Raw genomic sequence first — 144,179 nt, 5'->3', positions numbered from 1 at the left:
AATGTAGAAGAAGATTTGTTTGTTGCTTCTGAAATTATATTTACAGGACAAAAGTAAGTACTCCATTAGGAAACTTCATACATTCCTCTTTAATGTTGTAACAGATTAGCCAACCAGTGGTGAGTGGATTGAAGACAGGTTTTAGCTATTACGATCTGTGAGTGTGATGGTTTTAATGAAAAATGTCCTCTATGGACTCTGGTATTTGAACTTTGAACCGCAGCTTGTGGTGCTGAATGGGAAGGTTTAGAAGGTGCAGCCTTCATGGAGCAAGCCCATCACTGAGGCAGAGTAGGAGAGTGAACAGCCTTGTTCCACTTTCAGTTTGCTCTCTAGGTTTCCTGTTGTAGTTAAGGATGTGATCTCTTAGATTTATGCTCCAGAAACCATGCCTACTCTTTGTTGTCACCCTGCTTCTCCAACATCACGGACTCTTTATTTATTATTTTCTGTATTGTAGCCAAGCCCTGGGTTCTGTAGTATACTCTTTCAATAAGTTACATTTTTGGCTAAAACCAATACACAATGGCTTTATATTCTAATTGGATATCCTTGGTCTGACAGTAAAAACACTGTCACTAATCCCAAAGCTGTGAGTCTTTCCTCAAGGGCATACCTTGGGATTGTATTTGTTGCTATTCAAGATTGTATCAGAAATGTGGCATGGATCATTTTTGCCATCATTTAAAAATTTTGTACAGATAAAAGGAAAATAATTATGTGTTTGTCTTCTTAACTCTGTGCGCTGATTAGAATAATTGATAAAATTAATTTCTTGACATATAAAAAGGCTGTTTGTCTAAAAAAGAAAAGAAAAGAAAAGAAAAAAAACACATATTGACACAACAAGGTGAGGGGGAAGCGTATTCATTTAAGACTGTGTTGAAGGAAGTTATGAGAAGAAATATTTTTGGGAAGGCATTATCAAATCAGAAAGAGAGAAATTGATTGAACAAACCAAGAAAACTCTAGAGCGTATTACTCTGTGTCATACCATATATCACCCTTTGCTCATCTTCAGGAACTTGAGAAAAAATACATGCTAGTGAGTTTGTAAAATGGAACTTTCCCCTTCTGAACACATTGATGTATAGGAGTGTACAATAAGGCAGGAACGTGAACATTCAGTTTATGTTTAGGATACACAGAAAAAAACACTTGTCCTGCAAGCTATGTATGATATCCATCCCAATCCTCACACATCAAGTAATTGGTTTATAAAAAGTTAAATAATTTGTATGCAATACATAGTTAATAGGGGAGAACTCAGTACTAGAACTCAAAAAATTCTTTCCTGATTCAGCATCTCATATTTAACCTCAGTTAATGCTTCACAGTCACATGGCATTAATTACTATTCTTATTTTACTACCATGTGTCATTAAGGAATGTGAAACATGAAAAGGCAAAGTTAAATGAACATCAATGTATGAAGTAATAATGAATAAAAGGAATAGTTATGTCACTAGTTGTCTTCAGGAAAATTTAACAATGGCAAGCTATCGTAACACTTGTACACTTCAACTTTCAGTGTTTTGCCCCCATTTTTTCAAGCAGGGATTCAAGCTCTTTATTCCTCCTCTTATTGAAGAAAAGATCTAACATTGTTTAATCCTCCATGTGACATTTTTCTGTATCTTATCATTTTTCATTTTACTCTTATGATTGGATCATTCTAAAGACCACTATTGGACTTTGTGGATTTGTTTTTGTTAGTTTGCTTGAATAAATCTGTTATTTAACTCTTCTGATAATTTCTTCCAGAATTATATTCTTCATATCTAAGTATCTGTGAGACTCCTTTCTGTATTTTCTATTTATTGATATTATTTTACTCGTGTGTTGTTTTCTTACATGTGCTTATTATGTGACTTGTAATTATTTTGAATTTGTTGTTAATCCATTTATGTGTAATTTGTTAGGGCTAATTTTTTACATTTTCTCACTTGATTGTGAGACGGTTTCTTGCATTTCCCCATGTTCTTTAACATTACAACAGAAGCCGAACAAAACCTCCAATCTCTTCCCACGGTTATGAACTGACTCTATACAACAAAAGATCTTTGCCATTAAGCCTATGAAGAGAGTCCAAAGAACCTTACTTTTGGGAATTTAACTTAATTTAATGTTGTCTGGATGTTACTTTTCTAGACCAGAGGTTTTTCACCTTGAAGGTCCCTTCTTCCTCCCTCCCTTCCTTCCTTCTTCCCTCTCCCTCCCTCCCTTCTTTCCTTATTTTCTTCTTCCCTTCTTTTGTCTCTGAGCAGGTCATATTGTCTTCAATATACTACAGGTTCTCTACCACTCCATCGTACAAGCTAACCACCTCTCCTGTGAGCTTGTTGATGGTTGATGTTCCCTCTTGGAAAGATGGGGAGGGAGGGTCATAGCACTCTCACCTGAGTATCCAACCACAATTCTCAATCAGCTGTAGGCAATTCTACCTGAGTTGTGCATGGGGTCTCAGAAATCAGGGTAGAGTATATAGATGGAGAAGGACCAGGGGGAAAGGGCTCTACCTATGAAGCCATTGGAAAGCCTTCATCCCTGCTGGATGAAGACCCTTCAGTGTTGCTCCTTAAAGGTCATCTACACTCCTGCCAGCAATGGCTCACACACTGCCATGTAAGTAAGCCTAATAAAATCTTTGTTTACCCTGAGGGGATTTTCGTTAAATTCAATTTTGGTTTGTCATTGGGATCTAGGAGAAGGGTATTATTGTTTATATCTCCCCCAGAGAAGAAATTTTAGCAAGACACCTTTAAGTTCACCCTGGGATAGCTAACAATACCTTCTCTTAAAAAAATAACAACAACAAAACTTAAAACAACAAAACCACATGAGAACAAGGATAAAATTAATACCACTGACAGTACTTGAGCAGCAGATTAATGAAGAGGACGATTTCTATCATTACAGTCACAGTTTTTAGAAAGTTTTCTAAAATTGTTCAAAGTGACTTCATTCTATAAAACACACACACACACACACACACACACACACACACACATACACACACACACTAAACTGGGTGTGGTGACACAGCCTTTAATACCAGCACTCATGAGGCAGAAGCAGGTGGATCTCTGAATTCCAGTCTAGCCTGTCTACATAGCAAGTTCAGGTCACCCAAAGCTATATAGTGAAACCTTGTCTCAAACAAAACCAAACCAAACACCCCAATATTTTAAATCAAGATACAGAGAGCTTCTGAGTATTTAGAAATACCATATTTATTAAAATTGTTTATAACTAAATTTTTATGTAAATTTCATATTCTATTCTCTCTATATTATATACAGTTACATTATATACAAATATAGTTATATGTTGTATCATATACCTATATGATTATATATAATATGTATTAACTCTTTAACAAAAGATTTATCTGTTTCTAAAATGTTAACGCATACCTTCTGCATAACTTAGCTATTGTAGTCTATATTTTTCCATATGGTATTGTCTTAAGTAGTGATAATATCATTGAAGAATTAGTCATTTCAAAATAACCCTCCCTGTTTTATACACAACTTTCTTCCAAGCAATTCTCACATATTTTATAAGTTTTGATGCTGCCCTTTTCAAATATAGCATGTGGAATTTCAGTGAAACCACTGTAGAGGTACGCCAAGCTGATGCTAATTATGAGACACCAGTATGGCTTCTGATTTTTTATTATGTAAAAAGTGAGTGTTTTAGAAATCACCCCCATATAGCAGTTAAGAATTTGTTCCTACACAAAGGATAACCAGGATACAATCTACAACCCCAAAGAAACTAGGTAAAAAGGAGGGCCCTAAGAGGGACAAGCAGGAAGGCTCCAGGAAGGAGAAATAGTTATCTCCTGGGGAAACTAGGAGGAGGGTAGAAGAGAGGGAATTGGGGAGGGGAACATGAGGGACTGAGAAGGCCTAGTTGGGGAAAAGACAGAGATGGAGAGCAATGAAAGAGATATCTTGAAAGAGGGAGTCATTATGGGTTAGGGAGAAACCTGGTGTTAGGGAAATTCCCATAAATCCACAAAGATGACCCCAGCTAAGACTGCTAGCAATAGTGGAGAGGGTGCCTGAACTGGTTTTTCTTGTAATCAGATTAATGACTAGCCTAATTTTCATCACAGAACCTTCATCCAGTAACCGATGCAGTGATCCACAGCCAAGCACTGGACTGAGCTCCTGGAATCCAGTGGAAGAGAGGGAGGAGGTATCATATGAGCAGGGGGTGGGAGGGGTCAAGATCATTATGGAGAAACCACAGGGACAACTGACCTGAGCTAGTGGGAGCTCACGAACTCTGGACCGGCAGCTGGAGAGACTGCATATGACTGAACTAGACCCTGTGAATGTGGGTGAAAGTTGTGTAGCTTGAGCTTTTTGTTGGGCCCTGACAGTGAGACCAGGACTTATTCTAGGTTCATGAACTGGCGTTTCAGAGCCAATTTCCTATTGTGAGATACCTTGCTCAGTCTTGATGCGGGGGGGGGGGGGGGGGCGAGGTACTGCCTCAAGTTGGTATGCCAGGCTTTGTTGACTACCCAAGGGAGACCTTACTCCCTATGAGGAATGAATGGGGGGATGGGATGAGGGGAGGTGGGGAAGAAGGAGAATGGGAAGGAGGGGTACTGGGGTTGTTATGTAAAATGAAAAAAAAATGTTTTGAAATAAAAATAAATTTAAAAAAAGAACCTGTTCCTAGAAGATAAAATAGATCAACGCTACCTGGGACCACCTTAGATCTGTCCTGTTCTAGATAATGAATATCCTAGACAGCATTGACTTCAAGCTTATCTATAACATTAAACTGGAATGAATTTCAATAAAATAGGCAAGAAAGAAGAGAAAAGAACTCAACAGCAGGGATTCAATACAGAATAACAGTGTTAATGCAGAACTGCCTTTGTTCACAGTGAAGGGTCTCACAGATTCAGCTCAGTTTACATTGGTGAAGGGAAAAGATTCTCCCTGTAGACTCTCAACTGACTAAAGTCTCTAAGTTCAAGACTTTATTTGGCTGTAGAAATGAGAATTCTGGTGACAGTGGTGCCCAGAATGTCTGATATGCAGCTTGTAAATTGGCAATGAGTATGGCACAGAATCTGTGCTAACAGATAACTTCAATGCCCTATTGGCTTACAAAGCCTTTTTAAACTCATTACTGATAATCCTGAGGGTCTATTAGATTCCAAATGTTGGTGATGAGCCTAAGAGTAATCTCATGGATCCTTTATCATTTGCTTTGAGGTTTATATTTAATTTGATATCTTACCTTGGCATTTAATAACTAAGATTATCAGATTCCAGTTGAGACTTAGTTTTATGTTACATGAGTACATTTAAGACACACTAAATAAAAATGATATTAATGGTTGAAGTCAGAAGGTTACTAAATATACAACCAGAAACTTTAGGTTCTGTTTGAATCTAAAACAAATTCTCCAAGTGAGTGCATTTCACTATTTTTTGGTTCAGTTTGGCAAAATGCACATGGCAAATCTAAACTGCATATGCAATGGGTTCTTACATAGTAACAGCATACATATTATAAATATAATACTTTGATATTTACTTGCTTAAAACAGCATCTAAACATTCAGGTAAAAATATGTTAGTGTAAATATAAACATAGAAATTACTCTAGAGGGCTTCAACCCTATGCAAAGAACTACAGGCAACTAACAAATGCTGGAGCTGAAGAAATAGACTTTCCTAGGGAAGAGCACAGCAACTGTTCATCTAGTACCAAATGATCATCTACACACACACACACACACACACACACACACACACACACACACACACACGTATATGGATAAAGAGGCCATCAATTTGAAAGAGAGCAAGGAGCAATGAGGGGTATTTTGGAATGTTTGGAGGGAAAAAGGGAAGGGAGAAATATTAAAATTATATTATGCTATATCTCAATAATATTATAATCTCAAAGGAAAGGTTTATTTTATATTTTACTTTTTTTAAATAAAAATTTGTTATTTCTTTGTGAGTTTCATACAACATATATTGATTATTTTCATCTGTATCCCCCAATACTTTTCAGATCTATACCACTTTCCTACCCATCCAACTTTGTGTCCTCTTTTGGTAACCCAACAAGACCAATTAGTACTACCCAAATATTCTTGGATGTGTGATCTTTCACTGGTGCATGGTAGACTAACAGGACTTTCTACACTCTTAAAGAAAACCGTTTCTCTCTCTCTCCCAATAGCTAACAATAGTCACTAACTCAGCTGCCAGGGCTGGGATTCCATGCCTGTGTCCAGTTGACATCTCCATGCTGTGATTTGGTTTGTCTTGGACCTGCACAGTTTTTGCACAGTTCACAACTGCCCTTCTCTGTCCAGAAGACACAGTTTCCTTATAGTCTTCCACAGCCTTATTTTATTCCATTTCTTCCAGAATGATCACTGAACCTTAGGAGAAGGTAGCATGTATGTTCCCTGTATGGCTGAGCATTCTGCAGTCTCTTATTTCCTGCACACTGGACAGTTGTGAGTTTCTGTGTTAATTACCACCCACTGTAAATAGAAGCTTCTTAGATGAGGATTGAGAGATGCATTCATCCATGGGCATAATGGTAAATCATTAGGAGTCAGTTTAATACTAAGTCCATTTAGCAAATAGTAGTTGATTTCCCCCTGGAGCCTATGACTTGTTTAGCCATAGGTCCTTGGACTAATGGTGGTGCCAGATATGGGTTTTATCTTATAGAGCAAGACTTAAAACCAATTCAAAACTGATTGGTTACTCTTTTAATGTTCGTGCCACTCTTAAGTGAGTGGATATTTCTTGGCATGCCTGTCATTATTATAGCTCACAGAGTTTATAGCTGGATATAATTGATTGCTTTTCTCTGCACTCCCCCCCCCTGTACTTTGTATAATATCTTCCAGCACTGTGAAAGCTGACTAGCATCTATGAAACTAACAGGTCAGTACCAGCTTGATTTCTCCATGTACTATGACTCAAGTCTGTGGTATTTTCAGCAAGTTCTGGAGAGCAAAAAAGAGCAGTTATAATAGGGGAGGTGTGTGTGCAGAGAAAAGCACTGACCAATAACTCCAGAAGAAGTAATCTATTCCTGGCACTGATCTTTTTTATTTGTTAGCAACTGGTGTCTAGTAAGAACCCTCTTGCCTTTATAAGATAACTCCACTAACATGTATCTATAGTAGCAGTGTGCATGTATTTGAAAGATTTTTAGTATTATTTAATCCCTTTCCAGACTCCTTTCTCTGTCCTGTTTTCTATCCCCCCCCATCCCATTTTAACTCTTCCTGTTCTAGTCTTCTCCTTTATTGTTTTTTCTTAGTGTGCTCTCTGTGTCCATGTGTGGGTACGTGGACATTGAGTGTAGATGGCTACAGAGGCCCAAAGAGGGTATTAGCTCTCTTGGAGGTGGTGGTCGTGAGCTGTCTCAGGTGGGTGCTGCACACCAAACTTGGATCTTCTGCAAAAGCAATATGCAGTCAATTGCTGAACCATCTCTCCAGCTTCCATTTTCTTCATTTTAGAACGATGAGTAAATCTTGTTTCCCACAGTTTTAAAATCATTTGATTTATTTTTGTAAAGTCAAATAAAACTGTAGGGGTTTATGAGGTACACTTATGCTTTAATACATATATAATTGTATAATGACAGTAGCAGTGTGCCAGAACTGAGGAGATGACTAAGTAGGTAAAACATTTATGTGCAAGTGTGAGGACTGGATATCAGCGATCCAGAATCCACACAAAAGCTGGGTGGGTGTAGTGACATGTCCCATTCTGATTTCATGGAAGGTGGAGACAGAAAATCTGAGAACCAAAGTGGTTAACTAGATTTGGGTCTAGTGTGAGACCTGACCTCACTATGTCAGGTGGCGCTAATTGATGAAGACAACCATTATCAATCTAATGCCTCCATATGCACAAAATTGCATGTGCACTCACAAACGTATGTGCCTACTTACATAAAACATGGGTTCACACATGTTAATCACATGAACACCATGCAAACATGCATACAAAAATTATTGTTTCTACTACCGTTAATATACATTTTATGTGATCAAACATTAAAATAATACCTTCTATCTGTTTGGAAACAGATAATATATCATTGCTAACATTAATAACCCTATGTATGTACTAAAATTTATTCCTCATCTCCAACCATAAATTTAATGAATTTTTCATATTTATCTCCTCTCCAGTCTCTGGCAACCACTATTATATCTCCATTTTATGAAATAAACCTGTGAAGATTCATATATGAATGAGATAATGTGGAATTCACCTTTCTGAGAATGAAATATTATAATTGGCATATACAGCATGTGTGTATATGGAACAGCAGGATGCCTATAAAGAAAACTATAATGAATTACCAAGAAATTTCATGTTTAAGGATTGGAAAAATCTAGATATTTAAGGCAGTTCCTCACAGAAATAAAAAAAAAATAAGTTATCTTAAAATTGATATGTGGCCACAAGAGACTACAATTAATTTAGACAATTTTTAATGAATGTACCAAGTTGGAATAATCATATTCAAACGAAATAACATCTATAGTACTCCCAAAGAACATGCCAGTGGCATAAAAGACACAGAATGACAAGGAAGCATAAGAGAGAGCCAGTGAATGAATCTATGTATTTTGAGGTAACTGATACTAGACAGAGGAGCTAAGAACAGAAAATGAGAAAGGGCAATCACTAAAGTAAATGATTTCTATCTATACTATAAAAAAATCCTGGTTTCTGGCAAAGTGTTTTCTTATATTGGGAAATATCCACAGCATTTGGTGATCATTAGGGGATGAGAAGAAGGGCATTCGTATTAGTCAATTGTGATAATGCTTCTTTATACACTGGTCGTTTTAAGACCCTTATTTTTAGTTGTCAAAATAATTGTCTTTGAAAAACAATTGTTCAGTTTTATTTGGAGCATTGAGCATGGTTTATTAGTGCTTTCTTTGACCATTGTTTTTAATGCAATAGTCAACTGCAAAGTGTGTACAATGATTTAATTTGAATGTTTCTAATTCGTGAACACCATTGTTATGTTGATTTTTGCCTTCCATATCATCCATTTGTGCTCTTGGATTGGACAGGGACAGCAGACTGACTATATTCATTCACTCATTTATTCATCTCTTCACTGTTTCAAACATAATAGTGTTGCTACTTTCAGTCTGTGACTCACACTGAAGACAGGTACAGACTTGCCAGCATCACGATGGTGCTTTCACTTGTGTCCCGAGTGTCTGCCCCGGAGCAAAGGCTGAGGCAGTTTCTTTTTTAAGCAGGAAACGGATTTCATTTCTTCTCTAATCTTGCCTTAGGTATTTATGTTTCTGCAGTCATACACAAGTAATTCTTTATAGAGTGTTAAATTTTATTAAAGTTGCACACCTGAATAATGTTCTTCACTCTGGGTATAGTTACCAATTTGTTATTAATGACCTGTTGTCAGCAATTTTGGTTTCGTATTGAATTTGTTTCAGTCCTTAACAATTTGAAGAAAGGAAATGTAAGTATTTTTTTAATTTTTTAATTTTTCTAGCACAAGGCTATGCAGCATGTAGAGAGCCATGGATAGCAGCAGAGTTTGCATTCTCAAAAGAACAATAGCTTATATTATTGGAGATTATTTTCAGTCCTGATTTTCTTTATCATCAAATGCCTATGAATACATTCCTGTTAATCTCTTAGTTGACCTAATGACTTATTCTACACACACACACACACACACACACACACACACACACACACAAACATGCACACATATGCATGCACATACATACAATATTAAAGTTTAACTAAATAGTCCCCAAAGGCCAAAGGAAATGTGCAGAATGAACTACATCATTAGAAAACCAAGTAAACTCAGTGGAAAGCCAACATGAAAAGCTTAATACCATTGCAGCTATCATGCATAACACAACTTTGTGTTTCCTTCTAGAATTAAATATAAAACTTTACAGTCTAAACACAACTCACAGTAGTTTAGGAACATAAACTCTTTGGCTTTAAAAATATGGTTTGCACTGTACATTCAGGAAGGTCCTAGACTAACTGATAGATTCACTACTTCCTCACTATAGACTTCTTTAATCCAATGAGTGTCTTGTTAAGACACAGGATAAAAAGAATTAAAAATATTTTCACTCTGTTTCTCATGCTACCTGTGATACTTTTCAGTGAGGAAACCCGCAAGTACAGGAGGCAAAAAACAAACAAAACAAAAAAAACCCCAAAACATCCATCAATACATTTAGATCACATATCAAACTGTCCAAAGTGGGTGAGCATCTGTTCTCCATGGCTTGATGAATTAGGCTATTTTAATATGAGAAAATATAATCGTGATGAAAGCCCCTATTTTTAGTTTAGTCTCATATAGGAGGTCTACAAATATGACTGTGACTGTCTGGGAGGGACTGTCTACCCCCATATGCTGTCATAGACAGTTGGCATCGCCTTGGCAGTGATGCAGGACCCACTGCTATGGTCAGGATGCAGTGGAAGCAGAGCCAGCGCTGCCTCTTCTCCCCATCTGGAAACGGGGAAACCATCAATCTCTGTAGGCTGGAGTGTTGAAATGTCTTTGGTTGCATTCAGACAGTTATACAAATTATAATAAACTCCAGCGGGACAGAGAATGGTTTGTTTGATTTTATATCAAAGACTTGCCAGTACCTGGCTCATCAGAAATACTCAATAAATCTTTATTAATCAACAGATTTTTTTAAAGGAAATTATATCCCTGCTCATGTATTGTTTTGAAAGTTTTATCAAGTACAGCAAATGCCTTAATCTTCACAGTGAAAGCAGCGAAGAGGATGACTGGCAGTAGTCTAATGAAAAGTCTCTGTTCTGGAGACCCCTCTGTTTCTCTCCTTCCTGCCTAAATCATCATTGGTGGGTATCTCACTGGTGGGCAATATCCCAGAGATTCTGGGAAATGTACTCCCATATGTCTGGTCCCTGTAAGTTAGAAGACAGGATAGAAGAAGAACAGATTCTTATTAAGTTGCCAAAAGATAATGGAGTTCAGCAGTCTAGATAGAACTCAAAAATATCCAAATGTAGCCGTTTTGATACTAGGTGTAACATAAAATTTGGTATGATTGGTTAAGACTTCAGATTAGTCAGTTGTGGGAGTTTGACCCATAATTGTACAATTAAGGAGGCTGAAGCAGGAGGATTGCTACAAGTTCGAAGTTAATCTTGGCTACATAGTGAGTTCAAGGCCAGCTTGGATTGGAGAGTCAGGTCTTAGTTCAACAAGCAAGCAAGCAAACAAACAAACCTAGACTCTATAAGAGGATTTCTTGACTACAATTCTAAGATGACTACATTCTAATGATTCACCATACACTTTCAGAGGATATCAATATATCAGATAGAAATTCTTATGCATGTTTTCTGAGATTTCTCTTGAGGTTTCTTTCACTGAGTTGTAACTTTGTAATATCTTTGCAAATAAGGGATAGTGATTGAAATACCTTGGGAAGATATCATGGATGGGTCTAGAGTCTCCCATGGCTTCATGCTACCATCATTCCTTTAAATCAAGGTAAAGTGGACTAACAGCTGATCTACAGAGTAGCCACTGAAGCTACATGGAATTCTCTTCTCAAGCCCTCATCAAAATCATGCCAAACAATTTCAACAAGGGAAAAAAAAGTAGTTAACACTCACAAATGTGGTGTTCAACTGTTGTGAGATTTTTTTTAAATACCGTCTTACATTAGCTTTTATGAAAAATCAGAGAAACAAATCTGTTCAAATCTCCTCTAGTGTCCTCAATGGGACAAGTCACCCCAAGTTCCAAATCTCTCCCTTTTGGGAAGTAAGGAAGTTCCACTAATCCTGACGGGTACTTGATACACTGCAGTTATAGACTGTGTATTGGCTAAATGACTGAATGCCTCAATGATGTAAAACCTTATTATTCAGGGTATTGATGTTTAGAGAGTATCTCTGTTTTACTTACGCATTATGAAATATCATTGATACAGCTGCTGACTGGATAATATCTTTGGCTTCATTTTATATTATTCTTCAACACTGATTCAATTCTACAGACTGCCTTCTAGGAAACTCAATATGGAGTCACAAGCCTTGAGATACTGTCTTTCTTTAATTAGGAGTAAGTTGTACTGAGGTCTAAGATATGAATTACTATTGTATGTTTTTATTTTTTTTAAGTGTGATGGTTAGTCTTCACTGGTAACAGGATTTGAAATTATCTAGTAGATATGTCTTTGAGGCATTTCTAGAGAGGTTTTATGGAGATGGTAAGACCAACCCTAAATATGGGTGATACCATCCCATGAACAGGTTTATCAGACTTAATAAAAAGGAAAAGAAATGGAGGAAGATAGAAGATCACCACTATCCATTCTTTCTGTAAAGATTGTGAGTGGAATGTGACTAGATTTTTCATGTTCCTGTGCCAAACTGTGTACACTATGATGGAATGTTTTCTTATAAAAAATTAGAAAAGTAACTAATACAGGAAGAGAAACAATGATGTGTAAGCTCTATAGTACAAGTTGCCATTTACCCATGGAGATCCAGGACATGTTCCTGGCTTCTCTTTCCTTTCTATCCTCTTATGTACTTCAATTAGCATAAACTCAACTTATCAGATTTTAATGAATACCTTCTCTGTTAGAAATGGCATGCAAATAAAAATATTCATTTCTCCTTAGGAAAGAAATATATGCAGTTTAGTTGTAGAAACAGATGGTAAAACTAGAATTTCAGTGTTTGGGATGTATGCAAAGTGATGTACATTGATAGTACTACAAAAATAAACTAAGCTAAAATTGCTTCTGCATCTAAGTTCTAGTGAGTTGCAGCAGGTTGTATAGACAGTCCATCTAAACTGAAACTCTACTTCTGGAAGGAGGGAAAATGCTCTTGCAAATCACCTGGTTCAGGAAACTTACAAAGTGCGAAGACCCATAAGGCCCCTCCCATATTTATGTAGGCAATATTAACCTCTGAGGAAAGTTGACTCTCTGGTTTTCCTAGCAGGCTGAAAGTTGTTCCAAGAGATCTACAGAGGCATCTTTTGTGAGATATCACTATATTGGGGAGGACTTTCTGGTGGTGCGGCTGCTTTTGTGTCCCCCAAGTTACAATGACTACTTCTGATAAACTCTCTTGTTTACTAAATTAAATTTGCATTGACTTGTTTCTTTGCTCTTTATTATTGGTGCCCTATCTGGGGTGAATAGCCATTTGTTCAGTCTTCCTAGAAAAAAGTCACATAACACAGGACCAGAATAATACGTATAGTTGTAGACAGTTAATTGACCACAGTTAATGTGCAATAAATTGACTAACAAATTATTAGAGAAACAGTGTTAACAGTAATTAAAAAACACATTATCAATTATCTCAACTTTATATTTTCTGTTTTTCAGAGCAAATTTTAAACCCTTATGACAAACCATGATTTCATATTGAATCTGATTTCTTCCAGTGTGTTTTATTTTTATTTTCCTAAGCTCCTTTTGTGCACAGCATGTTGAACCAATGTATCGACTCTAAATTAGAAAGTTTACTTCCATTTCTTGGTAGTGATAGAAATGCAGTGTTTCTAGGTTTTTGGAAATTGGTACCTCCTGTGCTACTATGGCTACCTTTGATTTCTATTTAACTGGGAAGGTGATAGTAGAAAGGAGTGCTTGGAATTTTCAACGAGTAACCTCAAATTTACTTCTAGGTATATTGAGATCAAATTTTGTCCCACTTAAGCACCTGTAAAATGTTGCCACTGGTGAGGCACACACTCGACTCATCCTTAACTCATATACCCGATATGTGTTGCAGACACATCATGCTAGCCTCCTACTGCTTATCTTCCCACAAACACAAAGCTAACTCCACATGGTAGGACACCCACCACTCCTTAGGCCGGCAGGATCACTATAATATACTTTCACAATGATATGCAAGAAAGAACACACACAGCTCTCCCACACAGCTTGGAACCATCATGCAGAATAAGCTGAATCTATTCTGGTTTCATGTTCCTGTTTTCCGAAGGTGAGTGGGCAGACACAGAGCTGCTGCTGCTGTAACAATCTTGTGGCCATGAGGAATCGTTAAAGTTATCCAGTGATTGTAAAGCATTCCCAGAGTGAATCAGTCTTCTCAACTAACTCTGAGCTGATGAGGTACAATTCACCCCTGGTTTTCAAAAGCATCTAAGCCATTTGGCATCACAATCAGCAGTGTCTTCCTTTATAAAAGTACCTAATCAGGCTGGTTGAGAAAAGTCAACTTTTGCATTTCAAATGCCAACAAGTCTTATAACTGCCAGCATTTAAATCCCAATTAAAAACAAAATGAAACCAAGACAATGAGTTGGGGCTCATCCAAGTTGGGATGCTTCATAGATAACAGCTCTGAAACAAGAAGGCGATTGTTAAACTGTGGGAGTGGGAAGATGTCCTTTGGGCATTCAGGTTTATACAGGCTGCCTAATTTCAAGCATTGCTGCATCATGTATCTTCTGTAGCCATAAACTAAGAGCCAAGCAAAACGGGACTCTTATCTCAGAGCTGTAACTTACTGATTGCCGGTGTGAGCTTGGAAAAAAACCCCATATATCCAGGTCCCAATGATTTCCTTATGACTAAAACTGGGCATCCATTTCATTATGGTGTTCTGTAAACATAAGTCAGCAGAAAACTATATGCTCATATATATTCTTATTAGAAGCATTTCTAGAGATAAGATAGAAATGGATGTGTAGACACTTATATCATTCATGGAACATCTATTTACACTTAGCTAATCTTCAATACTAAAACAGTGATATGTCTTATTTTCATCTGTTATTAGCTAAAGTAGAAGACGGAATGAGAATATGATATGAATATCCCCAAACTAAGTGGCATAGCTAAAAGCTATATAATGACATAGTGTATATAGTATATGTAATGATATAGTAAAAAGCTCAATCTGTTAATGGAATAAAACTAATCCAAATATTCAAGATCTCACTCTAATTGCACCTTATATATGTACATATATATATATACACATATGTATAATGGAAATATATTATTAACATCTAAGAAATCTAATTTAAACTAATAAACGTATTACATTCTCCTTTAGAAAATAATCTATATTTGGCTTAATGTAATTTGACTCAATTTTTGGTTTAAATATGTACATCAAATAAAAGAGCAGTGGATATATCTATGTGCATATTTGGTCTTATGTCTCTGACTAGATTTCCTTAACAACTTTATTCTGCTAAAGGCCAAGAACTTTAAATCTTTATTCATATTAGAAAACTATTTTCTGAAAATATTATATATTAACATTTTACATGACTATAATTATATCTGCCCCAGGCCCTATTCTACCATCAAATAGTATCATTCTGAGAGATATTTCCTAGTGTGATTAGTAATAAATACATTTTCTTGTTTCAATTTTCATTTATGTAAGCCTATCGAAGCTGAACATCTATCTGGGTTGTGTCCAGTTTTACATTTAATTACTTAAACGGAAATTTATTTTTGTGTTAGGTGAAGTGAGAATCTATTTGGATTTGCATCTATTGTTACTGCAAAATTTCAACATAATTTGTTTTTCAGTACCAGTTCTTTAACAACTTGTGATGCTCATTTATAACGGTTTCTTTTAATTCCCCACAGTAGCGACACTTCTCTGTTATCAATGTCTATAGAGAGACTGATGCAAGCTTAGGGGTCAGGGAGCAGCGGAGGTATTTCCGAGTCAATGACTTCTAACCAGAGTCCTTCAAGTGCAGCCAGTGACCTTAGTCAACTACAGAGTGACGAGCAATGTGTGTGAGATGTGTGTGGGGCAGGGTATGGGTGTCTGGTATGGGTGGGTGTAGCATGTAACTAAACCAGACTCGAGGAAACTAAGAAATCAAGTGGAAAAGAGAAAGGAGGACTTTATGGAAGAGTTCCTGCTAGCTGCAAATTAAAAATATGCAAGTGCCCAATGATGCAGATGAGAAGGAATCCTGACTCTCAGGTCCCTGGAGCAGAGCCAATGGTGCTCATGCTCATACAACATACCAAAGACCTGTCTTCCACACCCTCACCCAGTGCCTGCTCTGCTTTTCCGGCAACCATTTATTGTCTTGAAATAGAAAACCTCACCTTCCTACAGTTTCTAAAACAAAAAAAGCCCATTTATTTGTTCTGACCACTTACCAGGTGTTGGTATGTTCCGAGGGTCAAGTCACTCCTCTAAACTTTAAAGGCCACCAAACTGGAAGTACTTTTTGTGTTTAGGCCTACAAAGAGACAGAGGAAACTGAAGAGACGTTTGTACTTGAGATCATCCTTGAAACTCAGAATCTTTCATCTGTCCTGCTACATAAAAAAAAAAAAAAAGTTACATTCTTTTCTGGAATTAATGTCCTGTGATTATATTGAACCTCACTGGTCAGGCTTTAGTCCCGGGGCTCTTTATCTGCAGCCACGTGGAAACAGTTATCTGAAGCACATGGGTGGAAAGTGAGAGGGCATATGACTGATCTGAGAAAAATCAGAACAAACTGTCATGGTTTAGTGTATGTCCAACACTGACTTGCAAGCATTTGAAGAGAATGTTCTCCCAAGAGCACTAGGCTGCCACATAGGGCTTTTTGTGGTGTGGGCTGGCCCGACTATATTTGTAAAAATGTGGTAAAGTGCCTCAGTTAACTCCAAACTTTTGGAAGTCTGGTTTTATTTATTTAATTTTTATCATTTATCTATTTTATGTGTATGGTTGTTTTGTCTGCATATACGTCTATGGACATTGTGCATGTCTGGTACTGAAGGAACCAGAAGAGGGTGTTGGATCCTCTGGGAGTGGAGGAACAAATGCTTGTGAGCTACAGTGTAGGTACTGAAAATTGAACATGGGTCTTCTGAAAGAGCAGCCAGTGCTCTGAACTGCAAAGACATCCCTGCAGCTCTCGCTCCAGAATTTTAAAATGATGTTCTCTGTGTCTCCTTTAGCCTATTTGCTCTCACAGAATACTCTCACCTGTACCCTCAGGGCCTTTCTTTTTACCAGATGCTTGTGCGGAACATGACTCACAGACTCTGGGAGCACAAAGACTACAATTCAAAACTAATATGACTAAAACTCAAAACAAAGATTGCAATGTCGCTAGCAGAACAAGCTTTTCTTTCTTTCTTTCTTCTTCTTCCAGATAAGGCTCCCACTGAGAACAGAGAGATGCCGTGAAGACATACACCATAAGAAAGAAGTCCTGGAGGGAGGAGGGCCTAGAAGGTGGGAGAGGCTACGTGGAAACTTTATTTCAGAGGTCAGTTTATACATTTTTGTCATCTGGTATATTTTTTAAAATGAATATTTAAATTCAGTAAAATTAGGATGAGGTCCTAAATTGCCAATCCTTCCAAATTCCAAGGAGGTACTGCTGTAACTTTTTCATGAACTCTTAATGTGAGTAGTAAATAGCATGGGAATAAATTCCTCCGAGGCTACTTGGGACTTGACTCGGTGCCCAGTCCCATTTCTTCCGTTTTTTTTTTTTTTTTTTTTTTTTCTTCATAGACAAGGTCTCCTTGTGTAACCCTGGCTGCCTTGGAACTAACTCTTTATGAAAACGAGACTGGTCTTGAGCTCACAGAGATTCATATGCTTCTGCGTCCCAAGTGCTAAGACTAAAGGCTTGAGCCACCAGAACCAGCCCCGTTTCTATCTTTTAACTGTCCTGACAAAGGAAACCCAGATCTATTAGTGGTCAGCTCATCTACCAGTGCCTCAATTCAAAGAGACATTGTGTCCCAGCTCATGTTTCCCCTGGATATTGTCATCCCATTGCTCATGAGGAACTCAGAAGCAGATGGTCCTTATGATTTTAATTGAACTCTCAACTAGAACAGAAAGTAGAGATTTCGATAACTTAGTGGGTGGTGCCAAGATGAAGTGGAAGCCTTGCTTCGTATATATTGTGGCACCAGATTTAATCAGTGTGAATTTTTTTTTTTCTGAACTGGGGTGTAATAAACATACAATCCCTTTAGCATTCTAACTGCAGTGTGGGTGATGGATTGGAACAGTAGGCAAGACAAAAAAGTGAAAACTTGGGGTACCATCATAGTCTAGTACTGCACAGACTTCCAGATGGTTTCGGAACAAGTAAGCAGTCCAGGAGTTTAAGCAGAACTCCATAATAATATAAAATTCAGGAACAGCATAGAGGAAGGAAACTATCATATCATCCATGAACTTTATGTTACAAGATTTTGTGATGGATGTAGTAAATTGCCTTTTGAGAAACAGTTTCTGTGTTATTTGTTGTGTTTGAATATTTGTGTACCCTTAACATTTGTGCATCAAAATTCTAACCTTCAAGGTGATATTGTCAGGACATATGTTCTTTGGGAGGTGACTTGTTCTTGAGGGAAGTACTGTCACCAGTGTGATAGGAGGTATTATATGAAAAGCCGAGAAGAGAGCTCTGCCTTCAATCATGTGGGAACACAGTTGGAAGACATTGCTCATGACCACCCCTCACTAGACAACAACCTCAGTGACCTGTTTAAACTTTATCCTAGACTTCCAAGTCTCTAAGAACCATAAGAAGTCATTTTTGTAAATAGAGGGTACACAATCTGTAATAGTTTCCTGTGCAAGGACAAATTGGCTAAGGCGGTGTTTAATTATTTTTAATTTTATTTTATAATTTAATTTTACATATCAGCCATGGATTCCTTTGTTCTCCCCCCTCTTCCCCCCAGCCAAACCCCCATTCCCATCTCCTCCATGGCAAAGACTCCCCTGAGGATTGAGTTCAACTTGGTAGACTCAGTCCAGGCAGGTCCAATCCCCTCCTCCCAGGCTGAGCCTAGTGTCCCTGTATAAGGCCCAGGTTCCAAACAGCCAGCACATGCACTGAGGACAGGTCCCGGTCCCACTGCCCGGATGCCTCCCAAACAGATCAAGCGAATCAACTGTCTTACTTATCCAGAGGGCCTGATCCAGTTGGGGACTCCTCAGCCACTGGTTCATAGTTCATGTGTTTCCATTCGTTTGGCTATTTGTCCCTGTGCTTTTTCCAACCTTGGTCTCAACAATTCTCGGTCATACAAACCCTCCTCTTTCTTGCCAATTGGACTCCCGGAGCTCCACCTGGGGCCTGGCCATGGATCTCTGCATCCAGTTCCCTCAGTCATTGGATGAGGTTTCTAGCACAACAATTAGGGTGTTTGGCCATAAAATGTGGTACATATACACAATGGAATACTACTCAGCAGAGAAAAACAATGACATCATGAGGTTTGCAGGCAAATGGATGGATCTAGAAAAAATCATCCTGAGTGAGGTAACCCAGACTCAGAAAGACAAACATGGTATGTACTCACTCATAGGAAGATACTAGATGTGGAACAAGGATGACTGGACTGCTACTCACAACTCCAGGGAGGCTACCTAGAGAGCAGGACCCCGGGAAAGACACAGGGATCACCCAATGACAGAGAAATGGATGAGATCTACATGGACAACCTAGATGTGAGTGGGCGCAGTGAAGGGCAAGGGTCGAGGGAAAGAGAGCTTGGGGGAGCGGGAGATCCTAGCTGGATCAACAACAGAGAGGGAGAACAAGGAATAGGAGGCCATGGTAAATGGAGACCACATGAGAATAGGAGAGGTCCACAGAAATCCACAAGGATACCTGCTGTGGGATGGTCTGTATGGCAAATGTGTTGCTGATTAGTTAATAAATAAATCACTGATTGGCCAGTGGCTAGGCAGGAAGTATAGGCGGGACAAGGAGGAGAATAAAGCTGGGAAGTGGAAGGCTGAGTCAGAGAGACACTGCCAGCTGCCACGATGACAAACAGCATGTGAAGATGCCGGTAAGCCACAAGCCATGTGGCAAGGTATAGATTTATAGAAATGGATTAATTTAAGCTGTAAGAACAGTTAGCAAGATGCCTGCCACGGCCATACAGTTTGTAACCAATATAAGTCTCTGTGTTTACTTGGTTGGGTTTGAGTGGCTGTGGGACTGGCAGGTGAGAGAGATTTGTCCTGACTGTGGGCCAGGCAGGAAAACTAAAGCTACAGATACCTCTGCAATAGACTACTGGCAACCGTCAAGAGACAGCCTGAAATGGCAGTGTTTGATTTTTGTCTGTAGTAACTAACACTCTGCCTTCCTCTTGAGTTCTACTCCATACTGGCAATTCAAAGTCGCTTTTTAAGATTCATTGCTTCTTACACCTCCATGTCATATATCACACATTTGGCTTAAATTGACATTCAATATTCACTAAACTGACTTTGCAAGTACTGTTAAACCCAGGTCACGTGATTAATTACAATTCTCCTGTTCTTTAATGCCACTTCCTTCAGACTCCTTGGACTTGGACAATGTAGTTTGCTCTCAATGTGAGAATACAGACAGTATTTTGAGACTTCCAATTTAGCTTCATTTTGATATTTTTTTTTTTTTTTTTTTGCTGTAGTGTTGTATATTTTAGCACACTTTTTTGTTTACTCCTATATTTTGGTGGAGCACACTCCTAAGAAATTCTGTATAGGAGCTATGTCTTAAGGCAAGTCATTCTTAAAATGTTTCAGATTTGTGCTTTATTGGTTCAAATTTAGGATGGATAGAGGATTTTTCCACTGTAATTTTCTGTGAGAATATGGGAATTTCTTATTCATTATTTCTATTTTATTAAAGCTTTTTATTACCATATATTAATTATACATAATAATGAGTCTCATTATGGTGTTTTCATACATGTACATAATGTATTTTGATTTTTTAATGACCCAGTGAGTTTCATTAGTGTTGTTTTCAAGAGCATGGGTGGGAGTTTGTTTAGAGGAGCCTTGGTACTTTACCAGTGAGAGTGTCATTGAAGAAATTGTCTCTCCCTTTCCCATTAATCATTGTCTGTGCATAAATCATTGGAGAAAGTTAGGGACCCACTAGCCCCTCTCTCTTTTGCTACATGTGCTGATGGGCCAAATCCTGTGCAAGCAGCTACAGCTTCCCTGACTTCCAAAGCCCAACAGCCTTGGCACTTCCAGAAGTCAACATTTGTGTCTCTCTCTGATCTGCAATCCTTTCTCTGCAATGTTGCTACTGAAATGTTTTGTGTCAATTTGAAATCAGATATTTCATTATTTCATGGGATATTATTTTTGTTTTTATCACTGAAATTATTTTTTGTCGTTTCTGTAATTTCAGAATTTATATAAACATCTGATTTATAGTGATTAAGTATTTATTTATTTTATAGTATTTGAGTAGATTTTTTAAAAAAATTTGGGAACATACTTTCCATTAAGGAAAATATTATTGTATTATTTTATTGTTCATATTTTTTTTATATTTTTCCTAGGCATTATAAAATTTAAATTACTGGACTGTTTTATTGTGATTTTCTTATTTTATCAGTTAATATGTATTTTCATATGCTGTTTATCAGTTAATATACATTTCACTCTGTCAAAGTATTTTATGCACTTTGCTCTTCACACTTTATATTGATTTAAAATCACATCATAGCATCAGTTTTTTAGGTTACTTTACTCTTCTTTGATTGTTTTTTAATTATCATTGCATATTCTATTTTTTCTTCATGTCTTCACAGACATTATAGGCATTTTGAAAAATTCACTTTTTCTCTGTGTTTTGTCTTTATTTGATCTTGTTGTGTTAAATTTAAAAATTGTCTATGTGCATGTGAACTATAGTATGTACATGTTTGTATGGTCACATGCACATGTGCATATGTCCCCTAGTGTGGAGGGTGAGATTGACAATGGCTGCTTTCCTTTGTCACTCTCTACCTTTATATTTTGAGACAGGACCTCTAAAAAATCTGGAGCTCATCAATTCAACTTGGCTAGTTGACCAGTGAAGCTCTGGAGATGTGAGGGTCTCCAACCTCTCTAAAGCTGGGGTTACAGAGGTAATAATATGCCTGACTTTTCTGTGGGTGCTGGTGATGCAAACTCAGATTCCCCATTCTTGTGTGCCAGGTAAATTATGCACTGATCTATCTCTCCAGTTCCCTTTTTAAACTTATTATTTTGCAATTTTCTCTGGATTTATTTTGAAGTTCCCTCCATGAGAACATCTGGTAATATACATAATTTTAATATTCCTGTCTCTGGTCTTCTATGGTTCTCTTTCTATTTCATTAAATGTGATGAAATAGTCATTCCCTTGACAAAGAAGGTCAAATATTCACAAGTAAGATTACCTATAGCTCCTTCCCAGAGAATAGCAGAGAGATTCTTCTACTGGTTCTAAAGAAGGACTTTTGTTTACTGTGGAGTGCCTGAACTAGACTTGGATGGTCTCAAGGAAATGAAAGTGCTAACAAGCAAATACCAACAATAAGAAATCCTGTAGTCATAGGAAATAGCACCATATGGTAATGAGCATCCAAAGGGGGAATGTTGTTCAAATCTAGATGGTCTTTTAATAAAAAAAATCCAGAGTCAGTTATCAGGGTGAAAGCTGAAAGATCAGAGAAGCAGAGAAGCCAGCCACTAGTTCTCAACTCTACAAAATTCTCAGCCTAAAGAGAGTGAGTTCCTGTTTCCTCATGCCTTATATACCTTTCTCTGCCTTGCCATATTACTTCCTGGGATTAAAGGTATATGTGCTTCCCAAGGCATGAGACCTCATGTGTTGGGATTAAAGATGTGTGCCACCATTGCCTGACCTCTATGTATAATCTAGTGGCTGGCTCTGCCCTCTGATCCTCAGGCAGGATTATTAGGGTACACAATATAGCACCACATTTTCCCTTTTTTTTATCAAAAATAATGAAAGGAAATTATAACTAATATAAGAAAAATTACATACAATAAGTACAATAGGTATATATAATATGTACAGTCAAGAATTACATTAACAATATCCAATCCATTAACATTTGACAGATTCAGAGAAAATACTCCATTATTTATCCTATTTTGATAAGTCCAAAATGTTGTACCTAATTCACTTTATTTCCTAATTTGTATTATCAACTGAATACTGTCTTTCAAACTTATACACTTTACACAACTTTAGTGAGTTTCTTTTCTAAATTTGTTAACAAGGAAAACTGTAATTACATCTATGTAATCTTCAACTCCCTCGGAGACCCGAGAAGGAAATAATATTACCTAAGTAAGCAGGAAGTACAAACAAGCGACTTCCAAAAAAAAATGTGAGAAATGATAGAAACAGCTGGCTGCCTGGACAGTCACCCAAGATTTCTCTGCAGTGTGGAGGCATCCATCTTTGGGCTATAGGCCTAGCATATCTGATAGACTCATCTGTGAAGCAGGATTTTCTGAAGGGCCTTCCTTCCTTGTCTTGTTAAGATTCTGAAGTCCTTTCTTTTGTGTCCTGCTTGTCCACTTTGGACAGCATACTGTAAGCAGTTGAGGCAAGGGCATTTTCTTGCCCAGTGGCTACCTTGCCACAAAGAAAGTAAACTCCATAAAGATTTTCTTCAATGCACTTCATCTTTTCTGAAGTAGATTGGTGCTGCCAGGAGCAGATATGACTCATAGTCATAAAAAACAGAAAAGAAAAAATATGTTATTAAAATATCTTAAATGCCATATTCTGTAGATCTCTGAAGTGTTTGATGATGACCTGTTTATCTAAAATATATTTATGTTTGACCTTGTAAACATACCTAATATGACTACAAGTTTGATTGTAATAACTGACAAAATATTATCTTGCATTTCTTTATGTCTTAACTAGTTGGTAATAATAACTTTCAAGGACTAGCAATTTGCATTACATTGTTAAATGAGCTGTATAGGTACAATATCTTGAACAAGGAAGATCTTGAAACAACTTCATCTCCAATATAACACCAGGTAAATGCACTGGCCACAGATGTCTTAATTTCAATCTTTAAAATGCTGAGTAGAGAACCCGAAGAGTTGTGTTTGGTCTTCTGGCTTGTAGAACTGGGAGCTAATAAGTGACTGTTTTTTTAAATGCTGATGTCCTTATCTTACAGTAGAACAACACTAATGTAACCCACAGCATGCCAAACCTTACCCTAGTTAAGTGAAAACAGCTTCAAGCAAATTAGAAGCTCTCAGAACACATGCTACCTGAGTAAAAGAGTGGACCAGCATTATGGTCCAGTGTTCGCATTTTTGACAAACTTTATATCCAAAGATTGGCCATTCTTTACCTTCTATCATCTTAAAATCCCCCCCCCATTTTTGAATAACTACACTCTACACACGTAAGTAGCTGAGATAACTCCAATTTAGAACTGATAAAAGATGGTCACATCTAAACACAATACCTAAAATAGAACTAGTCAGCGGTGAAAGCTGTAAGAGGAAAGCGATCACAACAACATTAGTAGTTATTCTGTTCTGAAGCTATGGATGCCAAACAGCAACACATAATGAATTCTAAGTGCTAAAAGTAAAAAGAACAGAACTCAACAAGGCAACCATGAAACTTGCATTCAGCAAAAATCTTTTTCAACTAGAGGTGACATAAGGACTTTCCTGGATAAGCAAAAACTGAGAGAACTTGATGCCAGTAATCTTTTCTAAAAAAAACTAAAAAGGAAAGGAAGTTCTACAGGTTGAAAACAAGTGACAACAGACAACACTTCAATTAACACACCTACAAGACTCATTAAAATAGGTAAGCCATTAATTACACCAGTTAAAATTCTTTTCCTCTGTCTTTTTAAAACACATAAGAGGGATTTCAGAAAACAATACATGCATAATTTTATTTGCTGAGCTTATAACATATAGAAGTGTAATATATTTGACAAAAACAGCATAAAGTCTGTGGGTGGGAGCAAAGCTTTATTGGAATAAGGAAATGGCACCATATGTTAATGAGTATCCAAAGGAAAAAATGAAGAAGAAGCAGATAAAGGAAGGTGGAAGAATAATATAATGAACTCTAAATATATACTTGCACTGGTTTCTTCTCTCATCTTTTTCTGAATATATGTAGTCATGGAATAATTATGATTTTTGTGGTATAGGGTTTGTAGGATACAAGAATATAATATTTGTGAAAAGAATTGCGCAAAATGTAGGATATATAGCTATATCTTTGTACAGCTTTACGTTTAACTAGAAACAGGGTAGTAAAATTCTCCAAAATATTTTGACAAATTAAAATGTATATATTTTAAATCCTAAAGGAAACAAAGTATAATTAAAAATTAACTAAAATTATTAAAGGCATTATAGTATCCAATTAAAGGAAGACAATAAAAAAGTAATGATGTTTGAGGCAAAACAAACAAAAAACAAATGTAAAATGGTAAGTGTAAAGCCACTGTATTGATAATAATAAATATAAGTGAATTTGTATCCAATTAAATAGTCAGATTTAATTTGAATAAAGGATATAGTTCAATCAAATATTCTCCATAATAGAAACTCTGTAAATTCAAGTATAAAAATGAATAGTCTGAAACTCAAAGAATGAGAAAGATACACTTTGAAAATCAGAATACAGGAAAGCTAGTGTCATCCCAATATTATTAGATGAGGGAAAGACTTGATTTTGTGTAGTGGGTAGCCATTCCAGCTTTGATCTGGAAGTTCCAACCCCCATTGAGACTTCGGCAACTGTCACGCCTACAAGGCGGGGCCAAGGGAGGCGCCTGGGGACCCGAGATCTGGATCGGAGGGCGCTTTCGCGGTGCTGGGACCCTGGATAGTGGAGGTGGACCAAGCAGAGCTCCAGAGAACACCGCTGGACTGTGATACACCTTCCCCAGACCCCGCGAACTACCTATCCCTTAATTTGTAAGTTACGCCATTAAATAAATCTCCTTTTAACTACGTCGAGTGGCCTTAATAATTTCACCAATATCTTTGATAATAAGTTTACAGTGTATCCATTTATCAGTTTATCATGCTGTGTATTTAATGTATTCAATTTTTATCTGCCAATTGTACCACATAAAAATCTGAAAAAAAAAATAAAAAACCAATCAATGAATAAATGACAGTATACAGTAAGATTTGACCATGTCCCCAAGACTAGATTTTTTTCTGCCATTTTTCTAAAACCAGAGGCATTTCCCCCTCTTTGGCTAGGCTTAGACAAGATAATTGCTTAAATGGGAAAGTTGCAGGAAAAGATTTAGTTGAAAATATTTTATGTTTTAAACCTTTTCATGGTTTTCAACTAATTATCTTCCTTTAAATCCTTATCCACACTTTGACTTTAATCTTTTCTGAGATTTCCAGAAGGAATTGCAGTTTCCTGTCTGTCATATTAGTTCCCCTCTCTGACAATCACCTTCCACTCATGCACTTCTCTTATGTATTGTCTTTTATCTCCTTTGTCTTCTTGACTCTTGACTTTTTAAAAATTCTTCTTTCCTGTAATTTTTTGTGGGATATTAGAGGATAAATGTAATTATTTAATCTAGAATGTTTGATCTGAGAGTATAACTAATCAAAAATAACCCAGCAGTGTAAAAATATTAGGACTTTGATGTAAGTGGATCTTAGTTCAAGTGTTAGGCCAATGTTTCAATAGGATGCTGTGCATAACACAAAGATTTATATAGTGTTTTCCTGCTTTGCTTCTTCATGGCTATAATCATTAGCTATGTCACCATTATTTTCCAAGCTCCAAATAATATAATACTGTTCAAAGAGTCAGATCAGTGTTGAAACTGATTTCAAGCTACTGACTCCTCTTTTAATAAAAATAAAGTTGCATTGGAGAGGACATGGATTACAATATGGAGAGAGTTAGTAATTCTGAAGCAGAGATGAGAAAGCCAATTCAGTTATGAAGTTTTGAGGGATGAGGCAATTGTTAATATACTGGCCATAAAGTTATAGTGATATAATAAAACTTTGAATCCTTAGACATGAGATTGGTGAGCTGTCATCACACACACACACACACACACACACACACACACACACGCACATACATACACACACACACACACACACACACACACACACTACACAGAGAAACCCTGTGGTGTGTGTGTGTGTGTGTGTGTGTGTGTGTGTGTGTGTGTGTGTGTGTGTATGTGTGTATGTGTCTAATCTCCCTATTTTTAGATAATTATATTTTCAAAATTAGCTTTGTCTTCTTTTTATGTTTAGATTTTAACAGGTAGCTTTGTGGACATCAGTCTTTTCTGTTTAATTTAACTTGCCTGCATTCATGAAAAATGTTGTCTTCTACAGTCTGAAATGAATTATTCATTTATACAACAACAAGGACATTCTCGTCATTCCAAATTAGCCACACAAGTATTAAATGGAAAGTTAAGTAACAGCTTGACATCTTTGTGAACCAGTAGCACTGGCGTAGAATCTGATTGGCAGAAATGATAGGAATGATGAAGCATGAAAAAATTCCAATCTTCAGGAACAAGAAGTTAATATAGATATCTGAGTATCATAAATAATAAAAGCCTGCTATTCGATATTACTATGACCATAATTTTATTTTAAATTGTGATTAGTATCAAAAGCAAAACATTTCTCACTTGCATAACCTTTATTTCTAGACAAGACTCTTATATGCTTCATGTGCCTCATAGACACTGTCTGTATATACAGGAGACTTTGTTCAGGAATGATAATTTTTAAAAATAAAATTATCCCATGGATAAATACCTTTTTACTAGCTGACCACTGTAGCTAGAGTTTTCCTGCCTGGCCCACAGTCAGGACAAATCTCTCTCATCTGCCAGTCCCACAGCCACTCAGACCCGACCAAGTAAACACAGAGACTTATATTGGTTATAAACTGTATGGCCATGGCAGGCTTCTTGCTAACTGTTCTTAAGCTTAAATTAATCCATCTCCATTAATCTATACCTTGCCACATGGCTCGTGGCTTACCGGCATCTTCATATGCTGTTTGTCATCGTGGCGGCTGGCAGTGTCTCTCTGCCTCAGCCTTCCACTTCCCAGCTTTATTCTCCTCCTCGTCCTGCCTATACTTCCTGCCTAGCCAATGGCCAATCAGTGTTTTATTTATTGACCAATCAGAGCAACACATTTGCCATACAGAACATCCCACAGCAGACCACTTTGCACACAGTTTAGGCTAGTAGATGTAGAACTACTATATTTTAAATGATTAGTAAGTTCTTTGTGTATTTTTCTAATATTTCCCCAAAAGGATGATTTGTAAAGCTGCTGAAGCACAAATCACTGTCCAGTAAGATTTTATGTACCTTGTCACTATGGTAGTATATAGTCTAGTTTATGTTTCCTCCATCTTTGGTGAAGTATACATATAGACATTTTCCCCATGTTAATTTAACAATCACTAGATATCTTGGAATAATATTTTGTTAGAGCGTCATTGGCACTGGATGTTTACAAGGGTCATTATTTTACCCTGGGTAGTGATAATGATCTAGAAAGCCTGAGTTCACATTGTATTTTGAAATGACACTTAATATCTGGGCTATAATTGTTATAGCTTCATATCTAAGCTTATTTCTCCAGATTTATCATATGTAAAAACTTCTCTCTGCCCTTTACTTTGAAACATATTACTAACTCATCCAATAGTTTAAGCATTGCAAGGGAAAATCACTCAAGAAGTGTTTCCTTAAGCTGAAAAAAAAAATGCAAAGAACAGCCTGTTTTACGTCTTGGTTTTGTGTAATTAGGAGAGAAAGGGAGTTATTGCCCCCCTTGGTTATCTCACTAGACATGAGGTATAGTTCCTTTATGCACAGGCAAGTACTTGATGTATACACACATACAGGTAAAATATGTACTGATGCATCAACTGTAACATTCTAAGTCCATTAATGCTAACTTTTGTAGAGTGTTTATCTCAGTAAAAACAGTAATAATGACTGAGATTTTATAATTGTAGAGCTGTTTGTTTTTGATACATAATTGTGAATTTATCACACACACAAATAACTTCTCCTACTTAATTTTGTTCTAAAGCAAACATTGCCATATTAGCTTCACTAAGAGTCTTGAGAGAGACAATTATAACTAAGGAGGGAGTGTGAATTGAGTAGCCAATGACTATAAGTAAAATAGTTTGTAGTCTCAGACACCTTAGCATCAGTAGGGTATCTAGATCTATTTATATGTATCAGGTGATCAGGATGATTAAGTTCAAATGCTGGCCCATAAAACTTGAAAGAATAGACCTCTTACTGATATTATTGGAGAGATTATTAAGCCTGGAATTCAAATGCCTATGTGCTCCTAGGCAATGCCTCTAACTCTATAATATAATATAGCCTATGATTGTTCAGCAAACATATACATATATATGCATATAAATATATAAACATATATATATATAAACATATATAGTTTTTCGAGACAGGGTTTTTCTGTGTAGTTTTGGTGCCTGTCCTGGATCTCACTCTGTAGACCAGGCTGGCCTCGAACTTACAGAGATCCACCTGTCTCTGCCTCCCGAGTGCTGGGATTAAAGGCATGTGTCACTACCACCTGGCTCATAATTTGAAAAGAAAGTACAGCATTTTTCTTAGTTATAAAGTTATTATTTAGAATCTATTTTGAAGACTAGGCTATCTGTTTGGAAAACCTGAAGTGCTATATAAATATAAGGTATTTCAATGAGCATTTTAGTATTAAAATGTCCCATAGGTAAATTATTCAGGGTATTCAGAAAATTACAAATATTTCCTCCTCAAGAATGTTCACACCTTGTTTGCTTATTTACTTTTTGGTTCAAGTAGAGACTCTTATTTAAAGAGTTATAATGGTGTTTAATGGTTTCCAAAACCAGGATGTTGCAAACTTCTGCGTGAACTACATTATATTCACTATCTTGCTCTTTAGTTTAAAAATTCTTTTAAAAAATAATCTTCATGTATATTTTGTTCTTTCTCAGTTTTCTTACAATTTTGATTACTTACCAGCCTTGTTTTAGCTTTTCTGGATTTAAATAAAATGATTCTGTGATTACTAAAACAAATCACCCAAACCAAAGACTTTGTTCCAGTTTTATTATCACCGAGCAGTCAACCACATTACAAGGCATGTGTTGTTCTATTTCTTTATTCTGTGGTATTTTATTAATTCTTTGACAATTTTGTACAATGTACTTAGAGCATATTAACTCCCCACCCCTCTCCTCCCATCCCTTCCTGTACCTCTTTGAGGTTGCTCCCTTTTCTGCTTCTTTTTTCCCAAAGGAGCGCAGTGTGTGTTGCCTAGCTACTCTCAGGACAGAGGCTTGCCCTTATGTGTGGTCAGTGTCTTGGAGGAGGTCACGTTATTAAAGGAAACTGACTGTCCTCCCATAAGTATCAAATACCAATAACTCCTCAGTTAATGGTTGAGGTTATATGCACATCACCTTGCTCTATGCTCAGATTTTTGTTTAAAATTGTTCACTTGTTTTCTTTAAAATGATCTCCTCTAGTATTCCATTGAATTCTTTTTCAGGTCCTTCCTTTCCACTGAGTCTCACTCACATCCCCACACATGGAGCTTAGTTGCCACTGGAGATTCCAGCCTTAGGCTTTGCCATTTTTCTCTCCCTCTTTTCCATTGAATTATTGTCTGTAACATTAACTATCTCTCAATTGAGGTTGTCAACTCTAGCTCGGCTTTCAGTCTCTGGGGTTCTCTAGTGTTATTTCCTCTTGTTCCTGAGACACCTCTGACACTGGGAAAAACAAACTCTGATGTCTTTGTGCTGGTTATTTCTCATTGTTATGTTCTGGGTCATTTTGATTTCTGTCTCAAACCTTGTACTACATTTCCATGAAAAAAAATGGTAAATTTTTGATCAGTGAATAAATTCTCTGGCTTCTAAACACATTTTAAATTTTTTTTTTCAATTTGAGAGGCTATAGAAATGCTATATTGAATCTTATATAAAGTAGGCTATAAGTGATAGAAACGATAGAACATCACAAATCAATTAATGGTAAATTGAAGTTGTATGTTCAGTTTTGTGTTGAAAGTTCATATATGTTTCTGTTCTGGCAAGTTCACTGGGTTGTTACATAGAGATTTAAAATCCAGAGTAGGAGTCCATTCTGTTAACTACATTTTCCTTACATTTTCATGTAAGAGATAGATTTGTGTACTGTCGTTCTTACATTTAATGAATGTTTAAAACTTTTTAAAGGTATGAGATTTCAGAAGTTACAAAATAAGACGCAATTTTCATGTTAAAATTTAGATTTTTTTGTAAAATGCAGAGTATTTATAATCTTAGATAGGTGCAGTAAGTATCTTTAAAAGAAAGAAATAAATTGCTACTTGATTTTTATGTCATTCTGTGATCTTATGGTTTGTGTTTATACTCATGTGTAGCTTGATGTTTTAATTTCCCTAACTACCTGCAGGATTTCCTTTGAGAAACAGAGCTGTGCAGTTTCTAGGTTCATGGGCTCTAGAGATATATTGCTTATGTCAAATCCACAATCAGTTATTCATTAGTTTTATGCTCTCGGTCAATTACCTCTCTATACCCCACTTTATTCATCTATAAATCAGGAACAAAAATAATAGTACCTACTTTGAGTAATTATAAGATTAAATTAGATGTCTTTTAAAGCTCTTCAAACAAAGTCTATCTCCTCGGTATATCACTTGAAACAGTCTCTATTACACAAAATGTGAAACGCACATGAAAGCTCCATGTCTTGTTGATATCTCTTCTGTTTCACTTGGATTAGGCTGGACTGAGAATGAACAAGATTTAACTTTACTTGCTTCTGAGGCTTAAGGATATTTCATTTTAAGAATCCAACAATATGCAACCGTTAAACATGTTGATCAAAAATCACAGAGACATTTTGCAGACTTCACCAAAAAGAATAGATCTGTAATTGCACACTCCAGGTGACATAATTGGCTTAGTTTTTAAAAGGTATCTTTCAGACAAAGAAAGCTTTAATTTAAGAAGCATAAAGAGGATAATTTCCCATTGTTTTCCAGTATTTGTCTTAAAGCACTCTGCCTGGCTCTTGTGGAAGTCCACAGGGACAGGCTAAGTTAAGAATAACATCAGTGTGTTTACTTACTACTCTCGCTCCAGGCTCTTTCAGCTGTGAGGGGAACTAACCATTCAAAATGCTTGAATGTAATTCCCAATCCTTTCTTTTCTTATTTTCATCAAGTTGGAGTTTATTCATTTATTTATTAAAATATTTCTGCAACATTCATTTCTATTTAACATTGCTATGATTGCAACAAAAGTGTGACTTTATTAGGCAAATCCAGTCAAAGTGTTCAAATTTTGACTACATTTATAATAACATTTAAAATATGAATTTTATTTTGCCATTTTGATAAATCTTTCTTAAACATGAGTGATAATCATTATTATTCTTCTATACCTCTACAGATTGAACTTAATGTGATAACATCTTTCATATTAGAGTAGTACTGTAACAGAGAACCATTTTGATCACAAAGCATCAGATATTTGAATTTGAAGATTTGTTATTGTGGATAATCTGTTGTCATTGTGATCATTAAAACTGATTAGAGATTAAAAGCTTTAGACACAAAATTTGATTGAATAGTTTGCACAAAAACTTCTTGAGCATATAGAATGGAAATTAAATAATAAATGTACTCAGTGAGAGAGGTCAGATTTCACATACCTCTAATAATTACAGGAATATTTGACTGCAAAGCTGTTTTAAGGTAATATATTATTATAAAATGTAATATCTACTTTAAACAATTATTTTTTCATTTTACATCCTGACTGCAGTTTTTACTCCCTTCTCTCTTCCCAGTTCTCCGCTTCCTGTCTGCCCCTCCATCCACTCTTCCTCAGTTTCTATTCAGAAAAGGACAAGCCTCCCATGGACATCAACAAAACATGACATATCAAGATGCAGTAAGACTAAGCACTCCCTTTTTTATTAAAGCTGGGCAAGGCAACCCAGTATGAGGAATAGGATAACAAAAGCCAGCATAAGAATTAGATACAGCCCCTGATTCCACTGTTAGGAGTCTCACAAAAAGACTAGACTTCATGTACATGCAGAGGGCCCAGGTCAGGCCCATGCAGGCTTCCTGGCTGTGGCTTCAGTCTCTGGGAGCTCCAATGAGCACAGGTTTGTTGGGGGTTTCTTGTGATGTCCCTGAGCCCTCTGGCTCCTACAATGCTTCCTCCCTTTCCTCAGAAGGATGACCTGAGCTCTGCCTAATTTTTGGCTGTGGGTTTCTGTATCTGTTTCCATCAGTTGCTGGTTGAAGCCTCTCTGCTGACAATTGGGCTAGGCACCAATCTATGAATATAGCAGAATATTGTTAGGCATCATTACATTGACATTTTTATTTCCTTCAGTCATGTTTGGTACTATCCTAGAACTCTGGACCACCCAGTCTCTGGTCCTGGTGCTCCAGGCAGTGTCAGAGGGTGAGCTTATTCTTGTTACATGGGTCTCAGGCTGGACCAGTCATTGGTTGGACACGCCCACAATTTCTATTCCACCATTACCCCAACTCATCCCATAGGCAGGACAGACTACTGTGGATATCGCTCTATATAAATAAAGCACTGATTGGCCAGTGACCAGGCAGGAAGTATAGGCAGGACAAGGAGAGAGGAGAATTGAGGAAGGAGGAAGGAAAGGGAGACCGCCTGGAGGCACCGCCAAGACAAGGAAGATGTAAATAAAGTACCGGAAAGCCATGAGCCATGTGGCAAAGTAAAGATTAATAGAAATGGGCTGAATGTAAGAGTGAGAGCTAGACAATGATAGGCCTGAGCTAATGGCCAAGCAGTTTAAATAATGTAAGAGTCTGTGTGTTTATTTTATAAGTGGGCTCTGGGACTGGCGGTGGGAGCTGGAGAAAAATTCTAATGGCGCCCAATGTGGGGCGCCAGATATTGGTGAAATTATTAAGGCCACTCCATGTAGTTAAAAAGAGATTTATTTAATGGCGTAACTTACAAATTAAGGGATAGGTAGGTCGTGGGGTCTGGGGAAGATGTATTGCAGTCCAGCGGTGTTCTCTGGAGCTCTGCTTGGCCCACCTCCACCGTCCAGGGTACTGGACCAGAGAAAGCACTTGCCCATCCAGATCTTGGGTCTCCAGGTGCCTCCCTTGGCCCTGCCTTGTAGGCGTGACAGTTTCCGAAGTCTCAATGGGGGTTGGAACTTCCAGATCAAAGCTGGAATGGCTACCCACTACATCCCAATCCCTCCACTGGAAGTCTTGCCCAGAGATGGCCAGTCCAGGTTATATATCCCCTATTGCTAGGAGTCTTAGGTGGGGTCATCCTTGTACATTACCCTTTCTAGTTGTTTCTTTCATGGCTCTCACCCCTTAATCATCCCCTCACCTGATCCCTCATGTTCCAATCCCATAGCATAAGTCATGTTAAGTTTCATATTGTGGATATGGCTGCTTGTTCTATTTTATAGTTTTGTTGGGATTGATATTGTTTTTTCAATGATTTTTAACTTTGAATTCTAATGTCAAATTGGATGAGTTGACTTACCTGGTCAAGTTACTCTTGGTTCATGATCCTTTATTTTGTCCACCTATAAATTTTATTGCAGGTTGAACTATATACTATCAAATAATCTTTGAAAGGCTTTTTTGATTCTTTGAAAGTGATGACAATATTTTAAATAGACTATAAATGAGATTATGAACCAATATTCTTAGATCAGAAATATAACATATTTCCAGTTTACAGTGTATTGCTGTATAGTTTGTGTGAGGTTGAAAATAACTGCATCATACAAAATGTACTGTTATGAAACATCTATCAATTTTTGCCACTTTGTGTGATTAAAATGTGCATTTTGACCTGCTTAAAGTACAAAATCATTAGAAATGAGGGATAGCTTTGTTCTAGAAAATCATAATAAAATTTGATTTTATCTGTTTTTGAGTGAAAGGTGAGTTTTCTGCTTAAACACAAGTATGCTCTAAATCCATTCTCTGACATGTACATATAGTGCATAATTACTTTTTCAGATTAATAATAAGTGATTCCAGCTCTGACTTAATGCAGCTTTATCTTTGCTTTTGCTTATTTACTTATGTCTTGTTTCATTTGTCTACATTTTCTATGTTAATAGCCTGTTTTAGTATATGCCTCTATATGTAATATAATTATGACTATGTAATACATGTGATATATATATATATATATATATATATATATATATATATATATATACAATTTCTTTTGAAAAACTTCAATGTAATCAGAGAGGAAGCTTCGTGTTCTCTTACATATTTTGTGATTGTGACTTGATGGCGAGCATGAGAGTTAGCTTAGGCACAACACTAGCATCATTTCATATTACCTTTGGTCCAGCTTACACTTTTAATTTAAAGCTAACTTGAGAAGAAGTTTGGTTTTCCTCTCAAATTCTCTTACATTTGTGCAAGTTTTGAACGTAGCATGCTGATATCCCTCTGATAAACTCTTACATTCTGTATGATTTTCGACTTCTTTCATTTAAGCAAATAAGTAATATGCACACTTATTTAAAATTCTCAATCTATCTCTTTTTTTCTTTAAATTACAAAAATAAGGAAAGGCCTTTCAAGGTGAAGGAAACTCAGATTCTATGCGTTTGAAGAAGACTTTGGGTACGCATAATCATTTAAATGTGCACCACTTAAGGAATGACACAAGGAAGTTTGATTTACAAAATCAATTGGGGTATGCTAATGAAATCAAACAGCAAATGGGACTAATTTTGTTTACTCCTTCGCACTTTCACTGACTGTCGTTACTGGTTGAAACTGCTAGACTGTATAATGCCTTTTAAAAAAATCCAGGCTTAATTGTTTAATATTGATTGTGTTTCTTGAAATTTAATTTATTTTATTTTTACCCTATAAGCATTTCAGAGGTTTACCTCTTCAAAAAAACCAGTGACCAAGATTTCTAACCACCCTTCTTAAAGGGACTTTCAAATACTCCTCAGATTTTTAACTCTTGAAGTTATAAAAAATGATGTCTGTTTTATATGTAGGAGAATGTGGCAAAAATTATATATTATTAATTATGTAAATCTGGAGAATTTTATGAGTCTTGTAAATTATAAATAAGTTATAAATTCAAAGGAATTTTAAAAATTAATGTAAGTGAAGAGCCAATTAAAGAAGAAATTCTTTTTAAAGAAGAACTTCTTTATTGACAAGTAATTTACATAACATATAGTGTTCTCATTTTTGTAATCAAGTGTTTTTTAGTGCAATATATTCACAGTCTTGTGAAGTCATCACTGCTTTCAATTTTAGAGTCATTTGTGAAAAACCTCAGACAAGTGCACACTGTATTGTGATTACATTCACCTCTGCTACCTTCTTTTCTCCCTTCCTGCTGCTGATCCCTTCTTCTTCCCAACCAGTCCCCTCTATTTTAATGTCTCTCTGTCTCTGTTTCTGTCTCTGTCTGTCTGTCTGTCTCTCTCTCTCTCTCTCTCTCTCTCTCTCTCTCTCTCTCATGAGTGTGTGTGTGTGTGTGTGAACGTGTGTGCGCGTGTGCGGGTTTCCTCCAGGTAACCATAGCTGCTGAATGCTCATGATTGCAGTGACCACATTAAGTTTAGAAGACGTTGCTCCACAGCACTCCTTTCTGTCCTCTGGATCTTGCGATTTTTCTGCCCTCTCTTCCAGAATGTTCCATGAGGGAGGGGTTGTTGTACATGTCCCATTTAGGACTGATCACTCAACAATTATTCTTATCATTAGGAACAATTAATTGTGTCTGAGCAGATCACCATCACTTTACAAAAGCTCCTCTGACCAAGGCAGAGAGCAGCCACAATTACTATTCTTTGATCTTTCTATATTAATACATTGTACTAATTGTTTTAATTAAAGGGAAAATGTGGTACAGTTCTACAAGGAAAAAGGCAGATGTTTTCTTTCAATGTTTTAGTTCATTTCCAAGGAGATAAAGTTTATATTTTGTGAAAAGTGAGATGCAGAATCTTAAAATCAATAAATGTTCTTATGGTTGATGTAACATGTTATTTACTTTTTAATAAATATGCAAACTCTTAGTGCTTTAATATAGCTAAAAATGCTATAATGAATTAGTTTAAAATGCCCTCTTAGACTACTTAGGTTTGATCATCTTGAGACAGAAGACCCAACTCTGTAAAGGTAAAGGCTTGGGGTTAAGTATTGTTATGCTTTTTAAAGGAAGACTGCTCATGGTAAGTTAAATCTTTATTGCAAGCGCTTTTCAATCTTCTTTTCCCTTTAATGGCTTATACTGTTAGGGACATGCAATTCAACTGTATGATTGACAGCTGACAGAGCTCTCCCCTCCACCCATTTTCATCATTGCCTAGTTAGGGAAACCAGTGAGTAAGAGATGAAGGCCAGGTAAGGACTGTTAATGTTTTCTCCTAGTTGAGGGGACAGGGAGGGCCTGTGAACACATTGCTGCAGATACTTAAGGTCTTTCAAGGGCATTAGCAGCAAGTATTTTCACCCCAGCCATATCCCATACACTGGAAGTTGTCAAGAAAATAGCTGCTTCTCCAGTAGTAATTCCTGACATCTTGACAGCCCTGGTGTTTTAAACATCACATGGCTGCTGAGAGAGATTCTGATCCAGTTATTATGACTGTAGTATACTTTAAAACAGCCACCAACTCTCCCGGAGGATTTTGTTCCAGTTACAGGAACCACAAAAATGGCATGGCTGATCTTCCAACAGGAGTTGGCCCAGGGAGTAGCTACTTCAGTCTCTGCAGTTTAAGGTGTGCTATAAATGGTTGTGTCAGGCTTTCCTCGTGTCATAACAACTTCAGATGACACTTGGGTGATGCCATATGTAACAGTTTCAGATAACTACATCCACAGCTGCTACAGACCTTATTTGGAGCAGTTCTCCATCTGGTCTACAAGTGGCACTTGCCCTGCTTGTGACAGTGACCTTACCGTGATCTCGTCATTCCTTAGAGCAGTTTGGAAGATCTTCATCTCGGACTTTAGTTCAGGCTCATGTGAATCTTCATTTAGTGTTCTATTGCCTACTTGTGGTCTTTGGCACACACAGAGAGGGATGAGTTGGTAACATGAAGAGCACAAAACTCCTGAGTCTGCCAAGTGTAGGTTTTCCCAGAGGCAGCTGCGTTGTGGCTGAAGAATTTAAGAAAGAGGCTGGGCAGAGAGACTATAGGAAGCCGAGGCACCAGAACTGCAGAGTGGTGAGGGTGGGAAGAAGTGTGGATGTGGTGAGGTCAGAGGACATATGTTCCTAGCTGCTTTGCACTTTTGTAGCCATGAGCTACTGTCACACTGTCACTTTTAAGACCAGAGCTGTGACTTTGGGAGTAGAGGACCCCAGCCCTTGCTGCATACTAAGGAAGCTACTCTTTGTTTCTTCATGATAAAAGCAAAACAAACAAACAACAACATCGAACAGATTTCCATCTGAATTCATCAAGAGAACCTTCGGAAGATTAGTGACAATGTGAGCTCATTTGCAATCAAGTAAATAAAGTGTTAGTAAATCTCCCGGGTTTATTTATCAAAGCTTCCCTTGGAGGAATTATAATAAATATGCTAATCAATGTTATTGAAGGTATTAAAAGATAATAATATTTCTTAACCCAATAATGCTGGTATTTCAGCATAGACTGTCAATGAAGAATATGAAATATTAGTTTGCTATATTCTTTTGTGCTTTTAATCAATATACTTTAATAGTTTTTCTAAGTCCTTAAAAGAACTTAATGTAGGCTCCTTTATTTGACTAAACTGGAGGCTATCAGAGTCATGGATCTTTAAGCAAATATTGTCTTTGGGGTGGACACAGTATTAGTAGACTATATTCCCGTGCTGTCAAGCAGAAATGTGATAACATTTGGGCTGAGAGAAACAACTTTCAATGTGAGATGGAAGCTGACATTTTCAGCATATAATGCATGTCTGGTGGCACAGAAGAATAAGTTAATGCCTTTTACAAGATTGTGTGGAGTAACTGAAAAGAGCTAGGAGCATATGGACCATGGTAGAGTGAGGGTTGAGTATGGTAGAGGTTTTGAAGGAGTAGGTAAGCAGAATAGGATAATTAGAAAAACATGAAAAGGTATTGAAATGCTACGTTTTGTCTTGTTTGTTGTTCCTTAAATGCTACTTTCACATAGCCTTTGATGGAATAACTATCATAAATGTTCCAGTAAGAAAACGGACTGCTCAGTCCATCGCCGATTATTAGATGGGATAAGAGGAAGGAGGCAGTCTCTGTAGGAGGCAACTGCCACAAGCCTGGAGATGAAGCAAGTTTGGATTAAGGAGGTGACATGTGGAATAGAGGAGAAAAATAAACACATGAGTAATCTGCAGCTTAAAATGGTTTTAATGACTTAATCAGTTGGGAAAGCAATGTAATTTGAATTTACTAGTTAGTTTCATTGGTCTTGTGTGAATACGTTTGTCTATAAAGGACTGTTCCTCTGCTATGTTCTGGCAGACCTTCAGTAATAAAAAGCATCTAACACTAAATAGACTGGGAATAACAACAAATGGCATGAGAGTATGGTTCCATTTGATTGTATTATAAGGTGACTACAAAGTTGGTAAATTATTCTAGAAATATCTGCTGTTATGAGGTTATTTGGAATGCTATAAAATCCATTCTCATTCTTTAAGGCTGAAAGATTTTATTTTGTTAACATTTGAAATAATGAAATTAGAATAACAACTATATGTAGGTAAATAATTGTCTCTGCTGCTATGCAGCTGGCAATATGAATAAATCCTAAGGAAAGAATGGATCTGCTGTTGGATAATTGAGAAATTAGATCTGACAATTAATTAAGTTCTTTGCCAAAATGCAGAATATGGATTCTTATCTTCTCTCCATTGACATGGGGCTGACCTTTGGCTCACCATGCACAGAAGGTTCCAAACACATTCAGAGTGGATTACTGTGTGCTGAGCCCCTTCTGGGCATGTTCTTACAATCAGCACATCTCAAGAGGGGCTCCCTGTGGAGGATGTTGTCATCTCTCATGGGATACTTTTTTTTTCTTTCTCTTTCTTCTTTTCTTTGCTTTGAAGATCTGGACAAGAAAGGTATCTGTGTGAAAGCTGAGAAAACTGCAGAGCAAGTGCTGATATTCATGAGATCAGAGTTACCTTTGTAAGTGCTAACCAGCAGGGTAAACAGTTGGCTATAATGTTAATAAATGAGACTAATAGGAAAATGTATCAGCTTGCTTAATCTGTACCTTTTCATTTCATTTCCATACAAACCCAGTAGCCATTGGACTATTTCTTGTGCAATTATTCTTTTTCCTTTTTTTTTCTTTACTTTTTTTCCTCACTCAGGTCAACCCCATCCTTAAGCAGTATAAAGCAGCATACTAAAATGTGACATGATTATTGGGAACATTTCATTAATAAAGGTGTTCACAGAGGAGATATTTATAGGGTTGACAGATCAAGTTGCTACCAACATTTCCCCACAGCAAGTGGAATTTTCTATAAATGAAAAGCCACAGAGTGGAAGGTCTATGAAAGAACTCTCTAAGACTCTGAGAACTTTAAAGTACCAGCAGATACTGCATCTACAGATATTAATTACAGATATTACTACAAATACAGACTTAAGTGAGTGGCAAGTTGAATATACTGTGTTGTGGGATTCATGTTCTCTGGGGGGTGTTTAGTGTCCTACATAATAAATCACCAAAAATGATTAAAATAAATTAGGACAATACTGTGTTTCTATTTTGTTCTGATACTAAGAGCTTTGGAGTCACAGAGAAAGGTTGTTTCTTACATGACAAGAAGGCTGGGTGAGAATTGCATGTAAGAAATGAATTAAAAAAATGGAGGGGGAGTGGATCTGGGGAAGAGGAAGCTAGTGGAGAGCTGGGGTGGATGGAGGGGAAAATGGTCGGGATGTGTTGTATGAGAGAAGAATCTATTTTCAATAATAAAAAAAGATTTCAATTTAGAAGCATTGAAAACTAGTTCTGAGTTACAATTTAAGAGTGTACCAGAAGGAAAAGAACTCTTCAGGAAGTTATTTCTGTCTACAGGGCTGATCTAGGATGTTGTAAATACTGACACATACTTCAAAGTATTACTTTAGTTTCCAATGAAAGAAGGATGTTTCCCCTAACAAGATCGTAAGAGATGTCGGCTTAAGCAAACACAAGCCATGGTTATGGAAACTTTCTCTGAACCTCAACTATCTAGAAGTTTTCAATGACATGAATAGACATGGTGTTTCACTACAACATTCCACAAAGCCTCAGACAAATCAACTTTTGCAAATTCATATATCGATTAAAGTCCATTAAGGAGAAAAATATTGGAAACTCTGTTTATGTTGAGACTTCTTTTCCCTGTGGTGGCTCAGGTACATGGATGGTGTTTGATTATGTTATTTTGGCTTTCCCTTCCATTTTCTGCATATTAGATCATTCATTGGTGTAATTGAAGCGTCCGTTGGCTTTAGAGCCCTGGTTTGTCAAATGAGACATTTTATAGAAGTATATAAATATTAAGCAAGAATGTTTAAATTCTGATGACCAAAAGGAATGCTGTCATAAGAATATCTGTATGAAAGGAAGACTTTATGGTGGATATTTTCTACATTCCCTTACCACGTGAGCAGCCAAACATCAAAGTTTCACACAGAAAAATCTTCCCTAAACGTGGAATTCATATGTTGTACTTTCACAAGTACTCATTTGTTGTTACTGGTCATATGAAGAATTGTTTCATGTAATTTAATGCACTGAGGGAAAAACAGCTGACAGAAAGCGCAGAGGCAGTCCCTTCACAAGGAACTTTTCAAAATAAAGTAAGAGAAGGCAGATGAATGGCTCTGTGGGGAATTCAGTGTTCCCAGTCTCCCACTTTCAGACTTCACCTTGCAAAAGAGCAGGCGTGTTGTACAACTAGAAGCAACTGTCAGAGCTGGAGACAGTTGCCCTGGGTCAGCTTTGGAACCCTGGAAGGAGATTTCTCCAAGAACATAAAAACCTCTGTGTGGAAGTTGACAAGTTTAGGAATTACAAGAGGCATAGTTTAGCTTCTCTGGGTTGCATGCTGTAAGCTGCACCTCTATTTTTCTTACTTGTGTCTCACTGGGGTTTTCAGGGAATCTGGGTCAACTGCAATGTTTGAGTATAGAGGTAAGTGGGTCTAGGGTTGTGGGTCTAGGGTTGTAGCTCAGTTCGTAGAATGGTTACTTAGAAGATATGGGGGGGGGGTCTTTCCACATCAGGCACTCGTAGAAAGATGTAGAGATACCTTTGTACAGTATGGTCATAGCAAGGGTAAGACTTTGTGAATTAGAATTCATCATTAGGCCTTCACAGTTCTGAAAGTGAATGTAATATGGGATTCCACCAGGGGAAGAAGAATCCAAAGAAACAAGAACATTCTTTAGAGTTTGAAGGAAGCTACGAACAAAAAGTTGTAACTGTTTCATCTGGGGTCATGAATGTTACTAGACCATGCCCCATGACAGTCCAGCTAACTTGAGTGCAATGTGTTCATTCAAAGATGGTGATTTTACTCCAATAGGCATCTTAAAGAGAACTGGGACTCTTAATACTGAGTACATTTCACCAAAAATCTTATTTGGGAATGATTTATGTGGGCACCTAATGGGTATTCCTAGACAACTAGGTAACTTCTTTTAGCAGGAAGGCCAAATCATCCACATCAAAATTATTTTTAGTGTTTTTGAAACAGTTTTACTGTTAGTTTGCTGTGTCTTGAACTTTCTATATAATGAAGGCTAGCCTGGGATTTTTAGTGATTCACTTGCCTCAGCCTCCTGAGTGATGGAACAAATTTTATTATTATCTAGTCACAAGAAACATTTCAGTTCAAAAACAAAGCTTTGTATTCCTTGGGCTATTCTTGTCAGAGTTCACATTGCCCAAGTGCAGGCACATGGACAATGGACAGAGTAAAGTGGCAGGAGTCCTTCTTTCTGATTTTCAGTCTCTTGGTAATGAGACTTTCTTCATGCTCTGCATCAAATTGCTGTACACAACAAACTTCCAGTAAAAAAAAAAAAAAAAAAAGCATCCTAGGTCCTCTGTTTCATGAGACCAGACTCCTAATATATTCATACCTTGTTCTAGGAAGAAGATGTTGACATGGTAAAGGAGCTTCTATTTGAAATAAACAAGTAATAAAAAAAAAATTTAAAAATAGTTTTGTGATGGATTTGAAATGTGAAGACTAAGTATAAAAACATGATGAAGCTTGTGGTGGTTTGAAAGAAAATGGCCCCCAAAGGGAGTGACACTGTTAGGAGGTGTGGCCTTGGTGGAGGAAGTGTGTCACTATGGGGGTGGGATTTGAGGTCTCTTTTGCTCAAGCTTCCCTAAGTGTGACTATGAGTCAACTTCCTGTTGCCTGCAAGATGTAGGACTCTCAGCTCCAGCACCATGTTTGCCTGCACTCTGCCATGCTCCCCATCATGCTGATAATGGACTGAACCTCTGAAACTGTAAGCGAGCCACCCCAATTAATGCTTTCTTTGTAAGAGTTACTACAGTCATGTGTCTCTTCACAGCAATAGAAACCTAACTGAGGCAAAGCTCAAAGATCACTGTTTGTAAGAATAAAATTTCTTTTATGTGGGATGCTCTGAAAGATCAGCCCAGTTTAGAGAATAAAGGAACTAAATGTTCTGTACCATTTAAAAAAAAATAAAACAAAATGAAACAAAAAAATCCCCCAACTAGTGTACCCACCATGCTTCTGTGGTGCTCTTTTTATTTAGGTTTTAAAACCACATCAAAACATGACTTCGTGTAAGATGGACAGGATTACACAGTTGGTGGTTTGAATGAATTGTCTCCCCAGTCCTAGACTTGAATGCTTGGCCCGCAGTTGGTTGCACATTTGGGCAGCTTAGGAGTTAGGGGCTTTCTGGATGAACTGTGTCACTGGGGAGAGACTTTGGTGGTCTCAAAAGCCATATGCCATTTCCAGTGTGCTCTCTCTGCTGGATGTTTGTCATTGGTGATGAGAGTGTCCGCTGTTTCTGCCGCAGCACTTGCTGCCTACCATGCTTTCAAATATGACGGTGATGTACTCTCATCCCCCTGGAACTATAAACCTCAAGTAAGCCCTTTCTTCAGTAAGCAGCCTTAGTTATGGCATTTTGTCATATTAGTAGAAAGTTAATACACATGAAGACTAGAACATCTGTGTTGAAGTAAGAATAATTAGGTTGAGTGAATAACCTTCTCATTCCTGGGCCTCTCTTGCAAGCACAAAGACCTTAGTTCAACCCCTAGAACCTAAGTTAAAAGAAAAAGCTAGGTATGATAATACACACTCATAATTTGAGTTCCAGGGAGATTGAATGGGCAGAATTCTGGGGCTTGATATTCAGCCAGATAGAATAATTGGTGTTATGCTGGTCCCAGTGAGTGATTATCTTAAAAGTGGATACACCTGAGGAATGACACCTGAGGGCTTGGTCTGGCCTATACAGGAATGTGAACACACATGCACTCAAGTGTACATACATTGGCACATACATGCAAAATAAGTTTCTTAGCTTGTTAGATCTCTACTCTTTAGAGCAAATTCCCACAAATTTAAAAGCTTCAGTTCCACATTTGTTATTCCCAGTTCTCTCGGTCCTAAGGAAGGCAGGCTCAGCTATATTCTTTGCTTAGTCTTACAAAGATGAAATCAAGGTGTGGGCAACTTGGAGGCTTTGGGGAAGTCTACTTACTCAGATCACTAGCAGAATCCTGTTCCTTATAAGTTGAGGGGTTCTGCTTTATTTATGGCTGTCCTCTATCCATACTTACTCTTTCTTGAACACCCTATATTCTTTCTTACATGATCCTTTACCATCTTTAAATCAGCAATAGCAAGTCAAATCTTCTGTATGTTTTGAAAAACCAAGTTCCTTTTCTCCTGCTGGCTAAATAAAATTCTGTGCTCTCACAGAGCCATGTGATTAGATTTGGCTGATTCACTGAAATAATCTCCCCTTTGATTAACTCAAAGTCAGTTGATTAGCAGTCTTAATTTAATCCACAGAACCATTCTGTCCTGTAACTTAACATAATCATAGGCTCTATAAATCATCAAATGCACAGACCCAGTCCTGGGAGTGTGGATGTGAAAATCAGAGAGGTGTGGCATGGAGAGGGAAGTGTAATTTAAGGGTTCTTTTGGCAATATCAATTTTCCTGAGTATTTTTTCATAAACTACCAACCTCCCAAAGTACAGGTGGCATTAGCTATGAAGATAAATAATGCTATTGATAACAGTCATGGTTCTGATACCAATTCATAGACAACACTATTTTCATAGATAGCAGCTCCTATGCATTGCTTATCATGAACAACAACAACAGCAACAAAAAACATTTATTGGATGTTACAGATGTTTTCTAGGTGCTCAGGGTGTGCCCTGGCAAATTTTGCACAATGTTCTTTCCTCACAAGGCTCACAGAATATAAAGGAAGACAGCAGCAGAGTTGACAAATAACATACCCTAGCTACTGAGTGCTATGGAAAGAAAGAAAATTAATTAAGACTTCATGGAGCTATACATGCATATTAGCTGTTTCCGCCCGTCTTAAAAGTTTTCCTCCTTATTGATTAAAACAACGCAGATTTATTTTAGAAAAAAGGGAAATATAACACAATAGTTCTGTATATGGAGGCACATACCTGTAATTCTGGAGCTCAGGAGTTGTGGGTGTTTGATGGAGCGTTCAAGTCCAACTTCGGCTGTCATGGAAACAAAGAGAAAGAGAGAGAGAGAGAGAGAGAGAGAGAGAGAGAGAGAGAGAGAGAGAGAGAGGCAGAGACAGAGAGACACAGAGAGACAGAGAGACAGAGACAGAGAGAAGAAAAAGAAGAAATTGAAGAGTAACATAAACAGTACCACACAAGTTTTTTATAAAAAAATTATGATTAATACTTTGTCTCATATACTTTTCTCCTATTTCATATAGTTACAGCATGAACAGTGTATATGCTTTAGAATGCCTATTTATATAATGAATTAATATTAATATATACATTTTATTTTAAATTATTTAATTATGTATGATTATATAGCTGAAAAAAATTAGTGACTTTACCTACGTCTTATATTTTTGTTGTTTCAGATATTAAACCTTGTGGTGGTGGCACACAACTTTAATCCCAGCACTCCTGAGGCACAGGCAGGTTGATCTCTGAGTTTGAGGCTAGCCAGGTCTACAGAACATGTTCCAGGACAGTTATGGCTACACAGGGAAACCCTGTCTCAAAAAAATAAAAAATAAGAAATAAATAAAAATAAATAAATAAATGTTTTTACTATGTTCTTTTCCTTTTCTAGTTATAGAATTTATACTAGGGCAGAAAAATGGATATTAACTGACCATATAGAAAAAGAGTAAAAGGTGAATATCTAATTTTACTTACATGAAATTATCAATACTTACAGACTGATCATCTGAATCAGTTTATATAATGTTTATTTAATCATTAGTTTTACAATATAAAAGATTACAGAATTTAAGTCAACTACTTTAACTGGAACATTTATATCTGAGAATAAAAAAATATATTTTTAAAGTTGTCTTTATTCATTTTAAGGACTGTCATAGTTCTTAAAAGAAATAGTTGTAGTAGGTGTGTGTGTGTGTGTGTGTGTGTGTGTGTGTGTGTGTTTGGGTGTGTATGAAGAGACAGATGAGAGATATGTTTTCATGTAAGAAAGATAGCAAAAAGATCATGCAGAGAGAGATCAGATAGCCATAGAAAAAAGGAGGAGCAGGAGAAGGAAGAGGAGGCAGGAGAGGAGGTGGGATTGGAGGAGGTGGAGGACAAGGAGGAGTACAGATACTGACTTGTGCTATGTGTGGAGGTTGACAAGTAAAAAACACAGAAGATGGAGCAGTAGGGAAGAATTACAGTCCAAATCCAATAACACTCTGTTTACAGAATTCCTTTTCTACAGGGCCTCATTTTTTTTTAGGTTTTTCAACTAATTTCATGAGGCTCACTCATATTTTGAAGGGCACTATACTTTCTCAGAGCTTATTTAAATATCTACCTCATGTAAAAATTTTACTGAGAAAATATCTGGACCATAATGGCTTTTCACCATGACCTAAACAAGCTGGCACATCAAACTCACCACCACACAGACGGACTATGATCGTAGACAGCTTAAGTTATGAGTATGGATGGCTGTTTGAGGTTGGTATGTGTCCGAGTGTATCAGAACAAACCTCTTTTGTAAGAAACATGATCACATAAGAGGAAAAGATGACATTGTCACCACAAAGCCAGCACTGAAGAACAGGACACATAGAGGACCTTAAAGGAAAAAAAAATCCAACTCTTAAATTCCTAATAGAAATATAAAGTATCATTTATGTTTAGGTGGAATTTTTTCTCATGAGGCACATTTATATTGATGACTATCTTAATAATTTGAAAATTAAGTTAGAACATATTTTAAGGACATGGTATGTTTATTTCAAACACAGGCAGTTATCTACATGTTACTAATTAAATATTACTTGATGGGCATAAATTATTGGAACTTTCTTTGCCAGCTATGTCGAATCTTTTTACTTATTTACCTCAATTAATTTATTTATTTCATGTGATTGTGTGTTTTGCCTGAACACACACACACACACACACACACACACACACACAGAGCATGTGCAGGATGGTTCCTAGTAAGGCCAGAAGAGGTCATAGGATCCCCTGGATCTGAAGTCACAGAGCATTGTGAGCAGTCTTGTTGGTGCTAGAAATCAAACCCAAATCTGGGGTGCTCTTAATTGCTGAGTCATCTGTTCTGCCCATTTTTGACTTGCTTTTTGAGAATGAATTTCTTTTTATTGTGTTAATACCATACAGTTATAGAATCTTCAAGAGAATGGCTAGATAAACACAGGCAAACTTTCACCTGTATCTCTTTTAAATTAATGCAATTGCCAAGGAATTTGAGTTACTAAAATTTATTCTGCTTATCCCTGGAATGTATTTCTTATGGTGGCATTCTGTCCTTAGTTTTTGCCAGTTGTTTATATTTAAAACACAGTAGCCGAAATACTGTACTTTGATGAATGAGAAAAAAGAAGTGCATGCAATTTGTGAATATTTGCTTAGAGTTTCAGTTGTATACATGAAAATGTCTGAATTTTGAGAGGAAAATGCTCACTATGGGGAGCAAAACATTTTAAGCTATTCTCCTGTAATTATCAGAAAAACTGGTTTTCATAGATCCTCAATAAATTTCCTCCAAGTGGAATAAGATACAGACTTTAATTCTTATAGGAGATAACACACTAATCCCATCAGAGACTTACTTCATCAGCAATAGGCTTGTTGGTCTCTAGACCTTGTTGGTCACTTGATCTAACCAAGACTGACTAGATCATCAAGGGTGGCAGGACGCTGAGACTTTCATCTGAATATAGTTTTAAAAGTCAGCATGCAGAATGTAAATTGTGCTGAGCCTTGACTACAGATAGTGCTGAAAGAAAGTTATAGGTAAGAATAAAGATTCTAGGCCACCATTATGTAAGTTAGCATGGGGCCTGCACTATCAATCCTGAGATCTTGAAAATTGCAAAGGAAACATGGGGCATGCACTAATTCTGCATATTGTTATTTATTCCTAATAAATTTTTGATTTACAGTCTAGATAGGCTTTAAAGCAAGAGGAAATGAGCATTTATGCTTTATTCTTTATTTCAAAATTATGAATGTTTTTTCTGACCTTTAAATACTAATGAGGGGAAATCAAATGAGCATAAAATATTTGCTTTAATTGTTTTGTGTTTTGTTGCTTCATTATGAATCTTCTCTTAACAGCTTAATTATTCCCAGTGACATTGTAGGGGAAAATATCAAGTGGGCCACCGAAGAGATGTTGAGAGTTTTAAGACAATTTCTGAAATCACAGGAAGACCACACAGGTGGCAGCCTTCAAAGCTGCACAGAGGCTTTAGACTGTGTTCTTGTCTATAGTCACTTCTCATATCACACTGTGGGGAAAGAGAGTGCCTTCCTCATAGTGGGTAAGTTGAGTCTTTCTGAAGCTACTGGTTAGCTGGAGAAAATATGATTTGGTGAAGCATATTTAAAAATTGTTTTACTTACTCTGAATAATCAATAACCTCTTTAGTAGAAGGAAATCACAGTAGTAAGTTCTTTAATTGGGCAGTTTATTTATAAAAACCTTACGTCTAATAAAATCTCTGAAGTTACCCCCTCCTAATGAGAACAGTTTTCTAAGTAGTTGAAAGATAGGTAAACTATAGTACAGCTTGTTCTTTTTCTCTTTACAATCTGAAGACTGCATCACATTCTATTTTTAAATACTTTATGGTTGAAAGTACATGCATCTAATAAGCAGAGAAGTGGTTATCCACTCACTATCTACTGCTTCCTTTTTCATTTGGTTGAGGATTTAAAAATCAACCAGGGAAAAAAGCCCAAATGCAGAACAATCAGACCAGGCATTTTAGTCTGAATTTCTTCTTGCTTTTTAGCAGGTGTTGGGTGGGAGTTGTGGTGACACTTTCTAAGCAGGAGGATTCTGTCAAAATGATAAAGAAGCCCAATGAAGTTCTATTTCTTTATTTTTAATTTTAATTAAATGTAATTCTATTATTTACCTACTTTCCTTTCCTCCATCTAATTCTCCACCATGTCCCTCCCTCCAACCTCTCCCATGTCAGCTGCGATTACTTCCCCTCAAATGGATGGCCTCTTTTTCCATATTATTTTTACACATAAAGACACACACACATACACACACACACACACACACACACACACACACACACACACTTACATAAATACAATCTGCTCAGTAATTTTAATGTTGCTTGTGTGTCTATGATTTCAAGACTGACCACTTGGTAGCATCACTGATGAGGGGCTGTAGCATCTACACATTTCGATATTTGTTTGTGTTTATGTATGTGTGGTGTGTGTGTTTGAGTGTGTATGTACATGTACATATGCATTATGGGTATGTGAGTGTTGAAGCCAGAGGTCAACATCAAATATCATCCTGAAAGGCTCTCTACCTTATTTTTTGAGAAAGTGTATTTTGCTTAACCTGGGGCTACACTACGCTGGCTCATGAACTCTAGAGATCCACCTATGTCTGCACCTACCTCCTACAGCACTGTAGTTACAAACTTACCCCAGTGCACTTGGCTTTTGTGTGGCTGCAAAGTATCTAAATTCAGGTCTGCATGCTTAAAAGGCAAGCACTTTCCTGACTGAGCCATCTTTCCATTCCTACATATTTTAATTTAGTAACAGTAATGATAGTAATAATGTGAAATGGATACAAATTTAAATACATTTTACTAATGATAATGTTTACATTAAATTTTAATAATCCAGAAACTATTTTAAGGTTTTAAATACATATGTATAGATGTGTGCATATGTATGAAAACAAGCCAAGAGGAAGAAGCTTGTAAGCAGCACCCCTCCATGACCTCTGCTTGAGTTCCTGCCTCCAGGTTCCTGCTGTTGGTTTTTACCTTGACCAAGATGCCTCCAAGATGGACTACAACTTTGAGTTAAAAAAAACCCTTTTCCTCCCTAAGCAGTTTTTGGCCATGGTCTTTATCATAACACACTAGTGCAAATGAAGACATTTCACACATACGAAATGGACACTGACAGCTTAAATAACTTGTTCAGAGAAACTCCATTAAACAATGGTTAGAAATATTGGACTTTCCAGATTCATGAATTAAATGTAATATTCACTGATTGTTACTCAGCTTCTATTACTATTCTATTATTCTATTCTATTATTATTCTCCCCCCAAGGAGAGACAGCTTTTAAAAAGTTCCCCCTTCAACAGTGCCACTTTCATTCTTTCCAAATTTCTTCTCAACCATAGCTACCTCCTCACCCTAAACTCCAAGGTAGTATAGATTACTTTCAAACATTATGCATTATATACAAATAAAACTGGAATCTTTATTATGATGGTTAAGATTATATATCAAGTTGATGGGGCCATAGTACCCTGCATGCCTAGATATTCTTATGAAAGTAGTTTTTAGACTGTGTTACCATTAAACACAATATATTTGAGAAAGCAGATTGCCCTCCACAATGCCACAACGTGGGTGAGCCTCATCCAGTCAGCCAAAGTTCTGAAAAAATATTAGCAGGAAGAGATAAAGTGGAGAAGAAAACAGGAGATCTAATGGGAGGTGATATTGTCAAATACGTGTTATGAAATCCAATACCATGTACACAAAAAAATGAAAAGGAAAGAAAACTCTGAAATTCAATGAAAAATATGATGGATTCTGCCAGTTGATTGCCTGTGAACATGAACTATTGTTTGCCTGGGCCTGTATCCTGCTCCGTTATTCTAAAGTTTTTGAGTTCACTGTCTCTCTGTCTCTGTCTCTGTCTCTGTCTCTGTCTCTCTGTCTCAGTCTCTCTCTCTCTGTCTCTCTCTCTGTCTCTCTCTCTCTCTGTTACACACACACACACACACATACGTACACATAGGTACATATGCACATGTACACAATCTCTGTTCTGTTGTTTTATTCCTCTGAAGAATATTGATAACCACGAAGCTTAATAATATAACAAACATTACGCCAAAGATACATGCCCTAAGTCTATCTACTTCCCTAGTCTTCCCCTCTGTCTCCTCTGCCAGGTCAACAGTATTTTGATTTCTGGATTTGTATTGTATTTCTGCCAGCTATGATTTTTATTGCATACATATTTATGTGGAAACAATGTATTGTATAATTTTTCCTGAGTTTTAACTTTATAAGAAAGAACCATTATTGTATGAAGATTTAGTTTTTTTAAGCTTGATTTTTTCCTTTTTAAAATTGTTTTTAATTTTGCAAATTTTTATGACAAAAATTGTAAATAAAAACTTCACCCTCCAAAATTAGCCATCCTCAACACCTATTCAACTCAATTTAACTCCTATAAAATTAGAATTAGACTTCATTTTTCCTGGTTTTGACATATCCTTTTATTTGAGATTATAACATGTTTCCTTTGTCTCTTCTCCCTCCAAACTCTGTCTTATACCCCTCTACACTGTCCTTAAAGTTCATGGCCTCTTTTTCATTAATTGTTATTGCATGAATATATGTATATGTACATAATATATATCCCTAAGTATAACCTGCTCAGTTCATCTAATGTTACTTGTATGAATGTTTTCAGAGCTGACCTTTTACCAGAGGTGGAGGGTAAGCCTCTAATGCTGAAGATACCATGCATTTCAGACACAGGGCCAAGCAGCTCCTTGATCTGGAACTGACCTGAAGAATGCCACCTCCCTGAGGATTAGCTTTCATGATCCTAGAAGACAACATGAAAGCTTCAAAGTATGAAAGAACCAACAGTTCTACCCATCCATGAAGCCTATAAAACATATCAATGACCAGCATGCCATGATAACCCTAAGGATGGAGTAGTGGCTTGCATATCTTATCAGTAACCGATATCTGTCTAATTGGACTTAAGACTTGATCAATAACAGGGGAATCATTCATGGTAAGAGGAAACCTAGCTGACTATCACTGCCAGCAAAGTCATGATTATTTAAGGAGAATCTAGATTTCTTTTTAAATCAAAAGTTACTACTATTTTCTTGCTAAATGGAAGCAGTACCCAATGGCCCCATAACTAGATGTCACTGATACCCAAAGTTTGGTGCAGCTCCTGGTCCTCATAAGAAACTTTGTGCAATGGACAGTTGATAACCACCTAGTTGTGATAACTTACAACTAACTGGTCAAAGTGCAGAGAATGTGTCTGTGGCGTGAATGCTCAGCCATGAACAACCCACACCAATAAATATATGGGCAGCAAATTGAAAGAGGAGGTTGTTAAAAACAGTAGATTGTGAGGTTAAAGAGAGAGATGGAATGGTACAGGATGTCTCTCAGAGGAGCAGATGGAAAAACTGGGGGGTGAATATGATCAAAACACATTGTATACATACATGTAATTCTCAAAGAATAAAAAAACATTATATTAAATTTATGTTTAATGATGGATTCATGCTTCTGAATGTTGCTACCATTTAATTTTATTCACTATAATATACCATACATAACTGTAGTATAATTTAACATTTTTCTACGGTTTGTGGACATTTATGTGAACTCTGTAGCTTGCATATATTTGATTCTCTACATTTCTCTTTTAATGTCAATGTGTTTCTTATAGTATCTTTTGGACCTGAATGGTAAGTAGTAGGATCTATGAATGCTTTATTTTTTTTATGGAAATTGTTGCATTTTGTTCTATGAGTAGTGTTACAAATGCTTCCATTGATCCAAATCCTTTCTTATTGTGGGTTTCTTACTATTTGTGAAGCATGGATAAACTTATCTGTCTTTTTCTTATGATAAATTAGTATTGTGTATTTATTCTGAATAATAAATCATTATTAGATATTTTAGAAGTGTATTCTCCTTCTGTGTTAGTTTTCTTGGTCTTTGATGTTTTAAAATAATTTTAAGTAGTCAAATATACCTTGTTTGTGAAATTGAACAGAGATTTTAAAGGAGAACTACAAATGGTTAAGAAATATTAATTAGCTTTTAATCTCCTGGACCAATAGCAAACACCTTGGTATTCTTACATATTTTTATACCTTGGTTTTCTTACATATTTTTATATCTTCCATATTTTCCATAATTATTCTTACTCTTTTATCCTTACATGGCAATCTTTGCTGAATTCTTGGTCAGAACCAAATTTATTTTTTACAAATTAAATTCCATAATATTTGCTAAATGTGTCTTGTTGTCTATGAACTCCAAATGTCTCCTCTTTCGTTTATGTCTTTGATACAATTTTACAGTGCACATTCTTATACTTTATTTATTGAATCTCTGTCTAGACATTATTCCTAGGTACTGGCTGTTGGATATATTCCTAGTCAGTCACTTGCTAATATACCGGTATATTTTTAAATATGTATGCATTCAAAATATATTTGATCTCTACAATACAAGCTATTTTAGCAAAATTAATTCCAGCTCTCCATCTTGCCAAATGCTATCACTGGCATCTAATAATTTGACTGCTAAGTATCTGGAAATTTTCAATATACACAATTAGGTTATCAGCACTAGATAATGGCTTTGTTTAACTGCCAGTCCTCATTTATACTGGCTAGTCTTATGTCAACTTGACACCCAAACTAGAGTTTTCTGAAAGGAGGGAGCCTGGATTGAGTCAATGCCTCCATAAGATCCAGCTTTAAGACGTTTTCTTAATTGGTGATTAATAGAGGAGGGCCCAGTCCATTGTGGGTGGTTCCCTCACTGGCGTGGTGGTCCTGAGTTCTACAGGAAGGCAGGCTGAGCAAGACAGGAAACAGCACCCCACCATGGCCTTGGCATCAGCTGCTGCCTCCAGGTTTCTGCCCTGTTTGAGTTTTTGTCTTGATTTCCTTTCATAGTAAAGAGTGATGTGAAAGTGTAAGTCAAGTGGACACTTTCCTCTCCAACTTGCTTTTTGGTCATAGTGTTTCGTCACAGCAATAGAAACCTTCAGACATTATTTGTTACGTTTCTCTTCTAAGACAGAAAAAAAAAAAGTTGAAAGGAGCTCCACCTTAAGCAAAATGTGTAGTGTCCAATCATTCACCACTAATTGCCTAGCACCGCTCTGATCTAAGCTATGTTTGTTTCTTTCCTGAATGACTTTAATAGCTTCCTAGCAGTTCTTCCTGTCTCCGCTGTTGCTCTTACTCCATCACCCACAGTCTATTCTCAATACCACAGCCAGATGGTTCCACAGCCCTCTAATGGTTTCTCATTTAACTTAGACTAAAAGCCAAATTATTTCAAGGTATAAAATGCTCTGTAAGATCATATTCCCCTAAGCTGTCTCTTCTTTTTCTCCATCTCTCTTATCACTGCTCAAAGCAGACATACTTGACCCATCCTCTCTTATGTTGTGTTGCCTCTGAGTTCAAACTCAGCTATGGTAGTGGATGTTTCCTGTGCCTACTGGCACTGCACTCTTGATTACTGTGTATCTTCAGTCTTGCAGTCTTGCCCATAGGTGACAGAAGCTTGTCAAACCCAGCGCAGCTCCAAATGGCTGGGATAACTTTCAGTCTGTGAGAAATGGTAGTTGGTGGATAAATACTCCTGTCTCACACTGCTATCTCTCTTCTCCCTTGCTGATAAATTCTGAGATGCCTTGTTAAGTCAGTTACTTCAAGCCTTTCGTAGGCTTGCTCCGTGTGTGTGTGTGTGTGTGTGTGTGTGTGTGTGTGTGTGTGTAAAATTAAAGTTTAGATGGACTACCTTGCTGTGTCCTTCCATGACTCCAGGGACTTGGACCTGACTAGGGTTGTGAGGGAAGGAAACAAAGACATAGACACACAAAATAGCTGGGATGGGGTGAACTGGATGCTCTGATGTGAATCCACAAGCCCTTGGATGCTCAGCATAGTTATTACATACAGTCGAACTGAGGTAGGGTTACGGTGTACAGCTGAACCATCAGGTGGAGTTATTACATACAGGTAAACAAGGAGGCAGGGTGCATGGTATACAGAAGGATCAAGGAGACATATTGAGCTAATATCAGTGGGAGCAATCTCTGTACGGGAATCATCTCTTAGGCCAAAAAATATTCCAAGGGGCAGGTAAACTATGGTGAGCATTTTCTACACATAATCTCAACCTTTGCTCTCAGAATGCCTAGGACAGTTTTGTTATCTCTCGGAGCTTCAGGGGGACTTTGCCATTTTTCCATAGGTATGAGCCTACACATGGCAGAGTCCATGTCAATAGCACACATTCACTTAGAACTTCATTCCTTCAAGGTTTCCTCAATTCCCCACACCAGCCGTTGAATAATGCCACTTGTATACCTTCCCCCAAACACTACCTCCCTGTATTCCTGATCATCTCTAAACACACACACACACACACACACACACACACACACACACACACACACGCATGCACGCACACATTCGTTTCACTTTTCTGTCCTCTTTAACAGAATGTAAGTGCCTTGAAAGCCAAGATCTTGTTTTCTTTGTTCACTAATGTCTCACCCATTCCTAGAGGTCTGCCTAGGATGGATTTGTTCAATATGTACTCAGGGAATGAAGAGGAAATAAAATGAACCCTTGATCTTCTATAAGATCTCTGAGTAACAGACTCTTGTGTTCCTCCATTACAATAATGTTTGCTGTGAGATTTTAGAAGCAATTTTTTGTGTGCTTTTAAATTTATTTTTTGAGTTTATTATTTCTCACATAAATACATAATTTGTATCCCTTCCTCTCCTCTTTCCAGTTCTTCCCTTGTCCACCCCAACTTCCACTCGAATATGTGACCTCTTTTAAAATTATTTATGTTACGTCCCCCTACTCTACCCACACACATATGTACAACCTTCTGGGTCCGTTTAGTGTTGCTCATATGTATGTGCTTAAAGGTGACCACTTTCTACTGGATTACCTGTCAGAGGCTCATCTCTGGGGAAAATTTATTTTCCTTCTCTTAGCCATCACACAAGGCCCCACCCCTTGCCACAGGCAATGAGTGTTTACTAATTTAAAGGTCAGTTTTATTTAGCTATGCTATAAATTAACAAGGTCTGTTGCTTTTCCTTTGCTGTCCATATGTAACTTGGCTTTCAAAATATAAGCTGCTTGAATGGTTGCATTTTATTTTCTGAAATGCTTTTTTATAAGGATAATTTTTTCAATGCTTCATCAAATCTTTCCTAAAATCATGTGATCTTTGTGTGTGTCTATGTATGAATATATTTCATTATACAGTTTCCTTAATTGCCAGATACCATTCAGCATTATGTCAAATTTGATACATTTTAATTTTCTAGGATTCAGTTAATTTCATTAATCATTCCTATGAATTGGCATCAAGACATTCAGATTGTTTTATGATCTTGGTATTCTCTGCTTCTTTATCTGTGTGCTGCCTTTTCTTTCCTTAACATAATCAATTATTTATGTCTCTTACATTTTCTTCAGTGGACGTTTTCTGGTTTCAAGTGTCCAACTTTGATTATCAGCCCTTACACTTCCTGTGCTCTTTCTACTGTCTTTGACTTTGTTCAATGGTTCTGTTATCAGCACCTGAACTTGGATATGTATTGAATTAATTTGTGATTTTTTTCTTTTGAAAAATAACCTTTTAAGCATTTAAGATGGTACTGATTTCATCATCTCTTACATAGTGAAAAATTTTAATTGATGTATTGTGTTTAGAATTCCAAAAGTTATACACAATTTAATGGGGTTTTAAAAGACCCTGTCATGTCTTATGGTAATGAAGTTGAATAATATGTAACTCTAATTCTCAAATCCTTCCAATTCCTGTTCCAATAAGAAGTCAAAACAGAAAGTAGACTGCAAAGAGCCATCCCTGGGAGTGGACAGGTCACAGAGAGGAGGTGAGGAGTCAGTGAGGGAAGGATGAGATGGTCTGGAGAATCTTGCAGCCTGTCAGACTAGCAGCCAGAGTGTTTCTTTGTTTACACAGAATTCAGTAAGCAGGGATAGATTCATGTTGTTCCAAACTATAGATCATATAATTTTTGTTTTTAGACACACTTCCTTTTGTACATCTTTAATCATCATTGATAAAGTTATCTTTCACAATATTTTTCCCTCAAGTTTAGTCATCATTGATAAACAGAGTTATCTTTTACACTCATTTGTATCCATCAACCCTATAACCAAAAATTTAGAAATCTAGAGGCATATGACAATCTGTTATCAGGATAGTAGCTTTTGTGGCTACAAGGATGCTAGACCAAAACAAAATCTCCAAGCCAGCCTGGGCAGATTGCCATGTCCCAAGCAGTGTATTATTAACTCTTAATGGTCAGAGTACCCAAGAAATATTCACAGGTCAAAGCTGCTACAGTTATTACTCAAATTCTGGCATAATACAATGTATTTATATCTTTATAGAATTTGTTTTTGTGTCTAATCCTGTCATTCTGTAGTTCTTTGGTCATATGACATCACAGTGGCTTTGCGTGGGCTAACTTTCCTAAGAAAGGGGGGGTCTTGAATTTTATTATCTTTTTGCATCATTCTTTGCCCATCAATATAAATCTCTGTGTAGGGCAGAGGTAACTTGAGCTAATCTAACTTTGTTACCTGAGTGTATAGTAGGAAAAGGCTTGCAATCTGATATGTGGCCAACTCCTCTAGCCCACCAAATCTTATTGACCTTTTTAAATTTACTTTGTTTTGATTATCTTGTTCCTGAGTAAGTACAGGGACAGACATTTCAAGAATATCTCATAGTCTCATAAAAAGACTTCTGGCTCCTTTACGTGTGTCACAACCTCCAAGTCGTAAGGAAGACCTTCAAGTAGATAAGGATATCTGTCTACAAGTGGGAGGGGTAGTATACTCAGGATTTTCCTGGGGAAGCTTAGAAGCAGTACTTCCGGGAGAAGGCATAAATGATTCATTGGAAATTTCTCATCAATCCAATATCCCCAAATTGTGCAAATATTAAAAGTTCCTCAAGTATGCAACTGGCAGAGATGAAAACCAAAGGTAGCATGGCGACCATCATGTGGCTCAGCTTTTCTGGGTCTTTGTCAAGCAGCTGTTCTGTCTTTATGACTTCTGCTGTTTCCATCAGATAAGGCTGTGCCAGTAGACGGTGTCCACTCTGTTGTCATAGATGTAGTAACAAAGTGTGTAGGAAGGTATCATGAAAGCTTTTAATGACAATTCCAGTGTTATATTGAAACAATTAGAAGCAAACTAATTTAGTAGGTGATTTGAGTGTCTAAAAGGTTGTCATTAAAGTACAAACCAACACTGTTCTTGTAGCATGATTTGGGTGGGGGATGGGTGGGGGAGATATTCATCTTACCTTTTAAAGCTTTGATGCACCTTAATGTTTATATCAGTCAGTCCTATTTCAGTTCCTAGTGCGGCTCAACGTGTTTCTTCGTTCTCCTTTGAAATGCATTACATTTGTGTTCATGTATGTATCGTACATGTATCAATATATTACAAAGATCAACAGGGTCCAAGGTCTGCAGATGTGTGAGCAAAGAGGAGATCAGAAGAGAGGGCTGCTTCTTTCTAGTCATGTGGCCAGCAGGCCTGACAACCAGGAAGAGCTGGTGTTTTAGTCCAAGTAGAAAGCAGTGCAGAAACTGCCAGCAGGAAGAATTCACCTTTCCTTTTGGGAGTACTGGCCTTTTTTTCTCAAGTCTTGTACTGAATACAAGAGCCTATCTACACCAGAGTGATTGATTGGCTCTCCTCGGTCTTCTTATTCAAAATAATCTCATCAGGAAACATTTCTATAGGCTGAGAATGCAGCTCAGTTTGTACAGTGCTTGCCTAGGAAGCCCAGGGTTCTGCCCAATGCATGGTGTAAACTCGGTGTCCTGGGTGGTCCTTTAGACATGTAATCCCAGTATTGAGAAGTTACAGGCAGGAGCAGCAGAATTCCAAGATTATTTTCCACTACATTGAGAGTTCAAGGCTAGCCTGGAATTTATGAGACTCCCTGACAATCAATCAATCAATCAATCAATGAACTAAAATAATACAAAATAAAACAAGAAACACTCTTATACATATTAGACGGGTATTTGACTAAATATGTGGGTATCTGTGGATCATTTAAGGGGACATGTAAAATTACTCCATGTTATCTGGGAAGCAGAGAGAATATACAGGAATTCGGGCAAGATCCAGTTTTCAATAAAGTGTCCCTAATGACTGTTTTCTTTTAACTAGTCTCCAGATGCTAATAGTCCCTTTGGTTTGTGAATTCACCTCTGGGTCAGTCAATCAATATTAGTGCTGCCCTATGATCCATTCACCTCCAAACAGTGACAATAGCTACAAAGTGATCCTTCAGTGAGAATGCCTTTGGAGGGACATTCCACATCCAACTATAACAGTACAGAATGTGATCTTTCTGACAAGTATTTGGAAATTTATTTAAAATGTCTGTACAGCCTGTTTCTGATCCTTTCCCTATGTGGCTGAGAATATTATGCCCTTTTAACTCCTGTGTACAAGGTTGAACTGCACTTGCACATTTGTGTGCATGTCACTGGGTGTGTATGACTTTCAAAATGACTTTTAATTTTTAGGGTTAAAAACTCCAAGAAGTCAGACAAGCCAAAAATAGTAATAATACATTCCAGGGCTTCTTCTAAACCAGATTCCTTGTTTTATTAACTAAGTTTGTATATTAAAAAAAAATCGAGTATATGCTTTCAACACATTTGTTAAGAATTTTACGAGTGTTGTTTTTCTTCTACATGACCATTTTCCTTTTATTTAGACAAGTGCCCTTTTAAGTTTCTTGATGTGTAACTTCAGGAACTTAAAAGAGGGAAAAATACTCTCTAATATATGAAATTATAGCTATTCTGCAAAGCAAAGAGTACAGTGTAGAATGAATCTTAAAGGGTCTTATTAATAAAACAAACTTGAAGTCAGGTATTGGGGTGAATGCTGCAAGATCAGAGAAGCAGAATAAGCCATAGCCACCTTGCCTTGCCAGTTCCTCAGATGATCCTGTTTCCTCAGACTGGAAGCCTCTGAGTTCTCATCTAGAATGAATCTCAGTTGAACTGTGCTGCTCAAAAGCCTAAAAGCTTTACTAGGCTGTAGTTCCTGATCCTCACGTCTTAAATACCTTTCTGCATCCTGCCATTACTTCCAGTGTGGCCTTGAACTCACAGAGATCCAGATGGATCTCTGCCTTCCAAGTGACAGGATTAAAAGCGTGTGTGCCACCATTTTCTGGCCTCTATATCTAGTAGCTATTCGGTTTTCTGACCCCAGATAAGTTTATCAGGGAACACAATATTTTGGGGAACACAATACCACCACAGTACAGGGAGGGCTGGATGCCTAGGTGAATGGTTTGTATAAGTGACAATGAAGTTGTAGTAAAGGGAAAATACATTCCTAAATATTACTTAGATAGATAGAATTATGTCTTCAAATAAAGTAAATGAGCCATTCTTAGATACTATGTATTCCCTCAGACAATAGAACAGACCTCTCCAAATGCACACTCTTTTCAAAATTTCTCTTGGTGATGAATGGACCAGAGTTCACTTGCATTTCTACTGTCTGTGGGGGCTGAGAGCACAACAAAACTTACTAGGAAGCCATTGGGATACATTGATGTGAATCGTCTGTTGTTTCCAATTCTGTGCCCCATGCCAACACTGAAATGTAAACTTGAGCGAACAGCCTCATTCTTCCACTGCTCTCTCTTACATTACTCTCATGCCAAGTCTCATGTGGAAATGTGGAAACGGAAGTTTCAAGCTGAAAATGATCATTGAAATACCTTAACCCTAGCAAACAATTCCACTGTTAACTAATTCATGTTTCTCAGACTGTTATCTGTTGTACCCTGATCATGTATTTTCTTTTAGAATCTTTAATAGAATGGGACAGGAGAGGACAGGAGAGGATCAGGGAGGGGAGAGGAAGAGAGTAGAGGAGAGAGACAGTGTAAGAGTCCATATGCACAAATACATTCCAAACATAGCACACAGCTATGGGAAATTATTTGTTATTCATTAAGATTTTTCACATTTTATAACCCTAAATTTAGTTATATAAAAGCTACAATCATTCAGTTTAGTTTACACTTTGGTACACGTACATGTAGTAGACAATGTTGATTCTTCATCCAGGCAGACCTTCTAGCATTCATTTTATCTGCGTTTGCAGTGTGTGTGTGTGTGTGTGTGTGTGTGTGTGTGTGTGTGTGTGTGTGTAGAACATCATTTTGTTTGGTTTTGCTTTCAAAAGCCCGAGGCTGCTTTGCCATAGCTTTCACAGAATTAGATGATGTTTGACTAATGAATGTTAGTTCCTCAATTATGCAATACTAAGCCCTTTTTCTGTAGTCAGTTCATCCCTCAAGCACAATTTGCATTCCACTGTGTTTTCTGCGGACTCCAGTTGGAACTAATGCTCTGGCCTCTGGCCCCAGATGGTGTGCCTACTTGCTCTCCAGGTCTTCCTTCGTCTTCTCCACCACTTTACTATTTCCCTCAATAACATTCTCTTATAAATCAATTACACATAGTTTGTCAAACCAAGGTGTGTTTCAGATTACTATGCAAAAAGGTATTTTTCTGAAGATTATAAATAAAAAATGTGAGCATCCTCATTTTTATTTTCTAGAGTTTAGACTTTGTGATCTATAGTTTGCATGTTTCAGTTTTCCATTATGAAGCCTAGCAAAGTTTTGTGGCTTGCCTTTAGTTTATTCTTTATTAAAAATAATCCTAATATGCAGATGATTCAGAGCCTGATCACTTCGAAGAGCTGTTTTTATCTACTCATATATAATAATCTGGACCCCAAACCATAAAATACTGGCATTCTTTAACGCACACAACAGAGGCCCCAGTTACTGGTTTCTATTGTATTCTGTATTATAGAATTGAATAAGTTAAGACCTCCTGGCATTTTCAGTATCCTTCAACTATTGAAATAAACACTTCTGATAACGTTAGTACTGTTAGAAATGTCACTGATGAGCTGCAAAATTACTTTTTTTTCCCTTTAGAGACTGTTCTTCCATAGGAAGTAATCAATTTATCATTTGACCATTGGATATTGACTTAGAATAGATAGATAATCAAAACTTTGTTGTGATTACTTAGGAATAGAATGTACTCATAGGAAAGAATCAAACAAGAAAAAGTGTTTTAAATTTTGTTTTTTGCAAATGATCAAATAATAAAGATATACAACATCATATCTAATTGTAATGTGTGTTTTACATTTTTATTCAATAAAAATTCAAAACCTTACTTTTTAGTTTAAATTCCATTTCTTCTACATGCGAAACTTTAATATTTATGAAGGTTATTTCTACCCAGGCCCAAAATATGTTTCAGTAAATTTTAAACATTTCAGATTTGTTCAGATATTTTATATAATACATATTTAATGTTTTTCTATAACAAAAACACTTTAATTTAAAATATTTAAAAAATCTAATGTGTAAAAAAATAAATATAACTTACAGCATTAACTCTGGACCATTTAATTTTATCTATTTTAATATGTTCATTATTTACAAAAAATGATGTGATCTCAAATCAAAATGCTAGTGAGTGTGTGTGACTGTTTTGTCTTAAGATAAAATATGAAATACATTTGAATAAATGAGCTAATCTAGTTTGTGTTGGTTTGGCAGGAAAACTATCAGGCTTATCTCAGGTAACCTTGTCCCATATTTACTCTCTTCCCCATGAATGTGTATGAAGCCAAAGCGACATCACTCTGATGGTTACGTCATACTGTATAGAAAGACAAAGAGCTCTCTGCTTAAGCAGAGCATATTCCTTGCCTGGCAGGTATCAGATACCATAGTTAGGAAGACAAAAGCATGAGCTACCAGGCTCTGAGATACATATAGGGAATAAACGTACGGGAACAATGGGTAGCTTGTGGGATATCAGAGCAGCCCTCATCTGACAGCTACCAAGAGAGCATGGATGTGGGTCCTGCAGCTATGAGGAGAAATTTTACCAGAGCCCTAGCGAGACTGAAAGCAGTTTCTTTTCCTGTCAGACTTCCCAGTGAGAAAAGCAATTTCGGCAGGTGCTGGTTCTAACCTTGTAATTCTTCCGACAGTTTGAATCAGGAAGACTCTCCCTCATCAATGTATTAAACCGTTGATGGATTCATAGCTGAAGGGACTAACAGAAGGACATGGAGCCCTCAGGAGGTAGAAAAGCCTAGTTGGAGGCAGTAGGCCTCTGCAGATGTGCTTCTGAAAAACGTGTCTTGTTCAGCTCTGTTTCCCCACTTCCCAGCCACTTTGAAGTGAACAGTTCCATCTAGCCCATGTTCCTGACACAGTGATCTTCCTTACACCTTCATCAAAGCTCAAAGATATAGGTTCAAGAAGTTATGGACGAAAACCTCTGAAACCTTGAACTAAAATGAAAGATTCCCTTCCTTAAGTCGATTTCTCCCACACATTTTGTTACTCAGATGGACAACAGATTTAACACACAAATCAAACTTTAATTATTCTCCAAATGGTATGAAATACGGCAAATATGTTGTTAAGTCATCATTGCATTTGATCTATTATTTGTATTTAATTGGGTGTCCATGTTAATTTTCTTATGAGCATATTACATACACATACTATGTACACAGAGGATACTTTGTAGGGTAAGCATCCAAATGTTAAGGGGATTCTAAATTGGGCAGGTGGGATTGAGGTGTTTATGTTTTCTACAGTGCATATTCATTAGGTATTATTCTGTATGGGGGGGGGGAAACTAGGTCCTGCCAGAATTTTATGACCTTTAATGTGAAATCCTGGACATTTACATCTATTTTCCTTTCTCAAAATTTTACTATTATTTATTATTAATTATTTTCATTGAACCACTATAGCTGTTAATAAGATGGCATAAATATCAGCATAATACAAGTAGGGTTTACCCTGAAACCACACATTGAATGGAAAGGCCACAGCATGAGCCCCATGGTAGATCTGTCATAGACAAATCAATAGGAAGGATGTATTAGCACATCGGCAGCATGGTTACCACTGGGGACAAGTGTGAGGCAATGTGTCCTTGTCTAGTTGACATTAGAGTACTGTTTATACACTGTACACATTTCTTGTGCTGTATTTACATAGCTTAATGGGGTTTTGAAAAAGGTCAGAATCAGCACTGCAGACATTTGGAACTGTGAATTACATACAGAGGCATTGTTGAATTCTTAATTATATTATTAAAGAGTTTACATAAGGCAAGCTTCTACCAAAGAATATGTGCACATTAATTTAAAGCCTCTATAGTCACTTTTACTTTAGACCTCCAAAAGAGGCATTTCTTTGTTTCAGGCTCCTATCAAATAAAAGCTTGAGCCTCCTGAAACGTTCTCAGTTTTCCTGTCATGCCTTTGATTCATTCTTTCTCTAATCAGTGATTACCAAGAATTATCCAAGTACAAGACGAATGTGGTCCCTGAAAAGATCCCAGGCAAACTTTAGAAATAGATGGATGACTGAACAAAGGCACTGGGTACTTTAGACTCTTTCTATACTACTGCAGTTGGAGTCTCATAAACATCTAAAAAATTCCTGGAAGAGAGCCATGGAAACAAGAGTTGCAACAAATACAATTAGAATTTAACAATATATTTGTCCTATTTCACATCATTTAATGAATAATTAATATGTGATCTTGGATGTAATTCAAATGACTCTCAAACAAGTGACTTGAAAAAAATGACTCTGCAGGTGAAAAGTAGTCTGGGAGTCAACAACAAAAATCCCAAGTGCAGGGTTGGGGATTTAGCTCAGTGGTAGAGCGCTTGCCTAGCAAGTACAAGGCCCTGGGTTCGGTCCTCAGCTCTGAAAAAAAAAAAAGACAAAAATCCCAAGTGATCTCTTGGGGTTGCTCCACTCTTTTATACATTGGTTTGTACTAGATTACATGTAAGTTTTGCATTTTTTAGGTCAGACTATTTTTATTTCCTGGAAAGGAATCTTTTCCTTTCTAGGTCTAAAAGTCTAGTATGTGGAAATGGGAAGGCACACAGTCAGAAGACAGCAGAGTCTTACCACATGAGCAACCCCCTCCAAACACTAATGGGAATTAAATGTTGAGCACCAAATGTATCTTCAAAATTGTTTTAAGTTTTATAAGGTTTTGCTTGAGTGCTTTTGTAAGGATCAAATATAGATGTTAGGTTAACCTTAGGATGACCATTAAACTTTTAAGAATGAAGCATTAACGAATGGGAATTATTTGATAATGATAAAAGATAAAGGTTTGAAAGAACCAAGATACAGGTGCTTAACAGGCCATACTGCAGAGATTAAAATTTACTGAGCCAAGAGTATAGAATTGTATGTAATTTTGTCCAAAGCATTGGAATGAGAATCTTGGTCAAGCAGCCTTCACAGTGTTGCAGGGAGGCTGGGCTCATTGTTAAGTTGGCAGAGAGCAAAGTTTTGATTTTCCGGTTATTTTCCCCGGGTTTGATAAATCACATTTCTGAATATAAGAATATTTATAACTTATTATAGATTCAGGAATCAACACTAAAAGGGGACATAGACTATGACAGGATTTAAAAATATTATCTTGTACATTTTTTTTGTTTAGACACACTGATCACAACTATAATAAGTTATACTACTCATAGTATATGGATTATTTATACATTGTATATAGTAGCTTATTTTGGAAACATTTAATTCACTGAAATAGAGATCTTTACATTGTAGCAATGTATATTAAAAAAGAATATTTATATGTGAAAAGATGTTAACCATTTTCTTTTCACACACACACACAGAGAGACAGAGACAGAGAAAGACAGAGAGACAGAGACAGAGAGAGACAGAGACAGAGAGAGAGAGAGAGAGAGAGAGAGAGAGAGAGAGAGAGAGAGAGAGAGAGAGTTATAGACATCACATCTAGGTATTTTCTGACAGTTCTATTTAATGGTAAAATGGTTTACTCTTATGTTGAATTTCCTTGATAAAGTAATCCAAGATTAAGATATTGAAATGGACATATATGTAAATGAAATTTATCATAGGTTAAATTAGAAGAAAGGACAATCTTTTATAATAAGAGGCTTTCAGACTTCAATTGTTAATAGGGAAACAAAATAATGAATGTATGCATTATATAATCTATGGTTTGTATGCAGTTACTAACATCTGTGTATTCATACACAGTACTGCCCATGTGTAGCTTCAGGGTCCCACCAAATATTAAGCTCTAGTCAATAGTGTTTTATATATTAATATATGTAACATAAAATATCACTATAATAACAGAGTGTAAGGCATATTACCCAAGTCCCATCCCTCATCCCCTCCTCCAATAAGGTAAATTCTCCCATGGGGGAGACAGCTCAAGCCTCTTCCCACTGCATCAAGGGTGAGCAAAGTGCCTGACCATAGGTAATGGGATCCAGAAAGCCAGCTCATGCACCAGGGATAGACCATGATCACACTGTCGGGAGCTCCTTCATGATCTTGACCTCCCTTGCTCATATAATCCCTCTTTTCTCTCTTCAACTGGACTCCCGGAGCTCATCCTGGTGCTTAGTTGTGGATCTCTGCTTCTGTTTCCATCTGTTACTGGATGAAGGCTCTATGATGACAGGGTATTCATTGATCTGATTATCAGGGTAGGCCTCACCACTATTGGTAGTGGTCTAATCTAGGGTCATCCTTGTGGATTCCTGGGAATTTCCCTAGTGCCCTATTTCTCCCTTACCGACAATGTCTCCTTCTATCAAGATATCTCTTTTATTGCTCTCCCACTCCGTCCCTCCCCCAGCTTGGCCATCCTGTTTCCTCATGTTGTTGTCCCCCCTCCTCTCTATTGTCTCCCATCCTCAGTTTACTCATGGAGAACTCCTCTGTTTCCCTTTCCCAAGGTGATCCATGCATTCCTCTTAGGGTCCTCCTTGTTTCCTAGCTTCTCTGGTGCTGTGGGCTGTAGTCTGATTATCCTTTGCTTTACATCTACTATCCACTTATGAGTGAATACATACTATGTCCTTCTGAGTCTGGGTTACCTCACTCAGCATGATATTTTCTAGTTTCATCCATTTGCCTGCAAATTTCATGATGTCATTGTTTTTCTCTGGTGAGTACTACTCCATTGTGTATATATACCACATTTTCTTTATCTATTCTTCAGTTGAGCGGCATCTAGGTTGTTTCCAAGTTGTGGCTATTAAGAATAATGCTGCTATGAACATAGTTGAACAATTGTCCTTGTGGTATGATTGAGCATCCCTTGAGTATATGCCCAAGAGTTGTATCATTAGGTCTTGAGGTAGACTGATTCCCAGTTTTCTGAGAAACCACCATACTGATTTCCAAAGTGGCTGTACAAGTTTGCACTCCCACCAATAGTGGAGCAGTGTTCCCCTTGCTCCACATCCTTTCTAACATAAACTGTCATCAGTGTTCTTGATCTTTGCCATTTTGACAGGTGTAAGATGGTATCTCAGAGTCATTTTGATTTTTATTTCCCTGATGACTAAGGATATTGATCAATTCCTTAAATGTATTTTGGCCATTTGGGATTCTTCTGTTGAGAATTCCCTGTTTAGCTCTGTAGCCCATGTTTTAATTGGATTGTTTGGTATTTTGCTCTCTAGTTTCTTGAGTTCTTTATATGTTTTGGAGATAAGCCCTCTGTCAGATGTGGGGTTGGTGAAGATCTTTTCCCATTTTGTAGGCTGCCCTTTTGTCTTGTTGACCATGTCCTTTGCCCTACAGAAGTTTCTCAGTTTCAAGAGGTCCCATTTATTAATTGTTGCTCTCAGTGTCTGTGCTCCTGGTGTTATATTTAGGAAGTGTTCTCCTATGCCAATTCATTCTAGGCTACTTCCTACTTTCTCCTTTAACAGGTTCAGTGTAACTGGATTTATGTTGAGAGCTTTGATCCACTTGCACTTGAGTTTTGTACATGGTGACAGATATAAATCTATTTGCAGTCTTCTAGATGTTGACATCTGGTTATGTCATGACTTTTTGTTGAAGATGCTTTCTTTTTTCCATTGTATAGTTTTGGCTTCTTTGTCAAAAATCAGATGTTCATAGGTGTGTGGATAAATGAAAGGGTCTTCAATTTGATTCCATTGGTCCACATGTCAGTTTTTATGCCAATAAGAGCTATTTTTTATTACTATAGTTCTATAGTAGAGTTTGAAGTCAGGGATGGTGATGCCTCCAGAAGTTGCTTTATTGCAAAGGATTGTTTTAGATATCCTAGCTTTTCTATTTTTCCATATGAAGTTGAGTATTGTTCTCTCAAGGTCTGTGAAGAATAGTGCTGGAATTTTGATGGGGATTGCATTGAATCTGTATTTGCCAATGTATTTTCCCACATAGATGAATTTTTTCTAGAAAACAATGCAGAGGCAACTGGTGGGTTGGCAGCACACACATTCCAGCCAAAGGAAAATGAGTTAACTCTCAAATTGGTGTTGCCCTTTTTCTGATTGAGGCCTGCATAATGCTTTGCTCTGTGAAAATTCTAACAGTGTCACACAATGAACCAAGCCAAGAGACCATAAAACTCTGCACCTTGTCTGGGCTTCAACAGTAACCTAGCGTTGATCTTTTGGTACCAAAATAATAACTGTAAGTATAATTATGAAATTGAACCTATTGTAACACATGGAGCTTATTTATAAAGTTCAATGCCAGAGAAACTCAAGTTCACATATGCATACATTCTGAACTTATGCATTTTTACCTCAGTGTTCAAGTAAGTACTTACCTCCATGGTAAGTGTTGTCAGATATATGAAAAAGTTTTAAATATGAGAATTAACTACATATTCAGTTCACTTTGTATTGCTTCTGTCCTCACATGACTGGACCATTTCATTGGGATGTATTGTATAAGAGAAAATGTTTAATATCTGATCATTTCCAGGTTTTATTTTTTTTAAAGCTCATTATCAGCATTTTCTTCATTTCATAAAAACATACTAGCAGAAATGGAAATATCATTTGGTTAAGAAGAAAGACATGCTTGAAGTATGAAGAAAAATAAATGCTAAATATATGAAAGCTTGCTAAAGGTTGGATTTTTAAATGTTAAAAATTCTAATAATTGATATCAATCTTATTTATGTATATATGCAACTTAAAAATCTTCACAAATTTTAATTTGAAGTTTAATTGCAGGAAATAAATCAATAAACTCAATTACTGTAAAATATAGGAACCTAAAACTATGCTTTAAAAATGCATTTGAAAAACTATATTGAGCAAAAACTGAACTATTTTAATAATTTATGAAACCAAAACTAGAAAAGAACGTATAAATAAAAAGATTAGAAAAACAGACATTTATGTAGTTGAACAAGTTTGTTTGTGTGAACAAAATGATGACCAAAGAGGAACATCTGTAACATGGCCTCCTTATGATGCTCCCTGTGCATGAGAACAGTTGTATTCTTTCTATTTTCATTGTGGATTTATTAATTCCCTATAGTTTATCCACTTATTTGTTAAATCAATGAAGTCTTTGTGGGTGGTTAATATATGTAGTTTACTGTATTTTATACACATCCAATGTAATGTTAAATTTCAGCTTTTCTCATCATGCAAAGAAGGTCTAATTTTCCCACTCTTTGCAGGTGAGGTGACATTATAACTTGCTTTGGACAGGATAATGTGGCAGAAGCAATATTGTGACAGTTCAACTAGTAGACTTTGAGAGGATCCTTGTTGAAATACTTCTTGGAAAAATACTCAGCACTTTCCATGTTGACAAGACTGAGTTAACTGCCTGGCAGGTGAGACCCACATGGCTCAAGGTCTACCCCATCTCTCTGGCTAATGACTGACTTGCCTTCACATGTGAAAGGTATTCATTGTGTGAAGACATATGAGTGAAGACAAGTGAGGTCAAATGGGCCAGCAGATTCTAAGCTGAGAGTTATTTATGTCAGTCATACAGTAGAGTGGTTTGTTAGGCCACAAAGGTAATATGGATTTAATTTACTTATGTAGAAGATGAGGAATACATAAGTCATTGTTGCCTTTGTTTTCTATGTTGTCCTTATTGAAATGCATTTTTTTTTTCTGGTAGTTGAGATTAAGGAGTTAGAAATTAGCAAGTAGGTATTGGAGTTCATTTCCTTCTTTATAGTAACTTGATACAGGCAAGCATTGCTTCTCTACTGAAATTCTTAATAGTTTCTCACCTCAGGAAGGATTTCCCTCATATCACAAGATAAAATACATCAACCCAACTGTGGCTAAACACACAACATATGGTATCAAAGCATTCTGGGAGAAAACAGGTATTGTGAGATGAAAGACTGTTTACTTTTATTGATTAATTTAAACAATAGAATTAAAAGTTGTATGCCTATGTTTCTGCTTTAACACTACAACCGTATGCTTAGCTCATACTGGGGGTTATTTATTTTATTCAAGAGCACACTGAAAATTCCCAACTGCTTTTCTCCTTAAAAGCTAGTGAATTCTACCTCAAACTCTGCATAATAAGGAAAATATTTATGTCTCTAAGGAAATGAAATTTGAATTAATAAGATAAAATATTAAAAGATTAAATGATGTATAATATACCAAAAGAAGTCCACCTAATGTGTTTTACAACCTGTCAGTAATCTTAATTGAAGCTATTTAAAAATTAATCAATATCACAACCATAATAACTTACAGCAAAATACATAAAATTTACAAAAGAATTCTTCAAACTTCCTAAACATTTGGAAGGTACTGCTATCATAACAATGCTTGTCCCAAATAAGCAATCAAACTACAAATAACATTTTCACTTTATGATAACCAATTGCTTATAAATAATTTATTCACTTAATAATAGCAGTATTATAACAAATATTCAATTAATGAAATAAAGATGATTTTCTTGTAAGGACCCTTTTATTCTATTAATATAACCAACAATAGCTTTTGTTTGCACTCTCTGAATGGTAACAGGTGATATGGATGTACTTGGCTCATGTCATTCTGCATCCACAGTCTATTAAGGTGATGCAGTGTCTACATGCATCTCAGAATTGATGCAATTGGTGGAAGAGAAGAAGGAGTGAAGAGGAGGTGGCAGTTTTGTGTGCATGTGAATGTGAACAGGGAGTGATGAGCTTTGCTTTATAGACAATACTGGTAACATATTTTATTTATTGATAAATGAACTAGTTACAGCTTAATAAATCAATTTATTTTCTAAATTGAAAAAGGCATCAAAAAAGCCTCTGATTTATGGTCTTTAAATTGTGTGTTGGTCATTAGTTTCATTTAGGATTGAAAAGATATAGTTTAGATATGTTCCACGCATTTAAATAAAAGTCACATAAAGAGACCATTTTCTAATTGTTGAGTTTAGTAAGACACATATTGTGAGTCATGTATTTCATAGCTATATTTCAAAATTATAAAAAACATGTAAATGATATCTTTGTCCTTTATGTTTTGTATAAAAGGTTCTAAAATTTGAGTGTTTTTGAGTTTTCAAAGCTTTGGTTTTATGCCCTTGGGAAGGTCTTAACATATTTATTTCATCCTGAGGTACACTGTGGATCAGGTCAAATATGGTCATGGTGTCTACTTGTAGCTGGAGGATTTGGAAATTTATGTGGGAATGAACATTGGAAAAACAAACTTAAGCATTACTTTTTATTTTAAATATTGTAAACAGCAGGCCAATAATGGCAATTTTTGTTGTGTTTTTAGCAAAATGCCATTTTTAAATAATTGCTCTAATATCTCTACCCATCTTCCTTCTGTTTTCCTCTCTCTTTCCTTTTCCTTTTTTCTTTATTTTTCTAAATTAAGATAACTTAAAACATCATATTATGTGCTTGAAATAATAGTCTTCAAAAACAATTAAAATTCTCTTATCTGGAAATTAAGCATAATTCTGTACAAGACTAACTTCTGTTGCTACTATAAATAACATTATTAAACACCAGACATGACAATCTTCTATAACCTATGTTCTTTAGAGACTTAAATATAAAATATACTGGATCATGATACAAAATACACTATTTAATTAATAAAAAACTTAACTTTATATTGATTCTTTATAGATTTCACATCATATATCCCAATCCCATTCATCTCCCCATCCTTTCATATCCACCCTCTTCCCTTGCAACCTACCCCAAAATAAAATAAAATAAAATTTAACAACAACAACACAACAACAACAACAACGCTTGTCATTGAAGTTCTAGTGTGACACAGTGGGTCACACAGTAAACCCTTCGGTCCATACATATTTACTTCCAAGTGTTCAATGAAGTGTGTCATTGGTCTGGTTTGAATCCTCTGATTTCTGCTACACTATAGATACAGGGCCCTTACTAAGACTCTTCTTGGATATCCTATTGTTTCCTTGTGTCATGAAGATCCTGTAGCTTTGGATCTTTAGGACAGACCCCTTCATGTGCTCCATCAGTTCATAGACTGGGTAGAAGTTGGGGTGGGCCAACTCACAGCCCTGCTTCTGGGCCTGGCTGGTAGCAGTGTTGAACAGACCACACACTTTCCCTCATCTCATCACCAGGGCAAGCTTCCAGCATTGCTGGGCTAGCTCACCCAATGCAGCCAGCAGCAAGGGGCGGGACTATTTCTCCTGCTCTCACACCCTTGGGGCTGGCTCACTTACACCCACACCACCAGTGCCAGCTTTTCTGGGTTGCCCAAGGGAGGTGCATGTCCCACTCTCTGGAGTACCATAGTTGGTGAGGGCCAGGGCCTGCTCTCCTACTCTCATGCCCTGGAGGCCAGCTCTCCTGCCTGCCACAGATGGTGAGGGGCGAGGGGGAGGAGAGCATCTTTCTCTCGCTCATGGCACCACATAGCAGACAAGGGAAGCATGCCAACTCTCCCAATCTCGTGCCCTCGGGGCTAGCTCACCCTGGGCCCTGCCAACAGGGTCAGCTCTACTGTGCTTCCCAGGCTGGGTACATGGCCCCCTCTTCCTAGTGCTTCAGTCAATGAGGGTGGGGCCAATACTGTGCAGTCCTACCCTCATGGCCTCCTGTGGTAACAGGAACCATGGATATTAACACAGACAGTGTCTGTTGCAGGGCCATGGACCCAGGCTTGGCACTTGGCAGTAGCCACGGCCCAGATGTCACCACGCCCCCTGTGGCAAACAGGTCATCCACAACAACCCATTCCTCACTGCATTCTCTTTAGATATGCCTCTCTCCACCTGGTCCTTTATAAAACGCTAGGCACAACAATCTTGTATATGTTTTTAGAGTTTTAAAAACAAAATACACTCGATTATGATACAAAATCTACTATTTAATTAAAGAAGGAATTTTATTTAGTCTAAAACTATCCTCCTTAGTAATTAAAACATTTATTTATTTATTTATCTTTTAGTTTTACGTGTATGTTTGAGTTTACGTGCCCCATAGCCATGAAAGATCCTTTGAAGCAGAGAAGGGCATCTCACTCTCTGGAATTGGAGTTATGGATAGTTGTGAGCTGCTACGTTGGTGCCAGGAATTGAAATCAGGTCCTCTGCAAGAGCAACTTGTGCTGTTGACTGCTGTGTCAAGTCTCCAGCCCTATTCAGAGCCATCTCTCCAGTCCCCTACTTAGGAATTCGAACTTTCAAAAACTTACCATTTAATAAGATACCTAAAGGACATTTGAGGGAATATATAGGTTAAAGTTGCCCAACTAATGATATTTAACATAGAATAATCTTTAGTAAATGTGGTAAAACCACAATGGTTATTTTCTTCTCTTTAAATCACTTTATGAATTTTTTATAAGTAGAACACTTTATAGGATGTTTTGAAAAATTAAAGTTGGTTGTTTGCAAATGACAATTCTTTCAAACAAATGAATTCAAGGAAACTAATATCTGTGGCATAAGAAAATACACTTACCAGGACATCACTGGGCAATTCATGTTATATGTGACATTATAAGTTAGTCATGTTACGTGTGATGTTTTGGGATAGTTGACATAGAGACTGAGAAGTAAGTCATGGGGGATTCAGATCATTGGTCCCCATTTTCACATCATTTTCTTATAGTTCCTGTTTTATATATTGCTATCCCTTGCTGTGGGATGTTGTTCTGTATGCTGTGAATATGTGTTGCTCTGTTTGGTTAATAAATAAAAGGCTGATTGGCCAGTAGCCAGACAGGAAGTATAGGCTGGGCAAGCAGATGAAGAGAATTCTGGGAAGAGGAAGGCTGAGTCAGTAGTCACCAGAAAGACACAGAGGAAGCAAGATGACAAGGCAGAACTGAGAAAAGGTACCAAGCCACATGGATAAACATAAATAAGAATTATGGGTTAATTTAAGTATAAGAGCTAGTCAGTAATAAGCCTGAGCTAATGGCTGAGCAGTTATAATTAATGTAAGCTTTTGAATGATTATTTTATAAGCGGGCCACTGGACTGCAAGGGCCTGACTGGACAAGAGAAACCTTCCTACTGTAATCCCTAAGTCATTTCTCCAAAAATATTTTATTCGCAATTAATAGGCTTGAAAAACAGCTAGTCATTGAAGCCTATCTAAACTTCATATACGATTTAATTGCCACCCTTTTTGATTTGTGTGAATATGATGTAAATAGTTGACTGTGTTTCTGGCAAGGACTTTCATAATCATAATATGAATAACAATAATATGTAACAGTAATTTTGACCATAATGAGAATGGTTTCAGCCAACAGGTTTGGTTTCTGAGTGATAAAATATTGCAACGGTAAGCAATAGAATTTTGAAGCAAATCTCTTTGCCACACTACTGTTTTCCTCTTTCTAATTTCTGTCCCAGAGCTGATTTTGTAATGCCACCTGTACTCATTGGTAAATACTTCAGCTAAGATCCCAAGTTTTGTTGTTATGAACAGAGTAATAGCTTGCACCTGGACTGAAAACTAGTCACTAAGAGGTAAGAGGACTTTTCTGGAAAAGAGTTCTGCCTATAAAGGTGGATTTTCTACTTTCCTTAGCTGACTCCCCATGGGAGGCCTTACCTTCTTGTAGGAGGAAATGGGGAGTGGGTTAGGGAGGGAAGGCTGGAGGGATAGGAGGAGGGAAGAGGGGGATCTGTGATTGGTATGTAAAACGAATAAAACATTTCTGAATATAAAAAAATTAAAGTAAAAAAGAAAAAATAAAAAACTCATACAATAAAAAAAAAAAATAACCCTATTGCTATTTATGTCTCTTTGGGGCAGGAGAGACAAAATTTCCCTTCGTAGCAATCTAGCTAAGACTTAAAGGGTAAGGAAGTTTCATTTTTCGTCTTTTAGCTTCCCCATACTAAATGCCTTTGGCAACACACACACACACACACACACACACACACACACACACACACACACACATCACCAGTGGCTATCAATAAATGGGTTTCTTGCTTAGACTCAAGCAAGATGTATGACTTCAGTCTGTGTTGAACATGGATCCAAGTCAGAAACATTTATTTATTTTAATGAGTTACTATGAGTCACTGCATGTTATTTTGGGTTGTTTCCCCCTGTGCATTTCATAGTGGCAATGCAATTATCCAGGTGATTGGTCTATGGGGGAAATGTGTTGGGCAGGAATGAGTGTTTGACCCCAAATCCCCATGGGACTCAAATGGAGGGGGAGCAAAGTCATCTCCATAATACTTTCACTTTCCAAGTTGTTGGGGGAATGTACTTTCATTATTGCAACTTCTGAAGTCCAATAAGCTGACTAATAATGTAGCCAGCTCTGAATAGCTCAACTGGGAGCAGTTGTTTCTCACAAATTCCCCAGCAAAGTTCTGTGGTTGTGAGCTATTTCTATCTGGTACATACAAGGACTCTTAAGTGCTGAATCTTAGCAGGGAACCCAGTTTGTTCCGTGGGAACGAAGTATAGATGACAGAGTTCCTTTTTAAATATCTTGTACTTCCTGAAATTCTGTGGTTATGACTAAAACAAGTTAAAAAATGAATAAACACATCCTTTCCAGATAGCATTTCTCTCTTGTTTAATAACAGCAATTTAAAACATAGATACACAAAAGGGACAAATTTGAGCACAACTGACTGACATCCAAGTTAGATGATGGCTTTATACAGGGAAACAGGGGTGGAGAAGAAAACAAAGGGAAATGTTACTTAATACAAAGCACAAAATCAACACACCAGAAAAGTATGCAAACAGCTTAGAGGTTAGATGTTAATGTGCTGAAAATTGTATGGATGCTTTGAAGTGTCTCTGTTTAATTTTGGCTTTATGTTTTATTTGAGAGGGTGATTTTAATATGTTTGCCTCCATAGCATTTGTAATTATGGTAAATGATGTTAGAGCACAGTGTAGCATTGGTTAATCTATCCTTTTCTATGATCTGGGATCACACAGAGTCCACAGATGTTACAGAAAAGAGCAAGCTTCGCTATGGGTTAGTGTAATCAACAGAGAACATTTCCACCTCACCACAATTGCCAGGTCTGAACTCAGGTAAGTTTTAAAACCATGATGGAGTACCTTTCCCTTTTAGTATTTGAAGGTGATCCATATTTGCTGCATATATGGCCCATTCAGGATCATACCCAACTTACTGACAGTAGATTCCTTGAAAATTAAAAAAATGTATTTAAATTTTTTTCATGAAATATATTATCATATTTCCCCTCCCCCTCTTCCTCCCAGACCCTTCCCATCTCTCTTCCCACCAAACTTAAACAAACAAACAAAAAAAAACTTGGTGTTGCCATCTTCTTCTTGTAAGTAAATCACACAAGCTGATGCTAGTCTGTTATTGATCCTCAGCATGACATTGTAGTTGGTGATCAATTTAATGTTTAAATGATTATAAAGCATATCAGAGACCTTATGATATTTAAGGAACAATGGAAACTGTGGATAGATATAATAGTGAAAATACACTATTTTAAATACTAGATAGTAATTAATGAAGCTTCTATATCCTAAACTTGTATATGATATTTCACACAATGAATAATAATAATTTAGGGTATGTTTTCAGAATTGGTGGCATTCAATATTTAAGGCTTCAATTAAACAGATATGCAATGAGGTTAGTGCCTACAAAATGTGTAACATAGATGCTATATACACACACACAGTATTATTGGAATTCAGTGTTTATAATAGTAGCAAAATATCTTAAATTATATTATTTAGGCTGGATGTACAAAGGAGATCCACCCCTTTTCACTTACGTTTCTTCACTTTTTTATTAAAAGAATGTGAATTACAACCCTATAAAATTATTTCAGATATCACAAATAAAGAAAACAAAGTCATATTAGTGACCAAAATATTACAGTATTAACATAAGCTATTTTTATTCAAATGGTGTTCCTCTAGTTTCATTTCTTACATCTTGGATCTCCACTACAACTGGGCCGCACCTTGAACAGTAGCCTGCCCTAGACTTTTCAGGGACTCTAACTCTACCAAAGGATGACATGCCTCAGCTACTCTCCCGGACCTCATAATTGCTTCAAATCCATTATGACTGGGAAGATTTTCAATCATTACCAAGTTCAACTTTTAGCATGAGGTACAGCACTGGCCCCAGCCACAACTTCTATGCCTTGCCCTTGAGAAAACACTTTCCAGAATATTTTCCCTCAGTGATCCTGGCCTCTTCTTAATCAGCATTAATTTCTCAGCTCCAGCTACCCAGCAGCAATTGTCTTCAGGAAAACAAAAAAAGTTTCACTTTAACAGTTTGGTCTCTTCTTAATCATAGCTGACTCTTCAGCCTATGCTGACAAGAAACGCAGATTCTCTACGCTCAAAATATCAAGGAGCCCAACAGAGTATTTCCCTCCTAAATTTCACAAGTCAGGCCTCCAACATCTGTATTGATTATAAGGTTTTAATCTTCTGGGCTCTCAGAGACTAGCTCACTGAGCACTGAACATTCAAAAGCTTTTCCTGCCAAAAGTTCAAATGCCTCCACAATCCTTCCTCAAACATATGGCTGTGTCTCTCTGGAAGAATAATGAGTACCAGCTTTGCTCTTCATGGCTTCCTTATCCCGCTCTCCTATAGTACTCAAGAACACCAGCCCCCAGTCTGATGTCCCCTCCCACATCAATCATCAACCAGGAAAATGCTCCACAGGCTTGTCCACAAGCCGATATGGCAGAGTCATTTTTTTTTTTCAAATTTTCTTCTCTTTTCCCAAGTGACTATTGCTTGTGTTATAGTGACATAAAATTTGCCAGTGTTATAGTGAAAGTATGAAGGAGAAAAAAATGAATCGTTTCTGAGATGTAGATATGCCTTTAGTATGACCTGCTTCATTTCATGTGTTGGGAACTTGGTCTGATGTATGGCAGTAATGTGAAATCACTGAGTAGAGTCATGGTGAGACATTACTGGATATTTGAGAGTGCTATCCTAAAGAGCTGACCTAGTTATCATGAAACTTTGATTTGTGTTTATTGTTATAAATGAGGAAGCCTAGACTTAACTTAGTAAGTCTCCTACCCTCCTCCCTCCCCCCGCTCCCTTCTCTCTCTGTAGCTTCTTGTCTTACCATACAATCTTTTCCCTAACCCTTGCACTTCTTCCATGATTCCAACTACTACGATGTGAGAAATTCACAGATCACATGATAATTAAACTTTCAGTTCTCTAAACAGTGAACTAAATAAACTTTTCCTTGTAAAGCTTCCAGATAAAGGTCTAGGTGAAGTTTTTCATTGGACCTTGACCAGCTTTGTTCTGCAAGATGCTTCCCAAATAACCACTCAGAGATTTTATTAGTAATTATAAATGCTTGGCCTGTAGCTTAGGCTCATGTTCAGCTAGCTCTTATAACTTAAATTAGCCCATTTTTATTAATATATGTGCGGCCCTGAGCCTTGTTTACCTCATGTATGTACTTCCCATCCTGCTTGCTCTGTGTCTCATGTTGTCTCTCCCCAGACCATGCCCTTCTTCCTCCCAGAATCCTCTATCTGGCTGCCCCACCTATATCTCCTGCCTAGCTATATCTCCCGTCAGCTCTTTTATTAAACGAATCAGAAGGCACCTTGGCAAAGACACATCTTCACAGTGTACAAAAAGATTATTTTATAACACAAAGGTCATTTGTTACAGCAACAGAAAACAGACTGCTATGGTTCTGAATTGCTGCAGCTTGCCTATCCCTGGGCAACACAGGGATATGGAAAAGAGGGTAATGGTATAGTAAGACATAGAATTCTTGGTTTATTTAGATAATGGGCAATTTTGATTTTCTTGTCCTATGTCATATGCTGTTTATCTAGTTACTAAAGATATCACTGCAAGCAGAGAGCGAGTAAACAGTCTCTTTGACCCATTTATCTAAGTTCCTCCTTCCCTACTACTCTGCCCTTGTGTTGTTATTTTGGCCTGAGAACATTCCTCCTAGGACTTACCGCATGCCTGTAGTTTTCCACAGTCAAGAGGCCAGACATTTGGGTCATGGTTTATATCTAAGAAAGGAACTGCAAAATATCTGGTGCCCAACACTGAATAAAACTTCTATCATCTGTCTTTAACTGACATACATTTTCATGAACTTTCTCCTTCTACTCTGTTGTTGGTTACATTTAAGAAATAGTGCTCTAAGGAGTAACATACCCTGAACACGCATTGGCTAGGACAATGTCATGTAATGTATTATCTATCTATCTATCTAAGCCTCTCCATGCATATAATTTTTCTCAAACAAAGTGTGTGATCTATTGGGGGTATGGTGGTACATCCTTGTAGTTTCAGAACTCAGGAAGGGGTATTATAAGTTCAAGCCTAGCCTAGGATATACAGCATAATCTTGTCTCAGAAAAACTAAAAGAATATCCTCCCCCACCTAACCTACACAAAGCATTGCCGCCATTAAATAACTCCTCAATTCATGGTCTGTTATAAAGTAAACATCAACTTTTCAGTATTTTACTAAATTTTGAAAGGGGTTGTAAAATATTGTATGTTTGGTAGGACAATCCTAAACTTTCTCATGGTGAATGAAAAAGTATATTGTCTACTTTCCCCTCAAGCCCATGCAAGATGTGTGAAAAGTAATTGTTTCACATTCTCTTGCCATCTGGTCTATGACATTAAGATCAACTGCCCTTTTTTCTGCTCCTGGTGAATTTGGGGGTTTTTCTTTGGCATTCAGGTCATGCCATCTGACTCTGTGCCTGTGCCTGTGAGAGACATCTGGAAGAGTTGGCGGAGACAAGTTTGTGCTTACTGCTAGTTGGGTAGAGACATACTGTAGTGCCTCAGTTCATCTGTGGTAGTAAACTGGCTTCATTCCTACACAACATCTTCCAGTGCACTTGTCTTCCAAGCTATTCCCTAACTTGTGGAAGATTTGGTTCTTTTCCAGTTCTTGCAGCTGTAGGTTGGTAATAAGATTACATTAGAATTGAATATCTGTGGTTTAAAAATTGTACTTTTAGTTTTGTAGACACATTATAAAGTACTTAGGAAGTAGATCCTTAATGTGTAAGAAATGTCATTTAATAATTCTAATGTAGTTTTGATATAATGTACATGGTTCTATCTTATAAAGCAGCTTATAATCACGACAGATTTGAGGAGAGAGGTTGATTAGACATAGGCCTGGGACTCAGTAGCTGTATTTAGAAAGAATCTTTTGCTAACTTGAGCATCTTTGGAATTTCTCTGTACTTTACCAAATAGCAACATTATATATACTTGAACCTCCAAAACAAGCAAAAATATTCTACTTGTAGATTTGAAAATCAGAAGAACTAAGAGTGAATGAAAAAAAATCAGAGTAAGAATCCTGCTAGTCTATATCCAGTAAAAGGCAAGTGCGTTTCAAAACAGAAAAAAAAAGGTCAACTTCATGAAAACAATTAAGATTATATTTTGAAATTATCATTTTCATGTTTCTATGTTTTGCTTTTCAAAATACAAAAAAATTTGTCAATTTAGATTTTGCTAAATGCCCATTTCCTACCAAATACCCATAATGAAAACCTTCTTTAATGGTACTTTAGCTACATTTGATGGTATCTGACATAAAAATGTGAATAGTTAAGTCAAACTAGTTCCTGAATACAAGCTAATTTACCAGTCGCTCTGCCCCAGGCAGAAGCAATAGACACACAAAAGGAAAGTGTCCTCTTGTTAAACTGGTAATTAATATTCTTGCACAACTACCATGATTTGAGGTCATTGTCTTCTGTGTATGTGAACTTTCATTATGTTGTTGAATGTGATTTGAACTGTACCATTTATTCTCTTTATGTTTATCATAAACAGATAAACAATTAGTATTCATTCTTTGTATATACTAGTATTTAGTGAATTAAATGAGTAGCTTCTATTTTTAAGGAAAGTATTTCTTCTCTTCATTATATACACCCAAATAACAGAAAACTTATGCTTCCATATACCAGCAGGAAATCTCAATAAATTAATAGTGACAAATTTCAATCCATTAAATAATTTGTATGCAACCTTAAATTATGTTTATGAAGATTTCAAGAATTATGAGTTATTTTAGTCCACTCAAAATAAATACCCACTATTTACATATTTTATTGCTGTCATTTCATAATTCAGTAGAGAGATGATGATAAAAGTCTTTTAAACTAACTTTTACTTTACTGTTATTCTTAAAATCCAATTTATGAAATGAATTTATAAAAAACAACAAACAAAAAGAAACCTTATTGAATTCTCAGGGAAAAGGCATTCATCTTTAGCCAAATTGAACCATTTCTTTTCTTTCAGATGTTTCCTCTTAAATATATGGAATAAAAACCAACTCAGAATGTATTAGATAAACCAGCGATAATGCCAGCAACCACTTAAGACAGGAAGAGACAGAAACTAATTAAAATTTTATTTGAATTCTGTGTATAATTCCATGAATGTTTAATTGATTGCTGTTGCCATACCCCTAGGGTATTTGCAAATATTTCAAGATGGAATAAAATTCCCAACCTCATAGAAAAAATGAGTCTCAATTTAATTTAAAACATACACCATTAAGCCACTTGAGATCACTTCTGTAATATCAGCTTTTGAAAAAAGACTAAATTCAGAAAATCCCATGATTCCCTGTATCATGCTAGGTACTACACTATAAGGGAAGACACAATTTAGGTAGTTCCCTCCCACCTGTTGAATAAACAAATGTGATAAATTGTGGTAAAAGCTCTACCAGGAAGTTTCTCTTGTGTTAAGTCTCATGTTCTGACAATGTTGAACAAAAATTTAGTATTTTGGATTCATAGAAATGATTTAAAAAAGTGAATAAACCATTTTCTTTATCTAGACACTAGGAAATCTATATGCATTCTATTGCTGAGGGCATTCTAATGCTTCAACTCATGGGACTAAGCAGGAAGATAGTGGATCCATGTGGAAGAGACGAATCGGAGGTCCAACCCCACATTATTATAGCTGTTTTTGCAATAAGAGTCCAGTTCAGAAAAATTAACCCATTCTTATGAAAACAACATTAATCCTTTTTAATGACTTGACCCCTGTGAAGTTTTACCTTCTTGTACTTCCACAAATGGCAATCAGATTTCATCATGAGTCCCAAAGGATGCTTAAATCACAGCAGGGGAGATAAGGATTAAGTGAAAAAATAGTAATGATGTGGTTGGGACAAAAGTCCTCACTTGTTAAATTTTAGTAGTACTTTGCATATGGTAATTTTAGGAATTTACATTGAATAGTAAATAGACTCTCTGCCCTATTTATTTGTAGAAATAACAGGATAGAACCTAACTGCTAGAGAAATTTAAAAGATACACTTTTAGGCATGCATGGTGGTACACATGTTTAATCCCAGCACTCAGGGAAGGAGAATCAGGCAGATGTGTGTGAGATCATTGTCAGCCTGGTCTACACAGAAAACAACAACAACAAATACCTAAAAAGAGGTTTTAGTCTTTTTTGAAAATTGTGACCTACATTGATAATAATATTTTTTTAAATTTTGTTGTTGTTATTAGTTCTGGCCATAAGTGCTCTTCTAGACTCTTTCTACCTTCCTATCAACAGACAAATGCTACTTATTCTTCCTTCCCCTGAGAATTAGCAGGATAATTTAGTAGTCATGATGGATTTATTACTGCAAAAGAGACACTATGGATTAGGTAAAACTAGGTAAGAATAATATGTGATTCTACCTCCTTTTCTCTTTGCCCATGTTTGGTGATATGGAGAAGTCCAGAAACCTAGAAATGGCTGTGTAGTGTTCCACTCAACAGCAGTCATCTGGTGTTTGAACATCAGTTGCTACTAAGAACTTCAGTAAATGAGACTCCAGAAAATTCCAGTTTTTATAGCTCAAGCCACTCCAGAGAACGGTACATCCAACAGAGATCACCTATTTTTCCCCACTGAACAAAACCGAATTAAGTTTTCAATCCATGCAATGGATTGTTTCAAGCTACTATAATTACTGTGCAGATGTTTTAAAATATGAGCATTATTATTATTATTATTAATTATTATTATTTATGTCTATGAAGGCCAATAGACAACTATCATTGAAATAAGAGTTTGTTCTTCCCTAAGGTCTACATGAAGCCTCAAGTAGATGTATTAGGGGTGTGTGTGTGTGTGTTTGTGTGTGTGTGTATGTGTGTGTGTGTGTGTGTGTGTGTGTGTGTGATGGAACATTGGTTAAAAAAATAAATGTAGTTAATAAATATATATAAGTTTTATGAGAATAGACAAAAACTGGAAAGACAAAAGACAGAACACCTCATGGCTCTTGAGTAGTTGAGATCTTAACAGAATGTAGAGAAGGCATTATTGAAAGTCTAAGAATAGCTAAGATGTGCAGTGGTACAAAGATTCCTAGGAAGTGCATCTGGTGTAGTAATGTGGGAAACAGAAAATATGATGAATGAACTGATAAACAGTCTAAGAAGACTTTGAGGAAGTTAGAATGGGAACCATAGAGAGAAGAGGAGAACCAAAGAAGGCAATAGGGGTATAATAAACAATGCAGAATGCACCAAAGGACCGAAATTATAAAAGTTAATTCATTTATGTGTCTCATAGATCCAATCTGAAAAAAAAAAAAAAACTATTCTTTGAGGATGAGATATTGCCCTAATTTCAGTATAGAAAACCCAAGAACATGTTATTTCTGAGAGATTAATGAATGTGGGTTTTTATGTAATAGAGTAACGTCAATTAAATTGATAAGAAATTCACAAGATTCTTGAAGAGAATAATATTGCTTAAAATATTAAAAAGCTGCCGGGCGGTGGTGGCGCACACCTTTAATCCCAGCACTCGGAAGGCAGAGGCAGGCGGATCTCTGTGAGTTCAAGGCCAGCCTGGTCTACAGAGCTAGATCCAGGAAAGGCGCAAAGCTACACAGAGAAATCCTGTCTTGAAAAAACCAAAAAAAAAAAAAAAAAAAAAAAAGCTATACTAAAATTATGGAGGTTTTATCAAAACAAAAGCAATCTTTAAATTATCAGACTTTTTCTACAAAATCCAACAACTTCTTAAAACCAAAGAACAATGATTTATTGGAAACTACTAAATCTCAGAGGGAAAAGCCAAGAGCATCAATGAATTGTCCTGGGACCAAATGCCGACCTTGTTTTTTTCAGTTTCTGTGGTATGAGATTCCTCACTGCTTAACCTATATATTCTTTCCTTCAAAATTTGTTAGTTTTTACATTTATTTATTTACTTGTATGTGAGTTAAGTGTATGTGTGTGGGCATGAGTGCCATGTATATGAGTTGAGTGTATGTGTGTGTGCATGAGTGCCATGTATGTGAATTGAGTATATGTGTGTGGGCATGAGTGCCATGGTGCATGTATGGAGATCAAAGAACAACCCACTGGAGTTCTACTTTCATCATTTGCCTTTCCTTGGTGGACTTTCTTGCTGGCCCTTGCCTTTTAAACCTTTTGAAATGGTGAGTTGGGTTCAAAGGGAAAGATATCTGTGTTTCTTGCATAGGTTTTGAGATTGATATGAATGGTTTTCTAATAGGCTGGAATTGAGATGTAGCAGGAAGGGAAAGTCCACTGCTGTTTGAACTAACTGAAAATATGTGATCCTGTACTTTAGTCCTGAAATTATTGCTGAGAGAATGCAAGACCTCAGGAGATTTTGGGGAAGGGCGATTGATTCTGCACAGGAGCCATGACAGACTCTAATGTCTCTGCAGCATTTCAGACACCTGCAACATTCTAGAAGCATGCATGTTATTACTTTATTGCTATCATTTGAATTATAGCTTATAGGATAACCCTTATATATTAATGATCTATTCTGTGATAAAAAAAATTAAATACAAATCCTCATCTGATCCTTATAGCAATATATATATATATATATATAATTAAAATATTTTCATTGATGATTAAAATAGCCTTTAAATGAATAATTAATAAGATATTAAAGAACCATTGGCAAAATTACAAATTTAATAATTGCTGGGTTCAGCACTCACATTCAAGCAGTCTGGTTCCAGCACATGTGCTTTTAGTTATTAAGATTTCTTATTTTTATCATTTATTGAACACCTGTGTTATATCTAACATTGAATTAAATGTTTTACAACCAAAATAACTATATTATTCTTAATATTTAATAGTTCACACAGAGCAACAGAAAGTTCTTTGTTAGAAGTAATAGCTTAAGAGTTGCAAAGTAGACTTTGAACTTGAGAGTCAACTGACACCTGCCTTTAACAATGGCATCTATTGCTAGTTTTTTTTTTTTAAATCTTCTTTGTTCATAGATTTTAAATGCAACAGTTTTAGTTCAAATAATACATAAAATAAAGCTGAAATCAAACCATTTAGCTCTCTCCATGTGGTGCTTTCAGTGAGAAATATCCCCATAGGCTATTTGAAAACGCGCCTCCCAGTTGGTGGCACTGTCTGGAAAAGTTTAGGAGTTGTGGCCTTGATGAAGGAGCTACATTGCTGGAGGCGGCTTTGAGTGGGTGTAATTTCTCCCCTTTTCTCATGTGTTCTCTGTGTCCCCCTTCCTCATTTGCTCTCTGTGTGCTGCGATCTCTCAGATTGCGGCTCCTGCCACTGTGCCTCCCACTTGCTCCCACGCCATCTTGCCATGAGAGTCTCACCTCTCTGGAACAGAGACTAAATAAAGGCTTTCTTTGATTAGTGGATTCGGTCCTGGTATTTTATCATAGCACAGAAAAGTAGCTAATACACTCCAGATTATTTCTCTTAACTGTTGCTTCGCCCTGATTCAGAGGTGGCATGGAGAGATAGGCTTTCCCAGGATGTCCATCTGTTCTTCAATTTCTTTATTTTTTTGATAACACTTAAATTCTATTAAATATAGACAGGGAGATATTCTGGCAACTATATAAAAATTGTTACTCATACATTTTCCTTTAGAATTTAGAGTAATTTTTCCTGTGTTTTTGATATTCTTCATACAATAATTATATATATTTTAAGAACATATATCTCAGGTTTGTTAAAAATTTTTTGAAAACCAAGGTATCAGAATATAAACCTTCAGTATGAATTTGACATAACAGTGAGTGAATTCACAGTCAAGTTACCAGTTAGACAACATACAAATATATTACACTTTCTGGAAGTAAAATAACTATTATATAAAATAATTTCAAATCATGTGTTTAATCATATAATAACATATGATTCTATACTACATACACATAAATGTATACTTGCTAAACAGTTTTGTTGAGGCACTGTGCTAAGCATTATACAAATATTAACCCATCTGATACCTAAAATAATGACATTGAGTAAGGACCGTTGTTTTACTCATTTTAAATTCAAGTAACCGATCCACAGAAAATACGTTAGGGTTTGAACAAAATTTAGCTTCAGAATCCACACTTTTAAATATCATGATATAATTGCATAAAAAATATACCTCCTCTTTGCATTAGTAGTTACTAGGTGAATTTATTAGATTGAACCATTCTTTGAACCTTTAAGAAGTAAATTTCATGTGTTAACTAATAAAGGTGGATTTGATGAAGAAAAGTAAATATTTCATTGGCATGAAATGTTACAATGATGCTAGGAAGAAAAATAAACAAATTATAAGACAGTATATGCCTCTAATGCCTCATGGGCAGCTGAGTATGATTATGCAGTGTCAGAACTATCTAATCAATTTAACAACCCTAGCAAGGATTCTGAGAGGAGGCACACAACCCATAATAGATATACAAATGACCTGTCGGAATTCTGTCAGCTGCTTTGAGGTCTGCCTCTGATGCTTCACACTTAATGAAGTCTGGGGTTGGCTGATTGCGATGAAGTCTCTGTACTGGTACTTATTTCATTGTCTAGGTCCTTTTTATTCAGCATGACATAACACACCATCTTACGTGGCTCTGGACTCTTTATGCTGACAACACATTCTTACTCTGCTTAGGTTTTGACCCAGTAGATAGGTTCTTCTCCAGATACCAGACTCTGAATCACACCTCCTCTTCAGTAGATGAATAGTTTCCATTAGGAATGGATTCTAGAGGAGATAGAAAGTTAGTGTTGCACATAATTCTGGAATCACCTGTGGAGTTCCCATATTTTAAAATCATGTGATCCTGGACAAAGGAAAAAACACCCCAAAAAACTACCTTTCTATAGAGTCTACATTCAAATTCATATACTTAGGTTTTAGTTTTGTTTGGTTGGTTTTTGCTTATTTGTAGCTGATCATGTGATTAAGTAATTATTGGTAAAGATCTATTTTGATTCTGGCCCTGTGTTAAAAGAGATATAATAACAAACCAGAACACCAGAGAAAAATATATGAAATAAAACACAGAAAATTTTTGTCACTATATCATAAAACCTAAGAATATACAACATTGTACAAATAAAAACATTCTTAGTGTGTATCTACTCTGAGTGAATCTCTAGGTCTTGTCATAAACACCAAGTGATGGTGGCACATATCTCCCAGTTTGCAGCATCCAGCATTCTTTGAACCAATAATTGAGCCAATATTATTGTGTTCTCACTTCCCACGTTATACTATAATAGAAACATGGGTATACCTAGGGTTTAGAATTATAAACATAACATAAGAAAAGTAAAAGTTACTTTGATGAGAATCAAGTGAGAACATTGATTTTTATGGAAGAAAGTTGAGGATAACTTTGCCATGGAATGCAATAACAAAGAAGAATTTAGCAAAACGCCCATGAGTATATATGTATTTATATATAACATATGCCTAATTATGTGCCCCATTACTGTAGTTAGAGATCTAAAATATATTCCTAACTCTTTCTGAAAGTCAATTTATTACAATGAAGATATTTAAGAAATTTCTTTACATATGCTAATATACTAAAATATGAGTAATGGAACATTAAGTTCTTAATAAAAAAAGGCTGATGAAAAGCAAAGGAAAAAGTAAATTTAAAGAAAACCAAGGAAATTCAACTTGTAAACAGCACGAGAATCAAGCTCTGCCGAAGGCATATATGAGAGTAAAGAAGATTGATTCAGAAAATGAGTTCAGTGTTTAAGGGGCATGAAATGAAAAACAATATACATTTTGTTGTTATGATGTTTCAAAGCATTCTAGATTTCATTTTGGTGTCCCTGGCAACTTGTAATTTGCCTTGCAAACTTATTTTGGCATTGTTTTGTACTTACTCATGGTGCATGTCAGAGAAGTTCTGAATTGACCTCAGGAATAGACACTTTATCTATCTTTTAATTTAACACTCTTAATTTTCATTTTATTAAATCTAAACAATGATAAAAATGATAAAAAAGGTGGATGATAAGTAATAGGAGCCAAACATTTATGAATCAAAATATAAGCTTGCTTATGTGGAATACAGTCAATGCTTCATACTCATTTGGAAAATGTCAGTTGACTTTTTGGTAATTAAAAATACAATAACAGTGAATTAGTGATAATGTATAATTTCTTAGTAACTGAAAGGCACCTCTACAGTTCTTTGTTAAGAGTAAAGAATTACATTCATTATCATTTTTTATGTGCGGAACAACAGCCAAGTACTTCTTACCAATTTCCAATTTCATTTTAAGAGAAAGATAAACAAGGAGTCTCTGGGCTGGAGAGATAGCTCCATGGTTAAGAAAAAAAACACTTGTCACTCTTGTAGTGAACCTGGGTTTAGTTCCCTGTGTTCACATGATAGCCCACAGCTACCTGTAACTCCAGTTTCAGGATCTAACACCATCTTTTGGCCTCCGTGGACACTGCTCACATGTGATGCACAGATATACATGTTGGCAAATATTCATAAAAATAAAATAAAAATAAATAAATCTTAAAATAAAGATCTTTGAAATTCTTTTGAAATATCTTTATATTCACTTTAAAGGAGGAACACTAGCTGGGAGGCAGAGACAGGAACATCTCTATGAGTTTGAGACCAGCCTAGTCTATATAAGGAGTTCCAGTACAGCCATAGTTACATGGTGAGATCTTATCTTAAAACAACAATCACAACACGTGATGAAAAATAACTCATTAAGAGTCTTCACCCAACAGCATGAACTTGTAAAATTTGCACTATGAACTTGTAAAATTTGCACTCTTTGAAACATAATTTAATTTATATGCCATTTTAGGGATCTACTTGCATTCACAAATGGTCAATTAATGATAATATATGAGATTGAAATTACCATCAAATTTTTGTAGTATAAGTCTCTACTAAATAAAATTATTTTAGCTATTATTCTTTAGTTGCTTCTTCCATAAACAATTCTAAAAATGACTTTCTAAATCAGTGGTTCTCAACCTGTGGGCCATGACCTCTTTGGGAATGTCAAACAACCCTTTCACAAGGGTCACCTAAGACCACCAGATAACTTAGATATTTACACACAATTCATAACAGTAGCAAAATTATAGTTATGAAGTAGCAATGAAAATAATTTTATGGTTGGGAGTCACCACAATATGAAGAACTGTGTTATAGGGATGCAGGACTAAGAAGGTTGAGAACCACTGAAAGAATTGATATCTTTTATAAGATACATGTTACATGAAGCCTTAGTGACTTCCATATCTCCTAAAGTAACTTCAGAGACAGGGGATATATTTAAACCTAGTGTTCTAATCTGCTGTTTATCAGGATGAGCCTTTTTCTGGTGCCTCAATTTTCTTCCTGTCTTTTTTTCTAAAGGGCATCAGATTTCTTATATGCATTAAATATATGTATATATAATGGTAATTTAATTATATATTTATGTAAAATAGTAATTTACTACTTATTAAAAATTTAAAGCATTAGAAATAAACTATTTTTATACATTCAGAAACCATTCAGTGACTTACTGATCAATATTATACATATGACCCAAAGAAGTGTTGTGCAACAATTTCCTCTATCTTGAAATAGTCCTTTCTGGGGAGTTCAGAGAGCATCATGAGACTTAGGAATTAAACAGACTTCACAAGTCTGAGAAAGCTGCAACAAGAGTTACAAAGCCTCATCCCTTTTTTACACAATCAGCAAATAATTTTTGCAGAGAGGAGATGCTCAGACCAGCCAAGCTATCGAAAAATACTTTCCAAAGCAGTTGAGCTCCCTGAAAGTCATGCATGCATAAAACTCCAGCTACACAGGTTTTATGAGTTCTCACCAGTACTCGGATGGGCTTTATGGTGATATGGCTGCCTTAGAGTCATTCCCACTCCTGTGAGGAACTTTTCACCCATTCTCTTGTGAGTAACTGCAGTAAACTCATTGTGTCACCAAGTTGGACTTTGATGGAATCATCTATCTGGTCTGTGGGTAGTTTCTTGTCTGGGGAATGTACAAAGTTGCTCTGGAACCACATAAGGAGTCAACAGTGGTCACAAAGCTGTGTGAACCTCAGTGCTGTTGAGTCTAGTTTTGACTAGCTGGAGCTCAGAAGTGCAGAGTCTATGCAATGTAAACTGTGTGCACACAGAGTGAGATATCTTATCCTCTCTTGGGTCCTGATGTCTCACGTGTAGACTGACTCTAAACTCTCAAGCTAGTTAGGACACCCTTCTTATTCACATGGCCCTGCCATGCCTAAGACACAGTAGCAATACATAAAGAAATCTTAATTGGACAAAGATGAAAGGACCTACAAGAATACAATGGATTATGACTAACTATCTAGAGGTCACCTTTTCGCTGACATTAACTGACTCACTGAACAGAAGCCCAGGCAGTACAATACCTCATTGTGACATCTGAGAGTGTGGGAGGCCAACATTTCCTTCAGGACCTCTCCATTGTCTTGCCTGGGCCTTGTACCTCATGTTCCCGTTCTTCCACTGTCATGACCCAAGATTTCAGAAGGATGAAAATGACCTCCGTGCTGAGAAGGCCACAGTCACTTCAAGCCACGTGTCTTCTCTTCCCATCTCTACCCCGTAAGACAATTTTTTTTCTGTTTTCTTCATAGAACTCACAAAAATGGAGTTATAATATTTTTGTATACTTCTTTGTTTTGATTTATATTTTTATTTAAAATACAGGTTGAGATCAGAGACCATGTTAGACTAGCTCATTTGGTTCTTCATAAGCACTAAAAACTACACACTTACTTCTGGGTAAGATTTTCTACAACCTGTTCTTCTCTCCCCATTCCCCTTCTTTCTTTCTATTCCCTACCAGGAATAAAATAGTAAATCATATTTATTTTGTCTATTTACCAAAACTTTTGCTACATCTAACTTATAGTGATTTTATTTTATTTTTAGGGCAAGGTCTCCCCTAGTCTACACTGTCCTCAAACTCACCACATAACTCAGACAGGCCTTGAGATGATCTTACTGCTCCCACCTCAGAGTTCTCAGATTACAGATGTGCAACATTTACACTCAGCACACTTTTAATTAAAGTTATAATATATGAATAATTTCTTAATCATTTTGATAAAGCACTCTATTAGAAAACATTTTGTCTCACTCACATTTTGCCCATAAGGCTCAAGCCATAATATATAGGCAATAAATGATCATTGACAAGTAACACAATGCTGCAATTCTGGTTTGTATTTTTTGTAGACAATTATCAACATATTCAAATATAGATTATTCATTAAAGCAATGCATTATTATTGCTTCATAAAAATAAAGGAGTATCTTTGCATTTGAGGATATCAGGGAAAAAATGTTTGAAATTAAAGCCTCAGAACTATAAATTGCCGTGGTACTCTTGCTTTGACATCTTGATTACCTAAAAGTTTATTGATCTTAGTATTGATAAAAATAACAGTTCTTAGTAATTCAGAGGTAATAAAGCAAAGTAAAAAATATTTCTTATGATTGTCATGTTAAACAATATTTCAAAAAACATCAAAGTAAGAATTGATAGTATAAAAAAGTTGGTAAAACCCTAGTTCCATTATTTTAGATTTTCCTGTGGGAATGTGGTAAACAAGATCATATACAAGGACCATGAGCACAAAAATACATTTGGGTCATTTTTAATGGTTATCTGTTATTTAAAAGCAAATTGTTTGAATTTTTTTCTAAGTAGATAATATTTGTAGTTCATGGGACACAGTGAATTGGATCACTAAATCAGTTTCTGAGAACACAAATCTTGTCGGCTGCCACATTAGTAAATCAGCCACCTAAATAATCTGGGGACTTTCTCAATGGAACAGGCTCCGGGCTTAGAAATTTAGCCATTGCCTCATTGTGAACTTGATCTCCTGACATTTTAATGGATTGAGTTTCTGTTTCTGATGGCTCAGTTTATACATGGACATAAACTATTTTGAGCACTTCAGAGCTGAGAGCTTGAAGCCGATGTTTAGGTTTGGAGTCAAGCTGTCTGTCCTTTGTAGTGAGCTGGGTGGTAAAATGGACATCTAAAGAGATTCCATTATGCATGCAGTTGCTCTACTCAGTAATAGTTATGGCAAAGCACAACACAGAAGCATTAAAACAATGGGCATTCTGGAGGAAATGACACACTTACATGAACTTCTCTCATCTCTTCAAATTAGCTAAAGTGTGTGTGTGTGTGTGTGTGTGTGTGTGTGTGTGTGTGTGTGTGTGTGTGTATGTGTATGTGTTTCAAGTGTGTTATTACCTGACGGCATAAAAGCAGTTTCTAAAGAACATAGAGTTTGATGTTAGGAACATTTTAATTCTACTTTCTTTCTAGTGTCTGGAATTGTTTGGCAATAACTAGTATTCGATGCTGCTTTGCTTTAGTAGTTTTTTATATCTGACTGCACTTAATTACTTAAGACATGATCTGCTAAAAGCTACATCTGGAAACCATGCCACTCAGTGTTTGGCATTTGAAAGTTGGGCTTATGTTGAACAAATACTTACAACTACTAGCTGTAGCCAAAAAACAAATCTCAATCTTCCTAATGCTGTGACCCTTTAGTACAGTTCCACATGCTGTGCTGACTCCAACCATAATATTATTTCATTGCTATTTTATCACTTTAAATTTGCATAAAAGTTTGTGATTTTGTTACTGTTATAAATTGTAAAGTAAATGTCTGATACGCCACCACAAATGGCTTACTATCCACAGGTTGAGAACCACTGCTAAAGATGTAGATTAAACATCACACCATGTGCTGTTGGTTTAATATGTTGTTCTAAACTGGCTAGGTGGGACTCTTTACCTTTGCCTTATTTTTGTCTTGGCATTTAAGCTGAGTTGTTTGGGTAACTGTGCCCGCCTCTTGTAAGAGCATATTTTGTCTTATCTGAGCACCAATTTTACATGTTTACTATATACCACAATGTAAAGGACTCAGCTCTCAGAGTGTCAAAGTGAGTAGAGAATGCTCTGACGTAAGGATAGTTTTATATTAATTTCAGAAATATCACAGAGATTCTCTAGAAATTCTTCCTCGGAGGCCACAGTTGTATGGCTTCTTTGTGTTGTACCTGGTAAACTCAGTGCATAAAACAAATAGAGCAGATTCTGTTATCTTCTGATCCCTAGTCTTGATTCATGATGCAAACGTGCTCTGGACTGAGGTTTCAGTAGTAATGGTTTATCTTTGTTTACTTGCAATTAATTCAGTACACAGGTAGCTACAGTATAGAAGTCATAGTATGTTCAGTTAAAAGACATTTACAAACTAATAAGGATACTGTGAATATTTGAAAAGAAGGAAAATTTAGTGTGAAATAAGATAATTTTTATACTCCCCCATAAAATTATTTCAGATAGCTTAATTTTCCATTAATGAAATAAATATGTTTTTTATTTTGGCATTTTTAAACTTTTTTTTACCCTAAGGAAATACCTTATTTTAGCAGAACCTCTGCTTCCTTAGTTATTTTTCTTAAATTCAAAGCAATTTGATATGGCCCATTTTATATCATGTCTTATTAACTTGAATGGACTTAGAAACATGAGCAAAAATAAAATATCTCCACACTCAATTCCTTACTGTTATTTGTTTTACAAGTTAGTTAAATTTGATGATTAAAAGACAAAGTAATAGGTCTTCCCTGAAAGTCTGGAGGAATTCTGCCCCTAAACCAGATGGCCCAGAGATTTTTTTGATTGGGAGATTTTATTGATTGTTTTTATTTTTTAGCGGTTATAGGTCTATTTAAATTGTTTATCTGATCTTGATTAACTTGGGTAAGTGGTATCTGTCTAGAAAATTGTCCATTTCTTTAGGTTTTGCAGTTTTGTTTATTACAGGTTTTTTTAAGTATGACCTAATGATTTTTTGGATTTCCTTGATATCTTTTGTTATATCCTACATTTTGTGTCTGATTTTAATGAGTTGGATATTCTCTCTCTGCCCTTTAGCTAGTTTGGATAAGAGTTTGTCTATCTTATTGATTTTCTCAAATAACCATATCCTTATTTCATTGATTCTTAATATTGTTCTCTTTGTTTCTTTTTTTTTTTTTTTGGTTTTTCGAGACAGGGTTTCTCTGTGTAGCTTTGCGCCTCCCTGGAACTCACTTGGTAGCCCAGGCTGGCCTCGAACTCACAGAGATCCGCCTGGCTCTGCCTCCCGAGTGCTGGGATTAAAGGCGTGCGCCACCACCACCCGGCCGTTCTCTTTGTTTCTATTTTATTGTTTTCAGCTCTAATTTGATTATTTCCTGGCATCTGCTTCTCTTGGGTATGTCTGCTTCTTTTTGTTCTAGAGATTTCAGGTATGCTTCAAATCACTGGTCTGAGGATTCTCTAATTTCTTTATGCAGTCACTTAGTGCTACGAATTTTTCTCTTCCTACAGCTTTGTGTCCTGTAAGTTTGTGTGTGTTGTGCATTCATTTTTACTAAATTCTAGGATACCTTTAATTTCTTTCTTTCTTTCTTCCTTGACCTGGTGGTAATTCAGTAAAGAGTTGTTCAGTTTCCATGAGTTTGTAGGCTTTCAATTGTTGTTGAAATCCAACTTTACTTTTTTTAATTAAGAAATTTTTTTATTTATTTTACATACCAAAATACCCCCTCTTCCCTCCTCTTGCCCCTCCAGTCTCTCCTTCTCAACCCACCTCCTATTCCCTCCTACAAGAAGGTAACACCTTCCATGGGTAGGTACATTTAGTAGAGGCAGGTCCAAGCTCCTCCCCCCGCCTCAAGGCTGTGTGAGGTGTCCTATCATAGAAGTGGGCTCCAGAAGGCCTGCTCATGCACCAGGGATGGAAATCCAACTTTAATCCATCGTGGTCTGATAGGATTCAGGGGGTTATTTCAATTTTTTTATATCTGTTGAGACTTACTTTGTGACAGAGTATAGGGTCAGTTTTGGAGAAGGTTCCATGAGGTACTGAGAAGGTATATTCTTCTGTGTTTGGGTGAAATGTTCTGCTGATATATGTTAGGTCCACTTGAGTCATAAAGTCTGTTAGTTTCATTATTTTTCTGTTTAGTTTTTGTCTAAATGATCTGTCTGCTGGTGAGAGTGGGGTGTTGAAGTCTCCCACTATTAATGTATGTGGTTTGATGTTTGATTTAAGCTTCAATAATGTTTCTTTTACAAATGTGGGTGGGTACCCTTCCATTTGGGGCATAGATGTTCAAACGTAAGAAGTCATGCTAGTGGATTTGCCATTTGATAATTATTTAATGTCCTTCACCATCTCTTTTGATTAATTTTGGTTTGAAGTCTATTTTGCTACATATTAGCATGGCTACACCAGCTTCCTTGTTAGGTCCATTTGATTGGAAAATCTTTTTCCAACCCTTTACTCTGAGGTAATGTCTGTCTTTGATGTTGAGGTGTGTTTATTGTATGTAGCAGAAGGATGGATCCTGTTTTCTTAGCCATTTTATTAGCCTGTCTCATTTTACTGGCAAATTGGGTCCATTGATATTGAGAGAAACGAATAATCATTGATTTAATTCCTTTTATTTTGTTGTTGGTTTGATTGTGGTTGTGTGTGTTTTCTTTGGATTTTATTAATGTTCTAGTACATGTGTTTTTATGGGTGTAGTTAACTTCCTTCAGTTGGAATTTTTCTTCTAGTACCTTCTGCAGGGCTGGATTAGTGGAGGGACTGAGACATTAACCCAGCCATAAACCCTTGAATAACAATTTACAAGATGTGGTGGTGTAAAGATGACAGAGAAATTGTGGAAGCAACAAACTAATGACTGGCCTACCTCAAGACCAATACACTGTGAGGGATCTCAGCCTTGACGGCCAGGACTCAGAGGCAGGATACTCCAGAGACCTATGATAGAAACAATCAGGATGGGCAAAAAAAAAAAAAAAAAAAAAAAAAAAATCAATGAAATGATTCCTAATAATATTCTGCTATACTCATAGATGAGTGCCTAACACAATTGTCATCAGAGAGGCTTCACCCAGCAACTGGTGGAAACAGATGCAGAGACTCACAGCCAAACGTTAGGTGTAGCTCATGGAATCCTGTAAAAGAGAGGGAAGAATGATTGTAGGAACCAGTGGGTTAAAGGAACCACAAAAAAACCCACAGAACTAACTAATCTGGGCTCACAGTGGCACATGCCCTGACCTGACAACCAGGGAGCATTCATGAGACTGACATATGACTCTGCATATATGTTACAGTTGTGTAACTTGGTCTTCTTTTAAGACTTCTAGGAGTAGGAGCAGGGTCTGTGTCTGACTCTGTTGCCTGCTTTAGGGACCCATTCCTTCTATCAGATTACCTCATCCAGTCTTAATAGAAAAGGAGGTGCATAGTCTTACTGCAACTTGATATACCATGGCTAGTTGATATCCATGGCCTGTATCTGAAGAGAAACATAGGAGGAGGAATGGGTAGGGGTGTGGAGGTGGGGATGGGCTACGAGAAGAAGAGGGAGGGGAAACTTTGAGTGCGAGGTAAAAACATAAAAAAAAATAAACAACAACAAAACACAAAGTGATGAAATCAGATACATATAAGCAACATTAAACTGAATGAGCAGGTTGTTTTTACATATTTAGGTGACACTTCAACAACTAAAGAAAAAAAAGATTACAGTTTCTAGATGGATGGCGGGCAAAAAAGGAAGGAAAAACTATGTAGTTATATTTTACTTAAAAAATCAAAGTGAGTGAAACATGTATGACAGCATCCATTACAACCACCTCCTAAGGATAATATTACTAATAACAAGTTAGTGAGAGATAAGGATTATTTAAGAATGCTCACTAAGTGACATTTTATTTTTGTACTTAATACTATATTTGACAGAAGTCAGAAGGTCAGATGGTCAGTTCACATAGCCAACTAGCTATATAGCAAGTTACTGCAAAGTGAATTGTTTATGCTGTTAAACCTATCTACTGAGTATTGCATTGGATTGGTTTATCATTTCTGGAGTATAAATACTTTGATGGTTATGTATACAATATACCATTGTGCTATAGTGTAGACTGTATAAAGCTAAAGCACATTAATTTAATAGAATATTTACTGGTGGAAAATAACTTAAAACTAGTGATCAACAGAGATGATATTGAATAAAACATTTTAGAGATTTTTGTAAAAGTAGTCAGAGCCAAGAACTAGAGGGCTGATATTGTAATAGTTGTATTTCTATGAAAATTGTACTGCAGTTGAAACCATTTTCAGAATAGCTTATAAAATTTATCATTAAAGAAAAGCACTCTTGGGGCTGGAGAGAGGGCTCAGAGGTTAAGAGCACTGCTTGTTCTTCCAAAGGTCCTGAGTTCAATTCCCAGCAACCACATGGTGCCTCACAACCATCTGTAATGAGATCTGGTGCCCTCTTCTGGCCTGCAGGGATATGTACAGACAGAACACTGTATCCATAATAAATAAATAAATCTTAAAAAAAAAAAAAGAAAAAAGAAAAAAAAAGAAAAGCACTCTTTTAAATAATGTCCTGTAGATACTTAGGATGGCTTTCCAGATACTGTATTATTATTGTTTTTTCAAGTCTCCTTTAACTCTGGAATACATGACTGAAGTATTATCATTAAAAATTCTAGGTCTAGCCGGGCAGTGGTGGTGCACGCCTTTAGTCTCAGCACTTGGGAGGCAGAGCCAGGCGGATCTCTGTGAGTTCGAGGCCAGCCTGGGCTACCAAGTGAGTCCCAGGAAAGGCGCAAAGCTACACAGAGAAACCCTGTCTCGGAAAAAAAAAAGACTTTAACTTAAAAATACTAGGTCTTTTTTAATTTTAAAATACCACAATACTATTAAATAAGTCCTTCTTGGACTTATGCAATAAACTAATGAATGTACACAATACTTTTAAATGGAAGCAGTGGTGAAAACCAAACTTCTGAAAACCAAACTTCTGAATTCCTGCCCTTTTCTTGCAAGTAGGTTGTTAGAAGATAAGCTCACACACTTGAGCTCATTGAGTCAGATAAAATAAGGGGCTAGATCCAGATTGGACTCAAAGCAGCCAATTGACTAAAAATTGAGAAAAATATGATACCATTAGATGCAGAGAGTTGTGGAATACAGAGATAGAAACTGAAAAGCATGCATATAAACCTTATGTTTTGACTTTCATAACTGCTAGTCTGAACTAATTATTCAAATGCTTTCTGGTCGTCTATTGACAAACGTCAGAAATGAAGCATAATGGATACAAGCAAATGTGTTTTATACACTTTTCTTATTGACATACAATATTGACCAGCTTCACCTTTACTTGTAGTGAGTTCAAATGGGAACATTAAGGAGCAGAAAGCATTCAGATAGTTTATAAAAATATTCTGAATAATTTAGTTGTTGCAGAAATAATAAGTTAGCTAGCCGTTGCCAAAGACTTTTGAAAAGCATGCCTCCATGATACCTCTGCAAGCGTTAGGATGCTTGTTTTTCCATAATGCTCGGTATGATACCACCGCTATGGGTACAAGAAGTTTTAGCTGTGCTAAGTGTGAAATACCATTATATGATTAGGGCAGTGCAAAAAAAAATAATGATTTGTCTATGATATATTCTTACTAATCTTTTTTTCTCTTATACTTTTAAATAAGAAGAAAAGTATTGTTTGTTTGATGTTAACTCATATACTAACTAAAATATTACCGTTTGATAGTAGTCAAAATCCAATGGAACGCATAAAATATATTTGCCACGTGTATTTTGTCTTCTTTCACATGTTTATGTATGTAAACAAATAGTATTTCTTCTTTTATCACTGGTAGTTCCTTTCAACTTCTAGTTTCTGTTGGCTTAAGTACAGTCTTTTTTTTTTTTTTCCTACAATATCTTTGACTACCCTTAACTTCCTATTTCCCCCCCTAGTGTTCCATTACCTTTGGTGAAATGAGTGTGATTTAGCATGTGTTGTTCCTCTTCAGGATGGATCAAACCTGTATAACACATCCCATTTCATCCCTCTGTTCCAGCATGTTCCCTTTGATTTCTGTCGAGACAACCATGTCTCTCCTAACCCGCGTGCAGCTTTATTTATCCATAAAACCTCACATCCCATTTCATCCCTCTGTTCCAGCATGTTCCCTTTGATTTCTGTCGAGACAACAATGTCTCTCCGAACCCGCGTGCAGCTTTATTTATCCGTAAAACCTTTGGTCCTCTCACTCAGTGCCTTTGTATTTCCCGTTTCATTTTCCACCTTACTTTCGGGACCATTTTCATAGGCTCTTTAAATCAAACAGCCTGTTTCTGCAAGGTTAATATCTTATGGACTCCTTTTGTCTTTGATCATTTCCTCCATTTCCTCCGTCTTTCATATGTATCATTTATAACTTCACATAAAAATTATTTCTTTGCATCCCCTGAAATCAACCCATGCATACGTTACTATGTTTCCTCCTGGGCTGGGTCCCATTCACAACCCTGGTTTTCAATGCATTTCCTTTAGGAGATTACACATTTATCCCACTGTTTCTGTTTCCTCCTGGGGTCCATTTGGCAGGTCTTTAAGGACCTTGTAGAGGCTTTTTGCTTTGGGAGCAACAGATTCAGATTGCAATCAGAATGAGAGCCTTTCAGCTGTTTTATTTTATTGCAAACCTGTTTCTTCGGTGACCACAGCAAACATTTCAAAGTCACTTTTAGCTGTTACCCACCCTAGAGTAAACAAATCTCAGGAAAGGATGGGATCTCAGGTTCTAGAGTCTCTCCTCTGCTTCCTGCCCTGGAAGAGATGCAGGGGCAGCTGCAGAAACAGAGCCTTCCACAGGCTGAACACAGCACATGCACATAACAGTGCTGGTGCTGTAAGCCAGTGCTGAGAAGTTTACATGGGCGTGGTAAACTGAAAACAGCATTTATCCAGACTGCAGACTGATACATGCTAATATTCTTTGTGGACTAAATGAACTGTGAGTTTGTGCTTTCTCGTTAGCAGCAGAGGATGAATCAACTGAATTATAATGGAAATAAATTGTAATTAGACTTCTACAAAATTGTTCTGTTTCCAGAGAGCTCCAGAGAGCACTGCACATAGATGCTGGAGAAAGAACAACACTGATTTTTGTTAAAGGGAGGAAGGTAAGTTTTCTTTGAGAGAGATGAGATGTTTGGAAATGGAGTAAATTATTGGACCACATCTCTTTTGGGGATTCTGTTGTCCCTACTAACATTATATATATTTTTTGATTTATTGGGATAAAAGTTTTCTTGATCATGATCCAGAAACTGTGTGTGCTAATTTCACTCCTGAGACTATATTTCCGCTACAAAATACTGAGTTATGTTCCTGCCAAAATACATTCTGGAGAGTAACTTATGTACTTAGAATCCAACCAATAGAGTTATTAGTTTTTCTTCACTTAATGTTAACTAATACTGCCATTTAACTATTTTTTTTCAAACAGGAAAAATAGTATCCCTCTTAAAAGTTGATGTTATATAACCACAGTTCTACGTTTTCTACCATATAGTACACATATTTGTGGAACAGGGTTTGGTTTTCATGGTTTCTTTGTAAACATTTTATGAGCCAAAAAAGAAAAAAAAAACCCACAAGTTGCTTTTATTTACATTGCATAGAGTGGGTCCTCAGTCAAATCAGACATTGACTGGTTACTCCAACAATCTATGTACCACTAATGCACCAGCATATCCTGCAGGCAGGACACCATGGTTGATCAAAGGGTTTGTGGCTGGGTCGGTGTTCATGCTTCTTCTTTGGTAGATTGTAGACTTCCTTCCTGTAGCGAAGACGCTAGCACATAGGAATGAAAACTCTATGCAGGCACATGCTTTACTTTTCCATATTCAATGAGTTGTATATAGGTGTTATCTTCGGCAAGGAGGCCATGCTGTTAGTTTGTGAAGAGCATCCTATAGTCTGGGCAACAATCTGTCTTATTTGGAGGTTCCCTATGGGGCCCCACTTGGCTAACAACTCAATTAAATGTAACTCAGTTCCAGTAATGGAAATGGACACTTCATTTGGTGACAAATGATGCCCAGTTGGGGTCTATCTCCCTATTATTTGATGATTTCATTTATATATATTGCTTCTACAGCCCTTCAAATGGACTTGATTTTAACTGTCTCTCCTCATAATCCCTCCCTTTTTCCTATCTGTCATGTAAAGTCTTAAATATCAAAATCTCAGAAATGTTATCCAAATGTGTGATTCAGTTTTCAGATGACTATCATATTTGACAAACCTTAGCCTAGTTATATAGAAGCATTTGAGCCATTGTGTTCCTAAATGCTATTAATGAAACTTAAGTTCTGAGCATTACCATTAACACTTACCTTCAAGTTATATGATGAAAAATAGGGTAAGTGCAATCAAGAAGAAAGACAAATGTTTGTTTTTAAATATCTTATAGGTAAGTATTGTTTTTAAATTATAAACTTATTCTTATCACTATAAACAAGACCAGTTTTAGTTACTATCCTGTCACCAACCTGGGTACTGTAGAAGTTTATAAGAGTTCTATTAGCATTAACTGGACAAGAAAGAAAAAGGGAAACACTGTTTCTTTTCTTACCCCCAAAGTGTATTACCAACAGAACCAAGTCCCAGACATAGCCTAAAATCCCTGAGTAAAATATTTTCATAAATCCATACTATACTTGTAACCTTTATTCATTTTTTAGCATTTTCCTTCAAAATAACATACAATATTAAACCCAGTGAATAAAAACTCATCAGTTATGTTTTTTTTAATTGAAATTGTTTCTCAGATCTGAATATGGAAGACAGTTATATCATCCTAGAAACCAGATTGTATACTTACTGACAGATTATCACCTTTCCTTTAAACTGAGGGAAATGTTGAACTTGGGGGCTGACCATGTCTCTTGTCCAAGTTTGGCAACACTCTAGGAGGGCTACAAGAGAAAATGTAGTTTCTGAGTGTTGGCCAGGAAAAATGGAGTGATGATGGATCTCAATACAGGCTACATATGTTTAAATTGTGTTTAGTTTTAGGTGCAGGGAATTCTTTATTGTAGAGTGGGGAGGAAGAAATGGAAATCTTGCAATATCAGTTACTACTGCTTCTTGTAACTGACCTTTTTTGAGACCTATGAATGTCACAGCTTTTTAACTAAATGCAGCCATATTTTACTTCACTAGAAAGACCCTTCATTTTAGCTTGGTCCTTATTCCCAAATACAGCTCTCAGCATCACATCTTCCAGGAATAGGAAATGCACCCTGCTTTAGTCATCACCAGAGATGGTTGTAAGGCTCTTGGTTTTTTGTTTTCCACAGTCTTGACTGCTTTCTCTCTCTCACTAAATGACATAGGAAAATTTGAATGAAATTTGAATCCTCCATGCTAGCTTTAAAAATAAAATGCTTGATTAATCAATCTACTTTAAGACAATGATATAAGGGGATAAACAACATAAGTTTTAAGCCAACCAAGTAGGTAATATTTGCATATAAGTAACCACTTTTCTCAGCTTTCAATCCAGCAAGTAGATAGTATCATGCTTTTGAAAGTCTGGTGAAATAATTATGTTAAGTCTCTGCCACTGTCTTCAGCAAGAATATATTCTTGTTTATAAAACATCACAGAACAGTAACTATGTAAAGTTAACAAGCAGTTAACATTCTGACAGTTTATATGCAAAATATGCAATATGAAGCAAAATAAGCCAAGACTAGATCTTCAACAGAGTTCTGAAATGTTGGCAGGTGTATCAGTTCCAAGCAGAAAGCTGTGAGGAGTAGGGTACTCAGTGTGAACTGCACACGGCCTAGGACTTGCTTGTCATTTCAGTGAGTCCATATGATAATGCGGAGGAAAAACATTCACCTCAGAAGAAGGATGAATGTTGAAGTTTTAAAATACAGCTAATACAACACTAATACTTCACTCTCTCATGTGGAAAAACAACAATTGGTACAGAAAACAAGCAGACAAAGTTTGTTTTCCCTTTGAAAGTCAGTGGTATGTAATAACAAATGAAATTCTCTCAGAACAGAGACTGACAGAGTCCAGGTCTGAGGATTTAAAGATGTTAGAATGGTAGTGCAAATAGATTTTCAAGTCTTCTGTGTTTTTCAATTGCTATGTAACTGAGCTCTTCAGTGGTTATAATAATAGGCATTATTATAATAACAGGACATTCTTATGTAAGTCTTTATATCCTATCTTTCACTCTCCAGAAAAGATCTTTAAAAACATCAATCAAATAGTATCTCTCATCTGTATTATCAGCTTCACATTACAAGTAGGATAAAGTCCCACACTTTTACTATGAGTTCTGTAGGGAGGGAAGCCTGTCTATCCTCCCAGATCTTATTTTTGCTTTATTCTTTTTGGTCTCCTTCTGCTGCAGGCAAAAGCTGTTTGGTTGCTGTTTTAAAAGCTCTGTGACATCTGCCTTAGATTCATTATATTGGTTTACTCTAGTCTCTGATTGTTCATCTGAAAGAACCCTACATATTCTTCCCTCTTATCATGAAGGTTTCACCTTCAGTGACAATTCCTCAGGGACCCTTCTTTTAACCCTACACTAATGAAGTCCTCTATCTCCATGCACTTTCTATCACAACATCCTGTTTCATGTTCTTTGAGCAGAGATTGCTGCCTGAAGTATTCTTTGCATCATGTTGCTGTGTGGTTCATTGCTTACTGCCTGACTTCACTAGAACACGGGCTTCAGGAAAGCTTCCTTTCAGCCACACATACAACCCCATATGCCTTTAACAGTCCTGGATTCATATAACAAAGGCTCAGTTTACATTAAATAAAGTGAATTCCATGCATAAGTCATTCTTAATATGTGAAATGTCATGAACACTCAATATTTCTCTCACAGGCATTTTTTTCCATATTCATTTTATAGTTCTTAAAGTACCTTGCTAAAGCACAGAACTCTATAAGCAATGACTAGTCATGCTCTTAAGTTATTTATAATTTTAAATGGATAAAAAAACCAACCAAAAAGCTTCAAGTAAGAAGTAGAGGTTTGCACTATAGTCAAACAAAGATTTAACAAAAATATGTGTGTCAATTGGCATGCAGTAGAATGGTGAAAAATCTCAGCAGAGTACACGAAAACATGCCTAAGTAGAAAAAAGAAATATTGGAATTCTAGCATTAATCATGAGATTAATAATTTGTCTAAGGAAGTCATATTTTTTTCTATTAGAGGATGAAAAATTTGAAAGTACTAAAATGTAAGCTAATGAATCAAATACATTTGGATTAAAAAACAGGAACATTTAGGCCAGAGAAATCTTATAAATTAAGTTAATAACAATGAAACTGAATGGAGGTTATGGGGAAACATTATATTAAAAAATTTTGTCATGAGTTTGAAGTATTCTGAACGTAAATAGGCACTACTTACAGTTTCATGGCGACATATCACTTTCTTGTTTATCATCTAGCTTAGCTACCAAACCATAATAAGGTACTTCACAATTAGTGAACTAATAAGCAACGGATAAGAGAAGGGCCCAAGTGAGGGAGCACTGAAGGAAGAGGAGACCGAGAGTCCATTGGAATTCATAAGGTCAGACAGAAGTCATGTGGGAATGTAGCAGGAGGCTCACCTTAAATTATATTCATTGAGAAAACGAGGGACTACTACATCATTCTCATTGTCTGAACACAGTGTTAGAACAAAGTGGAATAAAGTGAATGTCTGCAAGAGGGAGGAATCTGTCATTTTCCTGACTGCAAAACTGCATCCATAACTCTAACAGGACATCTTACAATGTGCAACATATGGCAACAAGCGCTGGCATATTGCTGAGAGTAATCTGACTGAGCCGGCAACTTTCACCTCTCTGATGAAAGTAACCATAACTCCTGGAGCTGATGTAATTTTGTGATTTAGGAACCAATCTTAATCATACTTGGACATCCTGTTGCTTATCCAAGAGCACTATGCAAATTGTGCAGTGCTGTTTGTTCAGATTTTTTTTTTCCCAACTTGGGCTTGAATACAGTTTAATGTTGCTTTTCTGCTGCCTGTAAGAAATATATTCATATAGGCATAGGTATAATGAAAAGTTTTGGAGAGTTTATTGCCATGAAACCTGTTCGTTTTAAGAGGGTGTAAAGAGGTTATTGATGATGTATTTTTAATCTACGCCTAAAGCATTCTTCTATAATAGGAAAGCATTAAGGACTTCCAGGTTATATCTAGTAAGGGCAATAGCTGATTTGGAGCAGAAGTACAAAATAATGAGTTTTTTTTTTTAAATAACGTGCCTGTGGTTCTTACATTGTACAGCTGGGTAGGAATGGTGACAACCTTTCCTCTTTGGCAGCTCGCAAAGCATAGCACCTTCAGACACTACAAGAGCTGGCACTCAGGGAGGAGGCTTTCAGATCAGTTCCAGCTTGACTTCTCGAAGCTCAACAACTGAATTATGTGGTGTCTTTAGCAGTAGGTCCTTACCTTCATGTTCTGACAGGCATCCAAGGGCAAGAGCAATAACCTCTACAGTTTGGAGGGTCTCTTGAAACCTCTGACCACCAATTCAAAGGGAGATTTCCCATGTCTGGTGGTGGGTCTTTGTTAGATATGGTTCTTAGGATAGGGGCACTATCTCACTGTGTGAGGTAATTACATTAAAACTATATATACAGTGTGTGTATATGTGTGGGTACTATCTCACTGTGTGACGTAATTACATTAAAACTATATATACAAGGGGGTGAGTGTGTGTGTGTGTGTGTGTGTGTGTGTGTGTGTGTGTTTAAGTAAGCTTATAAAATAAAAGATTTCTCTATGGTTTTTCCAAATAAGCATACAGTTATTTTTCCCTCCCATTCTTCTTCCTCTGTGTTACTCTTCTCTCACACCAGTTGAGTCTCTCCATCATTTCCCCCTTCTACTTCATAAATCCTCTCTAGAGTTCTCTCTTTTCATCCTCTAATGGTCTCTTTACACATTTCTGAGTTCTACAGTTGTTCTGGGTTTATACAGACAAACCTAAAGATTCAGATATAGAGCCGGGCGGTGGTGGCGCACGCCTTTAATCCCAGCACTCGGGAGGCAGAGCCAGGTGGATCTTTGTGAGTTCAAGGCCAGCCTGGTCTACAAAAGCGAGATCCAGGAAAGGCGCAAAGCTACACAGAGAAACCCTGTCTCGAAAAACCAAAAAAAAAAAAAAAAAAAAAAAAAAAAGATTCAGATATAGGTTTCAAAAATAAGAGAGGACATGCAGCTTTAGTCTTGTTGGTAAAATATCTCCAAAGGTGGGATGTGATACTTCCATCTTGGGCTAACCAACAACTATCTAATTGGACCCACAGACCACATAATTGGAGGAAACACATGCACATGCACGGTACTGTTAACCTAGCCAAGAACATTGGCTGGAAAGCTCATAGGACTTGAAAGAAAAACTACTACTTACATATAATCAAAGTAATATAGTTTTCAACTATCTTCTAAATGATCATCATTGTAAATACAATTCCTAAATCTCATCAAAGAAGCTTCCTTGTGTGGCAGAAGTAGTCAGTAGAAGAAAACACAAATACAGTGAATAAGTGAAATGGAGTACCCAGCTCTAAGTGGCAACATTAATTGGATTCAATAGGTTGTGTACTTAAAAATAACAATAGAAGAGAAGGTCATGAGTTTGAGATGGGGTATTGGAGGATGTGTGGGAAGAGTTGGAGTCAACAGGGGATGGAAATAATGCTTCAGCCTTAGACAAAGAACTACAGACTTCAGGAGGAGAGAGAATTAGTCTTTTCCAGAGATGACCCTCCTAGTTGATTATCCAATACAAAATGAACAACCCTGAAATAATACACAAGCAAGTAACACTAAGCAAACTGTGTGTGTGTAACAATAATCTAAGGGAAAAATGTCATTAACTTGAGGAAGAGGAGTAGGGGAAAATGGGATGAGGGAAGGATATAGAAAGGGTTGGGGGAAGGAAAGGGAAAGGGATGTAATTATATTTTAATTAAAATAAAGTAATTCAAATAAAGAGAAATGGAAAATCAATGCCACAACAGTTAAAATAAAAATGAATATGATTAAAATGAAAAACTAAAGGCATATGTGTGGTGATATATTGTGCACCCCAATGAATTGTGTACCCTAATAAACTTATCTGGAGAGCAGAGGACAGAGCCAGCCACTAGATTAGACACAGAGGCCAGAGAGTGATGGCACACACACCCTTAATCCTATCACTTGGGAGGCAGAAATCCATCTGGATCTCTGTGAGGTCAAGGCCACACTGGGAACAGCTAGGCATGGTGGCACATGCCTTTAATCCCAGCACTTGAGATCCCATGTCTTTGCTTGGGAAGGACACAAGTCTTTAATCCCAGGAAGTGATGACAGGAAGCAGAAAGTTATATAAGGCATGAGGATCAGGAACCAGAAGCTTCGAGCAGCAGTTCAGCTGAAATCCATTCCAGTGAGGACTCAGATGCTTTCAGTGTGAGGAAACAGGATCAGCTGAAGAGTTGGAGAGGTGAGGTTGACTGTGGCTTGTTCTGTTTCTCTGATCTTTCAGTTTTCACCCCAATATCTGGCTCCAAGTTTTTTTTATTAATGAGAACTTTTAAGATTCGTGTTACACACATGTGAAAAATAAACATGTTCTCTATTGACCTCCAACTCCCTGTTACACATCTAAGCACGGTCTGCACAATTATTTATTTTATTTTTAGAAAATTTTCTATGAAAGCATATATATTAGAATATATAGTGTATAATTTAAAATGCACATTATGACGTGCATGCATACAGACAAGCATACACACAGACATGTACGCCCATGAATATATCATATACATACATATTTTATGAATGTATATACACATATGTGCATATACACACATATATATTCATATATATATTTGACATCTTTGGATATAATCATCTGTAACTTCCACCAGTCATATGTATGCATACATGAGAACATGGATATGCGTATAGAGGACACATATTTTTTGTGGTTCAGAAATATATTTCCTCAGGTAGTGAGGTGGCACAGTGGGCATTTGTCACCAAGGCTGACAACCTGAGTTAAGTTCCAAGAACCCACATAGTGGGAGGAGAGGACTCCTGCAAGTTGTCCTCTGATCTCTACACAGAAGCCATGTATAAGTGTATTTGTGTATGTGTCTGTGTAAACACATAAACACAGAACTAACAAACAAACATAAATACATCAGCAATGTTCTTCATAGTGATTACTTATGAACTTTCTTTAGTTGTTGGAATGAGCCTCTGGTCCTATTACTCTACCCACAGCTCTGGCTGCAGATTGAATCTCTTGAGCAGTGCAGGAGCTGGTGCACAGCCCATGTCAGTTGCTCAAGGCTGCACTTCATGAATGCACCACAATGTCGGAGTGTTCTGAGCATGACACTTAGAACCCTTCAAAAGTTTACATTTGACAGGTAGCCAAGTCATACAAACTTTGTTTGACTGTCAACGGAAAATATTCAATTAGATGAATGTAGGGTGAGCTGAGCTCTTCCTACGTGTTGGAAGCTGAACAAAACATTGCCATATGATTTTAGTGGGGTCCTATTTCTCTAAAGTAATGTCACTCTGGCCCTTAAGCAAAATTAGGTATTGTTTTTTTATTTTATGGAAATTGAAGTGCAATAAGTTGTAAATCTTCCCCATTCCAAAGATATGTGTGGGAGTGTGTGTGTGTGTGTGTGTGTGTGTGTGTGTGTGTAATTTATTTTTTGCCAGATATGTAGTTGGAAGGGAGTCAGTTTTAGTCTTTAAAATTCCAAGGAGAGACTCTGTAAGTGAAACTAGTTATGTTCATATTACTATATTCATATTTGTTGTGTCATTACATGTTATATAGGTTAAGCTATATTATAGGAAGCTTAAAATTTACAAGTTGAGTTCTCCATCTTCTTTTAAACAAGAAACTCTTGGCATGATAGATCTAAGAATAATTTGAATGGATATACATGGTCTATTGACGTTAATCAAAGTCTGTGTTAACTATTTATGCTGCAGCCGTGGCTTCTGTAGACTTCCTGACTATGAAAACAGTTTGATTGACTTGCAAACCTAGTGCCAGAAGACACACCTGCGACATGTGTGCCTGCTAATCTACTTCTTGAGTGATTCTAACTAGAACTCAACGGCTGTGATGTAACAGAAACGGAAGGCAGTTCTTTAAAAAGACAAAGTGTAGAATGAGGAAGCTGAGGGACCTGAGAGGATAACGCATACTTTCACATATGCAGTATAATTTAGTGTTGCTCTGAGGTTCCAGTGTGGAGCATTTGGAGGTAGGATAACAAGGAAAGAGAATATAAATGAGTTAGAGAAAAAAGCTGGTGGTTGACAGAGAGAGAGAGAGAGAGAGAGAGAGAGAGAGAGAGAGAGAGAGAGAGAGAGAGAATTTCTGCCTTTGTGTGAAGCTCTCTTCCTAATTTTATTGCTTTTTGTAGGCAAGGGAGGTGGATATTCCTGTTGCTAGTGGTCATGGATTTTTGTATAGAATTGCTAATAAACTTTATGGAATTTTTAATTTTATGAATATTGAAATATGCACACCATCAGAAACTGTGATTGTTAATGGGTAAGGTTTTCATGGTGCATTTTCACTTCGAGCAGATTAGAATTATCCCAAGCAAGAATTCTGTCAAATGTGTCTACTTTTATTCACATGGAATTCTTATTGTTTAATTAATCAATTTATTTACTTTGTAATAGAAGGTCTAATAGCTTTACCCTTTTCTAATCCTCTCATGTTATTAGGGGAAAAGAGTGATGTCAGAGCTTGGCATAGTGTGGATTATGTGTGAGCTCCATTTCATACCCAGGCACTGAAATCTTTTTTTTTTTTTTTTTTTTTTTTTTTTCCAGAGCTGAGGACCGAACCCAGGGCCTTGCGCTTGCTAGGCAAGCGCTCTACCACTGAGCTAAATCCCCAACCCCTAGGCACTGAAATCTTAAAGAGACACGAGTCAGGCATCCTCAGCATTCAGGCCACCGTAAGCACACAACGTGGCATACAGGGAAAGCAGGGACATTGTTCTTTAAGGTGAAATGATAAAATACGATACACAGAATGTCAGGTTCTCATCAGTCAGTGATACTGATAAAAGTAGAGTAGCATGCTACCTCATGCATGCTAACACAGGCACAGTTTGCTCACACCATTCCACAGCCCTTCATTCACACACATGAACTCGTTTAATCCTCTGGACAGCCTTGCAAGAGTAGAACACCAAGGGTATCTTCCCATATACAGTATTATGAATAGGAATTTATGTCTAGGCACTATCTCTGGGGCTCTTCAGTTTTGGTATCTTTTGTCTCTTATTCTTTTTACTCCTCTCTGTTCTTTTCATCCTCCTCTTTCTCCTCCTCCTCTCCCCTCTTCCTCTTCATCCTTTGTGATCTAAAGAAAAATATGAGCCATAAAACCATAAAATCTGGTATTGGTTAAGAAACTGATATTACATTCAACATGAGATAATAATGTTACTCTTTCCCAAGATTGCCTAAGCTCTTATTCCTCATTTGTTTCTGGTAGTTTACTTTCCCTCCATTTAATCTTTGTAGGAATCACTTTCAGTAGATATCTCCTGGTTCTATTTTTTTTTTTTTTTTTTTTTTTTTTTTTTTGTGGTTTTTCGAGACAGGGTTTCTCTGTGTAGCTTTGCGCCTTTTCTGGAACTCGCTTTGGAGACCAGGCTGGCCTTGAACTCACAGAGATCCGCCTGGCTCTGCCTCCCGAGTGCTGGGATTAAAGGCGTGCGCCACCACCGCCCGGCCCTCCTGGTTCTATTTTAAATATAAGGTTACTAAAGATCTGAGTAGAGGGAGAGTAAGTAACTCCCAGTTACTAACCTCTGAAATCAGAAATCATAATCGTGTTTTATCCATTATACTGGGCAGCTCTCTGATGCATGGATGGGATTCATGTCTGGTATTCCCTGGCGTTCTTCGGTTCAAAGATTTCAGCTTTTTGGTATTGTTTAGAGGTACTCTAATATATAATCAGAGACATAACTTATTATTTTGGAGAGAAAGCACCCAGATGTCTTTAAATCCTGGCACTTCCTGTCCCCATACCTGTACTGAGCTTTACTACTAAGCTATACCTGAATCTGTGCTTGTCGGCACCTGCTGTGTACCCTTCTGTTGCTATACCAATGGCTCTGTACCCACACCTGCATTCCTGAGACCACCATAGTGGATTGTTCTGTTTCTATATCAATGGCTCTGTACCTACACCTGCATTCCTGAGACCACCATAGTGAGTTGTTCTGTTGGTATACCAATGGCTCTGTACCGACACCTGCATTCCTGAGGCCACCATAGTGAGTTGTTCTGTTGGTATACCAATGGCTCTGTACCCACACCTGCATTCCTGAGGCCACCATAGTGGATTGTTCTGTTGGTATATCAATGGCTCTGTACCCACACCTGCATTCCTGAGACCACCATAGTGAGTTGTTCTGTTGCTATACCAATGGCTCTGTACCCACACCTGCATTCCTGAGGCCACCATAGTGAGTTGTTCTGTTGGTATACCAATGGCTCTGTACCCACACCTGCATTCCTGAGACCACCATAGTGGATTGTTCTGTTCCTATACCAATGGCTCTGTACCCACACCTGCATTCCTGAGACCACCATAGTGAGTTGTTCTGTTCCTATACCAATGGCTCTGTACCCACACCTGCATTCCTGAGACCACCATAGTGAGTTGTTCTGTTGGTATATCAATGGCTCTGTACCCACACCTGCATTCCTGAGGTCACCATAGTGGATTGTTCTGTTGGTATATCAATGGCTCTGTACCCACACCTGCATTCCTGAGGCCACCATAGTGAGTTGTTCTGTTGGTATATCAATGGCTCTGTACCTACACCTGTATTCCTGAGACCACCATAGTGGGTTGTTCTGTTGTACTCAGGAGTTTCTCTATGTTATGTCTAAAGTTTCTGCTTGTTTCGTTGTTGTTTTTGGAGCAGTGTCTCACCATGTATCTCTTTTAAAAGGAGCCAAAACTAAAATCTTGCATCACTACTAACCCCTAGCAGTGAGCTATCAAAGCTCAAAATTAAATTCCTTTCCTGGTTGAAGGAATCGAACTTTTAAACCCCAGAACCGTCCACACTGATAACTCTTTTGGTGACAGAGGCCAGCATCACAAGGTCAGGACTCCAGAGCTGCGAAAGGCAAGCAAGAAAGAAGGCTCCCGCATCTGCTCTGCTCCCCACGCTGGTTTATTTCTGTGTCAGTTTTCTCATTGTTTTACTTCTGCATATGACCAACCTCACATTCTAGTGACAGCTTTTATTTTATTTTAGTTTAGAGAACAGATGGGGTTCCCCTAGTTTTTGCCCTGTGCTCTAGATCCTCCTCTTCCATTACTTTCCGAGAATATTTTCCTCAGTACTCTCACTGAACATGTGAGAGTACCTTCTCAAGAGATTCTGCGGTTTCAAGTACTGCTGCTCACATTTTAAACCTGTGCTTTCAGAGACTCGAGGGATGAAAAGCTGTACTTCACAAAGCTGTGCTTCCCCTCAGAGTTTTAACTTCCCAAGTTGTAAGTATCCTCCAACAGCTCTTACAGAAGAGCAGGAAAGGCACTTTCTGCCTCTTTTGCTTCCAAAGCAAAGCTTCATTTCTCCCTGGCTCACCCTAATTTCCTCCAAAAAGTACTAGGTAAGTTAATATGGAACAATCTACTTGCTCGGGGATATCTTTCTGTAAGCTGTGGTTCCCATTGGTTAACAAATAAGCTGCTTTGGCCTATGGCAAGGCAGCTTAGAGGCAGGTGGAAAATCCAAGGAAAGAAACAGGAAAAAATAAAGGCGGAGTGAGGGAGACACCGGACTGCTATCCTAGGAGCAACATGTAATGGGATGCAGGTAAAGCCACAGAACACATGGTGATACATAGATTAATAGCTTTGAGATGAGTTAAACAATAAGAGCTGGCCAGCAAGAAGCCTGCTATAGGCCATACAGTTTATAAATAATATCTGTGGTGATACTTTATTTGTGCTGAAATGTGTTATTTTATTTGTATGTTAATAAATAAAGTTTGCCTGGAGATCAGAGGCCAGCAAGCCATAAACGGAAGTCAGGTGGTGGTAGGCCACACTCTTAATCCAATAACATGGCAGGCAGAGTTCTCTGTGTGGTCAAGGACACAGCCAAGTGTAGTGACACAGGCCTTTAATCCCATTACCAACCATAGAGACCTGGAGGTCTGTATAGACAAGGAAGTGACGAGGAAGTCATGTGGCTGGGCTTAGAGCCAATGAGAAGGTAGAACAGAAAGGCAATAAAAGCTCAGTTTAGACAGGAAGAAGCTCTCTCTGTGGAAGATGCTGCTGGTGGTAAGCTAAGGCTAGTCGTGGCTATTCCCTCTGATCTCTTCAGCTATTACCTCTGTATTTGGCTCTGTGTTTCTTATTTAATAAGACTGTTTAGAAATTCGTCAACAAATGTCAAGCCTATGAATGATTATTTTATTAGTGGTTGTGGGACCACTGGGTGGAACCAGAGAAATCTTATGGCTACATCTATTATTCAATTTCACATGATTTTTTGTTGTTGTTGTTGTTTATGCATAGGAAAAATGCACTATTGGCTTAAGGTTTTCAAAACTTTCCTTGTGTGTGAGGTTTTGAAATCCATCTTGCAAGCATGCATTTGTACATTCTTCCCTTTGGTTTTCTTCACAAACTTGAGTGATATGTCTTTCCCAAACCATACAGTATGAAAAAAATAAAATGAAATGAAACAAAACGAGAAAAATTTCCATTGTTGTCCTTCTGTTTATGCTGCTGTTTAGTACAGGAGATAACACATAATAAAAGCTTTGCCAAATTGGTTGCAATGGGCTAGTAGAAGATTTTGTCTGCTCTGTGCCTTTTCTTTAGTGACACATTTATACAGAGCCACATTGCTTCTCCATGTCTCATAACGTCATCCTCTGTAAACTACTAAATACTATAGGGACTTTTCTCCTCCTAAACTAGCTAGCTTCCCCCTTAATTCAAATAGATTTCTACCTAAAGAAATTTATCCACTCTTGAGGTGACCTTGCCCAGGAAAGAGCACACCAACTGAATGTCCATTCACTAAGGAAAACAAACTAAGCAAAAACATTTCCCCAAAGCTGATTCTTAAATCTATGTTTCTTTTGAAAGAGATGCAGAATGTTTATATCTTATTCTCTCTTTTGTTCTCTCATGGTGTAGAATTTCCCCATTCCAATAAATCAACATAATCCTTAGAAACAATGAGAGGATATTATCTTTTCTAGACTTTAAAAAAATGTATTTGCTACTGCCTCATGTTTGTCTAGCTTCACTTCTAAAATGTCTATCAGTTTCCTAAGGATGTGTCTGTATTTTCACAAGCCACCGAGGCTGTCTGCTGCCATTTTCTTTTCTCTTTCCGTTATTCCTGAGAGTGCAAAGCAAACCTTATGAAACATGTTTTCTATTAAGTGTCTTTCTGTTAGCAAGTGTGGGAATAGGGGAAACACAGAGGCCAGAGCATGGATCAGTGCTTACTCTCTGTTATGGCAGGCCAGCTGCTTTCTGCAATGGGTGTCTAGATCTGATGAATTTAAGGAGTGGCGTAATTAAAGTTTGCACTTACAACTGCCCATTAGAGTGCTACTGGGTTTCATTCCGACACCCGAGGATAGGAAATTCTGATGCTTTTCATCTTCCCATCTTGGAGCTGGGTTTGAATTATTGGAAATAGAGAGGTACATTTCATCTTCTGCATTCCTGAATAACATAGTACAGACTCCTTGATTACCTTGGGGTCCAGGAGGAGTGAAATTTCTATTTCCTTGTCTGCATTCTTCTTATCCGTGTATGATTTTATGCTTATTACTACAGCTATGACAGAAACCTGCCACACTGTGAGTATTCCCTGACTATTGATGATATACATACATGATGAGTTAATACATTTAACATATTTGTTAAAACAATAAAAAAAAGTGTTGCTATACAGCATGAAAGTAACGTGTTTCTCCCTCTGTTTGTGGTAAATGTATTTAATGGCACTTCTTTTTGTATAGAAATAGATACTGTTAGTCCTTATTGGAGATATGTCTGGGATTACTGAATTAATATCGATCCTGAATTTATATTACAGCTTGCTACAAACCTAGTCTTTGTCGAATGGAAGACAGTGAAGCATGTCTTCTACATCCTTTAATCATGCTGAAATTAATTGCTCTGGCTTTAGAGTCCTGGTGTTCCAGCAACAATTTCCATGTTAGCAAAGGCTTTACATACAAGAATTACTAAAAAATCATGTGTTGAGTTAAGTTAAACATAATAGGCCCACGAGAGCTTTATTTTTTTTTAATAGGTAGTATTTATTTTAGGTTCAGGATATAATATAATATGCAAAAATAAGTATGTGAGCTTTATCTTAAATTGAAATGTAACCTATTTAATGATTATTCACAAATTTTGAAAAATGATGTTCAAAATCATAAGTTTATGGCTGAATTTAGATTTATATATTCATCTCTTTGTATCATGTTTTTCTCACTTATTACTGACCAGGAGAAATATTCCACCATCATTTATAATTCCCTATGTTCTTTTAACTTTTCTTTGAAATATTCAGATTTCAAGAGAGGATGGTCTCCATATGCTAAATCATTTGAAAGCTCTGACACAACTTGCAAAATTTCATTCTGTTTCAAGGAAAAAAGATGGCATTAGTGGTTGGGTATGTAGGAATGGTCTTTTATATGTGGGAAATAGTGCTTTTTATTTTCTACTTAGTAATACAATGACACTTTTTTTCTAGCTTGGAAAAAGAAACAACTAGATATCTATGCTAAAGTCAATTTTCTTCTAACAATTCCAGATCAAATACATAGAGGGAGAATCATATCCCCAAAATCTGTGCTGGAAAATGACTTCAGATGACAACGATTTGAAGTGAATCGCTATACTGGGCCTTCTCCAAGATAACCATCATTTAGTTTTTCAAATCTGTTGAAGTGACCAGACAGCCTTTCACAATCTGCTTCATGGGGCTCAACTCACTAAAGCTTTCCTAATACTTAATGCTCATTTCTTGATCACCATTTGACTCACAGGCCTATTATTTCTAACTTTTGTTAAGCAAATATCCAGTACTTTTAAGTTATCTTACTTAAAGTTAAATACTATTTTTTTTTTTACTTTGCATTTTGACACATACAAAGTGAGAAGAAAATTACCAGGAAGAAAAATTTTTTGTAGTCCTACATTTTTATCTGTTAATGGGATACAAAAGAAAATAGCAGTAATCACGTGAGTATCTTTATGGACAAATATAAGCTACTAAGCAGTGGCTGTGTCTATTTAATATGCAATAATTTCCGTGGGTGGGTATGAAAGGAATGGTTGGTCTTCAACACGAAACTATAGCACTGAAACACACGAACAAAAGACTGACACACAGGCAACCAAATGTGAAGCAGTTAATTTCCAGCAGAAAAAAAAATTCATTTGTGGGAGACATAATAATCAGACAGCACCTGACGAATTATACAAAATCATGGAAGAGATAAACAGTAAAATGATTGCCTTATTTTCAGCTAGCCAATTACTTTGGTGCAGCAAAAATTGGCTTTAGTTCAATGGTTCTTAAATAAGGAAATATAAACAAATTACCCAAGCCAGAACAATAGTGGGGTGACAGGGTAGGAGGAGGATGCTGGAGAGCATAAGAGTAGTGGAATTTGCACCATATGCTCTGATTTGGACTTGGACCGCATTTTGTGTGTCTTTGGTAATAAACAGGATTTCTGCTTTTTGTCTTCATGATGTGAAGTTTACATTTGGAGAAAAAAATATACCCGTTTAAAGAAACAAATGAAGACCTTCTGCTTTTGAATATTTATTTTAATGAGAAGAAAGTCCATTTGGATGAGAAAGGTGAAGAAAAAAGCAAGTTAACACTCCCCTGATGTGCTCTATGATCACGTCTGTCTTATCCGGCTCTAATTTTCTTTGATTTTAACTCATCTGTATGACCAGACATCTGTGAGTATTTATGCCTTTTTTGGTTATGTGCTGTCCCATTCTGGCTATCCATCAAATCCAGAACAGACTTCCTAGCACTGTTTTGTACAAAATGTGGAGCAGAATGATAACTGATTAGCATTACGTGATAAATGGACATTCTTCAGCTGAAATTGTAAAGCGAAAAACAGCTGAGACAACATATGAGCAGGAAACACAGAGCACAGCCTGTCTCCTGGTTCCTGTTCACACAGCTTACTTTTCATTGCTACAGTTAAAACTGTATATGGTTCAGGCACTGGATATTGGATGTAGCTATACAGGATATGTGTTAGTGCCCTTTTCTATGCATATATTTGGGAGAAGACATATTGAAACTCCATTTCTAAGGTGTGTATTTCTTAGTGGTCAATAGAAAAAAGTAAGGGTCATGGTTGCTGACTTGAAACTTCTGCTAAAATCCCAGACTTGCTTACCCCTGTTCCACGAATACTATGGGAAATCTCATATGTTTCAAACGTCTTTTAAAGACTTTTTTTCTATTTTATGTGTATGTGTGCTTTGTCTGCATGTATGTATGTATATCACATGCATTGCCTGATGCTCATTAAGGTCAGAGAAGGGTGTGGGTTCCCTTGCTACTGATGCTTAGATGGTTGTGAGCACCATATGGATGCTGAGAATTGAACATTGGTCCTCTGGAAGTACAAATGTTCTTAATCGCTGAGCCATATCTCCAGTCTGACCTCATGTCTTGTAATTCTTGAACTCTGGTTGATACTCCCAAGAATCACTGAAATGTATTAGTATTCACAAACCAAAAGTCAGTAGAGTAAATAAGAAAGTGAGTCTGGGTGGCATCTGATGTAGTAACTCCTGGTCCACATGAAGGGCCCTGCTATTCACAGCTGGTCAGTTGCTTCTTTGTAACAGGAATTAGAAAATCCTTCTGAATTTTTATTTCTATTTAGAGAAAGTAGAAATTTCCTTAGAATCATTTTCCAAATTTAAGTTATATGTATGTATATATCTATATCTATATATCTTTATATGTATACACAAATGCATAACCACATAGTTTTTAAGCAAATACACATGAACTGTTAGTAATATTTAATCTGCAGGCTTTTAGAAAGCTTTATTATATTACTCAAGAGCTTACATTTACATGGTGCTGGAGGTGCTAGCAAGATCTGACAGTTAAAATATGCAGTTAAAAATGTAGCAACCATCAAAGTTTGAGCATAGTGTTGAATTGCATCTGTTATAAATGTCACTGTATGTTTATTAAGAAGTATCAGTATATGACAGTATTAAATTAAGTAGAGGTATATTACAGTAATTATTTCATTATTTGATAATTACTGGTTCAGCTGGAAACATTCTAATAGATTCTTTTTCTTACTCACTAAGTACACGGATTCAAACACAGTCAAAAGTTGGCAATGAGTCCAAAGTGAAGTTTTTGCAGTGCAGTGGAATGAACTATTCCCTGTTCTTAGGTATGGCCTGTTTCCTTTCAGCGCCCATTTCCCCATCAGTGTCCCTCATCACAATCCTAGGAATGAAGCTGAGACACCAATTAATTTAAGGACTCCTCCAATAAGTCTTTCGGCTTGGAATAGTGAGATGGTAGGATACATTTTGATTTGCATAAATTGCATTGTAAAGGGAAGGTTTAAGCAAATACTGAAACAATTCCTGGGAGGTTGTTTATTTTCCTTAAGCAACAAACAAAGAAACAAAACAAACAAAAACACCAAATACCTCACTTTCAACCACTTGAGGTCATTTCAATATAATTACATCCTAAAAAAAGCAGGATGTTTGTTTGATATGATAGGAGTACATAAAAATACCTCACAATTGACAATGAGTACCTCTGGATACTCATCTCCCGGCTATGGATAGAACTAAATTAAAATTTAGGTGAATATATCTATGCCATTAGGAAATAATTTTTTTTCTCCTTTGTAAAACACAATACCTTCATATTTGAGAGTGAGTGGGTTGTGACCACATACCATTTTGTTAAAATACATAGTTTTCTAATCGCAAACTTGATTTTATATACAATTTACTTTGCTTTGAGTATGATTTACACTAGCTGTTAAAAATGCTATAACATTTTAATTGATGATTTGAACATATGTATGTTTGAACTGACTATTCTAGACAGTTGTGTTAGAATTTTTTGTTAGTGTTTTCTTAAATTCTCTTACTTCTCAGTTTTTAGTTAAACTTGATGAAAATTTTAATCAGGTTTTTTTATGTTTCTAAGGTATTCAAGAACTTGTATCTATTAATACATATAAATTAGGTAAAGCATTTTCATGTAGGAGATTGATACAATGCTTAATTTTCTTCTTTTAAGATATTAATTACTAAAGAAATTTTAAGTAATCTTTTACTTTGTTTTTGGTTTTTTGATGCATGATTTCTCTGTGTAGCCCTGGCTGTCTTGAAACTCACTCTGTAGACCAGGCTGACATGGAACTCACAGAGATCTCCCTGCGTCTGCCTCCCGAGTGCTGGGATTAAAGGCGTGTGACATCACTGCTTGGCTTCTATTTTATTTTCTAACCCCAGTCTTTACCACTATAACACATTTCATGTCCATTTCCAAAGTGAATATACAAATCCATTTTAATATGCTAATGGTTATAAAATATTAAGTCAAGTGGCTTCATAAGGTGACTTCGACAAATTGGAAAATCAAACATAGGCATGTGATCTCCCTAAGGCTGTTGGATGTCATTCAATAAAATCTACCTTTAAATCTTTTTTGATGTATTTGGTCATTAACATTACATCTTTCTGTACTTGGCCTTGTGATGTATATAATTGCTGGATTCTAGAATCCTGATTAATGAGAGCACTTCCAGTATCTTGAATTTACTTCATCTTTCAAACCTGGGCTTCAGTGTTATCACATTTTGGTGTTTGTCTTTCTTCTGCCCAAAATGTGGATTTGTTTCATTGGAATAAAAGAGGTTTGAGATATGAAAGAATGGGGAAATATGAGGTGTGCTCACGCATCCAACAGTGCTTTTAAGGAAATATTTTAAAATGGAGTCGTAGCATGCCAATGTTAAATGTTAAAATACTGCTTTGATCTTTAGAATGTAAACACATATTATCAAAATGAACACACTTTCCTTGAACGTCAAAAGTTTATACCAATTTTATAGTTGCTGAATAAATTGTTGATTATTTCATGAAAGGATTTCAGTGCTTTCTCATGGGAATTGTGAGTAAAAATACTCCCAGAGGAATGTATGAAATGTTAGTCATCTCTCTGCTAATATTATCTGTCTTGCAATTCTCTAAACAATGTTCCCATGACATTTGGTAAGATTTCATTTAAACTGCCTCCATTTCTTTTCGCAACATCACAGTAGAATTTTTCCTGGCATTTTAGAACTTTTATTTTTTTACAAACACCCTATTAATGCTCAACATATAGTTTAGTGACAATTTACATTTTTTCTATGCCCAGTAGGTTTGGTTTCTGCTTCTCTATATAGTTAAAAGTGTTGTGGTTTAACAAGCAGAAATGAACTTCAAAGACAGTCAAAAGCACAGTTAAAACTACCTCCCTTTTTTTTTTGTTCTCTCATACACTACCTGGGGCAGCTGGGTTGAGGGAAGTTTCCTAAACATTGGTGATATGTTGCCTCATTCCTCACTCATTATTTCCTTTTCTTTTATTATTGTCTTTATTGTTTAGTACATTGCATATGATTTTCCATCTAGTTTATCCTCATATAAAAATGCAGTGCATAAACAACAAAGACTCGTCTCATTATGAACATCGGCTGTTTTGTAAGAACTTGCAAGGACTAGTGCGTATTGTAGGAGGATGAAAGAGTCACTCAGTGCATATTTGTGTGTGAGTATATGACTGAGTTCATGCCAACACCTCCCTGTACAATGAAACCTTCCAGATCACTTATACTTCATGAAAAAGGATTGCTCAAATCCTGCTTGATACATGAGAAAATACGGGAATTCAGATAATTCCTGCATGCTTCGTTTCCTTTTCTCCTACTCCAATTACTTACAACTCTCTTCTACCCACTGACCAATTCTGTGATTTTGGTTTTAGAATTTAATTTCCAATTTAAAGCTTGATACCTATTAAAAAAGGAAAAAATGGGGCAGGGCAGATAGTACCTAATTGGTCAGTTATTCATTTACTATCTTCTTTATTGAAAGGCTTATGAATGAATTAGAAATTCCATAAAATCGTTGGGTGAAAACTGTGAAGAGTTATGAACATGGAGGGAGGAATTCAAGAATGCTCACTGGGCTATTAACTGAAGATGATGGTAGAGAGGAAAGTGAACTTCAAAAATTCTTACAGTAAATATACATTGTTTAGCAATGCAGGTATAATGAAAGGGTGCCCACACATGTAAAAGAAACATTACTAAAGCTTAAATCGCACATCAGACCTAACATCACAAACTAATAGTAGGAGACTTCAACACCTCACTCTCACCAGTGGACAGGTCTACCAGACAGAAACTTAACAGAGAAATAAGAGAACTAACAGATGTTATGACTCAAATGGACTTAATAGATATCTACAGAACATTCCACCCAAACACTAGAGAATATAACTTTTTCTCAGCACCCCATGGAACCTTCTCTAAAACTGACCACATACCCAGTCATAAAGCAAATCTCAACAGATACTAAAAATTGTAATAACCTCCTGAATTTTATCGGACCACCATGGTTTAAAGTTAGAATTCAACAACAACACAAATTACAGAAATCCTACAAGATAGCAGCCATTTCTAGTTCTGCCCTTGTAACTAATATCAGTTTTAACCTAATTCTTATCTCTGAATTTGGCTATAGAGAATATAGCATATAAATGGAATCAAGTAATACGTGGACTCCATCAGTTGGTAGGTTCTCAGGTTTCATATGGGCTCTAGCAAGAATACTACCTTCATTTCTTTTTAAGGCTTAATTATTCCACTACATAGTTGTACCACATTTAATTAACCTATTTATTAGCTGGTATACATTGGCACCATTTTTGCTTCCAGATACTATGAATGATGTTGCTAGGAAATTTATGTCTACATTTTAGGCTTATGTTTTTAATTACATTAGTTATGTAGTTTGGTATGCTGTATCTGACATGTTTGGGATTTCTCAATGTTCTGAATTTTCAAGTATCCATTTAGACTTTATTAGTTCATCATTGTCTGAAATGCTTAGACTCTGAAGCTTCATGAGCATCATGCCAGCACTTCAATTGTCTGAAATTTGGAGTATTTGGGGTTGAGAATATTCAGTCTGTTAACCTAGAAGAGGAGCATTTGGGTTAGGAATATACAGTTCTTCCATTTGGCACTGGAGTTGCTTGATCAGATGACAACACTGTATTTACTTGTTTGACACACTGGCAAACTTCCAAAAATCTATAACATGTTTCTTTCCCAGCATTCCCATCAGCAACATAGGAAGATACCAGTATAGCCACATCTTTGACAGCACTAGTTATCAATCTGTCCCTTGGAATGTAATCATCCTAGTTTGTGAAGTGGTATTTCTTGGTGGTTTTTCTTTTAATTGCCTTAATGGTCGCTGCTGTGAGTACTTTTTGTGAGTTTGTTGGTCATTTGTATATTTTACTTGATGAAATATAAAATTCAATGATAATTTTTAAGTTGTTTGGTTTTTTGAATTGCAGTAGGGCCTTACCAACTGTACGGGCAAGTGCTTCATCAGATCTACTCTTGCAAAGTATTCTGTTTCATTCTGTCTTCATTGTATCCACTTGCTTCACTTTGTTGTTATTATTATGATCATAAAGTGTAAGATTGTTTTAGTCTGTAATTTTACTACTATGGGTGGGCATAAAGTTTGGAAGGAGATGTCAAAAGGAATATAATTGTATTATGATGGTGGATGAAAAGGAGATGGGCATGTTTATTCACTTGGAAATTAGAGTTGTACAATTAGAAACTGAGAGGTATGAGTTTGTTAGAAGACTGAATTTGCTATGGATTCCTATGTTCCCACTTTTCCTCTTGTGATTTCGTACTTAAATCCAAAGATTATGAGCAAATTCAGTGTCAGGAAGGATTGCACTCAGGCTACACAACTTAATAGTTGTGTAGTAGTGTTGTTTGTATTGATTTCCATGGCCCACCTGAGGTTATTTAATTTATATTAGCTACAAAGAAAAGATTAAGCATTTTACTTTTTTACATAGTATTCAGTCTTTAAAACTCTGTTATTTTATTTATTTATTTATTTATTTATTTATTTATTTATTTATTTATTTATTTATTTATTTGAGGCAGGGTTTCTCTGTGTAACAGTCCTGGCTCCCCTGGAACTTACTCTGTAGGCTCTGTAGACCAGGCTGGCCTTGAACTCACAGAGATCTGTCTGCCTCTGCCTCCCAAGTGCTGGGACTAAATGTATGCACCACCACTGCCCAGCTAAAACACTGTGTTTTGAAAACATTGGTCTTTCTCATTTTGATTATTATCATTCATTTGCTTAAATTAGTTGACCAAATACTTGAATTATCAGTCTATTTCATTGATGTTACTATGGGTTTTTATACCATACTATACTGTCTTAATTGTTAGGGCTCTGCAACATGTTTTTTTTTTTTTTTTTTTTGATTTTATTTTATTTTATTTTTTTTTTATTTTTATTTTGCAATACAATTAAGTTCTACATACAGGCACAGATTCCCTTGTTCTCCCCCCTCCCGTCCCCCTCACCTTCCCCCCAGCCTGCCCCCCATTCCAATCTCCTCCAGGGCAAAGCCTTCCCCACAGACTGAGATCAACCTGGTGGACTCAGTCCAGGTAGGTCCAGTCCCCTCCTCCCAGGCCTAGCCAAGCGACCCTGCATAGGCCCCAGGTTTCAAACAGCCGACTCATGCAATGAGCACAGGACCCAGTGCCACTGCCTGGATGCCTCCCAAACAGATCAGGCCACTCAACTGTCTCACCCACTCAGAGGGCCTGATCCATCACCAGGTAGGCTACCTGGAAACCATGACCCCAAGAAAGACACAGGGATCGCCCAATAACAGAGAAATGGAATGAGATCTACATGAACAGCCTGGACATGAGTGGGGGTAGTGAAGGGCGAGGGTCGAGGGAAAGAGAGCTTGGGTGAGTGGGAGATCCCAGCTGGATCAACAACAGAGAGGGAGAACAAGGAATAGGAGACCATGGTAAATGAAGACCACATGAGAATAGGAAGAAACAAAGTGCTAGAGAGGCCCACAGAAATCCACAAAGATACCCCCACAACAGACTGCTGGCAATGGTCGAGAGACAGTCCGAATTGACCTACTCTGGTGATGGGATGGCCAAACACCCTAATTGTCGTGCTAGAAACCTCATCCCACTACTGAGGGATCTGGATGCAGAGATCCATGACTAGGCCCCAGGTGGATCTCTGGGAGTCCAATTAGCGAGAATGAGGAGGGTTTATATGAGAGAGAATTGTTGAGACCAAGGTCGGATAAAGCACAGAGACAAATAGCCAAACGAATGGAAACACATGAAATATGAACCAATGGCTGAGGGGTCACCAACTGGATCAGGCAACATGTTTTAAAATATGAAAATATGAACCTTCTAACTTCTTTTTCCTCGCATCTTTTTAGATTGTTTTCCTTATATTGAGTCCTTCAAATAGCAGTATGAGTCTTGGGAAGCTAAGTTTTCAATGTCAGCAAAAATCCAGCTGAGATAGTGGAATTTCACTGAACTAGTAGATAAAATTAGGGAATACGGCCGGGTGGTGGTGGCGCACGCCTTTAATCCCAGCACTCGGGAGGCAGAGCCAGGCGGATCTCTGTGAGTTCAAGGCCGGCCTGGGCTACCACATGAGTTCCAGGAAAGGCGCAAAGCTACACAGAGAAACCCTGATTCGAAAAACCAAAAAAAAAAAAAAAAAAAAAAGAAAGGAAAAGAAAAAAAAAAATTAGGGAATACTGATGATTGTATTTAGGTTCAAGGGATGCCTATGAAATATCAAATTTAGGTAGCCTAAACCATAGGCATTTATTTCCTTACCATTTTTGGGTCTAGATGCATGACACGAGGAGATGAGGAGCAATCTGCTTTCCCTCTCTCCTCACTTCTGTGTGTATTGTTTTGTTTTAAATAAAACTTTGAAATTTGTTACAGTTGGAGCTTGCCCTGGGTACTCATTGTATTCCCTTTGTACTTACTTCTTTCTCTTCATATATTATTCTTTATATAAAGACATTAGAAACTGGGTTAGGTCCTCACGGTATTCCAACAAGTTTCATCTTAACTGATTACTATATTTATTTCTATATAAAAGGTACAAGGGTTAGGGCTTCAGCTGAGGAATTTTTTGAGGGACACCATTTAAGCCATCAAACCAACTTGGTTATGTTTATTGTCCTCATTTTTGCATGTGAATGCTTTTCAAGTGTGCAAGAGTTTCTATTGCCGTGAAGAGATACCATGACCATGGCCACACTTATAAAAGAACATTTAATTGGAGCTGGCTTACAATTCTGAGGTTCAATCCATTATCATCATGGTGGGAAACATGGCAGTGTGCAGGCAGACACAGTGCTGGAGAAGTTGCTGAGAGTACTATATCTTGATCTGCAGACAGCAGAAAGAGACTGTGTACCACACTGAGCATAGCTGGAGCATAGGAGACCTCAAAGCCCACTCCCACAGTGGCACACTTCCTCCAATGACACCACACCTACTCTAATAAGGCTGCACCTCCTAAGAGTGCTACTCCCTGTGGGCCAAGCATTCAAACACATGAGTCTATGGGGGCCATACCTACTCAAATCACCTGAAGTGTATAAGTATCATACGTCTTTCATCAAATTCATTTTTACTTTTTAAACTATTTATGATACTATTGTAATGTTTTACCAATTATATTTTCAGGATCTCATTGCTAACATATAGAAATATTTTTGTTCTAATGTTTTTAAAATTAAATTTTAAAAGAATTTTAAGAATTTCTTACTTAAGTACTATATTTGTATCATTTCCACCTCTCTCTCTTCCCTCTCCAACTCCTCCAGTGTCCTTCTCCATTTCTGTTTTTTACAAAATTCATGACCTCATCTTTTCTAATTACTCAACATTCACTTGCACACACGTGTGCGTGCACACACACGCACACTAATGTGTACAATCTACTGAACACCTTTAGTGTTATTTGGATGTTTGTGTGTTTAGAACTGATCACTTGAGTTTTTTTTTTTTTTAAATGCTGATTATTCATGGTGTCATCTGTGGACAGAGTTACTGTTCCTTTTTGGTTCCAATATAAAAATTGCCAGGCAGTGGTGGTGTAAACCTTTAATCCTAGCACTCGGGAGGCAGAGCTAGGCAGATCTCTGTGAATTTGAGGCCAGCCTGGTCTAGAAAGCAAGATCCAGGACAGGCATCAAAACTACACAAAGAAACCCTGTCTAAAAACAACAACAGCAACAACAACAACATCTCTTGCCTCTCCCCAATTTCCCTGGGTGGAACTCACAATGCAATGTTAAATAGAAATAGTAACAGCAGATATCATTTTCATGTTTGTAACTGTACAGAGAAATGGTCCCATGTTTCACCACAAAATATGTTAGCTATGAGTTTTCTGTAAATTCTTTTTCATCAGTCATGTGAAAAAGTATTCCTATATTAGCCTTGTTTGTTGTTTGTATTGGGAAAAAAGTGTTTGACTTTCCTCAAACGTCTTTTTCCTTCATCATTTTAGAATGGTGATACTTCCTTTTGTTAAAAATTAGTCCAGTCATAGGGCATAATATAATTACTGACCTTGTTTATTTTTAAATTTTTTCGATAAGAAGTTTTTGATTCATTTTATATATCAACCACAGATTCCCCTCTCTTCCCTCCCCCCATTCCCCCAGCCTTCCCCCCTAATCTACCCCCCATTCCTTCCCCTGAAAAGGTAAGGCCTCCCATGGGGAGTCAGCAGAGCTTGGTACATTCAGTTGAGGCAGGTCCAAGCCCCTCCCCACCACATCAAGGCTGTGCAAAGGTGTCACACCATAGGAAGTGGGCTCCAAAAAGCCAACTCATGCACCAGGGATGGATCCTGATCATACTGCCAGGGGGCCCCTTAAGCATACCAAGCTATACAACTGTCTCTCTTAGGCAGAGGGCCTAGTTCACAGCTGTTGGTTTAAAGTTCATGAGTTCCCACTAGCTTGGTTTGGTTGCCTCTGTAGGCTTCTTTATTATGATCATAGAATCCTTATGCACCTTGCTCATAGAATCCCTCTTCCCTCTCTTCAAGAGATTCACAGCCAAGCACCAGGCCAAGCTCCAGGTGACTTTGTTTATTAAACAGACCTTTCTTAGCTGGAGCTAACCCCATTTGATCATGATGTATCATACCTTTAATGTTTCATGGAATTTTAAAAATATCTTTGCAACCATATTCACAAGAGGCCTTTGATGAACTCCCCAAGGTAACTCATCAACACTGGCATTTAAAAAGAATACCCCCCTTGGAAAATAAAAACAAAAACAAAAACACTGAAGTGTAGTTAGCAAATGTGGTCCATGTCCACAGACCACAAATTTGTGCTCTCCTCTGTCCTTTGCTAACCAAGGGTGATTTTCTCTCAGAACCAGACAGACTTGAAACATTTCAGTGTGATTTAAAGCTATTAGGATTTAGTTGTCACATCTGAGCTGCTTATACCTCTTTATTATATTTGTTACTTGTTTTTCTTTGTTTCTGTTGCCTGTACGTTGGACTGTCTCAATTTTTTCTACATACAACATATTCCTATGAAAGGAGAAGTGTTGTTTCATATTTTCTGGAATAATATAGTTTACTGATTATGAAATAATTCCAAACATCTACATATTTAAAACACAGCTTCTGCTGTACTGCTGTGTTTTGAGCGGAAAAACTAGATAGGAATTTTTAAATGCTCGTCTGCTTTGTGCAGTTCCCATTAATTTCTGGAAAGAACTCCAAATGTGTTCAGTAATAAAGTAAAAATCTGATATTTCAAAGAAATGTCAACTTTGATGTCATAGAGACATAAAGAACCTTCTAGCCATAAAAGGATTATCTAATCATTCTTCACCATGTAGATATAGAAGTCCCTCTGTTTTCACAAGGAAAACTCAGCATACTGCAAACACATTAGCCTGTTCTTCTTGTTGTGTACTCAGACCAAAGATACTTTAGGACTATTTACGTTGAGACCATGAAAGCAAAATATACTCGTGAAAGCAGGCAAGAGAAGGGGAATATTTTGTTGATTTTATTAACTTTTTCTTTCTTTCTTTCTTTCTTTTTTTTTTTTTTTTTTTTAGTTTGAGGATGGTGGATGAGGGAAGTAATAACAGAATTATTTTATTTCCTTTAAGAATGATACTGACATCCTGAGATATGCTCCTATTGCTGCTCTGAGATATGACTCTGCCTGTCTTAATGAAGCTCTGCTCTATGGACTTAACATTTCCCAGTGTTTCCTGAAAGTATTTCCTGTAGACAAATGAATAAATAAATGTTACAGGCAAATATCTTAATGAATAATAGTTTATCTCACAAAGCACAATGACAGACAATCTTCCCAATATTACAGTTTCAGAAAAGGGATTTACATGAATCCTATAGGAGTAACATGTATCCAGACCAATAATAGTTAGTTGAAGTTAGTGCCCATAAATGGCATTAGTGGGTTTTTCTCAACAAGGACTGTTTTGTTTTCTGTGTCTGCAAATTACTGATGGGTTGTGTTTGATATAACAAGGGGAAAGAGGCAGCAGAGTGACTGTTACATTTGCACATACTTTCACGTTTTTATAGTTTTCTTGCCTCATATTATTTTTCCAGATACGGTTTTTATTCAGTGGACATCTTTCCTCTACTCACTTTACTTCAGCAAATACTCTTATTAAGTCAACAATGATATCGTTGGTCAATATCATACTTCCCAAACTAGTAATATATTTCATCTTTTTTTGCTACATTTAACATAGTTGATGTCTCTCTTCTTGAAATTCATTGCTTCCTTGGCTTCCTACCGTACATCATATCTACTTCTATTCTGCCATCATGGGGGAACTACAGTTCACTTCTTTCTGACTTCACTTCTTCCATGATTTAAAAGGCCTCTCAGTGATTACATTCTTGATTGTCTTCTCACTGGGAGTTCACCTAGCCAATGTAAAACTGGTGATTCCAACATTGTACTCTAGTGTCTGGACTAAACATCTCTTCCTAGTGCCATATATTTCCATCAGCTTTTTTGATAGCCTCTACTTGGTGGTAAATGGTCTCTCACATCAGAAAAGTAACCTCCATATCAATAGGGCAGGCACCCATGGATTAAGTCAAAGTAGGACAAAAAGAATTTTGAAAAAATATTGCATCTGTAATAAAAACGTATAGAAAACTTTATCTCTTCATTATGCCATAAAATGTATTACAACAAATATTTATGTAACAGTTACGTTTTATTAGATCCTATAGATAATGAAAAATGTAATGAATAGAAAGTAACGTATATAGGATATGAAATACAATGTCATTTATGTATCATATTTGAGAATACAGATTTTGATGTATGTTATAGTGTGTGTGTGTGTGTGTGTGTGTGTGTGTGTGTGTGTGTGTGTCCTGGAACAAATCCATACATTAACATTCCAAAATGTATTTCTTTATCTCTCTTTGTTCCTTTATTAAATGACACTGATGTCTAGCTAACCACATAGATTATTCTCTCAATAGTTCTGATAGTCTGTTGTCTACAGTCAGTTACAAGGTCATGTCCAGTCAATCATTCTGCTCTCTCAGACTTGTTATCTAGTCTCCTACATTGCTATGGTTAAAGTAAAATTTTCTAGTGACTGTTTTTATGGAAGATAGGGAGTAGGACAGGAAGAAGGGATAAAGCAAAGAGGAGACAGCAGGATCTATCTGGCAAACAAGTATAACCAGTGGGTGCTAAAATCCCTTACTTAAGAAGCCTCACTACCTATATCTAAGAACTGATGCAAGGAGTTAATAAAAATTGTGTTTGCTTAATTATTTTCTTTTATTAGTCAAAGGTTTGTTCTGGGCCTTTATATACTATGCTTATTGGTTACATATTTGTAGTAGCCAAACAATGCCAAAATAACCAAAAGGACCTCCAAATTAGAGGCCCAAGACATTAAAAGAGTAGATAACATGTTAACAAGGGTGGGGAGGTTATCAGTTGTTATATTGTGACATCCAAGTTTAAATCCTTTTCATAATGACTTTATGTGAATAATTCAATAAAAAGTAGATAGGTGACTCATTATGTAAGTATATAATTGGAATCCATTGATATATAGTGAAAGAAAAGCTAGTAAGATCTAGTAAGATACATACTTGCAAAGTTAAATGTATTTCAATTAGAATTATTCAAAAATGTTTAATATTTAAGTTTTGAGATCAAGTGTGAATATTAAAGTAAAAAAAATTACTGAATTATGTTGTTTGTAAGAACTCCATAATCTGATGCTATCTATCACAACATGAGTTGACTAAGGTTAATTTAAAATGAGTATATTTCAGTTATATGACTTAAGTTTATATATCATCTAAAAACTGTTGCTTAATTCAAAATAAATGTATAAAAAGTAACAGATGACGTTGTAATGGAATAACTAAACCCAAATGTGAAAAAGGAAAAGGACCCTATTATTTTTATGCTACTGGCTCTTTGATCATAACCTTTGTTAAGATCTGACTGAAAGAGTGAAAATGCTCTCACTTCTGATGCATCAGTGCATGGGTTTCAGTTTTGTATTTATAGAAACCCTTTTCAATGAATCATGGTTACCTCTAATTTTCATATTCAACAGACTTTACTTGAGAATCATTGAACCATGTCCAAACCACAATCATGAGGAAAATGTTTCATTTTTAATAGTTTTAAAAATAATTTTCAACAAATGGTGCTGGCATAATTGGATGTCAACATGTGAATAAATCCATATCTATTGCCATGCACAAAACTCAAGTACAAGTGGATCAAAGACCTCAACATACATCCAGTTGCATTGAACCTGATGGAAGAGAAAGTAGGAAGTAGCCTTGAACGTATTGGCACAGGAGACTACTTACTCAATATAACACCAGTAATACAGACACTGAGAGCAACAATTAATAAATGGGACCTCTTGAAACTGAGAAGCTTCTGTAAGGCAAAGGACATGTTAAATAATAAGACAATATGACAGCCTACAGAATGAGAAAAGATCTTCACCAACACCACATCTGACAGAGGGCTGATCTCCAAAGTATATAAAGAACTCAAGAAACTAGAGAGCAAAATACCAAACAATCCAATTAAAAAATGGGCTACAGCATTAAACAGAGAATTTTCAACTTAAGAATCTCAAATGGCTAGAAGATATTTAAGGAATTGCTCAACATCCTTAGTCATCAGGGAAATTCAAATGAAAATGATTCTGAGATACCATTTTATACCTGTCAGAATGGCAAAGATCAAAAACACTTATGTTGGAGAGGATATGGAGCAAGGGGAACACTCCTCCACTATTGGTGGGAGTGTAAACTTGTACAGTCACTTTGGAAATCAGTATGGTGGTTTCTCAGAAAATTGGGAATCAATCTACCTCAAGACCCAATGATACCACTCTTGTGCATATACCCAAGGAATGTTCAATCATACCACAAGGACACTTGCCCAACTATGTTCATAGCAGCATTATTCATAATAGCCAAAACCTAGAAACAACCTAGATTCCTCAACTGAAGAATGGATTAATAAAATGTGGTACATATACACAATGGAGTACTACTCAGCAGTAAAAACCAATGACATCATGAAATTTGCAGGTAAATTGATAGAACTAGAAAATATCATCATGAGTGAGGTAACCCAGACTCAGAAAGACAAACATGGTACGTACCCACTCATAAGTGGATACTAGATGTAAAGCAAAGATTAACCAGATTGCAATCCATAGCTCCAGAGAAGCTAACTAACAAGGAGGACCCTAAGAAGGATGCATGGATCACCCTGGGAATGGGAAATAGATGAGATCTTCATGTGTAAACTGTGTGTGAGGGGGTAAATAGAGGGTGGGGGATGGGGATGAGAACATAAACTAAAAGGATGGTTGAGCTGTGACAAGGATGGAGTGGGAGAGCAGTGAAAGAGATACCTTGATTGAGGGAGATCATGGGGTAGGGAGAAACCTTGTGGTAGGAGAATTCCCAGGAGTCCCCAAGGATGACCCCAGATTAGACTACTAGCAATAGTAAAGAGGGTACCATAGATGGCTTACCCCAGTAATCAGATTGGTGAATACCTTACCTGTCATCATAGAGCCTCTGTCCAGTAACTTATGGAAGCAGATGCAGAGATCCACAGGAAAGCCCTATGCTGAGCTCCAGGAGTCCAGTAGAAGAGAAGAAGGAGGGATTCTTTGAGTAAGGAGCATCAAGATTACATTGGAGAAACCTACAGAGACAACCAAACTAAGCTAGTGGGAACTCATGAACTTTAGATCAACAGCTGTTGAGCCTCCATGGGACTGGACTAGGCCATCTGCATAACTGAGACAGTTGTGTAATGATCTAATTAAGGGGACCTCTGGCAGTATGATCAGGATCCATCCCCGGTGCATGAGCTTGCTTTTTGGAGACCACTATGTATGGTGGGACACCTTGCACAGCCTTGATGCAGGGTGAAGGGCTTGGACCTGACTCAATTGAATGTACCAGGCTCTGTTGGGAGGCCTTACCTTTTCAGAGGAGGAAATGGGGTGTTGGTTTGGGGGAAAACCTCGGGGGGAGGGAGGAAGGAATAGAGGGGAATCTGTGGTTGGTATGTAAAATGAATAAAGAAAATCCTTAACAAAAAAAAGAAATGTGTAAAATCAAAAAAACTGATTTTTATGTCACAATCAGAAAAGAAAGTGCAGGGTTACATAGTGGTTATTATCATCACATTGTAGCATTATCTAACTAGGTTGAAATGGTATTATGGCTGTAAAGAGTCACCTATTTGATTCATCCTGCATTACATTCCTTTACTAATCCTTATTATATTAATTTCATAGTTTTTCACTACAAAATTGCTGATGTAATGAATGTTCTTATACCTGTCAACCTCTTTGATTACCATTTCTACTAAGAACCCTCAAATATATAATTTTCCCTCCCCTCTCTCTCTATTGACAGGCTTTTGAGTGCAGCAATCATATTGTCATATGCTCTAAAACATAACGACTACAGTAAACGTTTTGTGATTTTTCTCTAAAGCTTTACATGTCTTAATATCTTAGTAAACAGCAATTGTCTCTATACAATTTATCCAAACCATAGGTATTATTTTCTTTAAATCACTTATTATTTAAACCTTCATTTCAAATATGTGTTTTCAATTAAACACTTTTACATTGACAACAAAATAACACTAAAGTCATGTGTCATTGGGCCATCTAATTCCATGCTTCTTGCTGTCTTTTTGCCATCAATCACATCATTACAGGTAACATTTTAATTTGAATCCAGACCACAGTTTAAAAGCAGAGCTCCGTACCATAGGCTTTTATGCACTACATTAATTGGCTAAGGCAAATCTGACTTTGTGTTTTCCCCTTTGTATATACAGTTGAATTTTAGCCAAAAGAGTCTCCCCAGCATCCTGCCCTAGGTTTTCAATTCCCATGGCTTCACTTACCTGCCAATCATGGTGTGAAAACACTGAATGAAAATCGGTAGAAGTAAGCAATTCAAATTTTAAATAATTTTAATATAATTTTTTGTTTGTTTTGAGGCAGGATCTTATACAGTTCATATTGGTTTTGATTTACTATGTAGTCAAGGCTGGTCATGAACTTCTGATTCTCCTGCTTCCACTGCTTAAATGGTACAGGAGTAGAGGGTGCTTTTGAGCTGTCTTTGAAAATGATTGAACCTTTCTTGTCTTTGGAGGATAAGTTCTCAGAAAATTCAAGGACTGTCAAAGTTGCTCTGAGTCAGTTTTGGGGTTCTTGTCTTTCAGATGTGAAGAATGAAATTCACAGACCACAGAAGGTGAGATTTAGAGTGAAATTTATTATAGATTCATGATGTGTGGGAGCATAAGAAGAAGAGAGGGAAGGATGAAAGGAGGAAAGAGGAGAGGAAGAGAAAAATAAGGAGGGAAAGGGGGAGGGAGGGAGAGAGAGAGGGAGAAGGAGAAGGAGAAAGGGAGGTTTCCTATATAGTAGGAGGGGTCCTAGGAAAAGTGGTGCCATCACTTTTAGTCTGGGGACTTTCAAATGACTTATGGCAGAAGCTGGAATGACATGTTGGGAGGAGGAATCTGATCATTTCAGTTGTCTCAACCAGATATCCAGATGTCCCTACTCAGTTTGAGATACATAGTGTCCTACAGTCTTTAGGCAGAGGTGTTCATTCAGGGAATGACAGATAAATAGGAACAGGGACTCTCTTGTGGCATTCATAGCCTTGAGCAAAGACATTCTTAGGACTGCTGCTTTGTATTCCCTGTCTAACCAACTTCTATCTCTGGTTCTTAAATCAAGTACCAGGATTACAAGTATGTACTTGTCTAAGTATTAAAACATGTTCTTGCTCATGAGTGTGCACACACACACACACACACACTCATACACACACACACATACACACACACACACAAGGCTGTGTTAATCCCTTACTAAGCGTAATTAATTCATAGATTATATCTTATCATTGCTACCTATGTAAAGGAGAAAAGCAGGTTGTGGAGGGTTTGTTGCTAACCAGTTTCAGGCATCATTGGGCGGATGTGATGCATCCTCTGCAGATAAAAGGGCTGTATGTTTTACAAAGTCGTCTACAAATGGCGCTTATGAAACTGTTTTCACACTCGCTCTTTCATATTCTGCTTGTGATGCTAGGAGTGAGAAAGCACAAGGATACTTTCTCTTTGACAGCTCATTTCTATTTAAACTGGTCCTGGCAGTAGGGATGCAGAAGGAAAAGCAGACGACAGGAGGCAGGCAAGGATTTTCCACTGCTCTCCTGGTCTCCTGTGTGGCTACATTGTAGAAACAGATTTTAGGTTATGGATGGTCCACTTATCCCAGAATCAGCCTCTTTACAGGCACTGTTCATTCTCATAGTTGAATCTTAGTTCTACAGAGTCTCTGCTCAGCAACATCCTGATGATGTCTTCTCCGAAATCAGAATTCTGATTCTACTACACTCTTTCTCCAAGAATCTAGATGATGATAATTCTAACCCTGGGCTTTTACTTGCCTATCCCTGGGTTATTGTTTGCTTCTTGCCGTTCAATAACTCATGTGACCTCAACATTTCTGTTTTCCTTTTTAGCTTTCTAATAGGATGTTAACAGTGATTCACATTAAAGTCTTTCCCGTGAACATAACTTATGTGGCTTCTATTTTCTTGCTGGATTCCAACTTACAAGAATAAAACTGAATCATTGGTTAATTAAAGTGTCTCCAAAAAAGACAAGGCTGTATTTCAACTTCTAAAGGAACCTTTAGAGTGATGGGAGGAATCAGTTAAGTGGTTTTCTGATGTCAGTCCCAGAGGTACAGATTTCAACTCTTTGGTAAAAACCTTTTTCTCTGGAGTGATCTCATCCTTGCCTTTCATTCTCATGGTCTTGAATTGTTTTGCTCTTCATCTCAGAGGAGGCAGATACACTAGCAGTATACTTTATAGTGAAGGCCACTAAGGAAAGAAACAGTGATGCAATTACAAGATTTCCAAAGAGTCTGTGTGAATGTTGTAGCTCTGTTTGATCATTTCTTCTTCTAAAACAGTGGTTATTCTTGCCATAGTTAAATGATATATTAATTGACACAGAGAATTATCCAACTAAAATATTTTTTATAGTATAAGTACCCTCATTCACAAAACTGCTTTTATGTGCAAGTGTGCTAAAAAGAATAGATTGTATAAGGGAGGTTAAAGCCATATTATTAAGCTTTTGTTGAGTGTATTTATTCTGTGTATTACAATTGCAAGAAGTATACTCTCATTTAATATTTGTTGCTATTCAGACAAGCATAGACTTGTGTATTTTCACTTCTTCTATAGCAAGGATTTCTATTGAAATCTCATCTCTAAAAGTCAGGGTCTTTGCTTCCATTTCTTCTGATTACTCTTCGACAATAACCTCTGCATCATCAAAAAAATATCATGTCATAAACATGACATTAATACAGAAAACTCAATGGTGCTCACAAATTTACAAATAGTTTTGAGGAACTGCCTGAATAAATGTGTAAATATTTGGATCAGAATTTTAACAAAAATAACAAACTTAAAAATCTTTGTAGAGTAAGCACATGTAGTAAATGCTTGAGAAACATTAATTAAAAACCACTAAAATATTATTTTATAGCTGGGCGGTGGTGGTACACACCTTTAATATTAGTACTCAGGAGACAAAAGCAAGTGGATTTTTTGTGAATTACAGTTCAGTCTTGTCTACAGAGTGAATTCCAGGTCAGCCAGGGATGCACAGAGGAACCATGTGTTGAAAACATACACACACACACACACACACACACACACACACATATTTACATATATATATATATATATATATATATATATATATATATATATATATATTCTGATTCCTTCATTTAAATGTAGCAGTTTTTATTCTCCTATCATGTTTGAGAAAACTGGCAAATAAATTGGTGATTTTAAAGGCCTTACAACCACTTCTTTCCATAACATTGTTACTTTGCATCTTAATTTTAAGGAAAACACCTCCTTGTTTTCCCCCTTAGAAAACAGAACAAGAACTATAGAATGTCTAATTTTAAAAATTATATATATGGATGCTTTGCTGTCATGTGTGTCTGCATACCACTTGAGTACCTGGTGCTGGCAGAGGCCAGAGGAGGCCATCTGATCACCTGGAAGTGAAGTTACAGATAATTGTGACCCTCCCTGTGCATGCTGGGAGCTGAACATGTGTCCTCTGTGAGCACAGCCAGTGCTCTTAACCACAGGGACACCTCTCCAGATCCTCAAATTCTTTTGAAGTTGCTTTTGATCATATATTTTTGCTTCATGCCTGTTTCTGAGAATCAGGTGACGGTGTCTGCAGTGGAAGTCAGTGTGATTATGCCAACTAGTGCAAAGGCCTCCTGGGGAAATATATAGAAACACGTCATCTTGAAATTATATTTTACCTTTTTTTTGCCAGAAAAGAAGTTATGAATGAAATCTTTATATACAATGCACCAAATACAAAATTCCCTCTGAGTCTCACAAGGAAACTTGATTTATTGAACTATTTATAATCCTGAGCCTGCCTTCGAATTGTCACTTACAGAATCAGGCATATAGCTGGTTGTGAGCCAGACCATCTTACACAAGAGTAACTGAAAGCAGTGTTCTTCCCTGCCAGATGATCAGAAGACCTGCTGCTGTTGGTGCTGCTGCTGCTGATCCTGCTGCTGCTGCAACTACTATTCTTGTCATCTGCATTCCTTCATTCCTTTCTTCCTCCCCTCTCAGGAGCCACTGATAGCAGCAAGCCTCAGTCACTGCAGCTGCCTTGGCTCCAACACACAGATATGCCTTTCTCTGGTGGCTCACTCCGACTATTGGCAGACAGAAGATGAACAGGCTGCGGAATCAACCCATTAGTGTCAACCTAATCCCCTGTAATGGGATCCACCCTGGCCAAGACCAGGCATCAGTCCCTATTCCCCTTCCTCCTGTGCAGTGCTTCTTACCCAGTGCATTACTGGGGAGTTAATGGAAGGGATGATAGCATTGTGTTTGCCGCCACCTTTTGAAGAAAACCAGAACAATGCTATGGGGAGTTTGATGTTATACATTAGAGGACTGAGACAAGAATAAGTATTTTATAGTAAAAAGTGTAATAGTGAAGTATAGTCACGTGTTTTGAACTATGCATAGTTTAGAACCATGCATTTTTGAATCATAGTTATCATTGTATAGTACTACAATTTTTAAAATGCTATGAGCAGTTTTAGCACAATTGTGTATTCTTATGCCCAACAGGGAGGCAGGGCAGAAGAGGAGAAATGATTGTGAACTCACAATCCTCCTGACTCTACCTCACAACTACTCCAACTACAAGCATGAGCCACCACAGCCTGCATTTTATTTGGTGCTTGGTGTCAAAATCAGGTCTTTTATAAGGGTTATACAAGCACTCTGCAGTCTGAACTACATCTCCAGACCAGAAATGTATTAACCAAATCAGGAGGAGGAGGCTTTGAGGCTAACAAGAGAATGTTCATGTTTCTGAATATTGAAACTACATGGGAATCTGTTGGTAGCTGAGGAATGAGGCTTTGGGAATAGTGATTTGTAGTTGAAGTTAATGATGATGAACTCATGTACAATCTTCAAGGTCTTCTCAAATGACTTCCTTTCACAAGCCGGACATCGTGTGAGCCTGGAACAGCAACAACAACAAGCTGTGTGGAAATCTGAAGCAAAATTTGCATTGGTGGATTTTGTTTCCACATGACTCCTTGCAAAGTCACTTCACCCCCTGCACACACTTTCTTAGATTTTACAAGCAGCTGCAAATATACGGTTTTCATGTGAAATTTTTTCTCTTAAGAATTTTAATTTTTTTGAGAACTTAATCGTATTTGCTTAAAATTTCAGGGGCACATCTGGAGGCTTTGCATAGGAAAGAGTTTTAATTGAAGAAAGGAGAGAGTAGTGGGTGGGTCAACACTGTTGCAATAAGAAGTAAGTTAGACCCTAATTTTTGACTTCAGAACTCAGAAAAAGAATTTGAGGAAAAGCCTTAACTCTTCTCCCTCTCCCTTCTACCGTCTACCCGCAGTGATTCAAAGAAGAAATAAGAGAAATACTCATTTTATTGTGGAACCTGCTCAATCTGAGTGTCTTGGAGGTGTTTGAGAATTCCATTTGGTAGAATCTAACTGGAGATCAGTTACGTGAACTGAGGTTTCAAGTTTTCATTTCTGACCAAGCTGCCTCTCAAGATGTGGATAGGAAAAGTGTGAGCACTGTGTAAAAGATTTTGGTAAAGACTCATTTCCAACGTTACCAGCCATTTCTTCTTGTAAAAATGTCATACTGTCCATCTGGAATTCAGTTTTGTGGTTAGAATTATGCGAAAGGATCTTGGGCTTCTGAGCCAAAACAGATTTCATCTCCCTCTGCCTTCGAAGAAATGCCAACCCAAACTTGGAGAGGAGTAAAATCATTGGGCAGGAGCCTGCATCTTGGCAAGAAACATAAGATTTCCAAACTCTCCACTTAAACTTACTATTTCTCAAGGGACCCCCATCTTTTGTTGCTCAGTGGTTCCCCCGAAAGCTTGTTTTACCTTGAGATAGGGAACAGTACAGGTGTCCTTCGGGTCACCCTCTCAGAGATGTTCAGGAGGACGGATTTATTTTTGTCCAGGCTGAAGTGTGTCACTGAGAGAATACAACGGAACTACATACAGTCTCTGCAGTTCTCTTAGGCATTTTCAGGATGTCCTATGACAAGATAATTACACAGGCAAAAAACAGTTTACTAGGAACATTCTAAAGTGTCTTTGTAAAATGCTCTAACCCATGAAGCTCTGATAATAAAATTTTAGGACACAGGTAATTGTGACTTATTAATCACATGGATTGTTCATTCTTTATTTTATATAAGACTTTTTTTTAGAGACTTTTCTGTGTTGATTGAATCACTACTTCATTATACGTATTTTGTAAAATTATAATCTGTATATATAATGCAATATATTCCCCATTGACTTGTTGGACATATGGACTGTTTTTAATTTATAGCTCTAATGAATAAAGCAGCAATAAGTATTTTACTACTTGCTTTTTGTACATGTCTTCATTTCTTTTGGATAAATAACTAAGCATTTGAAATATTGGGATGTGTGGCGGGTGTTGACATAACCAGCTTTCTGAAGTAGTCTTCACTATATCAGTATATATTTCTACAGGCTATTTAGTATTTGAGTGGCCAAATTTAATATGCCATTTTATTTTATGTCTAATTGCCAACATGTTTTGAAGGAAATCTTAGCCTTCTTCAAAGTGCTGAGGTAATTCTCTTAATGTATTCTCAAAGGACTACATGTTTTAGCAGTCATGGTTGTGTCTAAGGATTTCAGGTTAATTGTGTACTACACTGGGTGAGGCATCCAGTCTTCCAGTATTAACGTCCTTTGCTCACTTTTCCTGCCCTCTCGAGTGTTATTACACATTTTATGACTACCACATTTCATTTTTAAATTATCAGTTTGGTTCTTTTGAGCTACATCTCCTTATGCAAATGTCATATGATTGTAATACCTTTATAGAAATTCTTATTAAATTCTGGAGTTAGTAACTCAGATATGCTTATAGAAAATAGTTTTGCTTTTGCCTCATTTCTGTGCTTCCATATAAGCTTCAAGTAAGCTTCTGAATTGCTACCAATTAGAGAGTGAGTTTGAAACATTGCATCTGTCTGGAGAAATAGGTATGTTAATGATAGTCTTACAATCCATGAAAATGGTATGTTCTTTCATGACTTCTCTTCTCTTTGTAGTGTTCTTTTCTACTTCCTTTTCACGATTCTTCTTTCTCTATTTCTTCTTCTTTTTTCTTTCTTTCTTTTTTTAGGGGGATTTGGGTGACTCAGTTCAATCTCCAAAAAGAATTACTTCATATATTTTCTCAAAAGTTTTAATATTTTTTTTAGTTCCATGGAAGTGAATATCAACTTGTTACTTCCTTATGATGAGAAATAAAAGTGTAACAGTTGTCCTTTTAAAGAGAAATGAGAAATCATTTTATATCATTATCCATTAAAAACTGACCTGGGTCCCCATTTTAATAACATAAAAGGAGTTACGTGTCCTCAAAGGACCACCATGTCTCTTGAACAGTCCTCCCCCACCAGGTTACCATTTCCCTTACCTTTGCAATCTATCCAGTTGTAACAAACACATTGCTTCTCCTGTTCTGCAAAATTCCAAGAAGCCCGCAGTAGGCCCTTTGCTCAAGTGTTTTCTGCCTGTAGAAAACTCACACAGTTGTCTGCTTTGCTGACTTGCCCTCTTCCTTCATTTTCACACATCATTTATTTTTTTCATGGAGTTTATCCTAATAACCCCTCTTAACACTGTAAACTAGTATTTTGTCACACAACAATATCAATTTCTTGTACCTTTACTCTAGTTCTTTTTTATTGCAGTAACATTTTGTCCCCTTCTAACATTTGTTACTTACCTCTCCTACTTTGGCTGTTACTACCGTGACATGTATGTGAGGATGCTATCCACCCTCTGGAAATGGTAAGAATTCTGCTCTTACCATTTTTAGCATCTCTGGAGTGCAATTTTTCCTCTAGAAGGTGTATAGGATTTTTGTGGCAAGAAGAACGAGTGCATATGATAAGAGTCCATCCATGTAGTCCTCAACCAACAACTTTCAGGAATTAGTCTGTAAATACTGTCCCCTACTTCTGACAGATAATCCTTCTGTACTTTTCATTTTTTAAAACAAGACAACGCTCAAAATAAGCAGCAATTGCCAATCATAATAAATGATTTATTGATTCATCAAAAATTGATGACCTTTTAATACTTATTTCAGTTGATCATCACCATAGCCTCTAAATAATGTTCTCCTAAATAAATTATTTACATTCAAATTTAAGATATATCTCTAGGACAATCTGAACCAATACATCAAATATAATATAAAGTCCCCAAAGTGGGAGATCTTTTACTTTTTAAAATTATTGTTACTGTTTTTAAGATTGTGTTATTGACTTTTGAGATAATTTTGATTAGCATGTGTTAATTATCCATAATAATGAGTTTCATTATGACATCTTCATAAGTGTAAGTCCATAATATTTTAATTGATAGATATCAAATGCCTACAACAATGTACAGAGTACATCTGTAAATGTGAGTTTATTCCATTAATGTATTTAGTAAATAGTTTCCGGCTGCATCTTCCTGTAATTTTAGTATCTGATATCCCCTCATTTGTGGTTCAGTCTCTTGCCAAGGTTACAGGTGTAAAAATTAAAATTATTAATATTTTCCTCTATAATTTCTTCAATGTATTTTTTAAATTTTTGAAATTTTATTCATGGACTTGATCCTTGGAAGACCACATTTTCAAAAATAATCTTTGCAATGTATCCTTTTATTTAACTTTCAATTTATTTTGTCTATTATATTTTCAATTATGTAGTTAGTTATTTATTCTTTTGTGTCCTCATGTGTTAACTATACTCAAGTATTGACTTGTGTTTTGTTCTTTTAAATTAACATATTTTTAATAATTTTTTTGAATATATACAAGTAACAATTATCCCAACACCATTTCTTAAATGTATCAATCATATCTTTTTAAAAAGAGTGACTAGGAACTGACTGTTGGCAAAGAATGAAAGGATTTATCAGCTCATGGCATCATACAATGGAAACCAAAAGTGTGAGTTAAAAAATAATAGGACCCAGTAAACAATTTGGCACATTATTGGTAAAAACGAATTTGAAAGTCTACATTTTGTGGCATTTTATTACACTGACATGTCCTGTAAAGGAAAGTATAACACTTGTGACAGAGATCTCACACAATTCCTTTGTTTTGTAAGCTTTGCACTTATGTTAAGAATGCATTATTAGTACTATTCAACGGAATGTGAATGGAAATGATGTATCTCAAAACAGAGTTTCTACAGTCAAAAACATTACTCCATTCCACTTTGTTCTTCTGTGGAATGCTAGAGGCCTGGATTTTTAAATGACACAAAAAAGGAGCAAGACCTTCATCATCCTGGAGCTATGTGTGTAGAAGCAACAGATATTCTGACAGAAAGATGACCTTTCACAAGGTTTG

Source organism: Peromyscus eremicus, chromosome 10, assembly GCF_949786415.1.
Source record: "Peromyscus eremicus chromosome 10, PerEre_H2_v1, whole genome shotgun sequence".
In the NCBI taxonomy this organism is placed as follows: domain Eukaryota; kingdom Metazoa; phylum Chordata; class Mammalia; order Rodentia; family Cricetidae; genus Peromyscus; species Peromyscus eremicus.
The sequence above is the reverse complement of the archived record's forward strand: the minus strand, read 5'-3'. Positions refer to the sequence as shown.